Source organism: Rhineura floridana, chromosome 15 (genome assembly GCF_030035675.1).
Source record: "Rhineura floridana isolate rRhiFlo1 chromosome 15, rRhiFlo1.hap2, whole genome shotgun sequence".
In the NCBI taxonomy this organism is placed as follows: Eukaryota; Metazoa; Chordata; class Lepidosauria; order Squamata; family Rhineuridae; genus Rhineura; species Rhineura floridana.
In genome coordinates this window covers 22620042-22764220 of record NC_084494.1, presented here as the reverse complement: position 1 = coordinate 22764220, position 144179 = coordinate 22620042, and the positions used below count along the sequence as shown (strand labels likewise).

General features: G+C 42.6%; 1 protein-coding gene across 1 annotated transcript in view; it reads right to left on the bottom strand.

The window, feature by feature from the left end:
* Positions 1-137548: 137548 nt before the first annotated feature.
* EDN2 (endothelin 2) overlaps positions 137549-144179 on the bottom strand; it is a 9778-nt gene continuing 3147 nt past the window's right edge. Inside the window, exons 3-5 of the mRNA XM_061597545.1 lie at positions 143168-143287; positions 139497-139600; positions 137549-137634 (exon numbers count right to left, since the gene is read on the bottom strand). Coding sequence (XP_061453529.1) covers positions 139507-139600; positions 143168-143287 — 214 coding nt within the window. The 3' untranslated portion in view covers positions 137549-137634; positions 139497-139506. The remainder of the gene's footprint in view (positions 137635-139496; positions 139601-143167; positions 143288-144179) is intronic.

Genomic DNA, 144179 nt, shown 5'->3' with positions numbered 1-144179 from the left:
TAATGGGAACCAAATGTGAATAGTGCCAAAGGCAGAGCTCTGCCACAAAATAACCATCGTTCTTTTGCAGCTCTGGCTCTACCTGTCCCATGCTTGGTGTCATATGGCATCAGGTGAATGAAAGGCAGGCATGCGTCAGATTGGGTGGCCTATTACACACACACACACACACATTTGCACTCATTTCTTTAAAATTAAAAAAAGGTTTCTCTTTTTATAAACAGTGGTCAAGCACACAATAGCAACTCTCTGCCTTTTGCAATCACAGGAAAGCCCAATCAAGGAGTTGTGGAGTTTTCGGAAAGTGCAGGCACACAGGAAGAGTCCAGACTATTGTCTAATCTGATCAGCAACAGTTCTCCATTATCTCCTACCCGGTCCCTATTTTCTTTTTAAGAATGGATGCAAGCCTGAAAAGATGGGAGTGTGATTAGGGCTGTGCGCTAGATTCTAACAAAGCTTGAATCCCAAACTGAATCGGATCGATTCAGGGGGATTTGGGCAGCCCACAGCAATCCAGGGCTGCCAATATTGTCGATTTACCCCTGTCAGACTCTCATTTAGATACAAAATGCAAGCTGAAATTCCACATATAAAGGCAGTCTTGTTTCTTTTTGTTTAAACCCTTACCTGAATTAACAATCTCCACTCAGGGAGACAAATGTCACCTTGGAGCAGTGATTTTATGCAACTGTGTAACTTTGAAAGAAAGTGCACTTTAAACGCACACACACACAACACACACACAAAAAGCAGGAAACAAAATCAAAGGGCAGTTATCCAATAATGAGGCTGTAATTAATTCTGCTAAAGGAAAACAATTACCCTTTCAGTTCTAAATGCATTATAAAAAGGACAGTAATTTGCAGAATGATAAGTGAGGCAGAGGGAGAATGGGAGGAGAGATAATGTGTTGTTTACAGCAAAGTTCTACGTTTCCTGGTTCTTGATGAACAATTTGAGTTCCTTTTCTGAGTTGTGCAGCTACAGCATAAACATAACAAACAAAACATAACAATAAATAAACATAACAATAACAGCTGAGAAACCTGGTAAGCAAATAAGGAAATGAGAGTGCTTTGTCACTTTATCTGAGTATAGAAAAATATCGAATTCAGAAGGAGCGGTGATTTGCTAACACTTCTTGGCATGATTTAAAACTGGTCCAGTATCTACAAAATGCTTTAGTGGGCAGTCTTTTTATATATATATATATGTATGTATATAAAACCTCATCTGTTTCTGAGAGTTTTCCATGAGTTTGTAATGTTGGCACATGTGCATTGATGGTGCCATGCACCTGTTTCCTATCATAATGCTCTCCAGGTGTTAACATAAGAACATAAGAAAAGCCTGCTGGATCAGGCCAGTGGCCCATCTAGTCCAGCATTCCATTCTCACAATGGCCAATCAGATGCCTAGCTGGAAAGCCTGCAAGCAGGACCTAAGTGCAAGAGCACTTTCTCTTCTCTGCCAGTTCCAGCAACTGTATTCAGAAGCAACCGTGGAGGGAGAGAGCACATTGCAGTTCCAGCACCAGCCATTGCGAAGATCCGTCATCACTCATTTGTCAAAATAAGCACATAGCCAGGAATTAGAGAGGATCTCTAAAAATCTGGGTATGGGTCAGTGATGGCAGAAAACTATGGGGTGCATCCAATTAAGTTTTACTCACAGTAGATCCATTGCAATTAATGGACTTAATTTAATCACTTTGATTAATTGCAATAGGTCTACTCTCAATACACCTAACGTAGGATACAACCCAGTGGGGACAGAGAGAGACGTTACTCATCAATAGGGGAGGAAGTAAGTGTCTATTTCAGTTCTCTCAGTTTCTCATTTTTCCAGTCTTAAATTTGGTTCTCCGCATTTTTTTTAAAAAAAATCCTCACGAAAATCCTCCAGCATTTTAGTGCACATTTCTCCTAATAAACACAATTCTGTAGGCAGTTTTTTTACTAATGGACACATTTTTCAAGCCATTTTTGCATGTTATTTTCACTCATATATTTTGAGCACAATTTCCCCTAATATATGCATTTTTGTAAACATTATTTGGTTGGAGACCTGCCTCACAAAATTTGAAGGAGTGCAAATTTGGAAGGGATGCTGTGTTTCAGTTCTCATATTGTTTTGGAAAGGACGAATTTGATAGCTTCAACTTGAAATGTGAACTGAATCAAAATTCTTACCCATTCCTACTCATCAAACAAAAGACTACTTGATTGGGCAGTCTCATTATGCAGCTCACAGCAATCCATGGGAGTTTCAATAAGAACCTAAGGTTAAGGAATGTTTGCAGCCTCATCTGCTGATTACATATGTGCAGGCATTCTCTCTACATCCCAAGCCAGAGAAGAACTTCTGGTGGAACCAATGCTCAATTTGTAATGCATCTGAGCATTACAAACTGGACAAATTCTTATCACCCAATCAGGTTGCTACAAAGTTCAGTAACGCTTCAACCAGGGATAGTGAATCTGTCCATTTTGGTTTCTCTCCTTCTCTCTCCTTTTTCAGATCTTAAGTTAAGTCCACATATGTTTCCATATCAGTTTGTGATTTTTAAGAAACAAAAAGCCCTAAAGAAAAATCATCAGCATTTTAGTGTGAATTTCTCCTTACATGCCCATTTTTGTATGCAATTTTGCATACACGTATTTTGCAAATCAGTATCCCCAAATACAATGCATTTTTGCATGTAATTGTAACTCATATCTGCATTTTATACACAATTTAGCCTGGTATACACATTTTTTTGTACACATTACATGACTGGAGAACTGTATTGCAAAATTTGGAGAAGTGCACATTTTGAAAAATAGCTGTGTTTCAGTTTACTTATTGTTTTGGAAAGTGTGGATTTTGTAGGTTCACCTTCAAATGAAAACTGAACTGAATTTCTCTCTCATCTTGGGTGCTCCATAATGGTCTTATAGGTTGGGATCCAGCTCCTATGATGGGTACAGTCCCTAAGCCAATTCCAGCAGTGAGAGGCATGCAGTGTCCTGTGAGTTTGGAGGACAAGAGACACTGGGAGGGTTACCTGCCTATGTTTGGATCCATCATTTGCACTGGGGATGGCGAGGGAGAATAGAGAGGAATATTTCTTTCTGTCAGCCTGGGTGGGCTAGGCCAGCTAGTCCTGAAGAAGATGCCCCTGAATAAAGGCTTATGGGAGGACTTTGATCTGGAGTTTGGGGAGGAAATGAAGTGGATTGGCATAAAGACTTTTCCCAGGGCAGTGAGTGGGAGGAAAATGGCTACAGTCTGCCATGTGCTGATGAGAAAACAAATGAGTTCCCAGAGATGCGTCCCAAGACCCTGCAGGCAGCAGCAACAAGGATCAGATTGAACAGGGAATTTCATGAAGCCCCAAGACAAAGGGTCGTGTGGGCAACTGCATGGTCTGGGGGTGGGGGTTGTGCTTATGGGGCTGTATATACTGATTTGCTATAGAAATTCTTCCTGATGGTTTTAGTATTGCCTTTTGAAATGCTTTTGATTTGTGCTTTTTGCATGCTTGTGGGGATATGAACTGTTTAATGATTTTTTAGGAATTATGCTGATAGGTTTTTGCAGTAAGGTTTTAATGTTTAAAATTTACTATACTATGCCTGTTAGATTTTGTGTGTGCAACTATTTGGGGAAGGAAGCAGAAAATGTGTGTGTGTTTGAGGGCTGCTGTGCTATAATGGCACAAGTCAGGACAAAGGAGCTCCCGTACTGAGGCTATAATCTGGCTTAAACATGTTGGGAACTTACTATCTTGGGCACCGCCAGTTATGAGGACTGGGTAAGCGGTTTGGGTGCAGAACTGTGACTGGGAGCTCCAAGGAAGGAGAGGAAGCCTAAAGAAAAGGTACGTAATGGAAGATTTTGTGTACTTGTGTTGTGTGGAAATGTGACTGCACTATGACAATGCTTTTGATGATGTGTATTTCAATGTTTTATTAACCTGTAATTTCTTTACAGGAAAAGCTGTTATTCTGTTGTTTGTTTGCAGGTCTGGGACAGACCTTTGTCAGGGAACGGGGTAGAGTTATGGGTTTGGGGATTGGGATAGATGATTTCTAGTAGTCCCCTTCCAGCCTCTGATTTGGAACTTTGCACCTGGAGGCAGTCTCTGCAGCTGAAAAACCTGCTCCGCTGGTCAGATGAGTCTCCCTTGTTAATCTAATAGAATGGCTAAATAGGCTAATGGGTCTGTCAACTGCCCATTAACTGGCAAATGGGCCAGGGACATCCTACTGTTATTGAACAGGAGAGCCCCTCCCTGCTCCTGGGGCCAAAAGAGAGACTTATGTTTTTAGTTGAGTCAGAGGTAAGGCTGGAAACTGGAGACACGCAGAGAGGCTGGATCCCTGCATCATGGCTTTAGGATTCCTCCTATAAGCCTGATGGATAAGCAAGATCTGTTGGGCTGCTAATGCTTTGAACCCCTCCATCTTAAGCTCAGGTTGGAATGTGTGTAAATAAAAACCATATTTCCTAAAAGACATCACAGTCTCAACTGACCTTCTTTCCAAGGAAACCAAACTCTGGGCAAGCAGAGGAACCCCCAGAAATCTCACACTGCTCAGAGATTGCAGTGGTGCTCAACAATATGTACAAATCACATCAGGTATGAATGCTGCCTAAGTTCTCTTTTCAGAAAAGAATGCACGGAAGCATGAAGCTACGCTTTTCCCACGTTGCCACTTCAGTTTATTTTGTTGAGAAAAGTAGATATTTTAAACATGAACATGCTATTCAGGCCCAGTGCAATGTGGATTTTATTGTACTTGGGAGTCTATTATCCACATAGGAACCTGCTTGTTTCTAATTCTGCAAATTGAGGAAATCATGCCCTATTCTTATTGACTACCTTGGTCGACTAAAAATTACACAGATAGGGTACTTGTATTTTATATTGCTTTTTTAAAATCATTTTTTTAAAATTATGCATGTGTTTGTATTTTCCTTGGGCAACAAAGAGGAACTTCACTTTCACTCTTCTGAAGCTGACTGCCCCACTTGTTTCCTGATTTTGAGAAGCTGAAAGTACAGGCATGTCTAAAGGCCGTTGAGTGGGAAGACAAGGGTGGGACTGTCAATGGCTTAGTGAAAAGAAGCTGGGGTGGCCTGTGCTCTCAGGTAAGAGCTGGAAAACATGCTGGGGTAGCTCATGCTCTCAGGTAAAAGCTAGAAAAGATGCTGGGGTAGCTCATGCTCTCAGGTAAAAGCTGGAAAAGATGCTGGGGTAGCTCATGCTCTCAGGTAAGAGCTGGAAAAGATGCTGGGGTAGCTCATGCTCTCAGGTAAAAGCTGGAAAAGATGCTGGGGTAGCTCATGCTCTCAGGTAAAAGCTGGAAAAGATGCTGGGGTAGCTCATGCTCTCAGGTAAGAGCTGGAAAACATGCTGGGGTAGCTCATGCTCTCAGGTAAGAGCTGGAAAAGATGCTGGGGTAGCCCGTGCTCTTGGGGCAAGAGCTGGAAAAGATGCTGGGGTAGCTCATGCTCCCGGGTAAGAGATGGAAAAGATGCTGGGGATGCCTGAGGGCTTGAGTTAGAGTTGAAAAGACTGTTGGGGTTGTCCACTCACTTTGGGTAAGAGATGGACAGGATCCCAGGTGCAACTTTAATCTCTGACCTCTCCAGTTGAAAGGATGAGGTAGGAGGTGATGGGAAAGCCCCCTGTCTGCCTTGAGACCCTTGAGAGCTGCTACCAGTCAGAGTTGACAACACTGGACCATATGGTTCCACACTCTGATCTGGTACAAGCAGTTTCTTATGTTCCAAACCTGCCTCTCCCCGCTCTTAAAAAAATCCATTCCTCTTAGTCACTCACCACCACATCATGATGAATCAGCCAAAATTTAGCAGGCACAGGGGAGGATGGGGTTAAGTGAAGCACTGCAAAGGGATATGTTCCTTTCTGGGCTATAACATTTTATATAAGTAATTGTAGGCTTTAAAGTCTGTGCTTGACAAGTAGGTCAGAAGCTGCCAGTTGTAAATGGTCAGATTGCACCATTTTTTTCTGGGGAACTGATAGGAGACAACTTTATAGCTTTCTCAGATAACACAGGGAGGGCGGGCGGGCAACGATCCTGAATTTTCTAGGGACAGTTAAGTATTATGATTATTATTTTGCTGTGGCTCACATAGCCCCAACTCTTCTGAAAAGAGGAATATTGGCAGTGTGCTTGGAGACATCAAAACACTGGTGCTATAAATGCCCATTTATGCCAGGGGAGGCTGGTCCATTGGGGCAAATGGGATGCTGCCGCACCAACCTACGTCTCCTCTCAGCCAGCCTCCACCTGCCTGCCTTCTGACTTACAACCAGTCTAGAGGGGGGCATTGCCTGTCAGTCTCTACCTCTTGAATCTCAGTGTTGCCATTGTAGAACTCAGCAGGGAGGAGGACCAGGGACAAAACTAGGATTAGTTGGCTCTGCCTGTTGTTGGCTCTGGCTCCACCTACTGGTGGCCTCCCTTCCTTCTGCCTGACCAGTCCCAGTGGTAGGGTTGCCAGGTTGGAACCATCCGAAAACCTAAGAAAATGGGGGCGGGCCCTAGTGATGTCATGGGATGGGCCCTAGTGACATCATGGGGCGGGCCCCAGCGATGTCATGGGACAGGCTCCAGCGATGTCACAGGGTGATGTCACAGGGCGGACCCCAGCGATGTCACGGGGCGGACCCCAGCGATGTCATGGGGCAGACCCCAGTGATGTCACGGGGTGGGCCCTAGTGATGTCACAGGGGTGGGCCCTAGTGACATCACAGGGGTGGGCCCTAGTGATGTCATTAAGCATGATACATTAAGTATCAACCACAGTTGCTTGGAGCATACCATTCAAAAAAAATTCTCTGATTGGAAATTAAGATAGAAATCTTACTTAAAAGAGGGTGTTCCCAGGTCCAGCTGAAGTGACAAGGTCATTCCTTCTCACCGGCTTAGGGAGCATGGATGCACAATGGAAATGGACTGCCTTCAAGCCGATCCAGACTTATGGTGACCCTTTGAATAGGGTTTTCATGGTAAGCGGTATTCAGAGGGGGTTTACCATTGCCTCCCTCTGAGGCTGAGAGGCAGTGACTGGCCCAAGGTCACCCAGTAACTAAGCAGCCGCCGGGTAGCAGGTCTAATCCAGGTAAAAACCCCAAAGCTGGGGCCTTTCCCAGTGACCCAGCCAGCCAGCCAACTCACCCGTACCTGCTCCAAGTTCCTCTCTCCGATTGCGCTGCTGCTGAGGAAGCCTGGGCTCTCATTGGGCCTCAGGGGCAGCCAATGAGAATGTGGGGTAATGCTTGTTGGGATGGCGAATGGAGTCCTTCCCCATCCCCGGCTTGGTGGGTTGATGTGCTGCCAGGGTGGGTGGCATAATGCACATGCATGCAAAGGAGAGAGAGAGAGAGAGGCAAAGGAAGGAGGCACTGAAGCAGGTAGAAGCAAGGGGGGAATTAGAGTATGCGTGTCTGGAAGCTAGGACACGCATGTGTGGCTAGGTGGGCATCCACAAAAGCTGGAGATTCAGGGACATGCAGCTTGAGTCCCAAAAACGTCAAAAAATGTGGCCGGCAGGTCAGGAGTCCGAAAAATGTGAAAAATTTTGAAAGTGCTCCAAAGTGTCCTAAAATACTGCTCAGGAGCTGATTTGGCAGGAAAAGTTAATGCAGACATGCACAGACCACCTGAATGAAGCTCATGGACCACTGTGAACCTTTGTGGTAGGCAGTATCAGGCCTATGCATCTTCCTCTGTTCCTTATGTTCCTATGACCATTAGAGGGCAGCAGAGAAACATGTGTGCAGTTTTGCTACAAGCACTTCTCTGTATTGGTATTATTCTTTATGGTGTATTCATTGTTGAGCTCTCCATGGTAGTATGTAGAGAAAAACTGAGATTTTACAAGACATTCATGGGGGGGGGGTTCCTGTGTGTGTATGTATGTGTAGGAATAAGTTGGATCTGGAACTTATGTAAAAAAAAAGCGTATAAAACAGCTGAATCAAGCAGATGATGTTGGAACTGAAATCACTTTATGTAGTCAGTAGGGTGAAAAGCCTGATCCTCTGAACACTACTCAGAGCTGATGCTGCACATCAGTGTAAGTGTAGCAGCCGTGGACAGATGCTCAAGCCTTTCTGTTAATGCTCAACTTTTCAGATTGTGTCTGTGGATGGACCGATCAGCTGAGCAATGTTTCGTGTTGATTTCACATTAATTCAATAACATCTCCATTTTCTGCAGATTAAAAAAGCACATGGAAAAATGCATATAAATTCGATGCATGTTTGTATGCACTGTCCTCTAAAATATGCTGTTTTGAATGAATTAAATGTCTGAAGAATGCCTTTAACAGGTGGTGTGTTTTTCTTCCATTAATTTTGCTAGGGTGGTTTGGGGGAAAAGTTTTCTCTGTTGGTCCTTCATCTTTGGGGAAATGGCTTGCCTTGTTGTGTCAAGGGGAATGTCTAGTATGTGCTGTTACGCATGAGTTGTGCAACATTCTTGTAGTTTTTAATTAAAAAGTTATTTTGTGGCCAATGTTAGTCAGTTGGAGTTCATAAGCGTGTTCCTTACACATGCTCAATATGAACTTTTAGGAGTAATGATGCAAAGATCTGTCCATTTTGGTTCTCTCAGTTTCTCACTTCTCTACTTCTCCAATCTTAAATTCAGTTCTCCACATTTCTGCAGGAATGTGCATTTTTTTAAAAAAATCCTTATGAAAATTCTTCAGCATTTTTAGTTTGAATCTCTCCTAATAAATACATTTTTGTATGCAATTTTTACAAATATATGCATTTTTGCAAGTAATTTATCCTAATATAATGCATTTTATGATGTTTTCACTAATATATTTATTTTTGTGCACACTTTCCCTGATAGATGCATTTTTGGAAACATTAGCTGGTTTCCTTTCTTATTTATTTATTTAGAGCATTTGCGCCCTGGTCTTCTGCCAAAAAGACTCCCAGAGTGGCTTACATACAATCAGCTAAAACAAGACAGACACTGCCTGCAGGCTTGCAATCTTAAAGACACAATAAGAAAACACAACAAGAAAAAGGGGACAGAGAGGGAAGAGGAAAAAAGGCAACTCAGCAGAATGATGAAATAAGCCCTGCTTCTCATCTCTTCCACTGAGTTTTCCATTGAGCTTTCCAGTTTTAATTTCAAGTTTGCCCAATGACAGAATTGTTGGCATAGCTTCTCAAAATGAAATCAAATTCTATTAACAAAAAACCTTTTGGTTTAACATGTTGTATTAAGGGCTTTCCATGTTCACTCAAGCTCCCAAATCATAGCTCTTAAAGGCCACCACTTTAACAGATGTGTTATTTAGGCAATATTGATATGCCAGTGTAGTGTAGTGGTTAAGGTGTTGGACCTGGGAGACCAGGGTTCGAATCCCCAAACAGCCATGAAGCTCACTGGCTGACTTAGGGCCAGTCACTACTTCTCAGCCTCATGAAAACCCTGTTCATAGGGTCACCATAAGTCGGAATCGACTTGAAGACAGTACATTTACATTTATTGTATCTTATCCTGTGATTAGTTCTAGCTTCACTGTTACCTTGGAGCAAGTATCCCTCTTGTGGCAATGTTTGGGGAGTGGAGTTACGAACACGAGAAAAAAATACTTTCTCCATTCTGAGTCAGGATGAAAGTATATCCCTCACTCTGAATCAGTGTTGTGATATCATCATGCCACCAGATCTGGTTGTTTAGATGATATCATGTTGACATTGTGATATCATGATGCTCACTACATGATTCCTGATCCTCATGCTTCCTTCCTGGATGGAAACACGCGACTCAAAATGACCACACACATGACTGATGCATGTCTCTGCTACTACCTATATAGAATTAGCTGCACTGTACATCTTGTTCCTTTACTCAAAGCACCATTCATGTTACTAGATGGTTCCTTTCTGCAGAAGAGTAACTACCTGGGGCCTCTCTACCTTGCTGCCTAACTCTTGAAGAAGGGCCCTAGCTTAGTAGTACAGCACATCCTTGGCATGCAAAAGATCTAAGTTCAATCCCTGGGATCTCTGGGAAAACACGAGAAATCTTCGTATCTAAAATCCTGGATAGTCAGTGTCAGTCCATGTAGTAAACAACAATATGCTAGATGGGCCAACGATCCAACCCGGTCTAAGGATGTTTCCTATGGCCTTCATTGGGCATTGGATCGGAACAGTGGCAGCCATTGAGACTAGGGGGGCCAAAATCAACAAGTCTAGCAGAAGGCAGAGTGAACTCATTCTTGTTTTGTCCCCACCCTTCTCCCTGCTGAGTTCTACAGTGGCAATACTGAGACTGAGGAGGAGGAGGCTGACAGTCCACCCTCTGGACTGGCTGTAAGTAAGACATCAGGTGGGTGGGCTTGGAAGAATTAAGACTGAGGATGGTGCTGTGGTGGCCCATTTGCCCCAACGGGCTAGCCTCCACTGCTTCTGAGCCAAGGAGGTTATCCTTTCCATAGAAGCTGCTTCGAAGGGGGCATGTGGCTCAGTGGAACTTTGCTTTGCATGCAGAATCATCAATCCCTGCCATCTACAGGTATGGCTAGGAGATACTCCTATCTGAACCCCTGTAGAGCCACTGCCAGTCAGTGTAGCCCATAGTGAGCTGGAGAGACCGATAGACTAACTCAGTGTAAGACAGCTTCCTATGTTCTTATATTCAGTGAGCACTGATTTCATAATGAATGCTCCTCCTGGTCACCGGGAACATTATGGCTCTGCTAAGGCATGCCACAGTCTCTGGGAGCTTGTTTGCCCCTAAGGTTGAAATGTTTGCTCCTTCCTTTGGCAGGCAGCCATGCTGCACAGTTAATTAAATTATCCACATGGCTGAAATAGCAGCAGCACAAACAGGGAGTAGAAAGCAAAGAAAGAAGGCGATGAGTGGTCCAGAACCAACTCAGCAGCCATTCTGCTGGGTTCAGCAAAGAGCCAGTACCTGCAGTAATGCATCTGCCTAGAGCAGCAGACACTGGGGCATTGGGCAGATAGAATCTGCTGACATTGTCTGGACTGAGGTTCTCCACTCCTACCCTAAAGGGCCAAACGTGGCCCTCTTGGCCTTTATCTAACCTCATGACTCTCCCAGGCCATGCCTCCTCACCTGCCTTGCTCCACCCCTTCCTGGCATACTTTTGTCTGGCTGGAATGTGTCCATGAACTGTCATAATGCCTCTTACTGCCTGGATCCAGAGATACATGTATATGCAGAAACATCCAAACTTTTCCTGGTTTGAATTCAGGATGGAAAAATATGTCTGTTTTGGCTTCTCTTGGCTTTTTCATTTCCTGAATCTTTGGCTCAGTTCTTCATCTTTCCACATCAGTTTGGGGATGATGATGATGATTTAAAGGTCCTCATGAAAATTCATCAGCATTTTAGTGTGAACTTCTCTTGATTCTGATTTCTAATTTTCCCTCAGGTTTGTATAATATTTTTACTGACATACGCATTCATAAGCACACTTTCCACTAATAAATGCATTCTTGTGCATATTAATTGTCTGGAGAACTGCATTGCCCAATTTGGATAAGTGTGAAATTCAGAGAGTTCTCATATTGTTTCGGAAAGTGCAAATTAGGTAAGTTTGCCTTTAACTGTGAACTGAATCAAGTTTCCCCGCCATCCCTGGTTGGAATGTACCTACTGTACAGAGTGAAGAGTCACATCTGTGCCTCTGGCCACTTTTGACTTTGGCCCTGTTGACCACTGGCAGGCAGCCCCCAGAAGGTTGCCTATGAGAGAATGTGGTCCTTGTGCTAAAAAAAGTTCTCCACCCCTGGTCTAGGGAAATCTAGAAGGATTGGCTGAAACTTCTGGTTTCAGAAGGTGCCATTGTATTAGACCCAGTGGTGTAGTTGTCCGGGGTCATGGGGAGATCATAGACCAGGGATTTTTTTGGGAGCAGGGTCCCAGCCAGCTCCCTATGTGTGAGCCAATCAGCATGAAAAGGGAACATGTTAGCCACTGAAAAAGTTCTTATCCTTTCATGCTGATTGTAGCCAATCAGAGTTAAAGGAGGTAAGTCAGCCACCGAGAAGACTCTTTTCAGCAGCTAACACACAACCTCCCCTTTCACTGGCACCTAGGGACATCTTTTGTAGTGGAATGTGGACTCTTCAGATGACAGGGAGATGATGGAAGGTGGAAAAGAGGGCATAGCTGTGAGGGGGTGGGCGTGACTATTATGAAGGGACCCTGAACTTCTGAATTTATCACTAAACTACCAATTGGACCTCACTGTTTGGACATTCACAGTACAGTACAGCACAAGTCACCCCCATAACTTGAACTGTAAAGCTCGAGGATGTGGACAAGGTGCTTGGACAGGTGCGGGCGACCACTTCTGCTCTGGATCCTTGCCCCTCATGGCTAATAAAAGCTAGCAGGAATGGAACAGCCGGTTGGGCCAAGGAGGTGATTAATGCCTCCTTACGAGAGGGAGTGGTCCCACCCTGCCTGAAACAGGCGGTGGTGAGACCGCTTCTAAAAAAGCCCTCCTTGGACCCCGATAATTTCAACAACTATAGACCGGTAGCAAATATTCCATTCCTGGGCAAGGTTCTAGAGCACGTGGTCGCTCACCAACTCCAGGCTCTCTTGGATGAAACTGATTATCTTGATCCATGTCAATCGGGCTTTCGGCTGGGGTTTGGTACAGAAACAGCCTTGGTCGCCCTGTATGATGACCTTTGTCGGGAGAAAGACAGAGGGAGTGTAACTCTGTTGGTTCTCCTTGATCTCTCGGCGGCTTTTGATACCATCGACCATGGTATCCTTCTGGGGTGACTCACGGAGTTAGGAATTGGAGGCACTGCTGGGCGGTGGCTGCGTTCCTATCTTGGGAATCGTCTCCAGAAGGTTATGCTTGGGGAGCACTACTCGAGTCCCTGGGTACTCCAATGTGGGGTCCCGCAGGGTTCAGTTCTGTCCCCCATGCTCTTTAATATCTATATGAAGCCGCTGGGTGAGGTCATCAAGAGTTTTGGAGTGCCTTTTTCAGCAATATGCTGATGATACGCAACTCTACTTCTCCTTTTCATCTTCCTCAGGTGAGGCTGTCGATGTACTGAACTGCTGCCTGGCCGCGGTAATGGACTGGATGAGAGCCAATAAACTGAAGCTCAATCCTGACAAGACTGAGATGCTGTTGGTGGGGGGGCAGTCTGCCCAGATGGTTGATATCAGACCTGCCCTGGATGGGGTTACTCTCCCCCTAAAGGAGCAGGTCCGTAGTTTGGGGGTCTTATTAGATCCGCTCCTGTCACTTGAGGCTCAGGTAGCCTCGGTGGCACGGAATGCGTTCTACCAGCTCCGGCTGGTAGCCCAACTACGACCCTATCTGGACAGGGAGAACCTCACCTCAGTTATTCACGCTCTGGTAACCTCTAGATTGGATTACTGTAATGCACTCTACGTAGGGTTACCTTTGAAGACGATTCGGAAACTTCAGCTAGTGCAGAATGCTGCGGCCAGAGTTCTTACTGGGACGAAGAAATTCGACCATATAACACCTATTCTGGCCCAACTGCACTGGCTACCAATATGTTTCCGGGCCAGATTCAAAGTGTTGGTTCTTACCTATAAAGCCCTTAATGGCATCGGAGCGCAATATCTGATGGAACGCCTCTCCCGTTATGTACCTACCCGGTCACTGCGCTCGACAGCTAAGGCCCTTCTCCGGGTCCCAACTCATAAGGAGGCCCGGAGATCAGCAACTAGATCTAGGGCCTTTTCAGTGGTGGCCCCCGAATTATGGAATGCCCTCCCAGATGAGATATGCCTGGCGCCTTCTTTGTTATCTTTTCGGCGCCAGGTAAAAACCTACCTCTTTGCCCAGGCATTTTAACCTTAATTTAATTTATTAAATTTATTTATTTATTTATTACTATTATTATTATTTAATGTTAATTTTAAATTTAATTTTATTGTATTTTTATTTTTAAGTTGTATTTTAATTTTGTTTTTAATATGTTTTATAATCTACACTTGCTTGTATTTTAATTGTGGTTTTATCTTGTTGTACACCGCCCTGAGAGCTTGTTGCTATAGGGCGGTTTAGAAATGTAATTAAATAAATAAATAAAATAAATAAACTGGAGCTGTTCCCCTTGCAGAGCATGATCCTGAATGCACTACACAGCTATGTGCAGATGTATTAAAGGCTCCAGTGAATGAATTGGCTTGCATGGCATGGATTGGGACCTGTGCATTATCTCTGGTCAACTGCTCAGAGTGACCTGGAGGATCTGATCTGTGTAAGGCAAGCGGTTTAGAGGTTTCTAGATGCAAGCACATGACAGCAAATGACTGATGGAAAAAAGAGGTCTGGAGGATAGACTGTGTTGGCTGCATCTCTCCCACAGGCCAGAGGTTCTGCACCCCGGTTCTATAAGCTTTTCTCATCTGTTAAACTATAGATTTCACAGGAATGATGGGTGAGCACTAACTTTGTAATTTCCGCTTGATGCTGAATTTTTAATTTTCAGTGAAAAATCACAGCCAAATAAAAGTTAGTTGAAACTGCCCTTGCATTCTACAAGGTATGTGTGTATGTGGGGGGAAGATACCTTGGGTACTTCCAGATGACTTATTCCTTGTGCGTTCATCTTAGTTTCCTTGCACAACATTTAGGTAGAGGTTATGCTATATCCAGTCTTTATTGAGCATTTGTTCTGGTTTGTTTGTGGGGAGGTTATACGACAAGATACATTCATCCTGTATTCATCCTGATTTGCTTGCAGGGTGTGGTAATTCTTTCATCACACGTCCTTCAATGCTATTTCCAAACCACAAAAAGTCAGTTTCTTCTTTCAAAGTGGATTACTTGCACTGAAGGTAGAGCCTGACACTGATTTTATTGTTTTATGCCCTCTACGTTAAATTTTACCCTTGTAGTCCCCTTTAGTACCACTCCCTATATATATGTATATATGTGTGTATATGTATGTGTGTGTATTGTATTTTATGTATTTTAATTTATTTTAATGTTTTTGTGATTTTATTGTTTACAATTTTATTATGTACGTGTTTGAGTTTATTTTTTTAAGCTGCCCTGAGTGCCCTATTATAGGGTAGAAGGGCGGGATAGAAATATTTTAAATAAATAAATAAAATAGAGCAACAGAATCCTTTCATCTACCTTCACTCTACAAATGTAAAGTTCCAGCATGCACTTAAAGCTCTCCTGCAAAATACTGACCATTTGCAGATACCTCTTCTTTTTCAGCTAAATTCCACTGTCCTGTGATGTCCAGATTTGGATGATATTTCTTGATGAGTGATGAGGGCAATGGTCTTCCTGTGAATCCTATAGGAGAGCTGATGCTTACTGACACCACTTGAAGAGTGGCTGACAAAGGCTGCTTTAGAGGAAGTTCACAGTGTGCAGTGCCACACAACAGCATCCACTCCTGGGGAAAGTCTGCGATGCTCTATGCCAAGAACAGAGACACTCTGTGCAAGCTCACTCAGATCCAACAAAGCCAAACAGAGACAGCCGTTTTGGACTGGAAATAACAAAGTCAAGAGCTCAGGAAGCATTTGAATTAAAATATTTGGCTTGCAGAACCCCACCCGCTTAGTCCAGTAATTCAAAAGGCACTCCTAGGACAACTGGGCACTGTGCCTCGGTGCAAGGCCACCACTCCGCCTCTTGGCCCTTATCTGTGCTGTAGTTGCTCTGGAAGTCTGCCCAGTCAGATCTTCCAAGCCGAAAGAACCACACAAAAGCTAGCTGCCGTTGGCTCTTAGCAAAGCTATGCAGACTAGGAAGCCACGTTATCCTGCATCAGAGCATTGGTCCGTCTAGCTCAGCATTGCCTACACCAGGAGTAGGGAACTTTTCTGGCCAGTGGGACAGAACTTAATCTCTCCCATTCCTAGTGGGGCAATCACCTGATGTCACTGTGGCATCCGGTGAAGTCACTATTGTTGGGTCTTCAAAGCGCAGCACAGGGCTCTTTGAAAGCCCTTTTGCAGACACCCCTGCACTGCTTCTTTAAACCTCTGATATCCAAAGGTTCACAGAGCAGCATGGGGCTTTTTGCAAAAGAACTTTCCAACAGCCCCAGCACTGGTCTTTGAACCTCTGGGAAGGAGAAAAGGTTTCTATTGAAACCACTGCTAAAATTGAGGAACACCCCCCCCCATATTTTAATAGTGGTTTCAATGGGTACCCTTACCTGCCCCATGATGTCACAGGCCACAAAGGGAGGTGTAGTGGAACAAACTTAGCCCATGGGCTGGAGATTTCTCCAGGGGTCTTTCCCAGCCCTACCTTAATATGCCGGGGATTGAACCTGGGACCTTCTATGTGCAAAGCATGTGATCTTCTACTACAGCCCTTTCCCTTCATGTTACATGGTAGATTCCTCCCCCCCCCAACCTTGATTGTATAGCACTCAGAAGAACAGGGTTGTTTCTACAAAAAGCAGCAGAAATGTCAACAAACATTAGTATATTCCTAGAACAGAATCATACAGCAATAGGTCACAGTAAGCAGTAGCACTACAGTTGGACATCAGGCTTTATTCAAAATGCCAGCCACTCCATTTGATTCCCTATCCCCTCCCGGTTTTCCAGTTTCTCCCCAAAACTCAGTCCACATTCCATAGACTAGGTGTGGCCCTCTAGATATTGCTGAACTACAACTCTTATAATCATTGACCATTGGCCAAGGTTGCTGGGGCTGATGGGAGTTGTAGTCCAGCAACATCTGGAAGGCCAAAGCTTCCCCACACCTGCTACAGGCACTGAGCATGCTCAGTCCTCATTGGACTATTTTGGGGTCCCACAATAGGATATACATTCTGCAAACGTCTCTCAAGCCTGTTGAAACTCTTCTGCGTAGGTGGTACTGTTTTGGTTACCAAAGCCATGGCACTCACGCCTGAGCATCAGAAATAGAGGGAATGACATTTTTTTTAAAAAAGAAAGGGTCGCTCCAAGCGGTTCAGTGGAATGGATTTTGTCTGCTCTGCAAAAGTTTGTCATTGTTCTTAGTATATCCCCTCATCCAACATAAACATTGGGAAAGTCTTTCTTGCCCTGAAAAATTATTGTTGCTTTTGAAGTTTCAATGGGTCCCAACCTCCCCTCTGAATGAATTGTTGTACCTTGCAATATTTTTTCCTTTTCCAAGCTGACCCCAATCCTGCTTTGGAAATCACAATGAAATCACAATGGAAAGAATGTCATGAGCTTTTATTTTGACTTAGTAGCACTTCCTCCTCTCACCTGTTTACATAGCCAGCTCTCTAAGGAGGGCACCGCCAGAGGTCATGGCAGCAGCTTCCTTAAAAGACTTGCTGGCAGAACTTCACTTCAATCCAGAGAAAGTTGCAACCTTCTAATTAAATAGGCAGCACTCTCTCTCTCTCTCTCTCTCTCTCTCTTGCTGTCTCTGCTGAGATTTCCCTTTTGGAGTCCTCCCTTGCACAAATAATTTCTCCTTTGTTGTTGTTATGTGCCTTCAAGTCAATTTCGACTTACAGCAACCTTATGAATCAGTGACCTCCAATAGCATCTGTTATAAACCACCCTGTTCAGATCCTTAGTTGACAAAAAAAAAAAAATCCTGAACTGCTTAAGAGCTAGCTCTTTTCTTCTAAGCCAAGTTTGCGGGACCTTTGGCCCTCCAGATGTTACTGCACTACAACTCCCATCATCCCTGGCCATTGGCCATGCTTACTAGAGCTGATAGGAATTGCAGTTCACCAACATCTGGAGGGCCAAAGGTCCCGCACACCTGTTTTTAAGTGCTAGAAGGTATGCTCAGGTCAGTAGCACTCTGGGTGTATCTGAACTATCTTGTGGGAAAGATTCAAGTAATTACCATAAATTTGGGGTCACACAATTAAAGTGTATTAAAGCCATCTGTCATCCTAGCACAACAAAACCAGTTTGAAAAAGAAAGTGACTTTTTTCAGTTAGGAAAGTAAATACCTTACAAGCAAATCGGGATGAATGATCATTGTCCTGTAACCATCCTGCAAACAAATCAGAATGAATGCTCAGTCAAGACTGGGGATGGAGGAGAAATTCAATTCATTTCACACTTCAAGGTGAACTTACTTAATTTGCACTTTCAGAAACAATGTATAAACCAAATGCTGCCAACCTTCAAAATTTGCACATCTCTGAATTTTGCACTGTAGCTCTCCAGCCAAGTAATATGTAAAAAAAAATGCATATATTAGGTAAAAGTGTAGATAAAAAATTATATATTTGCAAACAATAACACTAAATTTAGCAAGGAGGATGCCTGCTGGATTTCCACAGTATGGGACTCACAGCATTAATTATCTGACTTCTAGGTGAAGCCAGTCAGGCTTCTGTACACCTAATAGTGCTCTTCTGGCTGTTCTCAGTGAACAAGCTGGGCTCAAGTTAGATATGGAAGGATCTGTCAGTTATGGTTTTCTCTGCTTCTCATTTTTCCAAAACTTTAATTTGGTTCTCTGCATCTCTGCAGGAATTTGTGGTATTTTTAAAAAAAGAAATTGTCATGAAAATTCATCAACAATCTAATAAACACCTTTTTGTATCTAGCTTTGATTAATATACGTATATTTTGGAAAGCAATTTCTCCCACCATAACACATGTTATTTTCACTTTTATGCACACTTTCCCCTAATATATGCATTTTTATAAACATTGCTTGGTTGGAGAACTGCATTGCAAAATTCGGATAAGTACATACTTCAAAGGATGGCTGTGTTTTGGTTCTCATATTGTTCCTACAGGCCCAACAGCAAACAAAGCAAGGAAAATTGTTTGCATATCTCCTAAAAGTGTCCAATTCTCCCCAGTGGAGATCTGTCCTCCAGTTTTGTGAAACACTGGAATAAGTGGATTGTGAGTTGCAGCCGCAGGCACTCAGTAAAGATTCCATTTAATAAGCTAATGTTGCCTATGTGCTAATTGGCACCGGTCCTTTGTCAGCTTAGAGATTTTAGATATGCCCAGGATCACGTCTCATCTATTTGGACATATTTGTGGTTTTGATAATATAAATGAAACCAACTGATTCTAGGTTTACTTTCTTCCTCCTAGAGGGATGTTTGTGGCATGGTTGCACGCTTCTGCAAGCCAACCACAATGAAACCACTGAGCCAAGCCTATCCCCTCCCAAAAAAATCAAGAATAAGGACACAATTCAGACCAAAGTATGACTTTTCAGTCTCACCAACTTCAGCGGAAAAGAGTTACATAACCTCTGGTGGTCACTATTTCCTGATGCAACCCCCCTGCCCAATCCCCCACACTGTTACACACTCTATAGCTGCAAGCCAAAAAGCAGGGGGCAGTTTTAGCACAGGGGTGAGGAACTTTGTCATTCTAAGGGCCATATTCCATTCTGGGAAACCTTTCCAGGGCCACATGCCAGACAAAAAGTGGATGGAGCAGCAAATGTAAAATCTACCTTTCTACAGTGGGTTAGTTTCTACACACACTCTCATCAACATAAAAACATAACAAGAGCCTGCTGGATCAGTCAAATGCCCCATCTAGTCCAGCATCCTGTTCTCATGGTGGTAAACCACATGCCTATGAGAAGCTCACAAGCATGACACAAGCTCAAGAGCACTCTCCCGTCTTGTGGTTTCCAGCAACAGGTATTCAGAAGGATCCTGCCATCAACCATGGAGGCAGAGCATAGCCATCATGACTAGTGGTTATTAATTGCCTTGTCCTTCATATATTCATCTGATTTTCTTTTAAAGCCATTCAAGCTATCTGCTCCCACTCACCCCTCTCTATCTTCCGTCCAGAGAAGCAAGAGGCACATTGAGAGTTCAAGTAAACATTCCAGCCAGGAAAAAACACTCAAGGAGTTGCAAAGCAGGGAGGATGAGGGATGGGCCTAGGAAGAGGGGCTGTGGCCTGGAAAGAGTCACGGTTGCCAGATGCAGAGGCCTAGAGGACCACATTTGGCCCTGGACAAGAGTTTCCTGATCCTTGTTTTAGCCCAGCACAACCTAGAGTTGACCTGAAAGTTCTGTAGAGAATGATTTGGGCTCCAAGCCCACATTAAAATCCACCATAAAATCCATAATTAAATCCATATTTAATAATAATAATCTTTATTGTTATGGTCAATGACCAGCATGAATTAAATCCATATTTAAATCCATAATTTAAATCCCATTTTCTCTTAAAATATGCATATGAAATGTATTTCTCGGAAAGTGCACACATTTTAATACATATTTTGATTTGATTTTTTTTAAAGCTGGGGACTGTATCAGAATATTCAGGAAGTGTGGATATCTGGGTTGTGGGATAACTAGGTTCCATTTCACACATTCGTCTGAAAGGTTTCTGATCCAATTAGTTCTTTATTTCTTTATTTTTGATAGAAATAGACAGAGTCACCCATCCCCAAGCAGCAATTCATGAGAGGCAGAAGACAGGAATGGAAAGTTATATTGAGGCAAAGCTGCCACTGGAGTTCCTCCCTGCACAGTGCTGGCGTGATCAGCTGAAAAAAGGGCATAATGGCAAAAAAAAAAAGGCAAAACAATGTGATCTTGCTTTTATTTTATTTATTTTTTAAAATCTTGCTGTCTAAAACAACATAAGAACATAAGAAGAGCTACCTAGATCAGGCCAGTTGCCCATCTAGTACAGCATTATATTTGTGGGAAAGTGCTTGCAAAAATGCATATATCTGGTGAAACTGCATGCAGAAATATGCACTGTTGGAGAAATGCATTTTCAAATGTGTACAATTTTTCACATAGGTTAACTGGTATGGAAATGAGATGAACTGAATTTAAGACTGGAAAAGTGTAAATGTAGAGATTTGCCCATCCCTGCTCCACGCAGACCTACCTTACCAACCTGTTGTGCCAATTACTGACATAATCCCAATTGCTCATTGTCACTGTTGTTTCTACTACTGCTGCCGCTGCTGTTGTTACTAGTAGTAGTAGCAGCAGTAGCAGAGGAGAAGGAGTGCCTGGGCAACTCTGGTTCAGGAGATTAAGCACTGGGGACATGTTATCAGCCTGCCTGTCTGCTTGTTGTTGTTTTTAATCGCAAAGCAATAATGTTTTTACCACAATAAGCAGAGGTCATGTTATCATTTATCATAATGATGGATTGCATTGCAACTCCACAATATACATTTTTTTTAAAAAATAGCATCAGTCAATCAGTCATCACAGTTGTTAGATCAGCAATTGTTCAAACAATTTTAACATGGCGTGGGGTTGATCATTACCCTGAATTTTATTACCCCATTAACTTTATGAGCAAAGTCCATTTCCTTACAAGCAAACTGCCCATTGGCATGATTTTTTGAAAAGGCGCCATCCTGGAGTACCTGGTATTTCCCATAGTTGAGAGAGATTCTGGTAATCGGGGGGGGGGGGAGGCAGAACCAGAATCGTTTGGGTCCTCAGTTCCTGCTGCCTCTTTGTGAATAGAGATGGAAGGCCCTGTCTATTTTGGTCCTCTCAGTTTCTCATTTTTCCCATCTTAAATTCAGTGCTCCACATTTCTGCAGCAATTTGGGGATTTTTCTTTTTAAAATCCCGATGAAAATTCTTCAGCATTTTAGTGTGAATTTCCCCTAATGAACACATTGTTTGTATGCAGTTTTGACTAATATACACATTTATGCAAACAATGTATACTAATAGAATGAATTTTGTATGTTATTTTCATGAACACATTCATCCTTATGCACACTTTCCCCTAATACATGCATTTTTGTAAACGTTGGTTGGATAACTGCATCGCAAAACTGGACTAAGTGCAAATTTCAAACAATGGCTGTGTTTCGGTCCTTGCAATGTTTTGGAAAGTGCAAATTTGATAGATTTGGCTTTAAATGTGAACTGAAACAAATTTCTCACCCATCCCTATTTGTGGCAAATTTTGTGCCCCTGCCTCCTACTTGCATCAGCCTCCTTGGGATGGCAATATATATATATATATATATATATATTCTGCTGGTCTATGACCGAAATAAATAAATACAATATATATATATATTGCAACACAGTTCACCAGCTAAACAAGGCTTACAAAAACGTGTGCATAAAAATGAATACATGAGTACAAATAACATACAAAAATGCATTATGATGAGAAGTGAGACTGGAAAAATGAGAAACTGAGAGAACCGAAACTGACAGATCTTTCCATCCCTAATATATATACTTGGATTTCTGCATTGATTTACAATGGGGACTAACTGGACTTCTGATGCCTATAACTTTGGTGTCTCCCATCCAAATGGCATGACATTTTCATACTTCCTTGCAGCAGCAAGACTGACAAGATTCAGACAGATTGTACCAGTCTTCCCCAACCTGGTGCCCCTAACCACTGACAACGCCCTGGCTAGAGTTGTTGGGGGCTGGAGTCCAAAACATCATCATAATTGTGAGGATTAGGATTTAATTTTTTATCCTGCTCTTCCTTCTAAAGAATCCAGGGTAGCAAACAACAACACATAAAACAACAAAATGAACATAAAATAAGAACATATCTAAACATTAAAAAACCCATTGATTTGGAGCCTAAGATTGTTTAGGCTCTCATCTAGGTACTTGATTACAAAGGCATTTAGGGGGTTGTATGCTAGTACCAACACCTTGAATTGGACCCAGTATCTCCCTGGCAACCCTGCTATGCTTTTAGAATAGGAGATACATGGCCCCACTCATTAACCCAGCAGCCACTTTCTGCATTAGCTGCAACTTCTAGACTGTTTTCAAGGGCAGCCCCACATACAGCACACTGCAGTAGTTCAGGCTAGATGTTAGTAGAGAATGCACAACTGATTCCAGGCTGTCTTGGTCTCTAGAGGGCTTGAGGTTGTGGTGGCTAGATTAGACAAATGATTCTTATTTTATAAACTGACATCTTCTAAACTTCCTTTGCTTTATGCTTCAGGTTGGGCAATTTTCATAGCCCTTTTGGAACATTTAAGAAACTGTAACTGAACATGTGAGGGAATGGACATGAGCGTCCTAGCTCCACCCCCTATTCCTGTAACTCTCCACAAGTTGGAAAATCAGGGTTCAACATCTCCCAGTAGATGAGTAGAGGTTCCCCACTTTAGACTTTTGCCTTCCACTCATAGAAGGTCATGGGGAAAGGTTCTAGTGAACTCATTCCCACACACCCCTCATGTTAGGTTTTATAGTTTCCGTAATACCTGAAGGTGGGCTTATGCGGTATCACTTTCAGAGTGCTCCAAGATTCATGTCACTTTCATGTTGTATTCATGATTCATGACGGGGTACTCTGAAAATGTTCCAAGATTCGTGTAATGCCACGTTAATGATTTATGTCAATTTCAGATCACTTTCATGATTCATGTCATGTCACTGAATACCTGAAGACAGTGCATGTCATGTCACTTTCAGAGTGCTCTGAGATCCCTTCTCCCTACAGACCATTCCCTAGATGTATTAGTTGCTAAGCAGTGCAATGCCATTGTCTTCTTGTGAGTTTGAGGAATTCCTTCTAGGAGAAAGAAATAGGAGAAAGAAATGTCAGGATTTTCATTTATTTCTGCATTTCCATTCATTTCTCACAGAAACAAATTAGGGGGGGAAAGGGTGGTCAACTTCTTTTGGGTTTCATTCATGTTGGAAACTGTTGGGCATATATAGACTGGTGGGTCCGATGTCAGTGGGGCAGTGACTTGGCTCCAGGTTTCAGTCCAAACTTTCAAGGAGCTGTCCAAGGTGCTCAGTGGAAACTGATGGCTGCAATGTCAGTGGGACAGTGAATCCGCTCTGGGTTTTACTCTGAACTCTCAAGGAGCTGTCCAAGCAGCTTTCAGCCACCACTCTCCACTGTTAATTATGCTACCACCTGAAGAATGAAAACACTAGCAAGTTTCATTAACAAAACGTTTAAAAAGCATCCACAAAAGGCAAATGTGTGACAATGATTTGGCCGTGATAGGCACCAGATACATAGGAATAGTTGATGCCTATCCAAACCCCTTTTGAAAGAGTAAACTTTCTTGAAGCCGTGAGCTTTCATTTCTAAATACTTGACACTGATTTTTTTTGGTAAACCACCCTGGGAATATAACTGAAGGGCATTACAAATATACTTAAAATACATAATTAAATTACTGTTTATTTATAAATGATGATAATTTCTATTGCAGATTTCTTCTGCAAACATCTGTAAGGATGCTACAACTCTGTTTATCCCTAACAAATTTTTCCCTAATTAGTATCTCTCTTTCTGGGGCACGTGTTATCGCTATGCAGGGAGGAGAATTCCCAGTGTAAATCAGAGTTTTGGTTTTTCAAAGACAAGGCAAGATAAAGTCTGTGAATATCATCATGTACACACATAGTACAACTCTTGATAAAGGACAGCGTAGGTGACAAAAGCAGTGGAGAAGCTTAGGCAAGGGGTGAGGAATTTCAGAGCCAGGAGCCAAATTCAGACTTCCAGGCCCCTCTATCCAACCCTAGGCAATCTACCCAGACTACACCTCTAACTAGCCCAGCTCTGAGTCCTCTTTGAGTGCTTTTGCCTGGCTGGGATATGTTTTTGAACTGTGATAGTTTCCTTTGCCCCTGGATGGCAGGTGAACAGAGTGGTGTGTGTGCGTGTGTGTGCCGACACACAATGGATTCCTGTTACTGTATGTTCTGATCCATTTTTTTTTTAAAGATAAAGATTAGTCATTTATTTTCAGTTCCCAACTCTTAATCAAATTGTTCTCCCACTCAGTCACTGCCCATCTTGTGCTGGAGTTCTCTAGATCATTGAGCCTTTAAATTCTACAAGCTCAAATGTACTTTAATGGTGCTATGATAATTAATGATGATCATTAACATTAATAAGTGCAATCATAAGAGAAATAGACTCATGTCATTTCCATTTTGTAGAAGAAACCAGGATGAATTTTGTGGTTTCTAGCCCTGCGAGTCATGTCTCCAACCACTGTCAAAAGTCAACTCTCTTTCAAACCATGGTGTGTCTGTCTGTGTTTGTGTAGAAATGCCTGGCTTTTGCATGGATGTAGCCTACTGTACAAACTAAGGTTGAAATCACATCTTCTCTGCTGCTCTACCTAATTTTGCCTCTGGTCTTGCCCACTTTTTCCTTCTAAAAAAAGGTAAAGGTGTCCCCGCACTTATAGTGCGAGTCGTTTCAGACTCTTAGGGTGACGTCTTGCAACGTTTACTAGGCAGACCATATATATGGGGTGGGATTGCCAGTTCCGTCCCCGGCCTTTCTTTACCCCCCAGCATATGCCGGATACTCATTTTACCGACCACAGATGGATGGAAGGCTGAGTGGACCTCGACCCCTTTTACTGGAGATTTGACTTTCTCCTTTTGCTGGAATCGAACTCCGGCCATGAGCAGAGGTTCGGCTGTGTTACCGCCGCTTACCACTCTGCGCCACAGAGGTGGCAGTGAATACCAGGGATAATTACTTCCGTGGAAAGGGAGGAGTGTGCCTGAGAAGTGGGAATCCAGTGGGGTGGGGACTGTTCTCAGAAGCAAAGAACCCCCTTGGAGTACTGAGGGCAAGGAACCCCAGGGGGATGGATGCCAAAATTGTGGCAGTTTGCTTTGTTTTCTTTAAGAGCTATACCTCAATTTATCAGACCAAAGCTTCTGAGAGCAGCTCAGAGTTTAGGATATGCATGTTTTCAAACTGGTTCAGTACTGACTGTACACCTGACTTTGTCCTGCTGAGACAGGTTTTCCCACCCAAAACTGGCTCACACACCCTCTCCCTGTAATTTATGTACTCTTCCATCTTTGGCTGTCTCTTGTCGTACAAGAGCCCTAGGCAAACTACTTACTGCTATCATCAACAATGAAACAGAAACTGGGCTATGACTAAGGGCACAAGCCAGAGAAAGGTAATCATGATGGGCAGAGAGGGAGAACCGAAGGTGGATAAACCACCACATTGAGAGACCTGCCAGCCACATTGCAGCCGGGTGGAACATTGAGAGTAAGGCACCAATGCTTGTAACAACTATCCTGAACCAGGCGGGGGGAATAGACAGAAAGGCAACATTTTCTTCCCTTAATGATTCTTTCTTTAGTTACTACTAGTTGATATGTGGATTGTTTTTCTCAGGCTTTACTTCCTTCCTCCTCCTTCTTAGAGTTAGTGTTAATGTTAACCTCATGACTCCATAATGGTTGCATGTATGTCTGTACCCAGAATAGCTTTATTTCCCAGGTGTAATAAACCCTCACTTTCTTTATTCTTTCAACCACCAGTCTTACCAGAATATCCATTCCTGCACTCCACTGTTACATATACCAAACTGCAACATGAACGAGAGGAAGAGTAGTGTTTTACTGGGATTTTTCTCTCTCTTTCTGCTCTTGCTTTTATTTTTTTTAAAAAAAGTTTCCTCCCATTGTTTCCAATGAGAGGGAAAATACTAGGGAGCACATTTTAGCTCAGCATAATTGCTAGACAATTACACAAATTCATGGGGCATAAAGCTATCAGTGGCTGTTAGTCATGATGGCTATATATCAAGGATGGAGAAGCATGTTCTGCCAAAGAGCCACATTCTGTTCCGGGCAGACTCTGGGGGCCACATGCCAGTGATGTGAAGAGCCAGAGGCAGGGATGGCACCAGAGGGCAGCCAGATTGGGCCCTGGCCGAGGGCTCCTGTGGCCCAGAGGGTCCCCTGAAAGACCCCTCCTTAGGGTGGGAAGGTGGCACTCCTGTTCCGTGATCTGTGATAGCATTGGGTCCTGCAATCCAACCCTGCAACAGATTGTGGAGAGGGAGCTCCCAGGCACCCCCCCAATACAGACAGTGAGGGCTTCAACAAGCCTTCACTCTGCCCCCCAACCTCTCCTGTCAGTGTGAATGCCATGCCCACTGTGCACACATTCCTGCCACCACCCAAGATGGCAGTGGGGTCTTCCCTAAGGTAAGTTGGTTGATGGTAGGCATGCGTGCTATGCACATACATCATTCACACAACATGAGGGGCAGATGGAGTACATGGGCAGTCTTATTACTCTATGCTGCCAGTATGGGGGGGTGTTGGGCTATGGTGCCTCAGGCCTGGAGCAGCCTACTGCCAGCCCTGGCCAGAGGCAAATGTAGGCGGAGCAATGAATGTAAATTTGACCTTTGTACAGTAGGCTAGTTTCTAACCTCACCCACCAACACTAACCTCTTTTCCTTCACGCAAACGAGCAAGAAGCATTATCAGAGTTCAAGAACTACATTCCAGCCCGGCAAAAATACTCCGGGAGCAAAGCAAGGCCAGTGAAGGATGTAGCTTGGGGACAGGAGAACGTAAGAACACAAGAAGAGTGCCGTGAACCCACCATTCCCCAGGGATGATCCCTTCTGACACCCCATGCTGGTTCAGGAAATCCTCACCCAGCAGGAAATTGCCTCAGCCTGGGTTAGATATGCTCTCTGCCCCACAAGCTTCAGCCCATCCACCTTTTGTCCCACCCAAAAGGTGACCACTGGTGTGCCCTATTAGCACAGTAGGATGTAGGTACAGGAACAGAATAGGACCCAGATGGGGTAGCAGACGTGACCAGGCCGACTCGCAGGAATTAAAATGAACCAAATAACGTTATTAAAATACAAGATGTTAAACAGTATGTTAAGGTATTGTCCCTATCTTGCCTACCCATCCTACCCCCCTCTAAGTACTATGTAATCCACCCTTTTCTACCCAGCTCACTCCCGCAACACAACCTCCCTCCTTCCACTCCAAATTCCAACAACAAGACCCCTAACTGGCAAAACCAACTGTCTTTTATTCAAAACCCCCTTTGAACTCTCTCACACACACCCTCCCACCTTGCAGTCTTACATCACCCATACTCCCAGGCATCCCATTAACTCCTTCAAACCCATAACACATGTGATAACAGTTCCCAACAAGTGATTTCGTTACAAAAAGCCTGCTGGATCAGGCCAGTGACCCATCTAGTCTGGGGTCCTAGTCTCACAGTGGCCAACCAATTGCCCATGGGAAACCCACAAGCAGGACCCATGTGCAAGAGCACTCTCACCTCTTGCAGTTTCCAGCAACTGAAATTTGGAAACATACCGCCTCTGACTATGGAGGCAGAACATAGCCATCATTCTGCTAGTAGCCACTGATAGCATTACCCTTCATGTATTTATCTTGTCTTCTTTTAAAACCATCCACGTTAATGGCCATCACTATGGGAGCAAATTCCACAGTTTAACTATGTGCTGTGCAAAGAAGTACTTTCTTTTGTCCATCCTGAATCTTCCAACATTCAGCTTCATTGGGTGTCTGGTGAGACTTCTGAGGGCCAGATAGAGAGGACTGGAGGGCCACATTTGGCCCCCAGGTCTGAGGTTCCCCATTCTGGCTATATACAGTAGTTCTAAAATCAGCAAAGACAGACGCTGGGGAATAGATTCACTTTGTTAGCCTGCCAATTTCAATGCATGCACACAAACACTAGGACTCCATGCCATGTATCGCCTGCTTTTTCAAACACTGTTGCTGCTGAGATCTCTCTTGAACGGTTGATAACATATTGCAGTTGATAACATATTGCAGACCAATTGTGTGTGTTTTCTCCACCCCTAGTATAACTTTAACCAAAGGAAAGCAACCTCTTGGCTTTTAAATAAATGGAGGACAGGGTTATATTGCAGTGTACATAAATACCACATACAGCAGGCAGTGTAGACTTGAAGTCAAACTTCAACACTGTGAGGCAGTCTGGGTTGGATCCTTGATATGATAAAAGGGAGTTACAGCCCTGTCCCAGTTTTCATCTGTGAAATGTTGGAGGACATGGAAAAACTGGGTTGGAGAGACTGAGAGTATGTGTATCCTCCTGCAGGAGCGCAGGTTTTGTGTAAGGACTCGGGCTGGTTTCAGACATCAGCACCCAGACTAGCTCTGTGAACTGCACCCTGGTGACAAAGGAGAAAATTCAAGAACAATGAGGGAATCTTGATGGCATGCTCAAATATTGTGCTTGTGCATAATGGCCCATTGATCTATCTTGCCCATCACCCCACCCTCACACAGCCAGCCTCATGTCTCCGCTGGCAGTCTAAGTCACCAGGTGGCGCTTGTTGAGCTAAGTGCCTGTAACTGAAGCTGTCTCCGAAGCTGCGGTGGCTTCACTTAGAGGAGAGTGAGCAAGGCTACCTAGGGCCTTTGTGTGTAAAATGTTTCAGTTCCCAAACTAGCTGAGCCCATAAATGGTGGTGGCATTTTCAAAGGTCAGAAGGAGCTTAGCAAACAAAAGCATCTCACAGAAGGGGGATAAAAAACCAGGAAGAGAACAAAAATAGCTCTGGAATTTTAGGTGGCAGCACGTCAAGCCAGCGCTGACGTTTGACAACAGCTCCCTTGGCAGACACCAGAAGGATAGAGACTGCTCAGGTGAGATTCCATTCCACTGCATGGAGAACCCTTGGACTCCATCCTTGGAAATGTTATTTAAGCAGGGCCTGGTGGAATTAACAAAGCCATTAGGTAATCCTTCTGCCTGTTTACTATTGCATGCCGTTTTGGCTCAGCCTTTTCTCTGACTTTAGCCTTTTCTCTGACGGAGCACAATACAAGCAACTACCAGGTATAGCCAAAAGCTGATCTCCATGTGGGGAGTGACAGCATTAAATTGCATTTTGGAGCGTCCTTATTGAAGCTGCAATGTTGCATCAGAGAATCAGTTTGAGGAAGTGACCCACGTGTGGGATTGATTAAAAAGGTTGTTTTAGGATAACTTCTCTGGTTTCCAAAGGATGTTTGTTTGTTTGTCTGTTTGTCTTATTACCCAAACTTTTCCCCTCCTTGCAACAACGCATCTGAGGGGGTGTGCAGTATTGCATCAGGTTCTGGATTGGGACTATGGACAGAAGGATCTGTCAGTTTTGGTTCTCTCCATTTCTCATGTTTCTATTCTGAAATTCAGTTCTCCACATTTCTGCAACAATTTACATTTTTTTTAAAAATCCACATGAGCACTCTTCGGTGTTATCGTGTGTATTTCTCCTGATAAACGCATTCTTACCTACAGCTTTGATTAACGTACATATCTTTGCAAGCAATTTTTCCTGACGTAATGTATTTTTGTGTGTTGTTTTCATGAATAGATTCATTTTAAGCGCACTTTTCCCTAATATGTTCCCTTTTTTTTGGTAAACCTTGTTTGGTTGGAGAACTGTACTGCATAATTTGGGTAAGTGCAGATTTCGAAGGATGGCTGTGTTTCAGTTCCTGCGTTGTTTCATAAAATGAGAATGTGATAGATTTGGCTTTAAATGCAAACAGAATCAGATTTCTCCCCCATACCTAATGGAGACAGGGCATGCAGATATCGGCATGCACCCACACATACCATATTGGCACACCAGCCAACATGGGAGCATGGCAAGGGGGCTGTATAAGTCCACCCAGCTCTTGCCTCCATTGGTCTCTGCAGTTGTTCTTGATGCCAGGCCACTCACCCCAGTTCGCATTGGAAATATCAGGTCATGGAAGGGCTGAGTAGCATTTCCCACACCATCTCCAGATTGACCTAAGGAAGTGTTTTTTTCTCTCTGTGGAACCACCCAACAGGAGAGAGCTATTGCCCTCATGAGGACATGCATATGGGCTTCCTGGAGTAGCGATGTCATCAGGACAAGATTTTGGAGCAGAAATCCAGTGTCTCGCTTTGCAAAATGAGCTGGAGGGTCCCCAAATGCAGCAGAGCAAGCTTACCACATTTTGAAATAAGTGATGTAGTAACACGTCTTCTCTCCCCCCTCCCTCAACTAGGGATGGAAGGACCCGCCAATTTCAATTCTCTCCTTTACTCATTTTTCCAATCTTAAATTCAGTTCTCCACATTGTTGCAGCCATTTGCAATTTTTTTTAAAAAAAAATCATCATAAATATTCTCCAGCATTTAAGTGCTGATTTCTCCTAATCCCATTTTTTGTTAAGCAGTTATGTACACATTTTTGCAAGCAATTTCTCAGCATATAATGCATTTTTGAATGTTATTTTCACTCATATATTCATTTTACGCACACTCTCCCTTGACATACATATACTTATAAATATTGGTTGGTTGGCAAACTGCGCTAAGAGCAAATTTCAAAGGATGGCTTTGTTTCTGTTCTTGTATTATTTTGGAAAAGGCAAATGTGATAGATTCAGCTTGGAACGCAAACTCAGTCGAATTTCTCGCCCATCCCTACTGTGGGTGGGTGTGCTAGAAAACAAGAATAGAGTAACCAGTTACGCATTGCCAAAAAACAGAGGAGCTGCATCAGCAACAAAAAAGAGAACACCAATTTGCATCAAATGTTCAAATTGTAATTTATATGTTGTTGTTATATGCGTTCAAGTCGATTACGCATGGACACAAAATTAGAAATAATTACTATTATCTACCTAGACAGGTCTTTGCATCCGTTTAAAATGTTTTTTTTAAGTAGCTGATCATTTTAATGATTGTTTTGTATTGGTTTTAAATGTATTTAGGATGCTGTCCACCACCCTGATTTTTTTGCAAGGAGGCAATACAGAAATACTTTTATAAATAAAAGTGAATGAAAAATGAATAAACAATACAATACCTCTCACTGTAGTGAGGAATAGAGAGGGGGAAGAAATTTGATTCAGTTCACATTTAAAGTTAAATATATCAAATTCACACATTCCAAAAAGATATGAGAACCAAAACACAGCCACTCTTTTAAATATGCACTTATCCGAATTTTCCAATGCAGTTCTCTAACCCAACTATCTTACAAAAATGCATGTGTTAAGGGGAATGGTGCTTAAGAATGGATTTATTGGTGAAAATAACATACAAAAATTCATTATATTTGGATAAATTGTTTGCAAAAATGTGTACATTAGTCAAAACTGCATACAAACATGTGTTTATTAGGATACATTTGCACTAATGCTGACAATTTTCATGAGGATTTTTTAAAAAAGAAAATACCACAAATTTGGGCAGACCTTGCAAGATGGCGCCCAGAGTAGCGGAGTGTTTGTCGAGAGCTCTGTAATTTCTTGCAATTTACTGCAGTTCATCTGGGTTTAGTTTAAGAATTCACAAATTTGGGCATAAATATGGAGAACCAAAATTAAGACTAGAAAAATGAGAAAGCGAGAGAACTGAAAAGGACAGATCCTTCTATCCCTAGTGTGGAAAACACCAGGTGGTTTTGTGTACCTGCTCATTCTGCCAACCAGGTGCTGCTCACTGTTGATGAGCAACTTCAAGACTCCTGTTCTCCCTTCTTATAGTTCCTTAGCTTGCAACTAAACATGGACAGGATGGCTCTCAAATGCCGGAGACCCCCACCTCTTTTTGCTAAGAAAGAGCTGCCATCTTTTTAATGGCACTGACAAAGTTAGAAGTCAATTTTCCTCAAGCATCAGGTAATGCTGTGATGTCTTCAACAGAGCTTCCTCCCTATTCTCTAATTCCCTTCTGGGCAACCTTCTGGGGGCCACATGCCAGTGGTGGGCAGGACCAGACACAAAAGAGGGCAGGTCAAGTAATGTCAATTTTACCTTTGGGCAGTAGGCTAGTTTCGACGCACGCCCCTCTCTGTCTTCCATCCAGGTGAGCAAGAGGCATTATCAGAATTCAGGGACACATTCCAGTTAGGCAAAAACAGGGGGGAAAGCAGGGCTAGTGAGTGGTATGGCTTGCAGAGAGGTGGCATGGACTGGGCTGAGTCCTAAAGGCTAACTAGAGAGGCCTGGAGGGTAGGATTGCTAGGTCAGAAGCATCCCAAACCCTGAGATTTTAGGGGTGGTTCCTAGTGATGTCATGGAGCAGACCCTAGTGATGGTTTGGTCTACCTTCACAAGCAGTAGCTTAGGAACAACAGCAATTGCAGCCACACTTCCCAGTATGTGGATTCTGTTTTACCACTATTGGGCAAGAAACAAACTGTCATGCAAACAACAAGGTGCATCATAAGTGGGTTTAAGGGGATGGAATGCATGGGACCACTGTTGTTGCTTCTATGGATGTAAGGGAGTGAGGTTAAAGGTAAATGAAATGCAAATAGACAAAGAAAATACAGTGATGATTTTCTAAATGCAATATTATATCAACCACAACAAGATTCCTATGAGTAAGGCAGAAAACTCAGCATTCCACAACCAGTCAGGATTCCTAATCAAAAACCAAAACTGAAAAAATCCTGGCAGCCAGTCCGCCAAGGTCACAGAAATCCCCATGCAGCACAACCTGACCCAGGAGCTGCAGTTAGTGCAGAATGTTGTGGCACAATTGTTGTCATGAGTGATACCTTATCAGCATATAATGCCTCTGCTCTGAAATCTGTACTGGCTGCCTATTTGCTACTAGGCCAAGTTCAAGGTGTGCTTTCCATGTTATAGGTTCCACATCGTGCTTTTTCTGCTCTTGTAAGAAATCAATCCTTTAGTGTGGGAACACCTACACTTTAGAACTCCCTGCTTATTGACATTAGGCTGACACCTTCATTGTACTCTTTTCGGCACCTGCTAAAAACATTTTTCTTTAGGCAAGCCTATCCAGGCATGTAGAAGCTATTACGTTTTAATCTGTTTTTAACTCATTGTTGGTTTTATTATTTTGAATGTTTTTAAATACCTGTGTTAAACTGTTTTTGCCAATAATTTTATTGTTTTAATTCCTTCTGTAAACTGCTTTGAGGTTTTTTTTTACAATAAAGTGGTATATAGATGTTGTAAATAAAATACTTAAATACATTTTGGAGTCATTGTGGCCCACCTACTCAGGCCATTTGATCCTATCTAGCTCAGTACTGATGATATGGACTAGCATTGGCTCTCCGGGATTCCAGGCAATAGTCTTTTCCAGAGATTGAATTTTGGACCTTTGCATGCAAAGCATATGCCCTACCACTGAGCTACAGCCCTTCCCCTGTTTAAAAAAGTATCTTGAAAAATGGTTCTTTTCAATTCACTAATGAATGCACAGCATACCTAGGGCAGCCACACCATTCATTTAAAGCACATTCAACACACATTTGAAGCACATGACTCACACCATAGATTCATGGGAACTGCAGACCCTTTGGCCACCAATGATCTAAAAAATAAGATCCACAATGTTCATTGGTTATAAATTATAGGAACATGGAAGTTGCCTTAAACCAAGTCAGACCATTGGTCCATCCTGGTCAGTATTATCTACACTGACCAGCAGTGGTTGTCCCGGCTTTCAGGCAGGGGACATTCCTACTTGGTGGTGCCAGGGATTGAACCTGGGACATTCTGCATGGCAAACAAATGGTCTATCACTGAGCTATGAGCCTTCCCTTCTGGAGGAAGTGTTGTAGCTCAGTGGTTGAATATCTGCTTTGTGCTCTTCAAGCATTCAATTTATATTGAATGTTCAAACTTTCAGCTTTGATGTGCAAAAGGTGCAAATGATGATCTGCTATCAAAAATGGAATCATGGAGGATTTGTATCCTCCATTGGTCAGAGATGGACTTAATCCAAGTATATGTGTATTTCTCATGTGTTCACAATTAAGTTTGTTTCATCTGTTCTGAAGCAATTCGGGAAATTATAGGGATATATATATACCCACATAAGTAATGAGGCTATATTTCTTTCCTGTACATACATTCACCTAGGAAGCAATGGCATGTCATGACAAGTAGCTGCTTCTTGGAGCATTTTCAAACGTTTTCTCTCATGTGGCAGGCGCCATGCTTTGTAGCTGCTCTAAGCAGCTTTACATTTTCTGGAAAGGCTGCCACATCAGCATTTAAGGAATTCTACTATGAAAAGGAAAGACCTGTAGCTCTGCAGACTGAACAACACGTCTATGAACACTGGTTTGAGAGGGACCAACAAGGGGAGTTTGCTCAAAATGCAAAGTGGGCTAAAGTTCTCCACCATCCCTTGTCATAGTGCAGCAACCCCTGGAGGGCCACAAGTTCCTCATACCTGGATCTGGGGAAGGGCTATAGCTCAGTGGTAGAGCATCCGCTTTGCATTGAGAGGGTCTCAGATTCAGTCCCTGGCATCTCCAAATAGGGATGGGAGAGACCCCTGTTTGAAACTCTAGAGTCATTGCCAATCAGTGAAGACTAGGGATGGGGGAGAAATTGATTCAATTCTCATTTAAAGGTGAACCTACCTAATTCGCCCTTTCCAGAACCTACCACTTTCCAAAACAATGTGAGAACCAAAACACAGCCATCTTTCAAAATTCACAGTTTTTGTGATTTTGCAGTGCAGTTATCCAACCAATGAATGTTTACAAAAATGCATATATTGGGGGAAAGCGTGCATAACAATGAATATATTAGTGAAAATAGCATGCAAAATGCATTACATTAGGGAGAAATCCTTGCAAAAATGTGTACACCAGTCAAAACTGCATACAAACTTGTGTACTGGGAGAATGGTGTTCCCGCCTTGTGCGGGGGCGTGTTTGCCGCCTCCCCATTGTCGAGAAGGCTCAGGAAGTTTCCCAAAGGTTTCAAAGTAGTCAGGTGGGGAATTTGACCAATTGAGTGAGGGACTGGGTAGCTACAAATAGTCTGCTCCTCCCTAAAAACTTGCCTTTTTTGCCTTGCGGTACCCACCCTTCCTCCCTTGTCAGTATGGGCTCTGCTAGTCGCCAAATGGGGCTGAGTAGGATTTTTTTTTTGGAGATCCTGATTTCAGAATCTCTTTGGTTTTGCCTACTCCATACTGCTTGGTTCGATTCGATTGGCTTGCCTGGAAGGGCTGTGGTGATTCTGGTTGGCTGGCATGGAATTCAGGCAGGTGAGGTAATTGGGGTTAAATATTGAGGCAGCTGAGGCATTCTGGTAAAGGGCACTCCCTAGGGAACCATCAGGGCATAACGTCTCGTGTGGATCTGGGGAGTGTCCACGTGGGACTGGCTTGTGCATCATGGTGAATGCCTGTACGGCGGGGCCAGGATGTGGAGGTTGCAACCACATACCTGACTCCAATAGCAAGGAGGGATAAGTTTCCCCACATCCTTGACTGGGGAGTTACAGTCCGATGTGACCGACTTGCCTTCTGGATTGGAGGGTCTGTTCCCTCACAGATAGGTTGAGCCTCACCTGCCCGAAGTATTTGTTATATAATTAATTGGCTGATTTGAATCTGATTGATTATGTGTTATATTTTAATAAATATAACATTACTGCATATATGTGTCACGAGTCTTCTTTGGTGTGGTGGCAAATGTGCACTAAAATGCTTACAAAATCCTGCAGAAAGGTGGAGAGCTGAACTGAAGGTTGGAAAAAATTAGTAACGGAGAGAACCAAAATTGACAGATTCTTCCATCCCTACAGTAGACTAGGGATGGGGAACCAGTGGGCCCTCTGGATGTTGCTGGACTACAGCTCCTATCATCCCTGATTGTTGGCATACCAGTTAGGGCTGATGGGAGCTGCAGTTCAGCAATGTCTGGAGGGCCACAAGTTGTGCACACCTGGTGTAGACAATACTGAGCTAGATGGACCAATCATCTGACATAAGGCAATTACATAATCAGGTTGCTGCTTCTACTCATGTAGTCATTTCTTTGCAGCTACAAATATGAGAAAGATTGATAATGATAATGATAATGATAATAATAATAATAATAATAATAATAATAATTTTTTAAAAAGCAGGAAAAAACCCTGACTCATAGCATTGTGGATAAAGTGTCTCTCCCTAATCTATTCTTGCCTAGCTTGCTCCTGTTGAAGAACTCTATATTTACCCTGTTTTATCTTTCTCTGGCTTTTCATCGCTTTCTTATGTTTGCTAAGTTAAGTCATCAAAACATTTTTGTTTCTCTCTGTCTATGCTTAGCTGTAAGAGATCAGTTAATCCTATGTAACCAAATTAACATCTTGTTTGCTCAGTGCTCTCCTCTAAAGGCAGCTGGCCCTTGAGTCATTTCCATTTTAGGGCTGGTTTGCTGGAGGTGTTTGGCGCTCGAGGCAGAATAATCCTTGCATTTTCTTAAAAGGAGCTCATGACACATACCTAAGGAGGTGGAAGAACCTCCTTACATTTCATTTTTGGGATGTTGGGGCTCCTGTGGAACTGGAAGCCATTTATGGAAATGCGTTTTTAGCATACAGTGGGGGAAATGTCTATATTATTCCCTCTGATAGCAGACTCAGGTAGTGAGTGCCAGCAGGATTAGAACCAAAATGAGGTCACTGATGTGGTCACTGAGAAATAAGATGGAGATATCAGCACCTAGGATGAACCCTTTTGAGGGATGTTTGGCTTTAAGAACATAAGAAGAGCCTACTTGATCAAGCCAGTGGCCATCTGTATTATTATGTATTGTTGAATTTAATGTTGTACGTCGCCTAGAGTGGTTTCGGCCAGATAGGCGACTCAAAAATTATTATTATTATTATTATTATTATTATTATTATTATTATTATTATTATTATTATTATTATTATCTAGTCCAGCATCCTGTTCTCATAGTGGCCAACCAGACGTCCATGGGAAGCTTACAAGCAGGACCTGAGTACAAGAGCGCTCTCCCCTTCTACAGCTTCTAGAAACTGGTTTTCAGAAGCATACTGTATCCAACTATGGTAACAGAGCCCAGCCATCATAGCTTGCAGCCATTGATGTATCCTCTATGAATTTGTCTAATCTCCTTTTAAAGCCATCCAAGTTGGTGGTCATCACTACCTGTTGTGGGAGCGGATTCCATACTTTAACTATGTACTGCATGAAGGAATACTTTCTTTTCTCTGTCCTGAATCTTCCAATATTCAGCTTCCTTGGCTGTCCACAAGATCTAGTGGTATGTGAGAGACAAAAAACTTTTCTCTATCCACTTTCTCCATGCCATGCATAATTTTATACACTCCTATCATGTCACCTCTGACTCACCTTTGCTCTAAACTAAAAAGCCCCAGACGTTGCAACCTTTCCTCATAGGGAATTTGTTCTATCCCCTTGATCATTCTGGTTGCCCTTTTCTGAACCTTGTCTAGCTCTGCAATATCCTGTTTGAGATGAGGAGACCAGACCTTCCTTGACCCCTGTAGTATCCTGGATGATGGCATAGCTGGCTGGAATCTTAAACAGGAGCATTCCTATTATGGGATGGGGATACAAGTGGAGGCTGCATCAATGTGTTGCAGTATGAGTCCTAATTGCAAAATGCTGAAATGTAATGTATGGAAAGCCAGCATTATGATCGACAGCAGGTTCTGTACGAGATCCACAGCAACCTTTCAAAACTGGGGAATATCAAAAGAATTTGCTTAACCTCATTATTGTACTATTACCTTAATTATAATATTTTCTCATTTGGGGCTGTTATTTCTTGGCTTTTGTATGTAATTTCCTACAGCACACAAAGATAGCAACAAAAAAATACCCACCCCACCCTCAATTATGTTGTGAAAGTGTACAGACCCCTGCTACAAGATATAACAGAATTAACCAGTAAGAGCTATAAGTAAACCATAATTGGGCTGCTTATATACCTCCCTAGAAAGCACTTGGCAAAAATATGTACTCCAAACCTGCACAGTATGTTTTGCCATTCTTGGAAATGACTTAATTGCTTTGCACAAACAATCCAGAAAATAACCTCTCTCTCTTTATAATGTTCTCACTAGCTGTTACCAAAGCACACTATATCGTGAGGGGAGGATAGGAAGGGGGCATGGGAGAGAAAGTTGGACAAAAAATGAGGGGAAAGGGGGCTCATGTGTGTTTGTGGGGGTTCATATCTGTTTTGTATTGCTGTTCCTGTCAAGATCACTTCCTTTTTTTGAAATAGCTGACAGGATATCCTGGTGTGACATTTCCTGGCAACCACGTCACTCCACACCCATGCAGGTTCAGCTGCAGGTTTGAGGGGTCCCTCAGCTAATTGCCCTCTGGTTTCAGTTGGTGGGCCCTCAGCTACAAGCTTTCTTGGGAACAGTGGTAGGCACATAAGAGCTGCCACTTTAAATTTCCCACAATGCCTCTGTCTGTATCCAGTACGGAAGACCTCTTAGAGGCCTGGCCTGGCAAGCAAGAGGTCTTCTGTATCTTTAAAAGTTGTGCAGGAGGAAGGGAGAATTCCACCTTGTGGTTTTTCCCATTACAGGGTTGCAAGAACACCTGCACTTGGCTGACTTTCTCTTCTCCTAAAGATACAGGATCAGTCTCAGGCCCTGAGCCTGGCAACCCTAGTGCTGGTGCTATGGAACTGTCACCCCTTGGGCTCAGCTGCTTGCCAACCGCTGACAATTATAGCACAGTCTTGCAGGCAGTCCATTAAAAATAATTGGTGGAAGGAGAAGAAGTGAACAAGAGGAAGGCAGGGATGGAGGAGAAATTCAAATTGGTTTGCATTTTAATGAGAAACTGTCTCAATCAAACCAATACATGAACCAAAAACACAGATACCCTTCAAAATTCACCCTTCTTTGAATTTTGTGATGTAGTCCTACAACCAACCAATTTGCACAAACATGCATATATTAGAGGAAAATGTGCAGAAAAACATATAGCATGCAAAAATGTGTTACAGGAAATTGCTTGCAAAAATGTGAATATTATTGGTTAGAACGGCGTACATACATGTCTTTATTAAGAGAAATTTATTCTAAAATGCAGACAAATTTTGATAAGGAGTGTGTGTTCTTGTGTATGCCCATATAAAATCACAAATTGCTGTTGAAATGTGAAGGATTCAATTTAAGGTTGGAAAAATGAGAAACATAGAGAACCAAAACTGGTAAGAGTTGTCAATCCCTGCTGGGAGGTTGTTGATGCACCAGGTGGTTATACAGACATTGTCAGAAATGTGGATTCAGAATTGTCAACTTTTTGTACAGGACCCTGCTCCTAGGGATGATTGCAGAATCCTGCTGGGATATGTAGATACACATAGCATCTGCGAGTTGGCGGGTGAGGCCAGGTGCCACTATTTAATCTGGGGCTGCCCCTCCAAACACACATTCTTTGTTTGCCAGTGCAGGAACTGCCTTCCTGCCCTACACGTGTCAGTTTAGGTAACACCAGCCACTTAGAAATTTTCTGATCATTTTCCTGATTGGCTGTGGGCCCTGGGCTGTGAGTTTTTCTGCCTGCTCTGTTTTGCAGACATGGAGAACCTTTTTTAGCTCTTCTGGGCAACGAGAGGTGAGGGGGGCCAGTGACAAAATTGGGTGGGTCAATTAATATTAAGGTTAGGTTAGCATCTGCGGCCGCTCACATGTCCGTCTCTATCCTCCATCCAGGAAAGCAAAAGGCATTATCCCAGTTCAAAGTCACATTTCAGGCAGGCCAGTAAAAATACACAAGGAGGGGCAAATGGATAGGGGGTGGCCTAAGGAGAGTCCTGAGGGCCATAGAGAGGCATGGAGGTCCACATTCAGCCCCTGGGCCTGACGTTCCCCACTCCTTCTATACTGTATTGGGGGGTGAGAATAAAATTGGACAATTGGCTAGGGTAATGCTGTTCAATAAGATGGGTCACACTTGGTAGATCAAAGCAGAAAACAAGAGTGATAGAAGTCACAGTGGAGCACCCTGAGTAGGGATAGGCCAGCAATTCCATACGGTTTGCATTTAAAGCAGAATCTATCAAATCCACACTTTCTGAAACAAGAGGAGAACTGAAACACAGGCTTCCTTCGAAATTTGCACATATCCTAATTGTGTGATGCAGTTCTCCAAATAATGTTGACAAAAATGCCTATATTAGGGGAAAGTGTGCATAAAATGAATATATTAGTTAATATAGCATACCAAAAATACATTATATTAAGAGAAATCATTTGCAAAAATGTTTACATTAGTCAAAACTGCATACAAAATGTGTTTCGTAGGAGAAATTCTCCCTAAAATGCTGGAGAATTTTCATGAGGATTTTTTTTTAAAAAAAAGAATTAATAAATTACTGCAGAAATGTGAAGTGAATTTCAGATACCTCAAAAATCATCTTACCCCTTATATACCCAGCTGATCACTGCGCTCTGCAGGTGAAGGCATCCTGCAGATACCATCTTATCAGGAGGTCCATTCCACACTACATAGGAAGCGGACTTTTAGTGCTGTTGTACCTACCCTTTGGAATTCCCTCCCCTTAAATATTAGACAGGTACCATCTCTATTATCTTTTCAGCACCTGCTGAAGACCTTCTTTCAACAAGCCCTTCTAAGTGGAGTCCCGAGTCTATGTTGGAATTGCTTTTTAAGATGTTTTGAAAGCTTTTCTTAAAAGCCTTTTTAAAAGATGTTTTGTTTTAATATATTTGAAAGTCTTTTATGATGTTTTAGAGTGTTTTAGTGTTTTGTTTGCTGCCCTGGGGTCCTTTTGGGAGGAAGGGCGAGATATAAATTTAATAAATGCATAAATAAATGAATGCATAAATAAAATTGGAAAAACTGGAAAGAGAAAGAACAGAAATGGACAGAACCTTCCATCCATTAACCCTGAGGCACCTTCTTGATGATATGGGATTCCCGAGATCAGCTCCTAATGGCTGTGAGTCCTGGGGGTGGGGAAAAGACCCTCTTTGAGGTGTTGCACATGGGAAACAGACAAAGAATATACTGCCTGCAGCAAGGGATGTAAGAAGGCAATGATTTCTGTTCTGACTTTTTTCACAATCAGCATTTTTTACATTCCACTTCATGTCACTTTCCACCAAATATAACATTACTCCTCTCGCTGTCCACTATTTAACAAAACTTATGTAATTATTTGCATCATTTATGTAAGTTATGAATTTAATGTCATTATGGTCATAACTGTTTCCACACCATTTATTTCAATGCAAAAGCCATTCATCTCATTGCAAGGGAAATGCATTTTGAATGCAGGGGGCAGAGAGGACGGACATCTTCAATTACGTATTGTTTACAGATTGAAAACAACAATACTGATCAGTATTCACTGGATTGATTTCTGTGTATGTAAATGGACACTGGCAATTCCCACTTCTGTTTCCATTTTTGACAGAAGTCTCCAACATCCCTAACTGTTGCAACCCAGGGCAGAGTAGACTCACCTGTTCAGATGATGATGATGATGATTTAATTTATATCTAACTTTTCCTCCAACAAGCTCAAGGCCGTGTACAAACATAGTTCTCCCTCCCAATGTTATCCTCACAACAACCCTGATAGGTTATGCTGAGAGACAGAGACTGGCCCATGGTCACCTACTGAGCTTCATGACTGAGTGGGGATTTTAACCCTGGTCTCCCAGGTCCCAGTCTGACACTCATGCCAGGACACCACACTTGGCACCACTTTGGCATTGGAGGGGGAAATCAACAACTTTCTTCAACCAGAGTCCCTGCACAGCTGAAGTTCTTCAAATAACTGTCTATCTATCTGGCCTGAATTATCCAGCAACCTGTGCCTTGCCTCTTTCTTCCAGGCACAGAAAACCAATGTGTAATAGTCTTGCTCAATGAAGTTGACTCACAGAAAAAACCACTGCTTGTTGATTTCTTTAAAACCTACTTAGCGGCTTGGTTTTAATTAGTGAAGTGCATTGAAGAAAATCATTTGTCCTTGACAGTTTTGATTTCCTCTGGTAGAAAATGCACATCACCTTCCACTGGGACATTTGGAACATTTCCTAGATCAGTGTTTCCCAACCTGTGGGTTACAACCCACAAGGGCGCCACAAAGCCTGTGCAAGCAGGTTGTGGGCTTTATAAGTAAACCCCAAATAATGATTGCTTTTAATCTTCAATTGGTATGATGAATACCTCTTCCAGCCTCTTGTTTTGTTGGTGTATTATAATGCCGTGTTGACACTTGTAACTGAACATAGGAAAGGCTCAAGTCTTACATTTTAACACTTGGGATGATGGGAGTTATAGTCCAAAACACCTGCAGGGCACCAGGTTGTGGATAGCTGGTCTGACCTGGTATGAGACAGCTTCCTATGGTCTAAAGACCTTCTCCCACACTTAGTCGAGCCTTTTCTGTGTTACTGTAAAGTTCCTAAACAGACACGCCTTTTACATCACTGGAATGCACTGCAACTCCTATCCCAAACCACAAAAAAGAATCTATTACTTGAGAACATTCTCATTTTACAAACCATACTGATGCTGTCACCAAATGCCTGCGAGATGAGATAATTGACCAGTTGGAGAAAGAACAACAGGGAATTCTGCATGTCATTCAGAATGATGGCTCTTTGAGTAGGGCTATGTAATGCACCACAAGGAAGTGAAGAGCTTCTATGTGGCCTCAATGGACTGTTCTTGGCCTAGCTTCTCAACCACATGCTGATTTGCAAGACAAAGCCCATTGCTATTGGCTTGTAGCTGTTCCTACCTAGAGGCAAGGAGCCATGGCGAACGGCTCTCTTAATGTTTGGCATGCCACTACAACCTTCTGCATGGAAGCAAGTGCACAAGGCCAATCAATATACCAGACTGGATGTCAGCACAGACAGCTTTTCTTCTCAGAAACCATCATATGATAAAGTAGGCATGATGGACAGATATCTTCTCTTGGTGGCATAGGGAGAGGGGATAGCTCAGTGGTAGATATGATGGGTGAGAAATTCAATTCAATTTGCATTTAAAGCCAAATATATCAAATTCATACTTTACAAAATAATGTGAGAACTGAAACACAGCCATACTTTGAAATTCGTGCTTAACCAAATTTTGCAATGTATTTCTCCAACGAAATAATGTTTACAAAAGTGCATACATTAGGGGGAAATGTGCATAAAAATGAATATGTTTATGAAAATAACATACAAAAATGCATTGTATTCAGAGGAATTGTTTGTCCAAATGTGTATGTTAGTCAAAACTGCATACAAAAATGTGTCTATTAGGAGAAATCCAAACTAAAATGCTGAAGAGTTTTCATGAAGATTTTTTTTAAAAAATTAAAAAACCAAATCGCTGCAGAAATGTGGAGAACTGAATTTAAAATTGGGAAAAGGAATAATCGCGTGAATTGAAATTTACAGGTCATTCCATCCCTAGTGGTAGAGCACATGCTTTGCATTCAGAAGATCCCAGTTTCAATCCCTAGAATATCCCTAATGAGGCTCAGAAAAATCCTTGCTTGAAACTCTGGAGCAGCGACTTCCCAGGAGGATCCCTCCGCCTGTGCAGCCTCTGAGACGGGCTCCTGTCTTGGATGAAACTTTTTCAGCCTTAAATCCAGTCAGAAGGGTCGTTTTTGACTGGGGATAATTTCTTCCGGATAAGGAAGAAATGTGAGATTTCCCACATAGCTTTGTTGTGATTGTTGGAGACTGGAATTCGTCAGAATTGTCTGTGAAAGAAGGTCTCCCAGCAGCTCGGACAGAGCGAGGATTTTTAGCTAGCTCAGCTGAAAAAGTGATCCGTTTTTTTTTCTTTAAAGAAACACGGACTAACAGGCAAGCATTCTCCTGTCTATGCTTATCACTTTCTTATCTATACAGTTAAAGAGATTTGTCAAAGGAACAGCAATTAAGAAAACCTGGGTAAGCCAAAACTCCTTTTTTTTTACTCACGGAACTAAGGGGGAAGAATATAAAAATAGCCTATCTTTTTTCTTATTGCAAAAAGCTGACATGGAAAATAGCATTATAAAGATTACAACGGATGGGGGGTTTCTGATTGGAAGAGAAAAGAGAAATCTTTTTGATTTATAAGACTTTTGTGTAATATATGTCTGGGACTATTTTTTCTGATCTATTTTTTTTTGACGAATCTGCTCATTCTCTCTGCTACTAGTTAATTGGACGCTGTGAACTAAAGCTGTTTTTGCACTTCTGGGCATATAAGAGAGAAGGGCTGTCTAGAGTGTGACGCTAGTTGGTTTGAAAGATTAACTCCTTTGTAACTGGATAAAGAAATAAAATGCTCTTTGCTTGGGACATTGAAAATTGAAGGAGTTTTGTTCCTTTGGCTTTAAGAATGACAATTAAGAAGATCATGGATGTACAAGAAGGGACTTTATCTTTAGACATGTTTCAGAAAATAATGGATGGGATTAAGTCAATAAAACAAGAACTGAGAAATGATTGTCAAGTGTGGAGAATTGAATTTGACGAAATGAGACAGGAGCTGAAAGAAATTCAGGATTCTATGAGAAAGGAGAATAAAGATAGATCTGGAAAACCAAAAAAGGATGAAAGAGAAATCAAAGCCAAGGTTCAAACTATGGAGATTGGATTAAAAAGTAGATATGGAAAAAGATTTGGATTTCCTGGCTGTGATGGATCCTGGAGACAAATATTACGGTTTGGAACTCAGCGCTGTCCCTGAAGGAATTGAAGAGATTGGAGATAAAGATATTATTGGTTCAAAAAAATTCCTGGACTGGAAGGACTTGATGGAACTTGAAATGGAGAAAGTTAACAGAATAAATCCCTGTTTTGTGTCAATGGAAAAATCTTCAAGAGATGTGCTAGTGTATCATGTGAAAAAGAGGAACAGAGATGCGGCTTTGCAACAATACTTCAGTGATACGTTCGGAATTGATGGCAAGAAAATATCTGTGATAAAGGAAATTCCTATCAGACTCTTATTATATGACTATGACAGCAAGATTATTAGGTGCGTAAAGACGGAAGATGGAAGATGGAACCAATATGGATAATGGAAGAAGAGCGATTTGAAATTACTGGACTTAGTAGACTTGAGGAGTTGGATTAATTGACATGTTTATCTAGAAAAAAAATTGATGGACATATATCTCAAGGATTGGAAACTTCTCTTTGACTTTTTGTGGAAGAATAAAATGATATGATGCTAATGAGATTTGAAACCAACTAAGATAACCGCTGGAGGAAGGTGATTTTATAATCTATTTAGGGACAGGCTTGTTATATATTATAGATTTATAGCTGAACTACGACAAATCGGAAGTCAATATTTTTTTATTGTATTAGTTATTGATTTGTGTTTTTTCTTTTTGTATTGTTTTGGTTTTGAAAATTTGAATAAAAATTAATTGAAAAAAAAAAAGAAACTCTGGAGCAGCCTTTCCCAACCAGTGTGCCTCCAGATGTTGTTGGACCACAACTCCCATCAGCCTCAGCCAGCATTGCCAATGGATGAGCTGATGGGAGTTGTGGTCCAACAACATCTGGAGGCACACCGGTTGAGAAAGGCTGTTCTGGAGATTAGATAAAAGGTGGGGAAACTGTGGCTGTCCAGATGTTCTTGGATTACAAGTGCTGTCATCCATGACCATTGGCTGTTCTGGCAGGGGTTTATGGGAGTTGAAATCTAACTCATCTGGTGTAGACAGCTACCACTGGTGTAGACAATACTGTGCTAGAAAGACCAATGCCCTGACTTGGTATAAGGCAGCTTCATATTTTCACTTGGAGCTCAAGATGATACCAGTGACATGCCTTATGTGTGGCCCACTGCAGATTACAAATCAGCAGCCTGATCTTTGCATGCCCACTCAGAAGAGAATTCAGTGGAGCTTAGTCCATATGATTGGTTTATTACTTTCACAGATCAACCAAAAGATTAAAATCAGTATAAAAAGCTACAAAAATTAGAATACATATTAAGCACAACTGCTAATAATAATTACAAACCAAATAAATACAAATTAAGTAGTTCCTTGATCAGAAGGCTGGCAGCATTTTTTTCCTAATTTGCCTTGTGGTAAAAAAAAAAAAACATTGCGACACTTTCGGTAACAAAAGATGACACATCCCTTAAACAGATCAAAACCAAATCTGGAGAAGTATTCCTAGGCAAGGCAGTTAATAAAGGGAAAATTAGCTTATTTCTGCATTCACTGTACAAATTGCAAGACAGTAGAACGTGTTCAACAGATTCTGTTAATCCAGCTCCGCAAGGACACGTCCATTCTCTAACTGGGATCTTATCAAATCTTCCTTTCAACAGTGCCGATGGCAACATATTTCACGTTTCAGCTACTAAACTCCCATATCCCACTTCAGTTGCTGTGACAAACCTCTCAGCAACAATGAAGGAAGCTCCAGAACTGGTGCACAGCATGGATGTTAGAACATAGTAGGAGTGGGCAAGAAATTCAGTTTGAATTTGAAGCCGAATCTATCAAATTCGCACTTTCTGAAACAATATGAGAACACAGGCATCCTTTGAAATTTGCACTTATTCAAATTTTTCAATGCAGTTTGGCAACCAAGCAATGCTTACAAAAATGTTAGGGGAAAGTGTGCATGAAATAAATATATGAGTAAAAATAACATACAAAAACACACCATATGATGAGAAATTGCTTGCAAAAATGTGTACTTTCATCAAACTGCCTAGAAAAAATGTTCACTAGGAGAAATTTGCACTAAAATGCTGGAGTTTTTTTTTAATTGCTGCAGAATTTAATTGCTGCAGAAATGTGGAGAACTGAATTTAAGATTGGAAGAATGAGAAATCAGAATTGACAGATCTCCCTGTCCCTAGGACGTAGATGTGCGGTGTATATGCTAGAATTTCTGAAAGTGTCTAAAGATGACTGCCATCTCTGTGTTTCTGATTTCCCAAAGACACAATGTCTGTGGTTGCACATCTCCGTAGATTTGTGATAGTTGTACACATGCATGCATCTGCCTCCTGTTTGCAGAAGGTGAGGTTGCTAGATTTGCAGCTGATTAAATCTTTACTGCAAAACAATAGATTTAATACAGCAAGTTTCGCACCTATTAAATTTGGATGTTATCCCCATATTGAAGTAGCCAACAGCTACAGAGATGAGATTTCTGATGGTTTGGGAGTGGAGGCCTTTGCCACCCACTGCTCCATAATGGACTTGCAGGATTCTTAATGCGGCCCTAATGTAAAGGACATATTGATGTGCGGCCAGATTAGAAAGAGGTCACTGGCACTCTCTGATTCAGAGTTTTCTACTGCCAGTAGATCATTCCAATGACCTCATAAGTGTTTTCCTTCACTCATTGCAATGACTCCACAAATGGGTGAGACAAGAGGCTTTAAAAATACATCAGAGTGAAAAGTCATTTTTATGAGCATGATTACTGGGCTCAGTTGCCAAGGCACCTCAAGCTAGAAACTTCCATAAAAACCGCCACCCAGCCAACATTACCGTTTGCTGCAGTGTGTAAAGGTGTAAACTGGAATGATAATGTCCAAACTGAAATATCTTGGCTTCACATCATGACTATAGGCCTCTAATGGCCTAACTAGATGTGCTGTTAAATGCTGCATGGGTCCAAACAGGATCAACTGCAAGGGAGGGAAAGTTAAGTCCAGCCAACTTACTATGGTCCTAGTGAAAATTGCCCCCCAAAGCTGCTATATACCTGTGGAAGGAAGCTGCTATATCATCAGTGGAGACCGTTGGGACCAAGGGGTGAAGAGTTAACCACAGCACCTCCCTGCAAAAACCAAACTAGACATACATCCAAACATTTAATGCCACATGGTAGAGCACATGCCTTGCATGCAAAAGGTTTCAGGTTTTACATCTAGCTCAGGTGCAGCAGGGAAAGTCCTCTGTCTGAAACAGTGGACAGCCACTATCAGTCAGTGTAGACCAGGGGTTCTTCATCCATGGTCCAATTTCCAGTGCAACGAAATAAATTGTATTTTTTTTATTTAGGGGACCCATAGCTTTCATCAGATTCTCAAAAGGCTCTGTGACCCCTCAAAGGGTAACAACCACTGGTGTAGGCTATTTATTTGTTTATTGAATTTCTATCCCACCCTTCCTCCCAAAGGACCCCATGGAGCTAGTCAATGCCGAGGTTTATGGACCAATAGTCTGATTCCATATAAGGCAGTTATCTACATTCCCTATATTCCAGGACCCTGCTAAATTTTGCTTCAAAAATCTGAATGCAGGATAGAATGTGGAAGAGTGCCTATGGTTCCAGAGCAGGCCTGCACCATTCATGATCCTTCAAGCTGAACACAGTCCATCATCTATGAATTGTTGGCCTATTGTATGTTTGATAAATCCCTTCTTTGCAGTCCCAGGAACATCATAGAAACAGGACCCTTTAATGGCCTGCTATGCTGGCTAGTGGACCATGTTCTTCGGTATGGTCACAAGTTGTGCTGGCCTGTAACATAGGCTTTGCATTTCTAACTGTTATGCCTGATATAGGCTTGAATCAGGGTGACTTCTCATCAGATGAAAACCCCAATGTCTGAGTCTGAAGATCTCATGGGGCCTCCTGACTCCAGAGCTATCCCAGGCATCTCCAGCATCTAGGAGAAGTTACGGTAGGCCTATCTGCAACATAGGGGCCCATGGATGGGGCTCACCTGTGTCAGTTATCTTCCCTGGGTAATTGGAGTGAGAGGACAAACTACCTCTCAGCCCCAAGGCACTCCAGTGTCAGAAGGTACAAGCAGCCACTCGGTGATAGATCGCATGTCTCAAGGTTCAGAAAAGCAAGGCCAGATGGGAGTAAGGAACCTCCTCAGGGGTAAAGGACTTGTCAGAATCAGGGATAACCAGTTGCAGCTGGGCCTGGGTGAACAGGCAACATAAACTCCCAGTTAAAGACAGTTGCTGGGATAATCCAGGTTCTTAACCTGGAGCCTTATCCTGGCTGGCCTTCATAGTACCAATAGCTGAGACCTTGCTTTTGAATCCTGCCTACTCTTGGATTGTGTTGCTGTGTTTGACCTTAGTTTTGCCTTGTGACCCTGTTGGTGGGCCATACCACACACCCCTGTGAAAAATCCTGTACTATGATATTAAGAGAGCAGGAGTACCATTTAAGGAGTGTGGCAGGGGCAATTCCCCTCCCCATATTTTAGAACATATCCCTGAACATCTAAAGCTCAAGCGGAGGGATCTTTCATTTGATGGATACATCTAGCTTTTAATCACAGTGAATTATTCTGCAAGGACAATGCATTCATAGTGATCTGTGGGAGGGATGTTCTTAAGAGTTGTTCTTCACATAGTTTGTCATTCTCTTCTGAGTTCTAGCTGTGTGAGTAAGTCTGTTGGAGTGATCTGTTTCTTTCCCAATCATTCTTTTTCCTAACAAACAATTACTGTATTTGCAGGTTAACAATCATACCCCTCCCACATGGTTCTATTTTCAAACAGATTGTTCAGAAGACAAAAAACTTAGGGGAGGGAATGTGATTTCTGCATTCCCACACCTCAAAATATAAAGTCTGTCCTTGCAAGAAAACTGTTGGACCGAACTTTCTGACTTTGGTAGGTTTCATCCCCTCAGAAGGGGTGACCATGACTTCAGTTTGCATCTAATTCTGGCATGAAAACCCCTGGATTGATCTGCCTGAAATTTGGCAAGTTTATTCCACTCTGGAGGAGCTCCTTTGCTTGCAAATTTCATCCACTTGTGTGAAAAGTTATAGCCATTTTTAGATTTCCTATTTTAGACAATGGGGATGAAAGAGTTTCAGATTTAACCAATCAAATTTGGATCTGAATAAATAATCTAATCAGAATGACAGTGTGGATCCAAAACAGAGTGGGCTGCTTCCAAATACAAGAGATATAAGATGAATCTGATTGCTGCACACCTCTAGGTTCCAGCTCATGTAGAATGCCTTTACCTACAATGCTTTCCCATTGAGTGCCATGGGAGGGGGAAGAATGGCAAAAGGGGTAAGGAAAAGCCATCCTCCTACCTACTGCTTTTACTGTCTTGCTCACTGGCAAATTTTATAGACTCATTCAGTGGCAAATTTTCATTGCAGCAACTTCACATCAGCACCCCATCTCACCTAACCCGCAACCTTCCTCAAGAACTAATTAGAACTTTATAGGAAATAAAAGGAAATAAGGCCATGAGATCATTGAAGTTTAGAATCGGAAGGGACTCATTCAGGTCATTTAGTCCAATACCTGCTTGATGCAAAATCTCCAAAGTAGGGTGCAACTACAGCATCCTTCCCATGAGGAAAGGCCATAGATCTATGGTAGAGCATTTGTCTTGCATGCAGAAGGCCCCAGGTTAAATCCCTGGCATTTCCAGGTAGGGTTGGGAGAGAACCCTGACTCAAACTATGGTGAGCTGCTGCCAATCAGTGTAGACAATACTGAGCTAGATGGTCCAATGGTCTGATTCAATATAACGCAGCCCCTATATTCCTGTGACAAATGACTATCCAGCCTCTGCTTAAATAAGTCCAGCAGCGAGCCCACCACCTCCTGGGGCAGGTTCTTCCACTGTCAATCAGCTCCTACTGTTAGGAAGTTGCTCCTGATGCTTAGCTGAAATCTGCTTCCCTGCAATTTCCACCCACTAATTCTAGTTTTGGCCTTTGGAGCAACAGAAAGAAAAGGTACGACAGAATAAAGAGAAAGATGAGACAGAGGTGAAGAGAAATTTTGGTCCAGTAGAGGGCAATATTGCAGTGCCTACAGACTTAAAGACCACAGTGCTTTGTATTAACACCTTTCTGGGAAACCAAGAGAAATTCAGGATGCTGTTGGCTTATTTTAATACATGCTCCCATATATATAATTATGCATACACACACACACACAAAGATATGTGCATCCCAACTGCTATTGGTCTCCACAGGGTAGCTTTCCAGGCTGAGATGTTAGGGATTGAACCTGTGACCTTTTTCATGCAAAGCATGAACTCTACCACAGAGCTATATCCCTTCCCCATCGTGGTGGTGTTTTACTAATGCCCCACCAGGGATGGAGGATAAATTTAATTCAGTTTGCATTTAAAGTTGAATCTATCAATTTTGCACTTTCCAAAACAAGTTGAGAACTGAAACACAGCCATCCTTTGAAATTCACACTTATCTGAAAATTGTGATGCAGTTCTCCAACCAAAGAATGTTTACAAAAAAAATTCATAACTTAGGGGAAAGTGTGCATAAAATGAATACATGAGTGAAAATAACATACAAACATGAATTATATTAGGAGGAACTGCTTGCAAAAATGTGTGGAAATGGAAAATGGACTGCCTCCAAATTGATTCTGACTTATGGTGACCCTATGAATAGGGTTTTCGTGGTAAGCGGTATTCAGAGGTGGTTTACCATTGCCAATGTGTACATTAGTCAAAATTACATTAAAAATGTGTGTGTGTTTCCGTTTTCATACTAAAATACTGAAGAATTTTCATGTGGAGTTTTTTTTAAAGTTGCACATTGCGGCAAAAAATGTGGAGAGCTGAATTTAATATTGGAAAAATGAGAAACTCAGATAACTGAAATTAACAGATCCTTCCATCCCTAACATGCTGCAAATGGATAAAACCTCACAGACAAGCAAACTTGATGCAATTGGAGGTTTGGTGCTATGAAGATTCTTTTTATGTTGTTTATGTCTAGCGTACAGGAGTGCAGATTTGCAACAGTACAACACTGCATAAAATGTACCCTGATGCAATCATATGAAAACCACATTAAAACTGGGAGGGGATTGCTTTGATTTGGGTTGAGAGGATTGGCTGTCAACATAAAGAAGAAAAGGATGCAAATTAACTGAAATTACTGGAGCTGTGACAAACCAAATACAGTCCAATTCTGGAATCAGTCTTGTGAAATTCTCGTAGTTAAACTGGAATTGAGGAGTGGAGCATAGGGGAGAGTGAACAGTCAGGAAATGGAAGGTGTAAATCCCTACAGCCTTACCAATAAGGTCCCTTTCTGATTATAACCAAGAAAATGGTCATTGTTCCTTCTGTTTCCAGTGTTCAACGTGTGAGTGTCATTGCTTACATAGGCAAAAGAGAACCACCCATGCACCAGAGGAAGATAATAAAAAATACTCTAAAGGGGACACTCCCCCCTCCAAAAAACAAAACAAAACACAGCCCAGTGATGACTGACTATGCTCAGTGGCCAGATAGCACTGGCTGATTATTGGGTGAGAAAAACTGGGGGGATGGAACAAAGTGAGAGGAATCTTGAACAACACTGCACACTGTATATTTTATTGTACATCCCACTCAGGTCATCCTAATCACATTCTCGTTTCATTGTTGTTGCTGTCCATATTAACTTTGTATTGGGGAAATCCTTGAATTTTGTGGATGTCCCTGTACTTTTAAATTACATTCCTGTTATATGGGGATCACTGGCAGGGCAATGAGAATGGGCTTTATGTGCCTTAATGGTAGCTAAGTGACATACTTCAAGCTTGGAAGGACAAATACCCACCAACTATTATGCAGTGGTTTGATTACCTGAATACTCTTGCTACATTTGAGCGTACTTTCTATAAATGCAACTTTCTCTAGATACATATTTGGACATTTGGACAGCGTACACTGATCTAGATGTGTAAACTAAAATTAATGTATAGATGTTTAAATGTTCTGTTACAGTGAGCTAACAAGGATTTTGTTTAATTTTGGTTTCTCATTTTTTTCCTTTTCTTTCTTTCCCCCCCAATGAAATTGCATCTAGTTCATTTTTAAAATTGAAAAATAAATGTGGCTTTGTCCTCCTCATCTCTCTTTGTCTCTCTCAGTGAGCATAGCCAACTTGCCTTCAGCATATGCTGTGCTTCTGTTAAGATCATGCCAAACCTGTGGTTAGGTTGTAAATTCTTTAAGCGCTCCTGACAAACCTCACGCATGCAGCATGAGAGAGCATTTCAAACAAAATTAGAAAATCAAATTAAGAACACCACCAAATAAATCCGATGCCTCAGCCTGATTAAATAATTCCAAATGCTTTTTGCACAATGTTCACTAATTGCTCCTTAATAGGGAGGCCAGCCTTTTGTCCCACTTCACCATAAAGCTTTAATTATCAAACTCAGCAGTAGCGTATATTATTGACATTCAATGCAAGTAGAATCCTGGGGGGTGCCAGCATCCTCATAGGAACATATGATGCTGTCTAATGCTGAGTCAGCGTATTTGTCCATCTAGCTCAATATTATTTACATCAGGGGTAGAGATGTAAAATTTCCAGGAATTTTGAAGCCATGGGAAAAAACTGGTGCTCTACCACTAAGCTACAGCCCTTCCCCAGTGTCACTGTATATGTCACAATGAATCTTAAGGGGAATTATATCATCATCATCATCATTTATTAGTCACTTTTCTTCACAAAAATAAACTCAAAGCAACATACAAGAAAAATATTAAAACCAATATAAAATGAACACAGAAAGTTTTTAAAAACAATATATGGATATGATGGTGGTACAGCCCACCACCTAAACATCAAAAACCCTCCAAGAAATTAAGAACCAAATGACTGGCAGCAGACGAATGTTTTTACATTCCATCAGTGACGGGCCACCACGGAGAATCATCATCCTCTGCACCTCCCTTGGAGGAGGCACACAAAGAAGGGCCTCAGATGCTGAATGCAGAGTCCATGTTGATTCATATGGGGAGAGGCGGTCCTTGAGGACTAATGTAAGTGAATGGCTGCAGATGTTTGGTGATGATTATAAATATAACCTATGTCTGCTAATAAGATCACTCAGAAAATGTTTCTTTGGTAGCATGAAAAGGCTTTGTTTCTGGTTTCATCCCCTTTGACTATAGCAATACGATGCACAAGACTTATCAGCACAGTGTCAGCTCCTCTATAGTTGGCATGAATATTCAGTAACTGCATTAAATAATAGCTTGACCTTTTTGTTCTTCCATTATATGAATGAATGAGTGTTTTTTTTAATTGATAATTCTCCAGGAGCATTGCAACGTCAAGATTATAATACTCAATCCCCGCTGCTATGTATTACAATTGCTGCTATTCTGTCACTGATGATTATTTGTATTTTATTGTATTTATTGTATTTATTGTATTTACTGTATTTTGTATTTTATTGAATTTAATATGTACGCCGCCTAGAGTGGCTTCGGCCAGATAGGCGGCCTAAAAATTAAATTATTATTATTATTATTATTAAGATAAAACAGTAAAAAGTAGTGTATGAGGAAATCAAGGAACTTACATTTGTATAATTTGGTTAGCTGAAAAACAAAAATAAAAGGTGTCCAAGAGGATGATCATACATGCAAGCAGTAATAGTTTGATTTATATTATAAGATCCCCTTTTACAAGTAGCCTCTTACTCCACCATGTGACATTGGTGTTCATTTACACTTTTTTCAATTTCTGGCTAGGAAATCTTTTAAGGCTGTTGTCAAGTAACAGATATATTAACCTTAAACTGGCCTGACTTCTAGAAGTGAGCAAGTATTCCCCAGATTAGGAAACTGTGCATGTTGAGAGGGGTATTTTGCCAAGTACACTCAGAAGGTGGTTTTGCAGTTTAGGTGGGGGTGAGAAAATTCTCAGAAAAGGTCTCCCAAAATTCATTTCTGAGAAATTTCATTTTGGGCAAAATAAGTTGAGAACCGAAACACAATCATCCTTTAAAATTCGTATTCATTTGAATTTTGCAATGCAATTCACCAACCAACCAATGTTTACAAAAATGCATTTATTATTATTGTTATTGTTTTGTTTTTTCTACCCCGCCATTTGGCCAAAGGCCCTCAAGGTGGGTTACAAAAAAAAAAATAGGCACAAGCATAAAAATACATCAATGACGGCAATGCAATTTACAAAAATTAAATATTTATTTTATTTTATTTATTTAGTTTAATTTATATACCACCCTAAGCCCGAAGGCTCTCTGGGCGGTGTACAAAAAGATAAAAACAAGCACAATACATAAATACAATAAATACAATAAATAATAATAATAATAATAAAAAACAACGAACCAAACAACATCCAAAATATGGAAATGCTGTTTAAAATACACTTTAAAATGCCTGGGAGTATTAAAAGGTTTTCACCTGGCGCCGAAAAGATAGTAGCGTCGGCGCCAGGCGCACCTCATCAGGGAGACTATTCCACAGTTCGGGGGCCACCACGGAAAAGGCCCTAGTTCTAGTCATCACCCTCCGAGCCTCTCGATGGGATGGTACTCGGAGGAGGGCCTTAGATGTTGAGCGTAGTGTACGGGTAGGTTCATACTGGGAGAGGTGTTCCACCAGGTATTGCGGTCCCATGCCATGTAGGGCTTTATAGGTCAAAACCAGCACTTTGAATCTAGCCCGGAAACAAATAGGAAGCCAGTGCAGACGGGCCAGAACAGGTGTTATATGAGCGGACCTTCTGGTCCGCGTCAACAATCTGGCCGCTGCATTCTGGACTAGCTGTAGTTTCCGAACAGTCTTCAAGGGCAGCCCCACGTAGAGCGCGTTGCAGTAGTCCAATCTAGAAGTTACCAGAGCATGAACAACTGAAGCGAGGTCGCCACTGTCCAGATAGGGACGTAGCTGGGCTACCAATCGAAGATGGTAAAAAGCATTCCGTGCCACCGAGGCCACCTGGGCCTCAAGAGACAGGGAAGGATCGAAAAGAACTCCCAAGCTACGAACCTGTTCCTTCAAGGGGAGTGTAACCCCATCAAGAACAGGACGAACATCCACCATCTGAGCAGAGAAGGCACTCACCAACAGCGTCTCAGTCTTGTCTGGATTGAGCTTCAGTCTGTTAGCTCCCATCCAGTCCATTATCGCGGTCAGGCAACGGTTTAGCACGTTAACAGCCTCACCTGAGGAGGATGAAAAGGAGAAATAGAGCTGCATATCATCAGCATACTGATGACAACGCAGCCCAAAACTCCTGATGACTGCACCCAGCGGCTTCATATAGATGTTGAAAAGCATGGGGGACAGTACCGATCCCTGCGGGACTCCACAATGGAGAGTCCAGGGTATCGAGCAATGTTCCCCAAGCACTACCTTCTGGTGGCGACCCACCAAGTAGGAGCGGAGCCACTGCCAAGCAGTACCCCCAACTCCCAACTCCGTGAGTCTTCCCAGAAGGATACCATGGTCGATGGTATCAAAAGCAGCTGAGAGATCAAGGAGAATCAACAGAGTCACACTCCCCCTGTCCCTCTCCCAACAAAGGTCATCGTACAGGGCGACCAAGGCTGTTTCAGTGCCAAAACCGGGCCTAAAACCGGATTGAAATGGATCAAGATAATCAGTGTCATCCAAGAGCCCCTGGAGCTGGCCGGCAACCACCCGTTCCAGTACCTTGCCCAAGAACGGAACATTCGCCACAGGTCTATAGTTGTTCAGGTTATCTGGGTCCAAAGAGGATTTCTTCAGGAGTGATCTCACTACCGCCTCTTTTAGGCAGTCAGGGACCACTCCCTCTCTCAAAGAGGCGTTTATTATCTCCTTGGCCCAGCCGGCGGTTCCGGTCCTGCCAGCTTTCACCAGCCAAGAGGGGCAAGGGTCCAGAACAGATGTGGTCGCCCGCACCAGTCCAAGGATCTTGTCAACATCCTCAAGCTGTACAGACTGAAACTCATCCAATAAATAAGGACAAGACCGCGTTCTGGATGCTTCGTTGGAACTCACTGTCATAACATTGGAGTCTAAGTCCCGGCGAATGCATGTGATCTTATCCTGGAAGTGCCTCGCGAACTCATCGCAGCGGGCTACAGATGAATCCATAATATCCCGAGGGCCAGAATGTAAAAGCCCTCATACAATTTTAAAGAGCTCCGCCGGGCAGGAGAGAGATGCCTTAATTGTGGCAGCAAAATATCTCTTTTTTGCTGCCCTCACCGCTACTATATACCGCTTAGAAGAAGCACTTACCAAAGCATAATTGCATTCGTCAGGAGTTCGCCTCCATCTGCACTCAAGCCTCCTCCTCTCTTGCTTCATCACTCTCAGCTCCACGGTATACCATGGAGCTGTATGAGCTCTACATAGGAGGGAGCGCATGGGAGCGATCGTGTCAACCGCCCGGGTCAGCTCCATATTCCACAATCCAACCAGGGCTTCGACAGGAGCGCCAGTCTTCTCAGTCAGAAAATCCCCCAGAGCCCTTTGGAAACCCTCAGGATCCATTAGTCTCCGGGGGCGGACCAATTTAATAGGTCCCCCACCCTTGCAGAGGGAAAGGGTCGCTGTGAGCCTAAACTTCAGCAAGCGGTGATCTGTCCATGACAATGTGGTAGAGGACAAATCCCCAACCACCAGATCACCATCTCCATGCCCAGTGGTGAAGATCAAATCAAGAGTATGTCCCAACACATGCGTTGGGCCGGTAACAACCTGAGACAGCCCCATGGTTGTCATGGAGGCCATGAAGTCCTGAGCCGCCCCAGATAAAGCAGTCTCGGCATGGACGTTGAAGTCCCCGAGTACCATAAGTCTAGGGGACTGCAACCGTACCTCCGAGACTACCTCTGTCAACTCAGTTAGGGAATTTGTTGGGCAGCAGGGCGGGCGGTACACCAACAAAATTCCCAGTCTGTCTCTCTGGCCCAACACAAGGTGGAGACACTCTAAACCAGTCGTCACCTGGACAGGGTGCTTGGTGAGTGAGAAAGAACTCCTATAGACCACAGCAACCCCGCCTCCCTATCCTTCGGTTCTACCATGATGCTGAACCACATACCCAGGTGGGCAGAGCTGGGAAAGAGCAACGCCTCCCTGATCGCCCACCCAGGTCTCAGTTATACACGCCAGGTCGGCAGCCTCGTCCACAATTAAATCATGGACAAGGGAGATCTTATGGTGAACCGACCTGGCGTTTAACAACAGCACATGGAGATCCGAAGGCTGACTGATAGAACAACCATCAGTCCTGGGGATGTGAGGAGAACCGGAACAAGTCCCAGACACTACTTGTCTGGGACGAGTTCCCCTTATCTGGCACGTTCTCCTCACAATGCCATACCTCCCATTACCCGTCACTACGCTAATTGGGGCCCCCGAAAGTCTCCCCGGTCGATGTATAATACTCTCTCCCAGGCACATATTAAAACAAATAAAACTCACATATACACACACACCAAGTCACAGACACTCACACAATGCACATTCATACCAATACACACTAAATTCACACACACACATGACATACACACACACAATCCTCACTCATACAACACAACAACATTAAAATAATAAAGTGCCAGTAGTGATGGCAATGTCCACACTCAGGTCAAGGCAATAGCAGCCGCAGCAACAGCGTCCACAACGGTTCTAGGCAAGCGACAGATGACAATAGCAGGTGACAATAGCACACAGCAATCGACCGCAGCAGCTGATAGAAGCAGGCAGCAGATGGCAGCAGCAGATGATAGCAGCAGCACAGTGATGGTATTAGCATCCTCTCCCGAGCGACAGCAACCCTATCCAGGCCAACGACCGCAACAGAGATCCAGACAGCTGGGGCCTGGTCCTGCAAGGTGCACACGTGCAGAGCAGGAGCCCAAGAAGGAGAGAGCAGAGATGTTGGCCAAGCAGCAGCAGCAAAGCAGGCAGATGGCTCTCCCTCCCTGGGCGGTGATGGTCCTCTTCCCTTGCAGGCACTGGATCAATATCATTATTAAGAAAACAGCAATTGCAACATTATTAGAAAAACAACAATTACAACTTATACCCCTTAAGTTTATGTTTACAGTCTGGAGGTTTGTTTGTTCAGCGATGCTCTCTTTCTAGCTTCCTCGCAGGCAGCGTGAAGGTCATTGTCCTGATCCTTAGCCCTCTTGCTGACATTCTCTAGTTGTTTGGTTACCTCTTGAAGTGCCAATCTCAAGGTGTCTCCTTCTGACACAGAATCTTCTTTCAGCTGTTTGGCCAACTCTAGTTCATGCTGCCTGGATGAAAGCACTTTCTTTAAGTGAAGCTGTTCAGTTCTCATTCTCCTCAAGTTTGCTGCCATCCTTATAAGCTCCTTGTCCAAGGATTCCTTCTGAACTACCAGGAGATCAAGCTTCTGAATCCAAAGAGCTCTGTTATTTATCAGGTCTTGTCTGAGATCCACCCGCTTCTTCTCATAGGCCTCTTGCATGTTCACTTGGGATTCTTCTGCTACTAATTCCTCCACTTGAGAAAGTTCTTCCTGCAGTTTCTGAATGGTAGCCGTAAACTTTTCTCCCATTCACTCTGGTCCTTACAAGAGCAGCAAAATCTCCCTGTCCAGCGATTCATCCAATGCAGCCCATTCAATTCCAGAGGCCTCTGATTGTTCCTGAGCTAGCTCCAGTTCACTGAGCAGCGAGTTGGTCCCTTTTATTGCAGGAAAGCGTGCATTAAAATGGATGTCTTAGTTAAAAGAACATACACAAATGCACTATATGATAATAAATTGCTTGCAAAAGGTGTACATTCCTCAAAACTGTTGACAAAAATGTATTTATTAGAAGAAATCACACTAAAATGCTGAAGAATTTTCAAGAGGGTTTTTTTAAAAAACAAAATTGCGAATTGCTGCAGAAAGGTGGAGAACTGAAGTTTGGAAGAATGTAAAATGGAGAGAAGCAAAATTGGCAGATTTTTCCATCCCTAGAGCTGGTAGGGTTGCCAGGTTCAGGGCCTGAGACTGATTCTGTATCTTTGGGAGAAGAAAAAGTCAGCCAAGTGCAGGTGTTCTTGCAACACTGTAATGGGGAAAACCACAAGGTGGAATTCTCCCTTCCCCCTGCACAACCTTTAAAGATATAGAAGACCTCTTGGTTGCCAGGCCCAGCCTCCAAGAGGTCTTCTGTATCTTTAAAAGTTGTGCAGGAGGAAGGGAGAATTCCACCTTGTGGTTTTTCCCATTACAGTGTTGCAAGAACACCTGCACTTGGCTGACTTTCTCTTCTCCTAAAGATACAGGATCAGTCTCAGGCCCTGAACCTGGCAACCCTAAGAGCTGGGAATGTCCCTTGCCTGAAACCCTGGAGAGCTGCTGCCAGTCAGTGTAGACAATACTGAATACTAGATGGATCAATGATCTGATTCAATAGAAAACACATCCTATATAGGGTGAGAAGTAAGAACAGTGGAGGCCTGAGATCAGTGGTGCCATGAGGTCATTTCCAAGACTGGACTTAATTGTTTTACAAGGTCTCCTGCTCCAATGTTTAAATCAGGAGTGAGGGACATGAGGCCCTCCAGATGCTGCTGAACTACAACTCCCATCAGCCTCAGCAAGCATGGCCAATAGCCAAGAATGATGGGAGTTGCAGTCAGTAACATCTGGAAGGCCTCACATCCCCCACCCCTGCATTAGATGGAACTGCACATTATTTCACTTACTTCAAAATATGGTAAGAATGCCCTGCTGCATTTGGAGGTCCTTCAGCTCATTTAGCTGAGTGAGGCCCTGGACCTCTGCCCCAAAGTTCTGCCTTGATGGCACCACTGCCTGAAACATACAATGGAAGGGGCTGGAGAAGAAAGTTACTGCCCATCTAGGACTGGTCCTGCTTATGACAGGAAGAACCATGCAGAGAAAAAGAGATACAGAAGCCATCAAACAGTAAAGAGCATTTCCTCTGTGTTAATCTATGTCCTTGCAGCAGGAAAAAAAAAGAAGAGGCACAGGTTCACCCAGTTATGCAACCGATTTTTCCCTCTCCACCCTTTTGGCAAACAGAAACAAAATGGATGATTTATGAGTGGGAAGGAAACAGGGAAATTCCCATAGACTTCCACTCTTCCCTAGGAATTAGCCACTGTGCATTTCCTGCTCCATAACAAATGATTCTTGGGCCATGCTCTTCTATAGGAATGTCTGCAATGAGGAACAAATGCTGTGACATGAGTCTCTTCTTCTTTACTTGTGCATAATGATAAGAACATAAGAACATAAGAAGAGCCTGCTGGATCAGGCCAGTGGCCCATCTAGTCCAGCATCCTGTTCTCACAGTGGCCAACCAGGTGCCTGGGGGAAGCCCGCAAGCAGGACCCGAGTGCAAGAACACTCTCCCCTCCTGAGGCTTCCGGCAACTGGTTTTCAGAAGCATGCTGCCTCTGACTAGGGTGGCACAGCACAGCCATCATGGCTAGTAGCCATTGATAGCCCTGTCCTCCATGAATTTGTCTAATCTTCTTTTAAAGCCGTCCAAGCTGGTGGCCATTACTGCATCTTGTGGGAGCAAATTCCATAGTTTAACTATGCGCTGAGTAAAGAAGTACTTCCTTTTGTCTGTCCTGAATCTTCCAACATTCAGCTTCTTTGAATGTCCACGAGTTCTAGTATTATGAGAGAGGAAGAAGAACTTTTCTCTATCCACTTTCTCAATGCCATGCATAATTTTATACACTTCTATCATGTCTCCTCTGACCCGCCTTTTCTCTAAACTAAAAAGCCCCAAATGCTGCAACCTTTCCTCGTAACGGAGTCGCTCCATCCCCTTGATCATTCTGGTTGCCCTCTTCTGAACCTTTTCCAACTCTATAATATCCTTTTTGAGATGAGGCGACCAGAACTGTACACAGTATTCCAAATGCGGCCGCACCATAGATTTATACAACGGCATTATGATATCGGCTGTTTTATTTTCAATACCTTTCCTAATTATTGCTAGCATGGAATTTGCCTTTTTCACAGCTGCCGCACACTGGGTTGACATTTTCATCGTGCTGTCCACTACAACCCCGAGGTCTCTCTCCTGGTCGGTCACCGCCAGTTCAGACCCCATGAGCGTATATGTGAAATTAAGATTTTTTGCTCCAATATGCATAATTTTACACTTGTTTATATTGAATTGCATTTGCCATTTTTCTGCCCATTCACTCAGTTTGGAGAGGTCTTTTTGGAGCTCTTCGCAATCCCTTTTTGTTTTAACAACCCTGAACAATTTAGTGTCATCAGCAAACTTGGCCACTTCACTGCTCACTCCTAATTCTAGGTCATTAATGAACAAGTTGAAAAGTACAGGTCCCAATACCGATCCTTGAGGGACTCCACTTTCTACAGCCCTCCATTGGGAGAACTGTCCGTTTATTCCTACTCTCTGCTTTCTGCTTCTTAACCAATTCCTTATCCACAAGAGGACCTCTCCTCTTATTCCATGACTGCTAAGCTTCCTCAGAAGCCTTTGGTGACTTCCGGGAAGGGTGACTTAGCCTGTGCCTGCTTTTGAGACGGGCTCCTGCCTCAAAAGAAGCTTATTCAGATATATCAGTCAGTTTTTTCTTTTTTTTTTTGACTGATTAAACTTCTCCCGGGTAGGGAGAAACGAAGAGATTAACCTCAAAGCCTATTTTTGTTGGGACGACCAGATCTCATTAATTTATGGGACGAGGTCCAGCCGACGAAGGTGGGACGGATTTTCAACAGCAAGCTCTATCTGTTAAAGCGAACGTTCATCTTATCTTCTAAGAGAGAACGCACTAACAGGCAAGCACCCTTCTTTCTATATTTTTCTTTTACTTGACTTAAATTGTTGCTGTTTAAAAGAGATTTGCCAGATTGATCAGTTTTTGACATCTCACTGGGGAGCCATAACTTCTCTCTGCTACGCACTAATTAATAGCTTATCTCTGTTTTTGTTGCAAAAAGCTGTCCTGGATTTGCATTCTAAAGATATACACAGAAGAGGGATTTCTATTCCAGATTTTTATTTTGAAAAATATTATACTGTTTTGAGACTACTCTCTTTTTGGTCTATTTTATTTTGACGAATCTGTTTCTTGACGATTGCCATTAATTGTTTCGATCCTGGGAACTGCATTTTGTTTACTTAACTATTGGAGAGATAAGGCTGTCTGCTCTGTTTATACTGTGATGTCACCAAGTTTGGAGTATTAACCCAATTGTTGCTGAAATAAGAAGTGGTTTTCCTATATTTTTCTTTTAAAATGGCAATTAAGAAAGTGGCTGAAAATCTGGAAATAACTATGTTTCAGAAAATAATGGATGAGATTGAGATAACGAAAATTGAATTGAGTAAAATGAAGCAGGAGATTAAAGATATAAGGGTCCCTGTGAGAGAGGTGACCCTGGAAGGGGTCCCTGTGAGAGAGGAGACCCCGGAGATTGGAACAGGGGTCCCTGTGAGAGAGGAGACCCTGGAGACTGGAATAGGGGTCCCTGTGAGAGAGGAGATCCCGGAGATTGGAACCAACGTGGAACAGGAACAAGATTTGGAGTCTATGGACTTTAGAAATAAAATCTATTGTTTGGAACTCAATGTTATCTCTGAAGAAATGAATGAAGATTCTAGAGATAAAGTTATCAATGGCATGGATAATCTTCTGGACTGGAATGATGTGATGGAGCCCAATATAGAGAAAATCTATGGAATTAACTGCAGCCATGTGACAATGGAAAAACTTTTAAGAGATGACCCAGTGTATTTTGAAAAAAAGAACAGAGATATGATTTTACAGCAGTATTTCAGCAACCTATTCAGAATGGATGGCAAGAAAATATTTGGGATAGAGGTAATTCCCATCAGACTCTTACTATATGACTATGGCTTTGACAGCAAGATTATTATGGAATACTGATAATGGAAGATTGGATATTGAAATTACTGGACTTAACAAGACTACTGAAGATGGAAGATGGAAAATGGAACTAATAGAGATAATAGAACAATGGCTACTGAAATTATTGAACCTAACAGATTCTGATGTGATGGATTAATTGAAATGTTTATTTTGACTATGGTTATGACAATAAGATTATCATAATTAGTAATGAGATGGATTAATCGATATGCTTATCTGGAAAAAAAAAATTGATAGATATATTTCTTAAAGAATTGAAACCTCTCTTTGACTTTTTGTGGAAAGAATAAAGTAATGTTTATGAGATTTGATGATTAAGTAAGATAACTACTGGAGGAAAGTGATTTTATAATATGACTTAAGAGACAGGATTGTTATATATTATAGACTTATAACTGATTTGATCTTTGACAAATGGGAAGTCAATATTTTACTCTTTATTTTTTATTTTTGTTTTTTTTTTCTTTTTTTCTTTTTGTTTAACTATTTTTGATTTTGTTTTTTGTCTTTGAATGTTTTATGATTTTGTCTTGTATGTTTTATGAAAATCTGAATAAAAATTATTGAAAAAAAAAAAAAGAAGCCTTTGGTGAGGTACCTTGTCAAACGCTTTTTGAAAGTCTAAGTACACTATGTCCACTGGATCACCTCTATCTATATGCTTGTTGACACTCTCAAAGAATTCTAATAGGTTACTGAGACAGGACTTTCCCTTGCAGAAGCCATGCTGGCTCTGCTTCAGCAAGGCTTGTTCTTCTATGTGCTTAGTTAATCTAGCTTTAATACTACTTTCTACCAGTTTTCCAGGGACAGAAGTTAAGCTAACTGGCCTGTAATTTCCAGGATCCCCTCTGGATCCCTTTTTGAAGATTGGCGTTACATTTGCCACTTTCCAGTCCTCAGGCACGGAGGAGGACCCAAGGGACAAGTTACATATTTTAGTTAGCAGATCAGCAATTTCACATTTGAGTTCTTTGAGAACTCTCGGGTGGATGCCATCCGGGCCCGGTGATTTGTCAGTTTTTATATTGTCCATTAAGCTTAGAACTTCCTCTCTCGTTACCACTATTTGTCTCAGTTCCTCAGAATCCCTTCCTGCAAATGTTAGTTCAGGTTCAGGGATCTGCCCTATATCTTCCACTGTGAAGACAGATGCAAAGAATTCATTTAGCTTCTCTGCAATCTCCTTATCGTTCTTTAGTACACCTTTGACTTCCTTATCATCCAAGGGTCCAATCGTCTCCCATATCTTCACAATATGTGAAGCTGCTGTATGCCAGGCCATAGCTCCATGTTAGACAGTGCTAGGGAAGAAATTTGATTCTATTTGCATGTAAAGGCAAACCCTCGAAATTTCCACTTCTCCGAATTTTAGAATGTAGTGCTCCAGCCAAATAATGTGTACATAAATGTATATACTAGGATAAAGTGTGCAGTAGAAATGCATATTTGCAATGAAAATAACGTACAAAAAGGCATAATACTACACGTGTGCATATTAGGCAAAACTGCAAGCAAAATGTGTGTATTAGGAGAAATTCACACTAAAATGCAGATGGATTGTGGATGAGGGCTCTACCTTTTTTTTTTAAAAGCAAACTAATGAGGAAATGTGAGAGTTGAAACATGAGAAACCAAAATTGTCAGATTCACCCATCCTTAGTGGCAGAGCACGTGCCTCGTCTGCAGAAAAACTATCCCTGTGTACTATAACCAAGACTAGGAAATACTCCAAAGGAGCATGGCTTCTTTCTCCAAAGCCTGGAGGAAAGCAGCGGGGGAGAGGCCGCATTTATTGATATGAGACTTGGGGTTGACTCAGAGTAGACCTATTAAAATGAATGGGCCCAAGTTAATCATGTTCATTAAATGCAGCAGGCCTACTCTGAGTAGGACTAGCATTCGATACAGCCCACTGAGTTTTAATTAGTGAAATGTTAAACAGCATGCAGCATATCTTACATCAGGCCATGGCCCAATGGATAATGCTGGGCGGTGTTGGGAGCTGCTGGATCTGTGTGCAATGCAATCCAATGATGAATAACTGAACTGCAGATGACAACCTACCCATGTAAATTTAACTTTAATATGTAATGCTGTTATTATATGTTAAATATTTGTCTGCCAGTTAGCTACCAGGCTAGGTTCAAGATGCTGGTATTGGTGTACAAAGCCCTATACAGCTTGGGACCAGGATGCATAAATGATTGCCTTATACCTTACATACCCAACTGATCACTCTGTTCTACAAGACAGGGCATCTTGCAAATATCATTCCATCAGGAGGTCCATTCTGCACAATGTTGGAATCAGGCCTTTAGCGTGGTGGCACTTACCCTTTGGATCTCCCTCCCCCTGAATATCAGACAGGCACCTTCTCTAGTATCTTTTGGGGCCTTCTAAAGATTTATTTATCTATTTATTTATTTATTGCATTTGTATACCGCCCCATAGCCAAAGCTCTCTGGGTGGTTTACAACAATTAAAAAGATTAAAAACAAAGATGTTCCTATTTCAACAAGTCTTCTAAATTCTTTATCCCAGTTGGTATCTGTCTGGGATCTGAATTGGTTTTATGTATGTGCTATTGTTTTAAACTGATATTTAGTGTTTTTAAACATTACTTTATATGCAATTGTTTTTAACTGTTTTTTTAGATACGTAACTATTTTATTTATATCATATTGTAAATTGCTTTGAGATACTTCATGGAAAGTGATTTATAAATGAAATAAATAATAATTTGTTTCACACTGCTGGCTTTATATTTTGATAAATTTCATGCCAACTTATTTTTAACATTTTATTTTCGTGACAGCTTTTAATTTATATTTTTTATGGTTTTATTAAGAACCTCTTAGGGGTTTCTACTGATTAAGCATAGGAACAGGAGAGAAATTTGAAATAGTTTGCATTTAAAGGTAATCTGCCTAATTTGCACTTTCTGAAACAGTACATGAACTGAAACACAACCATTTTTTGAAATTTGCACCTCTCCAAACAGGGCCGGCTCCAGGAATGCCGGGGCCCTTGGGCATCAGCTGGCCCTGGGCCCTGGCATGTGTGTGTGTGCACTCACACGTGGGTCCCCCATGCCCCCACCTACCTGTCTGCTGTCTTTTACCATTGCCCTTAATGAAGATGGCAGTCATGGTTTCCCTAAGGGGATGATGCCTCCGCTGCCATCTTTGTTGATGGCACATGTGCGTGCTACGCGTGCGCATCTCTGCCATCAACTAAGATGGCGGCAGGGGCTTCAGTACCTTAGAGAAACCGTGGCCGCCATCTTCGTTAAGGGCAATGATAAAAGACAGCAGACAGGTAGGCGGGGTGGGAGGCATGGGGGGCTGCGGATCACGGAAGGGGAGCGGAGGGGCGGCTGAGGGGCCCCCTGTAGCTCCAGGGGCCATTGGGCCAGTGCCCCACCTGGCCGCACTTTAGAACCGGCCCTGTCTCCAAATTTTGCTGTGCAGTTCTCCAGCCAATCAATATGTACCAAAATGCATATACTAGGGTAACGTGTACATAAAAATGCATACACTAGTGAAAATAATATACAAGAATCATTATATGAAGGGAAATTGAGTTGAAAATGTCTGTATTAGGCAAAACTGCATACAAATGTGCATATTAGGAGAAACTCACATTAAAATGCTGATGAATTTGCAATGAGGACTTTTTAAAAAAGAAATGTAGAGAGCCTATTATGCAAACCTCTTCCTTTAAGTATTTAGGGATTCACTTTTTGGAAACACTTTCTTGGCAGTGTCATGAAGCTGCAGTCAAGTTAACAGCAATTAGATCAATGAAAGCTTGCTTTTCTTTTTTTAAAGGGAAGGGTAAATGTTCGGTATCGCCAGCAATAAAAATATTTGTAGGGAAACTGCTCACTCAGCTTCTTTATGGTGTGGAAATATGGAGTAAGAGCGGGCTAGAAGATTTACAAATTATCCAAAATAAATTCTTAAGATATATTTTAGCTCAAGTCTCCAATACCGCAGCTGTTCTTCTCCACACCAAAGTGGGTCTACCCTCACTTGCTGTGAGGGCAAATAAGGCCTGTTTTTTTAATATCTTTAAAGATTGCTGGATATGCCTGACCATCATATAACAAAATTATGTTTCCAAGAACAAAATTGTATAGGAGGTTGATCTCATGACACCATTGGAAGACTTGCTCAGTACTCTTTGTCAGTGAATTCATTATTTCAGGAGCGGGACATTAAAGTAAAACTTCGGGACTTGCTACATTTTATGGATGCAAGTCAGGACAGAAGCACTATTCAGTTATCAGGATTTAGCAGATGGTATAATGGCCTTGAAGACACTAGATGTTTATCCTCTTACCTTTATACTTTGACATTCTTTCCTTTAAGGCAAGCCTTTACTGAGTCATGCTTTCAGACAATGACTTCCGCTTTCTTAGATGGAAGATATGCTAAACTACCAATTGCTCAGTGTTTATGTATTTGTGGAGCCCTGCAAATAGAGAATATTGTTCAGTATATGCTGGCTTGTGAGTTGTACTCATCTCTTAGAAAGAAATGAATTGTTCCTTTGTTAAAAACAATGTCCAACAGAACATTATCTGAGAAAATATTAATTCTGCTATGTGATCGCGATCATTATGATACCAAGCAAGTGGCTGTGTTTGCTATTGCAGCCAAGAAGATCAGAGTAAAGTTCCAAAGATCTGTCTCTATAAATTGTAAAGGTGGTTTCATTTAGCTTACCGTTGTTTTAAACTCTTTTTAATAACCTATGGTTCATAAAAATAAAACTAATGTACTATTTAAGTGGTATGGGAGAGTTGAACTTAAGGTTTGAAAAATGAGAAAGTGAAACTGAAATGACAGATTCACCCATCCCCAGTTAAGCAGTACAGATATCTTGTTAAATAAATAAAAAAGAAGCCAATCTTCTGCCATCTTATCTAGTTTGATCCAGTGGTGGATGGTGCCTATTGGGACTGGTAGGGCAGAACCCACAGCAGGGAGGCCCTCAGCCAATAGTGCCAGAGCCAATGATGGGAAAATCAATTAATTCTATTTTTGCCCCCATCCCCCTCTGTGTTTAGTTCTACAAGGACAACACTGAGGCTAAAGAGGAGGCAACTGACAGCTAATCCCCACTCCACCCAATCCCATCCCATAATGGTTGTAAAGGCAGGCAGCTGGGGGCTGGCTGACAGCAGGATGAGATTGATAGGGCAGCACCCCATTCACCCTAATGGACCAGCCTCCACTGAGTTTGATCCTGAAGTCTCTGCATTTGACAGAGAAAGAAAAGCAAACCACTGAAACTAGCTGCTGCTGTGCAGAAGGATAGGACTCAAACAGAATGAAAAGCATAGGATGAGTACAGTTTTGACTCTGGATTACATAAGCACAGGACGACATCCTGTCCCACTGAAGGTTCCTTTTCTGTTCCCCCTGTTGCCCATTCTTTCCCCATTCCAACCAGGAGGTACCTCCCAGAAAAAAACAACATAAAACAAAATCATTTCGTAAAACAAAAACCAGTCACCCATCATTTTCTCCAATGCAATAGAATGCTCCTTGGATTGAAGAGAAAACAGTTCTCCCTGTGTGTTGCAACTCTCGCCAAGTCATCCCAGTGCTTCAGTCAGGACCGTCAGCGTGCTAAATTGTTACAGAATGAGAAAGAGAAGAGTAATTCAAAAGAAGAAGCAGAGGTCAGCCATTCAGTGGAGGCTGGCCCATTGGTGTCAACATGGCACTTTCCCATCAACCGCAATCTGCCCATAGCTAGCCCTAGTAGCAGTCTGTAATGTGGGGCAATGGTGCTTCCCTGACCTCGTCTATCACCAGCATCACTGTTACACCAGAATTAAGGTTCGTGCCGCTGGGTGAGGCCCAATATCAAACAACGGAGACTCAGAATTGCCAACCAAGGCCTTTTATTAACTATACGTTTGCAAACGGAGAGCCCACAGTAGACTCATGTCAGTCTGTGAGATCTGAAGCACACATTTTCTTACAGGCAGTTATACACTCTGAGTTTCAAGCAGTTGGCAACACATGGACATTCCAAAGGTGGGGGTTAGTCATGCTCTGTGCTTTTACACTGTGCACAAGGCTACAAGATAAGCAAACTGTATCCTCTGAATCATTCATTGTATTATCCTCAGTTTTGCTGACTTCTAGCAAATGGTCAATGACCTAATGTTGCCAACTTATTCTACATGTATTGTCAGCATTTCTATAGGTACAGGAAACTTTTAATTCAAACTTCAATGTAACAATAATCTATATTTTTATAACATCACTGTGGCTTATCAAGAGGGAGATAGGAAAGGGCCAGGTGATGGTGACATTGACATGGTGCAAACACACCAGCAGCAGTGCCAGATTGCCTCCATCGGTGCATTTGTACTGCAGTGACCTCACCACTGGCTCACCCCACTGCCACTATTACTAAGCCCCCACCTGCCTGTCTTCTTACTTCCAACCATTCCAGGAAGTGGCAGTGCCTGATGCCTTCCTCCTTCTTAGTCTCAGTGTTGCCCTTGTAGAACTCAGCAAGGAGGAGGAGGAGGGCAAAACTAAAATGAGATGGCACTGCCTGGCATTGGCTCTGGCTCTACCTATTGTTGGTCTCCCGGCTGTCCCCCCTTACCAGTCCCAATGGGCAGCAGCCACCACTGCATCTAAGGTTCCCCAAAAACTGGATATGGCTCTGCGGGGATCAGAAAATCAGTGTATTATTATTATTATTATTGTTGTTGTTGTTGTTGTTGTTATTATTATTATTACAATTGATAAAGCACTAAAAACATCTTAAAAACAAAACATCATGAACAACAGATTAAAAAACAATTCCAATACAGATGCAGACTGGGATAAAGTATTGTTATGGGTTTGGAGTTGAAATGGATGATTTCTATGAGTCCTCTTCCAGCCTCTGATTTGGAACCCTGCACCTGGAAGTGAGAAATCTGCTCTACTGGCCAGATCTCCCTTTGTTAGTCTAATAGAGTGGCCAGGTGAGTTAATGGGCCTATCAAGTACCCATTAACTGGCGAATGAGCCAGGGAGATCCTATTGTTATTGAAACTCTTCAGGAGAGCCACTCCCCTTCCTGAGGCCAAAGAGAGGTTTGTGTTTTGGGTTGAGTCTGAGGAAAGGCTGGGAACTGGAGGCAGGCAGAGAGGCTGGCTCTCTGCACCATGGCTTTAGGGTGCCTCCTGTAAGCCTGATGGAAAAAGAAATATCTGTTGGACTGCTGATGCTTTGAACCCCTCCATCTCAAGCTCATGTTGGAATGTGTGTAGATAAATAAACTATATTTCATAAAGACATCACATACTCCACTGGCCTTCTTTCCAAGGAAACCAAACCCCGGGTAAACACAGGGACCCCTGGAAATCTCTCACCACTCAGAGACTGGGGTGGTGTGCAACAGTATTTACTTAAAAGGCTTTTTATTTTAACACATACAGAAGTGTATGTAATTATTATTTATTTATTTATTTATTTATTAGTCGCCCATCTGGCTGGTTATCCAGCCACTCTGGGCGACGTACAAAATAAAACGTACAAAATACATTATTATTATTATTATTATTATTATTGTTGTTGTTGTTGTTGTTGTTGTTGTTGTTATTATTAATATTATTAATAATAATGATAATGATAATGATAATTGTGCCTCTGTTGGGGGGGATCAAATGTTCAAGGTTTGATTTGCCATTAAATCAAATAGGGTGCCATTATGGATTGGAATGCCCAAGGAGGGGAAAGTGTGGGAGGGATGGGGAAACCAGCCTTGCCTTCTTCCTGTAAAGGCTCTCACCAGGCCATGGAGAGGGAGGGGGAGAAGTGATGTACTTGAAAGGATGTCCGTATGGCCTGTACACCCTGTTTCGCTGGAATGTCTCCCTCAAAGAGCTGCTGTGCAGTGGAGCGAAATGGAACTCCAGGCACCTGTGGGGGAGGAACCTTCCTCCATCAGGATGAATACTTAAAAAAAAAAAAAGCATTCCAGACCAGGGTCTCACAGAAGACAGATCCAGTCACCAGGGTGAGGCTGCCCCCATCTGAAGGCTGTAGAAGTAGATTGAGGCTGGTAGCATCCCCGGGGTGACCACAGTGCTGGGGCCATAAAGCCTCCCAATGTTTCATAAATAAAACTAGGAACATGCTGGTATGGTCTTTATTCCCACACCCAGCAGGCTGATCCCAGAAGCCTCACCCTCCCTATACTCTTACACAGCATCCAAAGCTTGACTCTGCCGGCTCCACACAGTATTTGTTTACTCCGCAATCATCTCTCCTCCATTGATTTAAGCATGGGGTGTGTGTGTTTGGTTAAAGATGCATATCATTGGGTTACAATAGGCTAGCAGCTGTTCAAAATATATCAGTGCTATAGTGTATGCTTTGGCAGCCAGAGGAGGAGGGAGATGCAAAGGAGGACAGGACTCCGGATTCTTTAATAGCTGTGCAGAAGAGGGGATTCCAGCAGGGGCCATTGGAATTCCCTGTTCTACACACGGCATTGCATGCATGTACAGTACGCCAGAGACAAGATGCATCCTTCCTCATTCAGAGATTAATTCCTAGAGACTTTGGGTTGGCAGCTGAAACCTGTGGAATGGCACCTCCAGCAAATGGCACTTAACAAGACTTTAAACATTCATCCTCAAAAGGCGAAGGTAGGGACAGTGATTTACTAGGGAGTCAGAAAATCAGGATTGTCGGTGATAAACTGGAATAGTTGGTTCATATGGGAACATGAACTGCCACTGCTAGCCATGTACAGCAAGGATGTTACCATTCTGGTTTATGGGACACAAAACCTCATTGCTATCTACAGCTTGCAAGTGAATCCCTGGAGTAACTGTTCATGGATGTCAGGGTAATGAAGAGGATTAATGTACAGATCGGAACTTGGTTGTCCAATTCCTCTCAGACATCCTGAATGCTCCAAAGCAGTTCTTGGCTAAAAAGTAAATAAATCGAAAAGAATGTTTTGCGAGAGAAAATCTATGTAAAAACAATATTTAGATATGCATTTAAATGCACGATTTTGTGCTGATTTTTAATTGGAAATTTGCAGACAAATGCAAAATGAGGTGGAATGGCAGTATGTCTCTGAATGCCAGTTGCTGGGAATCGTGAGGACAGGGTGCTGGACTAGACAGCCCATTGGCCTGATCCAACGGGGCTCTTCCTATATCCTTATGCTCTATGGGTGAAAGTGACACAGAGACCAACAACAGACTCATTTGTTCACCCTTCATTTGAGAATGTGAGATGCCTGGTGTGGAGAAAGTTCCTTCTGGACTCCAGAACTTTCTCGTCCCAGCAGCTGGGTGCCACAATGTCTTACATACACATACATACATAATAGCTTTAGTTGTTTAGCAATATGCCATTACAAACATAGATCAATCAAAGCTGAGACACAAATTTGGCTCTTAATTTCCTGGCTGCCAGCGCAAATAAGGAATGTCTTGCATACAGTGTGGGGAATTGTTAAGCAGCCCAAAAGGAGACAAGAGGTGAGTAAGCCCTCTTAAAGCTACAAATGTTCAGACAGGCACATACGAGTGCATTTTGCTGTCATGTTCTACATGGGAGTAAAAGCTGTGTGATGAAGGTAATCTTCAGAGGGCAAATCTTCAAGCTAGTCATTGACCATAACAATAAAGATATAGATATCGATATATACCAGCAAATCTTGGGCTTTGGAGATGTGAAAGCTGATTGAAGGCTAACACTGCTGGTGGGAGTGTCATTCAGTGGCAACTTTTGTGGAGATGGTGTTCCTAGAAAATCAATTTAATAACAACACAAGTAGTGATACCAATCCCTTCACTAGCGTTACTAGGGATACGGGATGGGCCGAATGAAGACAGATTGGATAAAAAACAATTGATTCTATATTTATTGTGAGCTGCAAGGATGGTTATTATAAGAAAATGGAAATATTTACAGGGGTTAAATAAGGACTGAAGGTACAGTTAAATCTGGCCCATAGCTATTGCTGAAAAATTAACTCAAAAATTAAGGAGGAGAAGCCAGTGTGGTACAATGGTTAAGGTGTTGGACTACGACCTGGGAGACCAGGGTTCAAATCCCCACATAGCCATAAAGCTCACTGGGTGACCTTGGGCCAGTCACTGCCTCTCAGCCTCATGAAAACCCTATTCATAGGGTCGCCATAAGTCGGAATCGACTTGAAGGCAGTACACACACACACACAGAGGACCAAAAAAATCATTTTCAAGTACATGGCAAAAATGTATTTTATATATAAATTATGATAATGCTGTTCAACTGTCTGCAATGAAATACACCAATATTTGGAATTCTTAACAACTCTTCAGCTTCAAGTAAGAATATCAGAAGACCCCGAGGACAACATCCTGATACATACAAACAAAGCAAACTTTTAAAGGGCATGTGACTACCGTCTAATACTAATAATTATTATTCTTCCCAGGGATTGCAAATGCAATGACCCAAATTTGTACTCTGTGTGTATATGTGTTTAATATTAATTTCCATGCAACTTTCTCTTTTCTCTTTTATTTTCGTATTTCTTACATGTTATGGACCACATGTTTTTGATTAAGTAAAAAAGAAAGAAAGCTATCACTGCTGCTTCTGTTACATTGTGAGGATAGGTACTAATAAGATCTCTCCATCCACAGCACATTAATATTGGTCTCTTTCCAGCAGACGTTAATGGCAGCCTTGTTCACAGCATTTGGTGATGGAGGTTACTTAGCGTTTGGCCTGCTGGGCCACTGTCCAATGCAATAATATATCACACATAGTGGCCTCTCAAAATTCTCTATGCTATTTATGGACTTCAGCATTGTGGGTGGGAGATAAGGGAACTATTTTATTTAATTTTTCCAGGGGCAGGAAAATAATTTCAATGGTTTCTTGGGATCAGAGCTCACAATTAAGGATGGAACAATCTGTCAGTTTTGGTTCTCCTGGTTTCCCATTTTTCCAACCCTAAATTCAGTTGTCCACATTTCTGCAGAATTAAAAAAAAAAAAAAACCTTATGAAAACTCTTCAGCATTTTAGTTCAAATTTCACCTAATAAACACACTTTTCTATGCTGTTTTGACTAATGTATGCAGTTTTGCAAGCAATTTCTCCTAATATGTTATTTTCATCAATATATTCATTTTGATGCACTTTCCCCGAATATATGCATTTTTGTAAACACGGGTTGAAGAACTGCATTGCAAAATTCACATATTCTCAGTCTCAGAGGCTCTTCTCTCAGTCCCAACACCTTTGCAAGCACGAATGGTGGGGACACGAGATAGGGCCTTCTCGGTGGCTGCCCCCAGGTTCTGGAACTCTCTTCCTAGGGAAGCACGAATGGCCCCTTCCTTGCTATCCTTCTGTCGGCAGGCAAAGACTTTTTTATTCCAACAGGCTTTTGGACTAGAAGATGTTTAAGATAGGGCCTCATAAGGTCTGTTGTATTGTTCTGTGGTCCTATTCTTAATGTTTTAAATTGTCTTAGTATCTTAAGTGTATGTTTCATGGTTTTAATGTTATGAATATTTTAATTCTATTTTAATTGTATATTTTTGTATGTTTTTTACCAATGTGTAGTTTTTATTTGTAAGCCGCCCTGAATTCCAGTTTTGGAAAAAGGGTGGGGTAAAAATAAAGATTCATTCATTCATTCATATGTGCAAATTTGGAAGGATCTCTGTTTCCGTTCTCATGTTGTTCTGGAAGGTGCAAATTTGATAGATCTGGCTTCAAATCTAAACTGAATCAAACTTCTCCCCCATCCCTCCTCACAGTTAATAGTAGCAGGAACACAGCTTCGTTCTTTTTTCCTTTTTTAAAAATTTGGTGCTATTTAAACTGGCAGCAGCATCAACCTGTTAGCCTGGTCACCATTTTGAATCCTCCGCAGTGTCCCAGACCTAGTCTTTTTCAGGAACATTGTAGGGGGGAAATAGTGGCTGCCCAAGGATATTGGTGGAGGGATTTGAGGTAATATTTCACAAGCTGGTCTTCTTTTTCTAGGAAAATGTGGGGGGGAAAGAAAGTTTTTTTCTGAGTTTCCTTAGGGGGGGAAAAGTCTTCTAAGAAATTTTGACTCGGCTCTAATTGTAGTGCCATTTATAACTCCTGTTTCTGAACTTGACAACTGGGTTCCTCCCCTCCCAAATTAAACCAGTGCGGTTTTTTTAGGAAATCATGTGACTCTCCAAAGCAGAGATTCAGGAAGACATCAGCCTCCTTTCTTGCAAAAATAAATACAAATAAAATGAGCATTGAAACCTTGACTATGATGTAATTTTTCTGTTGCCTTAGTCAACCGGAGCACAGAGCACTTTGTAAAAAAGAATGAGGAAATGTGTTATGATTAATACTTAGGTTTCTACATCTTCACAAGATGCAGGTAGCAAAACACCCTGAGAGCTCCAGAGGTGGTAAGCCTGCCTGCCCTCTGCCCATTTCCCCAGCTCACAAAATCACCCATTCTGACATTGTCCACATCCACATTTGCCTTACTTAAGATACCATTATGCAAAATCACTCAGTAGTACAGGGTGGAGGATCTGTGGCCCTCCAGACATTGTTGAACTACAACCCCCATCATCCCTGACCATTGGCCTTATTGGCTGAGGCTGATGGAGTCCAACAACATTTGGAGAGCCACATGCCACCCCTGCACTCATGGGATGACCATTGAATGAAGTGAAGTTTCCATGCATATATCCCATTACATCCCTGACCTTGAGATAACAGAATTGTCTGATGCAGTAAATGACAGTAACAAAGGTTCTCTGGTGTCAGGTCCCAACCAGGGAAGTCCTCATCAGAGGAAGACCAGGAGGGTCCAGTTTTGGACCCAGCCCTGGCTCAGGCTCCATCTGAGGCTGAGGGCCCAGGGTCCTTTGATGAGGTCTAGGATGGGCCATCTGCATCCGGGGCAAGTTTGGCCTCTGACATCAAGACCGAACAGCCCCTGAGCCCAAGGGAGAGGTGTCATCTCCAACAGCAGATGGAGACCCAGCCCATCCAGAGGAGTGCCCAGCTACAGGCCTGGGCTCCTTAGGAGTAAAGGACTCCTCAGGAGTAAAGGTCTGACTGCAGTTGATCAATGGGAATCTGCTGAGGTTTGGGGTGTGGTTCAGCAACTCCAGCATAATAACCCCAGTGCTAGGCTGGAAGGGGCTGCTGGAACAATGTTTGTGCTCCAGTTTTGTAGTTGATCTGGTGAAAGGTTGCCTGTAGACCCCAGGCCTGCCTCTTGCCTTGCCCCTTATTTGAGTTGCTTACAGACTGCTTGATTACTCTCATCCTGATTCTTGCCTGATCCCCTTGGTTTGACTCTGGACTCTGACTTTGGACTGATCCTGAATGTTGTTCTGATGGGGAATCTCTTGCCTCCTTAAGAAGCCTGGTGAGAACAGGACACCAGGCAAACCTCTCCATGCTGTAGCATTTTGCTGTGGGTCCCATTTGTCATCTGCCTGTCCTCTAAAAAAGAAGGATCTCAGTGGATTATCTTAACTGATGGGCCAATTCATATCAGAGAAGACATTCCTTTAGACACTCCTGGTCTGGTATGAGTTTTTTCAACTAAGAACCAGATCTTTGAATTGCACCTGGAAACAGACTAGAAGCAAATGAAGCTCTTCTGGTATTGGTGAAACATGATAACTGTGATCAACAATCTGGTTGCTGTGTTGTGAAGTTTTCATTTATCAAAGAGGACCATCGGAGAACCTTCTTAGGATGCTGAGCAGGCAACAAATTGCATAGATTGAGCAGGCTACTGTGATTCTGTGTATATAGTGGGAAGTAAATTGATGTTATTCATTCTGGGTTGAACAAGGGCTGGAATCCTCCTTCTCCCTCCATCCCTTCTCTTCCTCCAGTGAAGCCCATTGGACTACATTTTCTGCAGACAGAGAGATGGAAAGATATCCCTGTGCCATTTTCCCATGCTGAACATGCCTTCTGGAATTTGCCTTAAACTGCCAAGTAATGGTCAGAGACCAGGAGACACGGTGACCTCTCCATTTCTCAAAAATTGCTGGTGGCTACACCCCACTTAAAAAAAAAAGCTATTATCTGTCAGGAATCGCTCTCCTACATCTCATAATCTTGACCTATATCTGCAGCATTACACTCTGTGCCACATTTTTCTGCTTAACTGACTTCAATTCGGCTGCACACGTTGATGAGTTCAAAGGCTCAACTGGACAATAAAATGTAGCTCCTGAATCACATGCTGCTGCATTTTTCATTAGCTGCCTGGAGCACAGTAAGCTTAGGGGGGTCTGATTTGGCTTTGTGTGATCACACAAGGAAAGACATTCTGGGCAACTCAGACATGCAGCAATGGAATTTTCTGCACACTTTGGATGGTAGTCAACTCTGGTCCTTCTCAGAGTAGACCCATTGAAGTTCATGGACATGAACAACTTAGGTTCATTAATTTTAATAGGTCTACCCTGAGTAAGACTTAGTTTTAAAGATATCATGTCCGTATCCATACCCGTTTGCCCAGGTTTTCCACAAAAGGAGACATTTCACACACTGCATTCTCCAAACCGTCAAAGCACCATATTTGCAGTCATAGAATTCTTGAGCTGAAAGAACCCTGCAGGTCATCTGGTCCAACCTCTGCTCAGTACAGGAGCTGCATTGCAGGATGCCACAGCATCCATGTCAGATGTTCATCTAGAGAAGGAAAAACCACTGTCTTCTGAGGCACTCTGTTCTACTGCCAAGCTGCTCTGATCATTAGGGAATGTTTAGCTAAATTCATTCATTGAACTAGTCCTGTCTTCTGAAGCAACCAAGAACACTGTAAAAGGAAGCACCCCATGTAAACAAGAGCCTAGTTGCCACACATAGCTCTCCCAATGCCATCATTACATAGAAATGTACAGAGAAACCAATCTCTGCCTCTCCCACCTTCAGATTACAAAACTGATGATGAAATGCATTCATTGGTTTTTTGCTGGTGGTGCTCCATTTGTTGAGTTTGTTGTCATTATGACAAAAGTGGCCATAGTCATCATCTGAGTTCAACCACTTTGGCTAGGTTGCTTCTAGGAATGGGGGAGAAATGGGGTTTGGGTTGGATTCTAATGCAAACCTACCAACATTGGACTTTCCAGAACAATATGTGAACTGAAATGCAGCTGTCCTTTGAAATTTGACGTCATCCACAATTTTGATGCTGTTCTCCAACTAAATCATGTGTGCAGAATTAAAAGGTCCTCAAATGCAAAGAAGTATCACTGAACACTAAAGTCAGGATCATTCAGACCATGGTATTCCCAATCTTTATGTATGGATGTGAAAACTGGTCAGTGAAAAAAGTGGATAAGAGAAAATAATCAACTTATTTGAAATGTCATGTTGGAGAAGAGTTTTGCACATACCATGGACTGCAAAAAAGACAAATAATTGGGTGTTAGAATAAATTAAACCAGAACTATCACTTGAAGCTAAAATGATGAAATGGAGGTTATCATACTTTGGACACATCATGAGAAGACATGATTCACTAGAAAAGACAATAATGCTGGGGAACAGAAGGGAGTAGAAAAAGAGGAAGACCAAACAAGAGATGGATTGATTCCATAAAGGAAGTCACAGACCTGAACTTACAAGATCTGAACAGGGTGGTTTATAACAGATGCTATTGGAGATAACTGATTCTTAGGGTCGCCATAAGTCGTAATCGACTTGAAGGCACACAACAACAAAATTTTCTTTAATCAAATAAATATACTGGACAAAATTGCATGTGAGAGTGTGTATATTAGGAGGAATTTGCACTAAAATGTTGATAACTTTTCAGGAAAACTTTAAAAATAAATTGCATACTGGTGCAGAAATGTTGAGAACTGAACTTAGGATCCCCCCGTTTAAATGCGAAAGCCTGTGTACTTGCCAATTATCTGATTAACTTGCATATCCCCAAATATAGGATATCGTTTGCCCTCGCAAGATTTAACGTCCTCCCCTCAGCACTTCTGGAGGGTAGGTATAAGGCTGCTCCTTTCTGTGAGCGTGTATGTCCTTGCGTGGCTGGGGTGATTGAGTCTGTGAGCCATGCATTGCTGCATTGTTCTTTCTATTTGGACCTACGCTCTCATTTTATCTCTCCAATTCTCTCCAAATATGATTTGGGCCCTGAGGCCGTCCTCATACAGTATCTACTGGCAGACCAGAACCACATGATTACCGGGAAAGTAGCTGCTTTTTGTACAGCTGCTGTTGCCCGTAGAAGGAAATTAGTGCCTTGTTGCTAGGAAGTGTTAAATGGGCTCACACTGTTTTAAATGATATCACAATTCATTGTTTTAATTTGTTCTATTTTTAAAATTTTACTTTTAATAATTTGTATGGAACTATGTTGTATTTTCTGGTCATGTACTGAAATAAATAATTCATTCATTCATTCATTCAACTTAGGATCAGAAAAATGAGAAACCAGATTTGCCCACTTCTAACTGCTTCACATGCTTATGGTTTTTTGGTCCTTTGACATGTTGGACATTAGCTTTAGTGAAGACCTGTGCAAGGCTGCAATATCCGGCCAGCTCAGCTTCCTCTGTATACTACAGGTCTCCAGCATAGCTTCCCAGTTGAGTGGCATGCAGCCTCTTAAACTACAAGCCCTACATGGCATGTGCATTGTACTTGAGTGCCAGAGTGGAAATGAGAATTAAGAGACACAGTCCAGGGTCTTGCGAAACGTTGATGATCAATATGCTGATAAGGAGGAAAGAATATGCTTTCTTCTTCAAGAAGACTTGTACTTGCCAAAAACCAAGCCACTCAAGCGGAGCTCAATAAAAGTGTAACTGTCTGAAACAAGGGATGGGCAGCCAACAGAAACAGCATGCACCAGGACTCAGCTGCCTTCTGGTGGAGGGAATGAAGGCATGTGGTGATGATTAAAAGCATGGGCGCATTGCGTTAGGGAACAGCAAACTGCATGCAGGTGCAACATATGTATGCTTACTGTAGTTCAGCCAATACAGCTCAGGCACACAACATTAGCCCTGGGTAGATGCTTATTTTGGTGTCCAAATGAATACATAGAAGGGGAGGAGTGATAACATGCCTGTGGCTCTGCCCCTTAGCTCCTTGCATTTGAGGACCAGTGGGGTGTAGTGATTTGAGTGTTGGACTGGGAGACCAGAGTTCAAAGCCTCAATCAGCCATGAAGCTTGCTAGGTGAACTTGAGCCAATCGTTATCTCTCAGTGTAACCTACCTCACAGGGTTGTTGTGAAGATAAAATGGAAAGTGGGAGAACCATGTACTCCACCTTTAACTCTTTGAAGGAAAGATGGGATATAAATGTTGCTGTTAGCCAAGGTCCTGTCTTCACGGGAGATACCCCAACTCATGTAAGCTCTATATGTGACAGAGGTAGATGTATAGATAGAGTGATCATGTCGTTTTAGACTCTGAACTTATAGTTTTGTGGAGGTCTCCTCCTCTGTAGAGCAGGGTTTCTTAACCTGGGGTCCATGGATGGGCTTCAGAGGATCCTTGAATCGGGTGCAAAAAAAATTAATTTCCAATGCTATAAAATTAATTGTATTTATTTATGGGGATCCATAGCTGTCATCAGATTCTCAGTGGGGTCTGTGGCCCCCAAAAGGTTAAGAACCACTGCTCTAGAGGTTCACTGTCTTCAAAATGTGTAACATTAGCCCTGTTGCATTTGGAGGGGGAGTCCTGCTGCTCATTTTGCTGAGTCGGGCTCCAGACATCGGCCCCAAAGTCCTGCTTGGATGGTACCCCTGTATACAAAACTGTAGGCTCATGCAAAACTTCACAGAAGCCCTTGTGCAGATGAGACCATAAACATATGGATGTTGGAAGAAGGGCCAGCAGGTGCAAGCCTGATCTCCTTTGTCCACAGTTTCATCTATAGTTCTATACACTAGTTCTGTGCATGGAAGACAATGCAATGAATGGCTACTAGCCATGATAGCTATGCTCTATGTCTACTGTCAGAGCCCATATGTCTCTGAATGCCAGTTGCTTGGAATCACAAGTGAAAAGAGCACTGTTGCACTCAGGTCCTGCTTGTGAGCTTTCTACAGGCATCTAGTTGGCCATGGTGAAAACAGGATGCTGGATTAGATGGACCACTGACCTGATCCAGCTGGGATCTTCATATGTCCTTACCCTGCATGCACATTTGCACAAAGCTTCTGCTAATATGGTTTCACAGGAGCCCTCCAAACACCTTGTTCCACTTCTCAGGTTCGGGGGGGGGGAGACTTAACACTTTCCCCCACACCTTTTGATCCTGCTTAAAATCTTACCACCATCACCACCATTCCTAGCTACTATGGACAGCTTCTCTCCTGGAGCAAAAAGCAGTTAAATGGCAGGGGACGACTTTCATCAACCAACAGCAGGAGGGGAAGTATTAGCATATGCACACATGGTGCATCCTTTCCCTTGATCCTCCCCGCACACATCCCTGTAGTTGTATAAATAAGACATGGCACCCCCAGAAAGAAAGAAACTCATTAAAGAGCTGTCTGCAGACTGTAGAGAAAAGCTTCTATAGTAAGGGAGGAGGCTGCAGGGCCTCACCTTCTCAGAGATATTTCAGGCTATTCCTCAAATTTCATTTTCATTCAAAGAAATAGGTCTCTCCCGGACCTTTTGCTTGTAGAACAGGAGTCTATGGTCCTTTGGAGAGTGTTGAACTCCCTACCATCAGCCCCCACTAGCATTGTCTGGACTCAATGGGCCTTTGGCCTGATCCAGTAGGGCTCCTCTTATGTCCTTAAAGCTCAGTTCATCTTCAGGAAAAAATTCCTAACTGTTAGAGCAGTACGACAATGGAACCAATGACCTACGGAAGTGGTGGGCTCTCCAACACTGGAAGTATTCAAGAGGCAGCTGGACAGCCACCTGTTGGGTATGCTTTAATTTGAGTTCCTGCATTGAGCAGGAGGTTGGATTCCATGACCTAATAGGCCCCTTCCAATTCTATGATTCTATGATTCTTTCTGGTCCTTAGTTCTTCATTTCTTACTACAGCTCCATGGGAAGGGCAACATGCATGTGTCCAAAAGCATGCTGTAAGGACTAGGTCACAATAAAAAACAAGCCTAAGATCATTATTAGTGAAGTTCCTTGCATGCCTCAGCTTCACCTCTGGCTAGAGTGGCATTTGCAGATCCATTGCAATGGTTTCATCCCCATGCCAGGTATGGGGTATGATGGCCTGGTCATGCATGCTAGTTTGTGACTGATTACAAGATAAGGATGCTCTCATTTCCATCTCCTTCTTTATAAGGTGCAGAAGTTACTCAATGCTGCCTATTTCAACAGTGAGAACTAGGGATTGACGTTTCTAATTTTTCCCATGTTAGCTTTGCGTGCTTTTTTAAAATCCTCATGAGCATTTATTCTACTAAACACATTTCTGTATGCGGTTTTGTCCAATGTGCAAGCAATTGCAAGCAATTTCTCCTAATAGTGCATTTTTGTTATTTTCATCAATATATTCATTTTTATACACTTTCCCCCAATACGTGCATTTTTGCAAACATTACTTGGCTGGAGAACTGAAATTTTGAAGAATGCCTGTGTTTTGGTTTTCATATTGTTACAGAAAGTGTGGATTTGAGAAATTTGGCTTTAAAATCGAACTGAATTGCTTTTCTCCACCATTCCTAATGAGAACAAGAGACATAAGTAGCAACATCTTCTAGGGAGTTAGTTCAGTCTCTTGAATGTAGGTTAGTCTAAGACAGGAATGGGCAATCTGTAACCTTCCAGATGTTGTTGGACTCCAGTTCCCATCAGCCCCAGCTGGCATCATCAGGAAGGTCACAGGTTCCACATCCCTCATCTAAGATTGGAGCTGGTGGAAAACAGTGATGCAATCAAAAACTGGCAAAACCTATCCAGTAATTTGAGGAGAAATGATCATGTGTATATATGGCTTTTTCTGAGACATTTTTGTTTATTTCACCATTCTGCTGAAAAGTTGCTAAAACAAAACACCCAATTTTGACGCAAGTGAAATGGCTTTGAAATTATCTTGGTCATTCCAAGCCAGCCTTGTTTAAGGCTTTGACTAGGCTCGCACCTCTCCCATTCCCAACCCTACTACTAAAAAATGAACTGTTAATTTATTTTTCCCGATTTCATGTTCTGTGTATATCAAGAACATCATAATTAAACTGCTTTCTTGCAGAACTTTAATCCCCCGCCGCCCTTGGTGTGCAATACAAGATTACCTGAAATGGCTTTTTAAAAAAGGATTAGGCAAATTCATGAAGGAGGATAGTTCTACAGGCAACTATTAGTCATGATTAGCCACTATTAGTTTAATGGAGACTCCACATTCAGGGGCAGTGTACCCCTGAATACCACTCCCTGGGTTATAAGAATGAGTGGGTATAGATGACTTTATTTCCTGCTTGTAGGCTCCCTGGAGGTACTTGGCTAGTCCCTCTGGGAAACAGGATGCTGAATAAGACAGGCCTTCAGTGCAACCCAGGAAGGCTATTCCTATGTTCTTTTTACAGACAATTTATAGCTTTTAAAATTGCATTGTGCAATCTTCTGGTAGCTATAGTATGGATGAAAAAGGAGACCAGGAGAATTAAATGTACTGCCTAGAATCACAGGTTTGGAAGGTACTTCCAGGGTCATCTAGCACAACCATAGGATACCTAAAAGACTGGATTACTTCTAATATAGCCAGCCGATCAGAGCGCTCTGCAGGCAAGGGCCTCCTGCAATACCATCTCATCAGGAGGTCCGTTCCGCACCACACAGGAATTTAGTGCGGTTGTAAGTAAGAAGGCAAGTGGGTAGGGGTTGGCTGAGGGCAGACTGAGGTTGGTGGGGCAGCGCCCCACTTGCCTTAATGGACCAGCCATCACTGTGAACCATGGTCAAATATGCTGTGTCAGCAGAAAGTTGTTCCTAATATCCCCGTTTGAACCCAGTACTATTAGATCGTGAAAGTCAGGGGTGGAAAACCTTTTGTAGTTTGAGGGCCACTTTTCCTTGTGGCAGATCCTCTAGGGATCGCATGCCAGCGGTGGGCATGCATACACACAAACACTCCCGCACCCACAGCTCATTGCCAGAGGGTGATCTTCCTGGAGACTGCAGCTGCAGGGGGAGGATTCCTTTTCTCTTAAAAGGTCCCTCACACACACCCCACAGCAATTAAGCTGGAGTCCAATTTTAGTGTGGGAGTGTTTTTGGTGGCTGCACCAAATGGGATGAGGAGGATTAACCCTTTCCTCCCCAGTTCTGCCACCCCAAAACCTTAACCCCTAACTCCGTCTCTGATAAAAGGGCTGCTTCAAATATGCCAACACTGCAACATAAGACGCTGAGGCTGCCATCCAAAGCACACTTCCTCGGGAGCAAGTCCCATTGAACTCAATGGGACTTATTTCTCCATAAATATTTGTCAGATTGCAATGTGTTTTTCCAAATCGCAAATCAGAGGTGGAGATCCTCAGGCCTGGGGGGCCAAATGTGGTCCTCCAAGCAGAGCCGCCCCTAGGCACTGGGAAGCAGGGCAGTTGCCCTGGGCCCCGCGCTTTGGGCCCCCCCACGCTTGGTGATCTGCTCACCAGCTGGCTCCTCCCTGCCTGCCTGCTTGCCTTCACCATGCCAGGCAGGGCACAGTGCTCGCTTGCTCTCTTTCTCTCCACCCGGGACAGGGGCTTGCTCACCTGCCCACCCGCCCACCATGCCAAAGCCACCACCGCCACTCCTGCTGCGGTCAGCGAGCGGTAGCTGCCTCGGGGACAGCAATCTGGGCCAGCAGTTCCTGGACTGGTGCCTGCACACCTACAGCAACTCGGCCAAGACCAAAATGGTGACCCGGAGCAAATGTGGGGAGCCCCCAACTATGCTTTTGCCCCAGGCCCCGCACATGCCAAGGGAGGGCCTGCCTCCAGGCCTCTATATCTGATGCTTGGGACACTCCACTGGCCACATACCCTCTCTCCAGGATTGCTCTTCCACAGAACAGGGGCAGCCACATTAAAAGCCCTGCTCCGAGTTAACTGTGGAGCAGGCTTCTGAGATCTTTGCAACTTGCAGGAGAAGGTCTCCTGCAGACTGCAGTGACCTACTGGGTATGTAAGGGATAAAGCGGTCTCTCAGGTAACCTGGTCCTGAGCTGGATAGGGCCTTGTATGTTAGTACCAGCACCTTGAACTTGGTCCAGTATCAAATTGGCAGCCAGTGCAAGTCCCGCAAGCAAAATGTTATATGCTGGTGATAGTTTCCCCCCACAAACCAGCTAGTTGCCATGTTCTGCACTGGCTGCAGACTCCAGAGTAACCTCAAGGGTAGCCCCACATAGAGCTCATTGCAGTAATCCAGCCATGAGGTTACCAATGCATGGACAACTGTGGTCAAGCTATCCCAATCCAGGAACGACTGCAGCTGTCATACCACTCAAAGTCAGTAAAAGGAACTCCTAGCCACTTTTGCCTCTGGCTCTGCCCACCACTGGCCCCTGGAAGGTTGCCCAGAAGGGAATGTGGCCCTTGGGCTGAAAAAGATTCTCCACCCCTCTTGTAAATAACATGCAGCTGGCATGTAGATGGTCACATGCATGTTACTGCACAGTGGCATTGGAATGTGCCATCACCACAGATGGCATGTTATTTTCCTATTCAGAAATGCTTTCTGTGTAGGATTTTTTTTTCATGTTTTAAGTGGTGTTTTGGGGAGCCGAGAATAGGAGTCACTGCAAACGCAATCTTGAGTTAGATCTGTCTTTGTATTTCCTCAGCCAGACTCCTTAAGCTACATACTCACTTTTTATTGTTGTCATGTGCCTTCAAGTCGACTATGACTTATGGCGACCCAATGAATCAGTGACCTCCAAGAGCATCTGTCATGAACCACCCTGTTCAGATCTTGTAATTTCAGGTCTGTGACTTCTTTTATGGAATCAATCCATCTCTTGTTTGGCCTTCCTCTTTTCCTACTCCCTTCTGTTTTCCCCAGCATTATTGTCTTTCTAGTGAATCATGTCTTCTCATGATGTGTCCAAAGTATGATAACCTCAGTTTCACCATTTTAGCTTCTAGTGACAATTCTGGTTTAATTTGTTCTAACACCCAATTATTTGTCTTTTTCACAGTCCATGGTATGCACAAAACGTTCCTCCAACACCACATTTCAAATGAGTTGATTTTTCGCTTATCTGCTTTTTTCACTGTCCAACTTTCACATCCATACATAAAGATTGGGAATACCATGGTCTGAATGATCCTGATATTAGTGTTCAGTGATACATTTTTACATTTGAAGACCTTTTCTAGTTCTCTCATAGCTGCCCTCCCCAGTCCTAGCCTTCTTCTGATTTCTTGACTATTGTCTCCATTTTGGTTAATGACTGTGCCAAGGTGTTGGTAATCCTTGACAAGTTCAATGTCCTCATTGTCAACTTTGTTGTTGTTATGTGCCTTCAAGTTGATTACGACTTATGGCGACCCTATGAATCAGCGACCTCCAAGAGCATCTGTCGTGAACCACCCTGTTCAGATCTTGTAAGTTCAGGTCTGTGGCTTCCTTTATGGAATCAATCCATCTCTTGTTTGGCCTTCCTTTTTTTCTACTCCCTTCTGTTTTCCCCAGCATTGTTGTCTTTTCTAGTGAATCATGTCTTCTCAATGTTAGTGACCCATAAAAAGGGCTGGCGAGTCTTTTGAAATGCACAACCTAACTCCCTCTGCTGAGTGGACTGACAGGAAGGAGATAAATAAAATGCTTCTGAATTCCCCTTTTGTGCAACGTTAGAGATCGGCTATAAATTATAGCCATCTTTCACAGTTGCCTAGTCTCCAGAGTCAGAAGACATCTTTGCCATTTCACCGAGATCTGTGCAAACTTGTCCAAACAAGCAAATAATTCAAGCGCATTGAGAATTAAACAGATTTGCTGTATTCTAATTTGGGATGGTTTAAAATTAATTATGTTAGTCCTAATTATGAAGATCAATTGATGTGAATATATCCACCACATTATTAGTCACAGTCGTAGTTGTTGATTTGGTGAGTTTCCACCCTGCAAATCTCAGCCAACTCTATAAGCTTTATGTAAGACAAACCAATGATCGGCCTAGCTGACTTTCCTCAGATGTTTAAACTAATGCTCTGTCAAAATCTGTCTTGATTTTTCAAAAGTTTTTTTCCCTTCTGCGAAAGAGGCTCCCATTTAAAAAGTATGGCCACCCTCACTTCCAACAGAGGCAACTGTGAGAGTATTGCAACCATTTGTCATGTCAATCTGGATGGCCAAAACCTTGAGAAAAATCTTTCTCTGTGCCTTTAACAAATGTTAACATGTGTGAGGCTGAACCAGCATGGTGTAGTGGTTACAGTTCTAGACTAAGATCTGGGAGACCAGGATTCAAATCCCCACTCAGCCATGAAGCTTGCTGGGTGACCTTGGGCCAGTCCCAGTCTCTCAGCCTAACCTACCTCACAGGGCTGCTTTGAGGATAAAATGGAGAGAGTGGAGAACCTTATATGCAACCTTGAGCTCCTTGGAAGAAAGGTGGGATATAAATGTAATAAATAAATAAAAATTGTAATCAGCAGAAACAAAGAGGTGAAGCTTTCCCCATCACTGCATCTCATCCTGTAAAAGGTTTCACCTCTCGGATTTCTGCCTGCTCGGGAGCTGCTTATGGAAGCTGCAACCTGTCAAGGGTGTTGATTCAGAACAAATTCTCACCACATCAAATGGTGCAGCTTATCAGGATCATTCCTTTGGTAGCAGGGTCATTTCCACTCCCTCTGTGCTCAGTTTGGACAGTTGGTATCATTGGGGATGGGTTGTGGCTCACCTGTAGAACACTTGCCTTGTATGCAAAAAATCCTAAATTTAATCCCTGGCATTGCCAGTTAAAAGACACAACTGCTAGGAATGATCTCTGCATCAGACCCTGGAAAGCTGCTGCTAATCAGAGTAAATAATACTATGCTAGATTTTTTTTTAATTTCATTTGTATCCCACCTTTCCTCCAAAAAGGAGCCCAGGGTGGCAAACAAAAACACTAAAAGGACCTTAAAACATCTTAAAAACAAAAGACTTTAAAACAAAGCATCTTTTAAAACATCCTTAAAAACAACTTTAAAAGCAACTTTAAAAACATCCTGAAAAGCAATTCCAGCAAACACTGGGATAAGATGAAGCAGTGATATGTCTCCCAGCATATATTCGTGCTGTGGGGAAATCTGTCCTCTAATTTTTCAAACTATATAATCCCCTGTGAAAGGGACTTCCATTTTTCTGCCTCCCTTGAGAATTTCCTTTGAATTTATGTGAGCTTACTTTATCATTGGAAGATGACTAAAGGTGGTGTGTGTGTTTTTTTCTTTCCAACAAAATTGTCTGTCAAAATTGTCTGTATTTTTAACTGATTGTTCGTGGATTTTATTATACTCTTATTGTAAAAGGCACAATTTGTGTGCATGTACAGTATATTGTGTCTTTTCCCTCTGCTGTGGATGTCTTGTTAGCCCTATACTATCTTTGATGTTTTTGTTTCCTGTAAATATATCACTCTGCAGCCTCCCTGGCTGCCTGCACTTCCTAATCTGAAAAAGGCCCAGGGGAAGAGTTATCTTATGATATTCTTCCCCTGGACTTTGATTCAAGTGCAGGCACCTGGGAAGGCTGCAGATTGCAGTGAGGTGAATTGTAGAATGACAGAAGGGACATAATAAAAACTCCTCAACTACTTCAAAAGTAAGGTAACCATGTCAAAAATTCTGCACCCAACTCAGGAGAATTTCAGCAAAAATATCCCTCCCCTTTGATAATTTTCAGATGCAGTTTCATTTCTCATTATGAGTATTAATTAATCAATTAGTATACAATTTTGGTGCCAAAATGGCTTCTGGGTGGTTTGCAATGATAAAATCAATGATAAAATCTATACAAGATACACAATAACAATTTCACCAGAGCATGAAAATAGACTTAGTTAAAATGTACGATAAAATGAGCCATTTAAAAAGCATGGCAATTAAAACGGTTAAGAAACAGTTAAAACAATGAGATGAGATCAGAAGCTCATAATAATAATAATAATAATAATAATAATAAATTTAATTTATGTGTCGCCTATCTGGCCAATGGCCACTCTAGGCGACGTACATACAATAAATATGGGAGAATACAATATAAAAATACAGTGAAATATATAAATTATAAGAGCAAACAATACATAATAGGAGGCATTTAAAACAGAAGAATATTAAGCCTCCCCAGAAGTCCCGAAAGCCTGCTGAAAAAGCCATGTCTTTAAGGCCTTGCGGAACATATTCAGGGAAGAGATGTGCCAAAGATCTTGTGGGAGGGAGTTCCAGAGAGTGGGGGCCGCCACTGAAAAGGCCTTCTCTCTAGTGCCCGCCAACCTAGCTGCTTTGGTTGGCGGGACTGAGAGAAGGCCTTGTGTGGCCGATCTTGTCAGGCGGCATGATTGGTGGCGTTGTAGGCGCTCCTTTAGATAAACTGGGCCGAGACCGTGTAGGGATTTAAAGGTTAAAACCAACACCTTGAATTGGGCCTGGAAATAACTGGAAGCCAGTGTAGATTGAAAAACACTGGCGTGACGTGGTCCCGGCGACGACTGTTTGTGAGTAATCGAGCCGCCGCATTTTGAATAAGTTGTAGTTTCTGGACCGTTTTCAAGGGTAACCCCACGTAGAGCGCATTACAGTAATCTAATCAAGAGGTGACCAGGGCATGTACTACCAGTGGGAGCTGATGAACAGGAAGGTAGGGTTGCAGCCTACGTATAAGGTGTAGTTGGTACCAAGCTGCTCAAAGGAATGCTTGCCTAAACAGGTATGTCTTCAAGAGCCGGCAGAATGCCAATACTGATAATGCCTCTGTTATTTCAGCAGAGAGGGCGGAATGTATTTATTTATTTATTTATTTATTTAATCTATATCCTGCCCTTCCTCCCAATAGGAGCTCAGGGAGCCAAACAAAAGCACTAAAAAACACTTTGAAAATGAAATGGACTGCCTTCAAGTTGATTCTGACTTATCGGGGAGCCTATGAATAGGGTTTTCATGGTAAGCAGTATTTAGAGGGGGGTTACCATTGCCTTCCTCTGAGGCTGAGAGGCAGTGACTGGCCCAAGGTCACCCAGTGAGCTTCACGGCTGTGTGGGGATTCGAACTCTGGTCTTCCAGGTCGTAGTCCAACACCTTAACCACTACACCACACTGGCTCCTAAACGTCATAAAAACAGACTTTAAAAATATATTAAAACAAAACATATTTAAAAACATTTTTTTAAAAAGCTTTAAAACCATCTTTAAAAAAATAAAAAATAATTCAATCAACATTGCATTAATTGCTGTGATGAATTAATTGCCACTCTTTAGTTTTCAGGTAGGGAAGAGTGCTTTTAGTTTGATCCCTTTGCATATACTGATGTTTTTATTAATTTTGTGCAATGCCTGGAAGACAGTTTATAATTCACTTAATTAAGTAAGCAAGTAAATATGCCATCACTTCCTTACACAGAACTTTATCATTTTCAGTTGGGTGTCACCAAAGTCAAAAATTCATTTGGGGGGAAATTCCAAAATAAGCTATCCTAATTTGAATTACCTTGCATACATTTTATGCTATCCTTAATTTGTGTGAAATTGAGTTTTCTGGATAGTGGTTGAAATGTGAGGCCATGCTCATGTAGTCACTTCTGCAGCACTCCCCTTGAGTTGTTGCTGGGGGTAAGGGAAGAAATTCAATTTGGTTCAGATTTTAATTTGCACATTCGAAAATAATATGTGAACCAAAACACAACTATCCTTCAACGTTTGCACTTCTCCAAATGTTGTGATATAATTCTCCAACCAAACAATGTAGACTTATTAGGGGAAAATGAGTATTAAAATCAAATGCATTATATTAGGGGAAATTGTTTGCAAAAATGTGTATATTACGAGAAATTTGCACTAAAATGCTGATATTCATGAGAACTTTTTTTAATGTAAACTGATGCAGAAATGTGGTGAACTAAAGGCTGGAAAAATGAGAAATGGAGAGAAAACAAAACTGACAGATCTGTCCATCCCTAGTTCTTCTCCATACATTTACATCAGTCTACCTAGTACTTTGCAGCATAAGCAAAAGTCTTGGTTGTGCCCCCAAAAACTTACAATCTATTGCTTGACAGTGGAAAGAATGGTGTCACTTCTTAACCCACCGTTTGCCAACATGGTACCCCCCCAGATATTGTTGGACTACAACTCCCATCATCCTTGACAAATCCCTGTAGTCCATCTACATGGAGCTCACCATGTTGGTTACCTCTGTCCTAACCAATAGGCCCATTGATGAAACATCAACCATCCATCCTGACGTTTTATCCAGCAATTCAACATAACATAACCAACTTAATCAACATAACCATCATATAATCAACATAACATAATGGTGGCCAACTGCCATTGCCATATATTCACCTAAAGTAGGCATGGAGGCGCCCTAGGTGGCCCCCTAGATGTTGCTGGACTCCAACTCCCATCAGCCCCAGAAAATGTGACCAGTAACTAGGGATGATGGGATTTGTAGTTCAGCAGCATCTAGAGGCCTGAAGATTTGCCACACCTGACCTAAAGAGATCTACCTTGCTCCACGTTCCTTCTCTCGCAAGCACCTTCCCCCCCTTTTTTGGTGTTGTTGAGTAAAGGTTCTGTCAGAGCTTCCCCCTCCAATGTGATGATTTCCTTGTGATGACAGCAGCCATGTAGGATCTCTGTTAGTGAGGTAATTATTTTGTGGATTAATTCCCTAATCCTGAATTTTTCTGAGCAATTACCGACTAAAATGTCAGCCAGAAACCAGCACTTTATTATTCTTTTCCACCGTGATGATGGGCGGTTGCAAGAAGCTGCACTTTTCTCTGAGGTGCCAGAATGCATACCAGTTTCCCTATCTGGAGGACCTGGCCCCACATGTTTGAAAGTGAATGTTTTGCCTAAACCCAACAGCGTTGTCCTTGGTTTTGCTGCACAATACTTTAAATATAGGAGCATTGGTGCTGCCTGCATATAACACAAGCACAAAGTATTAAGTGGTCTGTCAAGAATTTCCTATCTCTGTGGTTACCTAATTAGGGATGGGCTAGTCTGGAAATTTTGGTTTCTCTCATTTTCTCATGTTTTCCAGTCTTATGTTCAGCTCTCCACATTTACACATCAGTTTGCATTTTAAAAAAAGTTTTCATGAAGATGCATCCTAATATATACATTTTTGTATTCAATTTTGCCTACTATACACAATTTTGCAAAGCAATTTTCCCTGAGGTAATATTCACTAATATAAGCATTTTTATGCACTGTTTGGTATATACATTTTTGTACAAAATACTTGGCTAGAGAATAGCATTGCAAAATTCAGAGAATGTGAATTTTGATGAATAGCTGTGTTTTGGTCTACATCTTGTTTTGGAAAGAGCAAAGTAGGTAGCAAACTCAATTGTTTATGTTTGATGAAGAAATAACTGTTGTGTGTGTATGGTGAAAAATTAACTTAAATTAATAATAATAAAAAAGCTCAGATGATAGGGTGAACTTTGCCTGGGGTCTAAGTACAGATGGGGGAGAAATTCAATTCAGTTTGCATTAAAAGCCAAATTTTTCATATTCACACTTTCCAAAACAACATGAGAACCGATACACAGATATCCTTTGAAATTTTCACTTACCCAGATTTTGCAATGCAGTTCTCCAACTAAGCAATGTTTGCAAAATAAAGCATACATTAGGGGAAGGTGAACATAACAATGAAAATATTAGTCAAAATAACATAAAAATGCATTGTATTAGGAGAAACTGCTTGCAAAAATTGACTATTTGTAGTCAATACTGCATACAAAAATGTAGGAGAAATTCTCACTAGAATGCTGGAGAATTTTCATGAGGATTTTTTTTTTTAAAAAAGTTGCAAATTGCTGCTGAAATGTGGAGAACCAAATTTAAGATTGGAAAAATGCAAAACTGACAGATCCTTCCATCCTTATGTCTATGAGACAGTAATGATGGCTAGTGAAATAGTTTCATAACCTCCAATCCAGATGTATTTTTGTTTTGTTTTGTTTTAGCAACACAAATGCATTCTGAAGATATTTGGTGGTTCACTAGATCCCATAATTTGGGGGCTCAGCCCTGTCATTTAGAATAGGTTCTAGGGCTAGGTGTTGGTGAGCTGTGATGCAAATGAAATCCCTGCCTGTGGTTCCATTTTAGTCCAGGGTGGGAAGGAGCGATGAGGCACAGGGAGAATCCCCAGGTCTTGGGCAACCATCACTGAAATGAATAGAGGATGTGGTGCAGGAGTACTTTGTGGATTCACCACCACTGTGGGCAGGGACAGGACACTGATTCTCGACTTCTAATATGTTTCAGAGAGCTGTATATCTTTCTAACAAAAGGTTGACTTGGTCTCATACATGTACAAGTGGGGCTTGCAATAAAATGCTGCCGTGTGGAGACTGCTTCTGTTCAGGGTTCCAGCCAGGAAGGCCAAAGTGCCCTGTGGCAGGATACTCCAATACATTGCCAATCATCTCTCAGCTTTCTTCCTCCTCCCCCTCCATGCAGCAACAGATCGCATTCTGTGGATATTGAGTATTCTCTGTCATCATTGCACTGTTAGTTCCCTTTTTCTTTCCCCCCCCAAAGTTTTTTAATACTTCTGCGAAACTTGGGGTTCCCCCATGTCTGCTGACATCTCCTTCTTTTGCTTCCCCTGGTTAACTTGCACAAACCCTCTGGCTAATTGATTGGTTCAGCAATGTGTGGGCTTAACGGATGGCAGCAGCAGGCAGGAGCAGTGCTCTGATTAGCACTGGGTGGAGGAGGCTGCCCGCCGTTCCCCTTCTAGGCAATCTTCTGGGGGCCACATGACAGTGGTGGGCAAGGCCAGGCACAAAAGCGGGTGAGTCAAAAATGTTAGTTTCTCCATCCAGGCAAGCAAGAAGCATGATCAGAGTTCAAGGACACATTCTAGCCAGGCAAAAATACTCAAGGAGGGTGCAAGGCAGGGCCGGTGAGGGGTGTGGCCCATCCAATCCAGCATCCTGTCTTCTCAGTAGCCAACCAGTAGTAGTGTAGTGGCAAATTCAGAAGGGCGGAGTCTTCCCACCCACCCCCTCACAGCCATGCTCCCTTCTTAGATTATACAACCTCCTAAGATTATACAACAAAATGAGCACTCGGTCTCTTAATTTGTTTGCATTGCAATGATCTATGCAGATTTCCATTTATTGCTTTTCAGCTAGACCTACTCTTTTCTGTGCACATACATGGACAAATGTACTAAGATGCTGTACAGTAAGGAACTTCCTTTGCTGATTTTGTCATACTAAGACTCAGAGTAACTGTATTTGGGCAGAGCTTATGAGTTTTAGGAGGAAAACTAAGCATGGAAATTCCTGACCCTAACCTCTGGCTGCACCCACCGACCCACCCACACAGCATATTTAGTTGCATTTCAGCTTTTCATATTTATGAAAAGCTGAAACACCACCACAAACACATTCACCCCACCACCACCACCTGAATGTATTTTTTTCTCTTTCCCCCCTCCTCTCCTACTACTCCTGGCTTTGGGCTGGAACAAACTCACACATCTTCCCCTCCCCCCTTTTTTGCTGCTGCATTTGAGAATAATATCCTTGTTAACAAACAAACAAATTGGAGACCATGCAGCAGAGAGAGAGAAAGAGACCCCCTCGGCCCAAATTCTCCCCATCCCACCACCTTATCCACTTTCCTTTGCTTGTTTGCTCTCTGTCATCATCTCCACCCTCCTCAGTCCATCTCTTACACCTTCTCCCACAACAACAGGAGCCAATCAGCATGAAAGGGGAATGTGTTAGCTACTAAGAAGAGTCTTCTCAGTGGCTGACTCACTCCCTGTCACGCTGATTGTCTCCAATCAGCAGGAAAGGACACTGGAGACATAGGGACCCTCCTGGAATCCGGCTTCCAAAAAAAAAAGTAAGGCTTGTGAGACCCCCAGGACCCTGGATGACAACACCCCTGCCAAGCAGATGCCTATGGGAAGCATGCAAGCAGAAGCCTAATGGCAGCTGGTGACTTAATTTCAGTGGGACAGTGGAATCCACTCTGGGTTTAGTCCAGCACCTTGGAAAACTGTTTGAAACTTCAGACTAAAACCACTGAAACTGAACGCAACAGCCACCTTCCCTCTTGAGGTATTCAGGAGCATACTGCCTCTGACAATGGAGAGAGAATATAGCCATCAGGGAACATATCCATTGATAGTCTTATCCTCCATCGTTTTGTCTAATTGTCTTTTAAAGCCATGCAGCCTAGTGGCCATCATGGGTTTCTGGCCTGAGATGAGTCCTGGGGGCAGACAAAGAGGCCTAGAGTGCCACATTTGGCCCCTGGGCCTCAGGTTCCCTATCCCTGCCTTAAATCATATTCTCTGTTCCCAGTGCCCAGGCTACGAGTGTTGTTGTTTATAGAGTCAAAAACTTGGGGAAGTTAACAGTTGGCAGAAGTCCAAAGAAAAAAAATTTTGGCCAGAAAACCCCCTAAGGGGAAACACCCTCAAAAACAGGCCAATGAGGACTGACCACAGAATGATAACTGACTGTGGGGGAGATCGGCAAGAATGGAAATTTGAGAGACATAAGGAATGGAGGGGAATGGGCCAAATCCTGAACAGCAGCACTCTGCACTGTAACACTTTGTTGCAGGTCCCCCTTGTAAACCAATGTTAGCATTTTCAATATATATAGAAAGTCAGAATGCATTCTCCCAGCCTACCAGTGGGGGTGATAAACATTCATACTGCACTGTTGGAAATAGCACTGGAAGGCTGAAATAAAATGTAGTTGCTACATATTAGTACAAAACAGGGGGGAAATACACACTGTTGACCCAGGTTGTTTGTGCATGGGGATTGGTAGCTGATGTACCAGGATTGCCTTCTAAACTTCCACTTCCTGTGGGTCCCCGGAAGTTAAATTTCTGAAGAGTCTTAAGCATGCATTACTTAAAATGTTAAAGTGTGCATAAAACTGAATATATTAGTGAAAATAACATACAAAAATGCATTCTGTGAGGAGACATTGCTTGCAAAAATGTGTACATTAGTCAGAACTCCATATAAAATATGTTTATTATGAGAAATTTGCATTAAAATGCTGAAGAATTTTCATGAGGATTTAAAAAAAAAATCCTGAAGTGCTGCAGAAATGTGGAGAACTGCATTTTAGATTGTGAAAATGAGTGAACCGAAATCGACAGATCCTTTCATTCCTAGCTGCTGCACACTGGATCAACTGGATCCAAACAACCCCAAGGTCTTGTTCCTGGTCAGTCACTGTCGGTGCATATATGTGAAATTAAGATGTTGTGCCCCGACATGCATCAGTTTTCACTTGTTTAAACTGAGTTGCATTTGGCAGTTCCCTCAGTTTGGAGAGGTCCTTTTGGAGCTCTTCACAATCCCTTTTTGTTTTAACCACTCTGAGCAATTTAGTATCACCAGCACAATCTGTTACATTTTGGCTGTAGGCTTTAAAGAGTTAGAGTGGTTTAGATCCTAAAACAGCTACCCCGATTTAGATAATACAAAATAAAAAAACCCTCTTTACATATATTAAACCTCTTTACATACATTCATGGTTTTGCATCCATAATATATAGCTCCCCTCCATCATCTCTGTGGCATTTCTCTGGATCGAGGCCAACACCTTCTGAATTGTTGTGCTCTAGAGCACGCTTTAAACATTTTAGTTGCAACATTTTAAACATGAAATAGCTTGTTTGGGTATCTCTCTCCAATGTTTACAAATCCCAGGAGTTTAAAATTTTGAAATCTTCTTTCAAGGTTACTTTTGTACAGAAGAATAATCCCTTATCTTGTATTGCTAAAATAAATTTACCAGACTTAATCCAGGAGGATCGTGCCTTCGAAAACTGTTTGCGAATTTCTTTAGCATTTTAGAGAGTCCCTTCTGGACAGAACGCCCAGGACCAAGACCAGAGATATAACAAGGTGGTGAAAAGCAACCCACATGAGAAAACAACACCAAAAGCACTTGTTGATGGTTAGCCTGTCCTCCTACGCTTTCCAGCCCAGCAAGAGTCAAGCTGCCCTCTCTTTTTTGCCATTGTTCATCTCCTGATTTGTATCAAACACAGCCACGCAAAGAAACACAGGCCACATGGATCAACAACAAAGAGTCTTCTTTTATATACCCAGTTGATCACTGCGCTCTGCAGGTGAGGGCCTCAGGCATACCAATCTTATCAAGAGGTCTATTCCACACAACACAGGAAATGGACCTTTAGTGTAGTGGCACCTACACTTTGGAATTCCCTCCCCTTAAATATTAGACAGGTGCCATCTCTGTTATCTTTTTGGTGCCTACTGAAGGCCTTCCTCTTTCAACAAGCCTTTTAAGTAGAGACCTTATCCCAGTCTGCATCTGTGCTGGAATTGCTTTTCAAGATGTTTTTAAAGTTTTTTTTAAAAAAGGTGGTTTTAAGATGTTTTGTTTCAATGTGTTTTTAAAGAAGTTTTGTTTTAATATGATTTAACGTATTTTGTTTTTATGATGTATCAGAGTGTTTTTAGTGTTTTTGTTTGCTGCCCTGGGCTCCTTCTGGAAGGAAGGACAAGACTAAGTTCAAGGTTCTGGTTTTGGTATACAATTTGGAATTGCTCTTCAATGTTTTTAAAGTTTTTTTTAATAAAAAGATGTTTTTAAAGCGTTTTGTTTTAAAAAAGATATTTTTAAGATGTTAATATATAATAATAAAATAAATAAATAAATAAATCTCAAAGACTAACACATTTATTATGGCCTAACCTTTATAGTGGACTAGAATCCACATCAGCAGATGTGTGACACTACTTCATGAAAGCCAGGTGCCCCTATATATTGCTAGACTCCATCTGTCATCAGCCCCAGCATGGCCAGCAGTCAGAGATGACAGGAGCTGGAGTACCAGAATATCTGGAGGGCATCACATTGGCTACCCCTGCCTTAAGCCCATCACCATCATCATCATCATCATCATCATATCATCATCATCATCATCATTTCCAACATTTATTATTTGCTGCTGTATATGACCAGGGTTTGAATCCCCACACAGCCATGAAGCTCACTGGGTGACCTTGGGCCAGTCACTGCCTCTCAGCCTCAGAGGAAGGCAATGGTAAACCACCTCTGAATACTGCTTACCATAAAAAGCTTATTTGTAGGGTTGCCGTAAGTCGGAATTGACTTGAAGGCAGTTCATCATCATCATCATCATCATATTTGATTCAGCCTTGCTGGTGTCAAATATATATATATCACCCTTCCTCTCATAAGAACTCAGGGTGGCTAACAATTAAAAAATGCAACATTAAAATAAAGTTAAAGCCATAACACAAAGTAAAGTGCAATATATCTTACAACATGCAGGTCAGCGATAGGTTATATAATAGTCCCGAACGTGCCGCAAGAACATAGGAGCATAGAACACAGAGCATAGAACGCATTATACTGAATTGGACCACTGGTTCATCTAGTTCAATATTGTCTGCACTGGTTGGCATTATTTCACAAAATAATTCTTAACAAAAAACATAACAACCACAGATATACACTCTTTACAACCATAGATCACTCAGTACAGAATAAATAGGATGCTAATTGTTGGACCCCAGATAGTTATTCTAGATAAGTGACTATGTAGGAACATAGGAATCTGCCTTATATTGAGTCAAACCATTAGTACATCTAGTTCCATATTGTCTGCACTGACTGGCTGCACCTCTTCGGGATTTCAGGATTTCGGTCAGTCATCCTGTGAGTCAGAAAGCTTGTTTTTGGTTCCAATTTGGAGGAATTCCTGCCAAGATTCCAAACCAGGGGTGGACAGCCTTTTTCAATCCAAAGGCTGCCCTCCCTTCTGGGGAACCTTCTGAGGGCCACATGCTAGTAGTGGGTGGGGCAAGAAGCAAACATGGGTGGAGCAACATATGTAAATGTTTCCTTTGTACAGGCTAGTTTCTACACACTGTCACACACACCCCTTTCTAGTCTTCATCTATCCTCCTTTGCGCCTCCTTTGGCTCCTTTGGGAGGAAGGGTGGGATGTCAATTGAATAAATAAATAGCTCTATGCAAGCAAGAGGCATGATCAGACTTCAAGGACATGCTCCAGTGAGGGAAAAAAACTCAAGGAGGGTGCAAAGCAGGTCTGGTGAGGGGACACGGCCTGGGGAGAGGGGATGTGGTGAATGGACAGTCCCAAGGGCCAGATAGAGAGGCTTGGAGGCTGCATGTGTCCCCCAGGCCTGAGGTTCCCCAGCCCTCTTCCAGCCACTTGGGCACTGAGGAGGGAGAAGAGGAGACTCTAGGTTGTATCCAATGCTGCATTTCCTCAGCCAAGAACATTTGGGAAATGTGAAAAATTGGGGAATTCTCTGAGGTTTGTATCCGATATCCAATGTTAGTCATACTGAGAGTACACCCACTGAAATAAATGGACATGATTAACTTAGGTCCATTAATTTCAATGGGTCTTCTCCAAGTAAAGGTTAGTTGGACTACAGCCCTCTGAAATTATACACACACCTAAAAGGCAATTCTTGAAATTGCTGTGGTTATCAGAACCTGGAGTGCAGGACCCTGGAAACATAACCTTCCTTGTTTAGTCTCGACAAATGTGCAACCGGAAAACCTTGCCATCCTGTTTTCCAGGGCAGCAGGCAAATAAGAATGAGGGACAATACACCAGCCCTCTGACAGGCTGTGATTCATTTCTATCGTGTCTGACTTCCCCATCACCACCTCTTTCGTTTCAGGCCATGCTGTTGCTGGAATAATCCAGGCTCCTTCCGCAGAGAAGTTTCGTTTAAGCAACTTGCGTGGACCTTTTTCACACCCTTCAAAGTGGCTGGTTCTTGGCACTTAAACACAAAACTAGAACACAGCAAACACTACAGCAGGTATAGCCTGTCATGCAAGGTGTGCTTGCTAAGATTCCCTCTCCTATACAGCTATTGAAGGTGTAGGAATCCTGTCCTCTTCTACATCTGGCCACCTAACCTATGGCCAGGATGGAGATGGGCATCCCTAGCTGTGGATCACATCCTTATGCCATTCAGCAAAACATTGAAGGCAGCAAACAACATAAAAGCAAGGAAAATAACAGTACACACCATAGTGTATATGATTAAATAATGGTTAATAATAGATGATTAAATCTTTTGTTAAAACCCAGGAGGTAATGCAACAGTAGTTATTGAACAATGCCTCTTTATTTTGTTTAATTTCACTGCTTTTCACTTGGGATAACCAGAGTTAAGAACGCATCAGCTAGTTTCGCTTCTTCACTGTCACAGTGCTAAGTTCATGTGAAATACAGGAGCAATACCTACAACAGGATATATTGAGGGCAGCATCCCCCCCATATTAGTTTGTCCATGCTCTAAGACACCTTTCCACAAGCTGGTGCCCTCCAGATGTTGCTGAACTGCAACTGTCATCATCCTTGACCATTGGCCATGCTGGCTAGGGCTGATGGGAGCTGGAGTCCAGCAGCATCTGGAAGACACCAGGTTGGGCAAGACTGCCCTAAGATCTGACTGAGAGGGGCCTTCTCTATGTCCTGACTGTGGTGGGAGGGACAACGCTCATGGGGGACAAGAGAAAAGGCCTCCTCTGTGCCTGCGTCTAAACTCTTCTGCTCCCTGAGGCTTGCTTAGTTCCCTCTCTTACAGTTAGGGATGGGTGAATCTGCTTATTTTAGTTTCTTCTCAGTTCCTCATTTTTCCAATCCTCAATTCAGTCCTCCACATTTCTGTAGCAATTTGTGATTTATTTCCTTATTTATTTAAATCCTCACAAAAAGCCGTCAGCATTTTAGTGCAAAATTCTCCTAAGATGCACTTTTTTTTCTGTGCAGCTTTGACACATGCTTGCAAGCAGTTTTCGCTAATACAATGCATTCTTCTATCTGATTTTTTGCATTGTTCTGTAAACACTTCATTTTTACAAACATTTGTTTGGTTGGAGAATTGTATTGCAAAATTCGGAGAAGTGCAAATTTTGAAGGACAATTGTGTTATGGCTTGCTTATTGCTTGAAAATTTGTAAATTAGATTGTTTCTCATAAAAATGCAAACATGATCGGACTTATCCCCCCTATGCTTAATTATGGTAATTTGACAAAAGGCAAAAAATATTTTGTTTAAACAGGCTTTTGAAAATAGATGGTATTTTTAACCAATACATTTGTTTTATCTGCGGCACTTGCCTCAATTTTTGTTATATTATATTGTCTCTGGTTGGTTTGTTGTTTACATTGCATTTTTAGAGCATTATTGTAATTTATAGTTGGTGTGAATGGTTATTAGCTGCCATATGGTGTGTGTGTAAGCGCTGAAAATTTGGCATATAAACTATTTATATAAATAAACCAGGCACAGCTAATCTGGTGTTTATGGACTACAGGCCCCATCATCACTGATCTTTAGCTGTGCTGGATGGGGCTGATGGGAGATAGAGTCCAACAACATCTAGAGGGCATCAGGTTGACGGTTCCTGAAATAAATGAGTACATTTACAATATTTATGCCAGAATTTTGCCATAGTAGTAGACCATCACTCAGAGAATAAAGCTCTCTGGAATCTAATGGTCGCTTTAACCCTTGATTGCCTTCCCTTTGTGTAAATTTCAGGATATCCCTTCACACCACCTTTAACACTAAAGCTACAAAGGTCTTTCTTTGTACAGCAACCAAAGTAATCTGGTCTCTGCAAAGATGAGAGGGAAGCATGAACTAAATCCCAACACCTGATAAAAGAGCCACTTTCCACTTGGAAAGTAGGGAAATGCCCTGGGCAAAATATTTTCATTGCACAGGAAAGCACTGAATTCCTCGCATGGCTTTGGCATTGTGTCACTGTCTGAGACTCAGGCTGGTGATAGAGAGAAGGAAGGCTTAGTGCTGGCCCAGCTGATTATACTGAAGGACTTGAGCCATTGACTGTGCAATGCAAACAGCAGTTCCAAGCCAAGGAAACAGAAGGCCATTCATTGTCTTATTCTCCTTTGAAGGAACTGTTCCTGATCAGGAGACCCTTTGAGTAAATACTGTCCCTGGGTATCACACGTGAAGCAGGAGCACAGGGATTGTTGAGATTTTTCCACATGATCTTCAAAGTGCTGTTTTCCTTTCTACAATCCTCCCTTGTGTTGGTATATAGGGACAGACCAGAACATAGAAGGGGGCAAGATGTCCTCTTCCAGATCTTGGTCAGTTTCCCATGCAGTCTAAAGTGAGGAAACTGAAATTGACACGTTCCAGAAAGGGCAGCAGTCATGTTAGTCTGTTGCCACAAAATCAATGAAGAGTTTTGCTGTGCCTTTAAGACTCTGGATTGCATCCAACTAAGTCCTACTCAGAATAGACCCAATCAAATTAATGGACCAACATTATTCATTCATTGCAGTGGGTCTGGAGTAGAGCTAACATTGGATGCAATTGGATACAACCACAGCAGAGTTATGATGGCATAAACTTTTGTGGACTACAGTTCACCTCTTCCTCCTTTCTCTCTCCATTTTGGAGAAAGGTATGTTGCAGTGAACAAGTGGGAGAGAACAAGGCCTGCAAAACTTAAAGGAAAATATGACATTTATTTTAAAAAGATAGAAAGAAAAGGAAATAATGATTTGGGAAAGGCATTGCTGAAAGCTGAGGAGGTAGATTCTCTGGTTGTGATGTTTGAACTCAAAAGGACTTAACTGGTTTTGCTGATGGCTATGCTAGTCTAAGCTAAAAACGATGCTCTAGGAAAAGCCTCCCTTGCAGGCAGAAATGAGCAAAGCATTTGATCAGGGTGCTTTGGTGGAACAAAAATGCAGTCCTTCCTCACTGAATGATGCTCTTCAGCTGGACTGAGGGCCAGAGGGCACATCATTAGAAACAAGCAAATCTGTCCATTTCAGTTTCTCTCAGTTTTTCATTTTTACAGTTCAGCACTCCACATTTTCCTAATATTTACCCTTGTACCGTTTTATGGTATTACGTCTTTATGTTTTTAATGTTTAATGTGGAGACTTTTGGGTAACAAGTGACTAACAAGTCTAAAAGATGATAACATGCAATTTTATGCTGATTTCACCAATATATGCATTTTTGTGCACCCTTTACATCATGTTTCCTCACATGACTTGGCTGAAGAACTGCATTGCAAAATTCAGAGAAACACACTTTTGAAGGATGGCTGTGCTTCAGTTCATGTATTGTTTCAGAGAGTGTGGAATAGGTAGTTTCACCTTTAAATGTGAACTAAATTTAATTTCTTTCCCCCCCCTGCACAACCCATACACATCATTTGTGATGATCTCACAACACTGTCACTTTTTTTTTCCGCCTTAAAGCAAGAATGGAGAACTATATCATGTCTAACCATTGTCCATGGTAAGTGGGGATCATGGAAGTTTTGTTGTTGTTACGTTTGTATCCCACCTTTCTCCAAGGAGTTCAAAGTGCCACTGAGCTCCATTACAACCATATGGGGTAGACTGGGTTGAGAGACAGCAACTGGACTCTGTTCTGCCAGGTCGTAGTCCAAGACTCTTAACCACTTCGCCACACTGATTTTCCTGTAGTCCCAAATCTGAAGGGCTGCAGGTTTCCTATTCCTGCATTAAATCAGCTGCAGGGTTGTTGTTTTTTGTCTATCAGCTGGGATGGTGGATAGAGGAGGATCATCCCTTTTCCTTTTATGTTGTTTTCCTGATCTTAATTCCCACGCAGAGACAACTACAGGGCAGGAAAATACAGGGATTGGGGATCTTCTGCGTAACGTGTGAGTTGGCTCCAGGTCCCTGGCCATTACGCAGCATCACCCAACAACAAGGCTGCAGATGCAGCTTAGGATGAAACAATAAATCCTCTTAAAGGTTTTGGGTTCAAAACTGATCATGAGGCTGGTCAGAAATGTGGCGTTTGTTTGGCGTTGCTCCGAGTGGCACATTAAAAAAAAGAAAGAAAGTTTTCGGGGAATCAGGTAGGATGGATGGTAATACATGGGTGGAACAAAGGCATAGCTTAGGCAGGGCTGGGGAGGGACTGAGACAACAGTCACTTTTTTCTTAGCACAGTAGTGATGCAAGCCCAGGGAGAAGGAAGCAAAAATGGACATAACTTAAATTCTCACTGAATTACGGGATGCTTTGAAACAGGCCGATGAATCAGTCACTGTATTCACTGTGCTGCTGCCCTAGCAGGATTCATTTATAAAACCTGCTATAACCAGGAAGGTGGTGTCCATATTTCTCAATGTTTCCCTACTCAGGCAGCAGAGACCCCTGACATATCTGGCATCCCTCGCACCTAACCTAGTCTAAAGGGGCGCAGAGTTCCTTTTTCTCAGTGCTTTTGCAAAACAACACTAAATCAGCCGTCACTCTTTCCATTCCACTTTCTCACTGATGGGGCAGCGCTTGGAAGATTACTTTAAAAAAGGAATAAATTACAATTACTGTTGCATGGCCCCAAAAAGGGATGTTACCATAACAATTATAATTGTTCTGAAAGGAATTGATTACTTTACCATTACTCAAAAGTAATCACCACAATTGCAGTTAAGTTACTTTTAAAAAGAAAGCTAGAATGCATAGAAGGTGCTGGCCTTGGCTGCTGCAAGCCTTAAGTAGCCTAAAACAACACTAAAAATAAACACACACAGACAGAAGGTAGTAGAATATATATTTTTTGATCCATAAGATTAACAGAATGGCATAACAGAATCTCACCTCCAACCCCCCAGCGATGATGATACCCCAACACAAGTATAATTTTTCACTTGAAATCAAATTTTACATTTGAAATGCTGCTTTTACAATATATTTCTGTTATGTCACAAGAGAACAAGATGCTCAAAGAGCACACATGCTCTCTCAGCCAGCAAACGTCATCTCTCTAATTCAACCACCTCCCAGACCCTGCCCTGCCACCAGATAAGGGGCACTGCCCCTAAGCCAACATTTTCCCCTGGGGTGCAAAAAAAGTTAAAACACTGCAAATGCAGCAAAGTAGCCAGGGAGCTGCAAATGCTAATGCAGCAAAGTAGCCAGTGGCAGAGGCCACTGTGCACTCCAAGTGCAAACGCAGTATTTACACACACGTGGTTGTCTCTCCCCTCCACAGTTCTTCATCTCCATTCTGCTGCTGCCTCCTCCTCCTTCATCCACATCCTTGCCCTCCAGGTCCTTTCTCCCTCCACGCCATTCTTCTCCACCACTGTCCATTTTTTAAACAATTTTTTCTCTTCACTCCACCCCCATCTCACTCTCCATCTCCTCCCTCTGTGCCTCCTAAACACCCACAGAGGATGAGGCAAGAGCGACACTGTGCAGAAGCCCAGTTTGAGGCATATGATTTTCATCCACAAATCAGAGGAGCAGAAGACTTCTCCTGCTCCGCCCCCCCAGTAATGCTGGAAACATCCCAATTACACCTCAAAAGTAATACTACTCCTCATTCTATTGCAATCAGAATATAAAGAAATTACCCACTTGTTCCGCAAAAAAGAAATAAATTACAATTCATTTTTCCTAACGAATTACTTCCAAGCTGTGGGCTAGAGGAAAGCACAATCTACCTCCAAGGCCAGGATGGGCAATCTGTCCCCACTCCACCCCACATATGTTGTTGGACTATAACTCCCATCATCCTTGACCATTGGCCATTCTGGCTGGGCCTGATGGGAATTGGTGTCCAGCAATATCTAGAAGGCCACAGGTCCCCATCCTTGACTTAGACTAACTGAAAGGGAAATGTCTTCTACATGTTTTGCTGTTGTTGCACTATAGATGCAGGTGGAGGAGGCAAGCCACCCTGAGGCCACACTGGCAGTATACTCATGCACCCTAAGGGTGTGGCCTCAGTTCTGAGCTCTGGATATTTCAATGTGTTCCAACTGTTTTCCCTATTTACCAGGGACCGTCCCTATTTTCTGGCATCTGTCCCTGATAAACCAACATGAGTATTTTACCTCTAAGTGCAACTTCAGACACGCCATTTTAAAAAGCTCACTGGCTTTTTTCTTTGATTTGGATTGCAACCTCAGATAGAGAACTCCTTCCCACTCCTACCCACCCTCTCATTTATCTGGCTGTTGTGCCTGCAGGGAGGAAGGGAAGATGATATCTCTTTCTACCTCCTCCTGTTCTTCTTCCTTACCTTCTTCCTGGTGCTCCATACATTGCTATGTAGCATTCTAGATATCAGGAGTCCTGGGAATGTAATTTTCCTAAGGCACCTGACATTACTATGGACATCTATGTCCTGGGAAAATCATATTTCCCAGGACACCTGGTGCCTGGGATGCTACCATAACAGATTTCAGGTTCCAGGTTCCAAATTCCAGAGATGGCCAAAAAGGGAGATAGAAAGATAAAGAAGAAGAAGTGAAATAAGGAGAAGAGATATGGAACTTTGTATAGTAGCCGCTATGGTGGAATAGGAGAGGAGAAAAGAAAGACTTCCTGCTGCTCCTGCTAATCAGCAACCATTACAAATTACAGCCAGGAGGTTTGAGGCTTATGGTGTATAGAAGTTGGGGTCTCATAGGATATAACAATTAAGAGTGAATTTGTTAAAGTAGTGACAGTGTATTAAATGTGGCTATGTTTTCTCTTAAAGTATATATTTCTAAGCATATTTTATCCTAAAATACACATTTTATACACACTTTTGTTTTGTTTGTTTGTTTAAAAAAGGCCAAAGTCCAGCCTGCTTGTAAGGCACATGATGCCACAACCTATAGTAATGCCTCTACTTTCTCCCCTTTATTCTGTGATTTCTCACAGAATGTTTTTTTAAAAAACTTTTTGTGTTAATTTTTTTTTTAAAAAAAACAAATTGCTGCAGAAATGTGGAGAACTGAATTTAAGATTGGGAAAATGAGAAACCGAGGGAACCAAAATGGCCAGATCCTTCCATCCCTCTTGTCAGTCAAGCACTGACTGATATTTGAATAACTTATCAATCCAATCAATGGAAGGGCAATGACCCATCAATTCAGATCATGCTCAGTTAACCAGGCCAAATGCATGTCGACATGTTCGCCTCCTATCAGGGAGGCATCCCAAATGACAAGTTTTATATATGCTGCGCACACAAAAGAACAGTTACAGCGGTAGATAATCTTGTGTTGCTGTTAAAAACTGATCAGCTGCATGCTTGGGGAGACAAACATAGAAACCAAGTTAACCAAGTCCAATGTTTCGATGTGCCTCCACCTTAGGATCACCTAGGAGACGCCCTCTCTCGCAACATGCTGCCTGCATCCTTTGCCAGCGTGCTAGACCCTGGAAACAGGTGGAGGTGTTGCCACAGGAACAATTGGATCAGCTCCAGCTAATGGGAAAAAAGGAAGAGGCTTGCCAGCCAGATCTGTTCCAAAAACACCAATAGCAACAAAGCACAGTCACAGAATAGACAGTTGAGAATGACACAAAGCAGGAACAGAAGACAACATGTGGAGCACTGAGCAAGGAAAGTAAGTCCAGACCGACAAGCAAGACAGTAGATCTCCCTTCCCACTCTTTACCCATCAGATACCCTCCTTCCTAGCACACTTTCCTTAATCCTTTCAATGCATTAAAATGAGGTTATCTAATCTTTAGCCTTGGCTTAGAAAAAGTGTACAGATATACACAAACACACTGAGTAAGTCTCACTTCTCAAGAAATGCCGTCCTTTGAACCTTGACAGAAAAATTCACCTTGAGTTAAACCCATTTGATTTTACAGCAAGCATATTTTCACAACCTTGTGAGTAGGAGCATGCAAGCTGCTTTTCTCCATGTTGTTACTCATTTCTGTTATTAAATGCCTCTTTATTGATTCATTTTTTTAAAAAACTACATCATTCATATAAATCACATTTGTTTTGTTCTTTGAATTCATTTTTTTCTTCCACCACTGTAGCAGTGGAGAAGACTCCAGCTGACAGCTTGTGGCAGCTGCAAGTTCATTTTCCCAAAATCCCCTGGGGGTTGCAACATTCTAGGAGAAAGTGGTGCCCCCCCCTACCCAGCACAGCAGTCATTTTTCCCCAGTGCAATCAAGAACAAAGCAACATCCAGGGCATTCTGGGGAAATGGCTAACAGCAGATCACCAATTAAACAAATTTCTGCTTCCCAAGAAATTTAAGAGCCCCTCCACGCTGCCCCAAAATGAGCAATGCACTGGTACTGATTGTGCAACAGAAATAAACCCCATTTGTACTCATTTGTTACTCATGGTGTTCACTTTGCAGAAATGATACAGAACAGAATTATGGACCAAAATAAACATGCAAAAGTGACACAGACAGCAAAGAGAGAGGTTGATTTCTTCCTTGGGGTGATCCACCCAGCTTTACCAGGCATGAAGAACATAAGATTGTAACATCTTATGGCCCAGCAGGATCAGGACAAGGTCCATTTTGTCCAGCACCCTGTTCTCACAGTGGCTAACTAAATGCAAACAGAACCTGGGTGCAACAGCACTCTCCCCACCTGTGGTTTCCAGCAATTGGTATCCAGAGGGATACTGCCTCCGGCCGTGGAGGTAAAACTTAACCATTGTGCGTAGTAGCCATTGATAGCATTATCCTCCATGAATTTGTCTAGTCCTCTTTTAAAGCCATTATATTCACTATCAGTCACTATCTTCCCTGTCATAAGGTCTCAGATCTTTTTTTGTAAATCAAGGTTCTCAGATAACTGATTTTTTTTTCTGAATTCAACACTAAATCCCATACATTTGCTGTACTCAGAAACCCCATATATTTGGATGGTATCATTCGACACACACAGCCCTGAGATTTGCATCGTATGGACAGCCCCCGGCACTTCTTTGGCAGTGTTCCCTTTAAGTAGTAGCCAGACTGTTTTGCATATGAGACCTGATAATATCATTACATGTGTTGCATGGCCCTCAGCCCAAAATACTGCACTGATTTCAGCAGCAGCACCTTGCCCGGGCTTGCTTTTCCTGTTGCAAAAGCCAAAGTGATCCACTCGCAATGGGAAAATGTGAAAGTGACCAGCTTCCTAGAAAGACAAGTGGGTGTATACATAAGATATAGAGACATTTCTTGCAATTTAGCCCATTTCATGCCAACATAAGAGACTATAACCCAGGAATGAGGAGCCTGTGGTCCTCCAGACATTGTTGGACTCCATCTCCCATCAGTCCCAGCCAACATGGTCAATGGTCAGGGACGATGGGAGCTGTAGTCCATCTGGAGGGCCACAGATTCCCCATCCCTGTTATAACTTGTTTTTCTATTTGTCAGGAGCAGCTGGAATCTCTGTGTGGCTGCTCCTTGTGGTGAACTACTGAACTGCTTTCTCAGTGAAGAACCTGCCTGCCCTGGACTTGCTCTGCCTACCCAGGCTGGCTGTTGGACCCTTTTTTGATGGAAGGCACTATAAAGGGCTTCTGATTTCAATTTAGTCTTGCTTGAGCAACCTGGCCTTCTTGAGGTGTGTTCCTGTATCAGCTCTGTTTTGCTCTGACTTCTTGATCCCTGCCTCTCTGTTTGTATTTTGCTCCAAATTCTGGTGTCCCCATTTCTTGCAAGCTTGACATCACCACTGCTGGAGAAGCTGGCATCTGAAAGCAATCAGGCAGGGGAAAGGTGTAGCGTTTAGATGGCAGTGGTGGCTGATGCCTAGAGATTTCAGAGAATTTCAACAAAAAGAGAAAGGGGGCGGAAATTGTCAATGTTCGCTTGTTCATCCCATGTCTGGAACGGAAATCATTCCAGAGAATACAATCAGCTGGTGCTGCTTTCAGTCTGCAAACAATACATAATTGATTACGTTTCCCACTATTTGCATTGCATTTCCTCTGCACTGCAATGAACAGTATTTGTTAAAGTAATGTCCATACAACTTACATAACATGCATTTACTTACGTAAAATATGTGAATTACATAACTCAATTTTGCCACAGCAGAGAATGAGACAAATAATAATAATACAGGTTTTGGAGGAAGATGAACTGTAGTGGAACAGAAACTGCGCTGCATGCAACAAATACAGGGTGGAACATTGCCTTCTTATATCCCTCCTGGTATCCATTGGGACTGGTAGGGCAGAAGGCAGGGAGACCAACAGTGGGTGGAGTCAGAGCCCATGAGAGGCGGAGCCAACCAGTTCGAGCTTTGTCCCTATCCTCCTCCATGCTGAGTTGTACAGGGCAACACTGAGACTAAAGACCCACCCTGGGCTCCTTTGGGGAGGAAGGGCGGGATATAAATTAAGTAAATAAAGAGGAGGAAGCAGGCAGACAGGGTCACCTCCTGACCTGGATCTAAGTAAGAAGGCAGGCAGGCAGGGGCTGGCTGAGGGCAGAATGATGCAAGAATGGCAGTGCCGCATTCATCCTAATGGACCAGCTGCCACTGTTAGATGGTGAGTTGTCTTGGTTCCCAGTGTGCCCTGTAAATGTCAGGCGGCAGCACCACCACCAAGCACAAAAGCATCATCTTTCATCTCTTGTCTTTATTATTCCTCAAACTGCATGCTGCCACTTTGTCTCACTGGAATGCTCATTCACGTATTACTTTGCCAGTCTAGCGTTTTTCCCCGAGTGATTCATGGGCTCCTGAAAAGTCACAGCAATAAATCACCAGAGGCAGAAGCCAAAATAACCTTCCACTGGACTGACTTCAGCAATACCCGACAGCACACAAATAATACAAGCCATCCATCTAAGCTGAGAAATGGGACTTCGTGGTACACTTCTCTGGAGGGGCAAAAAAACTAAGGAGAGACCAAGCTAAGTGGCAAACCAAGTTGTCTAAGAACTTTGCTCTCCCGCCCATTCACCTTTCAGTACTTGCTATGGTGTTTTCCAACACAAATGTTTCCCATTGTCCTTTCTTGTGCCAGGCATATATAATTCAATCCTACTCTTCAGAAGTTTGTGCCACCCACAGAGCCCTAGTATCTGAACTAAGGATGGGCAAATATGTCAATTTTGGTTTCTCTGAATTCCTCATTTTTTCCAGTCTTAAGTTCAGCTGTACATGCAGTCAAGGATCCTGAGAAATATAGGCTCCCTGGCTGCATAGAGGGAGCCTATGATTCTATAGCATATACATGCACAGTGCCTGTTTACAGCTTTGGAAAAACATGTAGATGAAAGACACAATCCAATGGGTGCAATCATGCTCCTAGTTCCAAAGCTCTGTCCAGGCATTCATATTACCCCAGATTCATATTCCCACCCATATGCATTCCTCTGAATTAGGGACGGAAGGATCTGTCGACTTTGGTTCTCTCCACTTCTCATTTTTCCAATCTTAAATTCAGTTCTCCACATTTCTGCAGCAATTTTTCTTTAAAAGATCCTTATGAAAATTCTTGATTCTAGTGTGAGCATTTCCTAATAGCCATATTTTTCTATGCAGTTTTGACTAATGTAATGTACACATTTTTGCAAGCAATTTCTCCAGATATAATGCATTTTTGTTTGTTGTTTTCATTCATGCATTTGTTTTTATGCACATTTCCTCCTACTATATGGATTTTTGTAAGCATTGTTTGGAGAACTGCATTTCAAAATTTGGATACGTGTGAATTTCCAAGGATGCCTGTATTTTGGTTCTCATAATCAAGGCCGGCTCCAGGCATGCGGGGGCCCTTGGGCATCAGCTTGCCCTGGCCCCCCAGTGGGTGGGTGGGTGTGCGCGTGCATGCGTATGCGTGCATGTGTGCATGTGTGCATGCATGGGTTCCCGTGGCCCCCCACTGCCCCCTACCTGTCTAGTCTTTACCATTGACATTAATGAAGATGGCAGCCGCAGTTTCCCTAAGGGGAATGAAGCCTCCGCCGCCATCTTTGTTGATGGCACACGTGAGTGCTACGTGTGCACATCTCTGCCATCAGCTAAGATGGCAGCAGCGGCTTCAGTACCTTAGGGAAGCTGCGGCCACCATCTTCATTAAGGGCAATGCTAAAAAGCCGGCTGACAGGTAAGTGGGGGGCGTGGGGGGCACAGATCACAGAAGGGGAGCGCAGGGCCCCTCAGGAGCCCCTCAGGGGCTCCTGTAGCTCCGAGGCCCTCGGGCCAGTGCCCAACCTGGCCGCTCTTTAGAACTGGCCCTGCTCATAATGTTTTCAAAAGTATGAATTTGATAGATTCAGCTTTAAATGCTCTGAATAGGGCTGAACATCTTTTAATGAGATGAGCTATGCTAGTCGGGCAGTATAGAAATTCAACAAATAAATAAATAAAAATAAAATCAAGATACACTTTCTGAAGAATTAAAAGACAGATCTGATTCAGCAGGGAAAGTTCCCAAAGCAATGTGCAGAAAAGCTATGATCTGTCAAACCAATTTCCAAAACCACCTTCCCCATCCTATAGATGTTCTTAGACTTTAACTTCCATCACAGCCTCAGCCAGAGTGGCCAGTGGTCAGGGATGATAGGAGTTGTAATCCAGCGACATCTGGAGGGCACTAGGTTAGGGAAGTCTGCTCTAAGGGAAGGTCCTAGATTTTGGATCTAGTTGGGCCTAAAAGTTATTTTTGCTTCTGCTGTGTTGGAAGGTTCAAAGAGAAGTGTGCAACCATTGATGCATGCCTGGGTGGACTCTGACCTTCAGTGGTGCCACTTAACTTTTGTTTTGCTCTGAGAAGAGCTATTTATACATTGGACCCAGAATAGCTTCAAATATGTGTGTTGCTTAAATCCAGGATCTGTGGAGAGAAAATCCAAAATTCATTCTGTCCACTTAGCTGTCAAATATGATTGGTCTTGGGTTCTTATGACAGTTCTGGGTTGGGGGTTGGGGAAGAGATGCCATTTAGTACATGCATATCTTCCTTCCTATAATCATGTAATGGGAATGATCCTGAAAACAGCATGCAAATATTTATATGCATCCTTCTGTATAAGACCTTTGTGAACTGGTTCAAAATTCAAGATCACTTAACTGATTGTGCAAAACATTTTTTTTAAGTTATCTAATTGAAAATGAAAATGGGAACAATTAATTTAGGATCCACTTCTGTGAGCTGGGAGTAAGTCCTGTTGGACCCAAGGGGACTTATATCTGGGTAGGCATGTATAGGATTGGATTATTATGTTGCATAGTTTGGCCTTGTGTGTGTATTTTGCTTTAAAGAATAGCCACGTGTGTTTGAGGTAGGGATGGGTGAGAAATTAGATTCAGTTCATATTTATTTATTTATTAGATTTCTATTCCGTCCTTCCTCCCAGTAGGATTCAAACAAAATTTGCACTTTCCAAAACAATGTCAGAACCAAAACACAGCAACCCTTTGAAATTTGCACATATTTGAAATTTGCAATGCAGTTTGCCTACCAGACTATGTTTACAAAAATGCACGTTAGGGGAAAGTATATCTAAAAATGAGTATATGAGTGAAAATAACATACAAAAATGCGTTATATGATGAGAAAAGGCTTGCAGAAATGTGTACATTAGTCAAAACACCCTACCAAAAATGTGTTTATTAGGAGAAATGTGCACTAAAATGCTGAAGAATTTTCATTTTAAAAAAAAAAAAATCACAAATTGCTGCAGAAATGTGAAGAACTGGATTTAAGATATGAAAAATGAGAAACTGAGAGAACTGGAACTGGTAATACTTTCCATCCCTAGTTTGAGGTGGAGAAATCAAGACAGAATATGTGGCATGGGTAGAGGATTCTTAACTTCCTCCACCGATGCTGCACTCCTGACAGACCCACACATGTCCCAATGCCTGCTTCTCTTCCTCCCTCCCTATGGAGTGGTTTTCATGACCAGTGGGAGAGATGAGAAGCAGTGCCCATTCCACCAGCTCTGCTGAAAGACCAGATCCTCCACTCCTTTGGACTGTTTCAATCCCAGCTGGTCATTGAAAGAACTGCTGTTTAACTTTAAAGAGCTGGTGTCTGGGTTTCCTTTCCCCCCCTCTTCCCTCCCTATCCCCTTTTCCTCTTGTGCCATGTCTTTTAGATTGTAAGTGTTCAAGCACAGACTGCCTTGTTATAATTGAATGTAAGCCACTCTGAAAGCCTTTTTAACTGAAGAGGGTTTTTTTTAAAATGCTCTAAATAAATAAATCATACATACATGCATACTTTCATAAATAATCAGAACCATGGTAGAGGTGCAGTAGTACCGCTCCTCCTCTTTATGATGCTGATCCTGAACATCTTCCTCTTCCCTGTCACTGTTACAAATTACAAAATAAACACAGAGCACCAAACTACACACTTAAAAGAATGTATAATTTGGCCCGTAGACACCAGGCCAAGACTCTCTTTCAGAGGCCTTTTAGGTTTCCCTAATTAAACTCCTTTCTGCTGCTCCAACCAATGTGCTGCTAATTGTATGTAAGGGGCCTTTAAAAAACTTAATACTTACATTGTTTGGATTGGCCTTTGGAACCTAGGAAGCTGCCTTATACCGAGGCAGACCATTGGCCCATCTAGTTCAGCATTGTCAGCACTGACTGGCCACAGCTTCCCAGAGTTTTAGACAGGAGTCTCTCCCAGCCCTACCTGGCAATGCCAGGGGTTGCATCTGGGACCTTTTGAAGGCTAAGCAGATGTTCTACCACTGAGCTATGGCCCTTCCCCTTTGCTTAACAACGTAGCTCTTCGCTATGTATTTTTGTGTTGCTGAATTTGTTCAATGGTTGGGCATTGTTAATTGATTATTCTGAGTTGGAGTGTCTTGGAAGAATTGTACTTGTTTTGTTCTATAGTAAGGCCCCACTCATACGGCGGGTTACGTTCCAGGCCCCCACCTAAAAGCGAAACCTGCTGAAAAATGGAACTCCTTCAATAAAATGGCGTCTGACACCCGAAAAACACCATAAAAGCGGAACAAGCACCGTATGAGTGGGACCTTACTCTAATTTTAGCCACCATATTAGCGGAATGCCCAAAAGCAGGCCACCAAAAAGTGGGGCCCTACTGTATTTTTATTTCTGCTTCTTAGCTGCCTTCAGTCTCTTCAGAGGTGAGATTAACAACAACAACAACATACATACAATTTCTAGTCAGCAAGATGGGATGCAAAAATTTTAATAACTACACACACACACCTTAATTTCAATGGGAATTCACCCCCACCTTGCAATTTCTAATCATTTGATTAAACATCTAATCCATGTTTGTTCCCTATTGGACTCTGTAACAAGGGTGGACAGGCTTTGTCTTTGTCATATCTACTCTTGTTCTTTTACAAGAACCACAACAGCTATCAATGAGAGCCAGGTGCAAAGGACATACAGTTAGAAATAAAGATCAGAGTGCTTCTGTGCACATTCTGGGCCTGGGAATTTGCTTATCGTATGAAAACTGAGTATGAAGCTCAGTATGAGAACTCAGCTTGTGGACTTCCCATGGGCATCTGGTTGGGCAATGTGAGAACAGGATGCTGGACTAGATGGGCCTTTTGGCCTGAGCCAGCAGGGCTCTTCTCATGTTCTTAACTGAGCTCATACTCTGTTCATACAAATCGATTCCTGCTCAACTTTCTTTATTTCAGCAGCCTAATTTAGAGAAAAGACATTTTGTTGTGGCTATTAGAACCCCTCGAGATGTCCGGATGACCTGTTTATTGAGCATTCATCCTGATTTGCTTGCACAATGTTTATGCAGAGGTTGGATTGTATCCAGTCTTTATTGAGCTTCATTCTGATTTATTTGCAGGATGATTATACAGCAGTCCTGCATTCATCTCAGTGTGTTTGTGGGGTGTTTATATATCTTCCTTTTAGTTGGTCATCTGTCCCACACTCTTAAATGCATTTCCTCATCACTTTACAAACCACAAAAAGGCTGATACTTTTTTAAAGGGGAAGAGTTTAATTGTGCACTTTAATTGTGCAACACTTTAATTGTGCAAATCTAAAGTTCCAGTATGCACTTGCATCCCTCCCACAAAATAGTGACAGACGGGAGGCACCTTTAAAAACAATTGGGAGTCAACACCCCTTACTGATCTATAGCAAATCATCTAGAGATCTACTGGACCTTTCTTACAGAGGAACACATATTTGCACATCAAAATCTCCCTTCCAGCTCTCCTAAAAGAAACCCAACCCCGGGGTATTGTGTTGGAGTCTGTAGGAATTTCCAGGAAAATGTAGCTGTATTGTCTATGGCAAAAGTTTATTGATGCTGGTCTCTTGCTTATGGAACACACTGGTAGGGACCGCTGTTTGAAGGGGATATGTGCTACATTTCATTATGTACTCAGTGTGTATACATAAACAGCACCATAGATTTTTTTTCCTCCATGTTGTCTTTGACATAGAGGTTTACCATACAGTAAGAGATGGGTGAGAAATTAGATTCAGTTTGCATTTCAAGCCAAATCTATCAAATTCTCACTTTTCAAAACAATATGACAGCTGAAACTCACCCATCCTTCAAAATTCACTCATATTTGAATTTTGCAATGCAGCTCACCAACCTAACAATGTTTACAAAAATGCATATGTTAGGGGAAAGGGTGCATAAAAATGAATATAGGAGTGAAAATCATACATAAATGCATTATATGATGAGAAATGGCTTGCAAAAATGAGTACATGAGTTAAAACCACTTACAAAAATGTATTTATTAGGGGGGATTTGCACTAAAATGCCAGAGACTTTTCATGAGGATTTTTTTTAAATTGCAAATTGCTGCAGAAATGCTAAGAACTGGATTTAAGACTGGAAAAATGAGAAATGGAGAGAACCAAAATTGACAAATTTTTCCATCCCTACTCCAAGTTTTGGTGAACTATAGCTCCCATCACACTTGACCATTGGCCTTGCTGGCTTGGACTAATGGGAGTTGTAGTCTTAACAAAATCTGGAGGGCCAAATGTTTCCCATCTCCAATCTAACCCAACTGGGCCAATGATTCTTCAAACACACACATATAAGTTGGGCCAATAACCTTTCCTTTCCTTCCTTTTTTCTCTAGGTTTCCTCCCCCACCCCCACCCCAATTTTCTCATATTATCTTCTCTTTTGGCTTTTTTCACTCCATTAAGGTTTCGGGGAAAGGGCAATATTATAAAGTGGTTTGCTGAGCAGTTTGGTAACTTTGAACTGTTTTGAGCCAGTTCAGATTTATTTTAAAGAGAATCATACAGCAGCACTATATCCAGCAGTCAGTAACAGCGTGTTCTATAAGCAAGAAGCCAGTACCAATAATCTCTACTTAGACGGCACAACAATGTTTTCCTAGAAATTCCTACTGATTCCAACCCAATATTTAAAGACTGAGCTCATCTGAAGGAGATCTGGAAGAGAGATTTAGGCTGCAAGCCTAATTACTAGGGCAGGAGTTCCCAAACTACAAGCCATGGACCACCATTGGTCCACAGGCTTCAGATGGTCGGTGGCATGTCCACATTAAATATCTATATTGATTTTTAATTATATTTTTATTGCTTTCTTGTTTCTTGTATTTTATTTTATTGCATTACCATTTGAATTCTGTGGAATGCAAATGGTAAAATACAATGAAATAAAAGAAGCAGTACTGACACAATTAAAAATTATACAGCATCCAGCACAGCACATTTCCATTGGTACAACAGGAAAAGCACTATCAGGACAGGGAAAACCTTGCTTCAGTTGTCCATGCTCTGGTAACCTCTAAATTAGACTACTGCAATGCACTCTACGTGGGGCTGCCCTTGAAGACGGTTCGGAAACTGCAGCTCGTGCAAAATGCGGCGGCCAGACTGATAACTGGGACCAGGCGGTCCGAACATATAACACCGATTCTGGCCCGCCTGCACTGCTTGCCTATATGTTTCCGGGCTCTATTCAAGGTGCTGGTTTTAACCTATAAAGCCTTGTACGGCATGGGACCACAATACCTGATGGAACGCCTCTCCCGATATGAACCTACCTGCACACTGCGCTCAACATCGAAGGCCCTCCTCCGGGTGCCTACTCTGAAAGAAGCCCGGAAGGTGACAACAAGAAAAAGGGCCTTCTCAGTGGTGGCCCCTAAACTATGGAATATTCTTCCTGATGAGATACGCCTGGCGCCAACATTATTATCTTTTCGGCGTCAGATAAAAACCTTCCTCTTCTCCCAGGCATTTTCAGCATTTTCAGCATTTTAGTAGTATTTAATATGCATTTTAGTGTGTGTTTAATTATCTTTTAATTCTTGATATTTTTATCTTATTTTTAAACTGCTCAATGAGGTTTTAATTGTATGTCAGATGTTTTTTACTTGTTGTAAACCGCCCAGAGAGCTTCGGCTATGGGGCGGTATATAAATTGAATAAATAAATAAATAAAGCAATCATTAAGTGGTCCACCAAGACCATCAGCATTTTCATGTGGTCCATGGGGGGGGAAGCTGGGGAACAGGGCCAGTTCTAAAGGGCGGCCAGGTTGGGCACTGGCCTGAGTGCCCCAGAGCTACAGGAGCCCCTGAGGGGCCCTCCGCTCCCCTTCTGTGATCCGTGCCCCCCCACGCCCCCCACTTACCTGTCAGCTGGCTTTTTAACATTGCCCTTAATGAAGATGGTGGCTGCAGCTTCCCTAAGGGAAGTAGAAGCCGCTGCCACCATCTTAGTTGATGGCAGAGATGTGCGTGCACAGCACGCACGTGTGCCATCAACAAAGATGGCGGCGGAGGCTTCATTCCCCTTAGGGAAACCGTGGCCGCCATCTTCATTAAGGGCAATGGTAAAGATTAGACAGGTAGGTGGGCCGTGGGGGCCCGTACAGGGGGCCATGCGCATGAATGTATGCACGCATGCATGCACACGCGCACACACACACACACACACACTGGGGGGCTAGGGCAAGCTGATGCCAAAGGGCCCCTGCATTCCTGGAGCCAGCCCTGCTGGGGAATGAGTGTACTAGGGAGTTCGCCCCACTGAACAAAGTGGGGTTTGCTTCTGAGTAGGCAAAGCATGCATAGGATTCAACTGCTAGATATGTAAGCTTCTTTTTCTTTCTGGCAAAAGTATTAATCCAGGCATAACAGGGAATCCAACAGAGAATAAATAGAGAATTTTATGACCAGAGAACCAAATCACTAAAATCTGAGGGTTCAATAGAATTTTTTTTAAAAAAAACTGATTTGGTTCCAGTTCAGACACTAGCTTTAATGTATCCACTTGAACTGGTTCTGATTGGTTTTAAACAGCATGACAAAATTTTGACCCACTTCTTTGGAATCTAGATGGGTTCTGGCCCACCATGTTCCTGACTGGAAACCATTCCAGAAGAATAAAGTCCGGGGTAGAATCCGGATGAGATGGATTCTGTTACTAGGCATGTGTATTGGCTCTGTGTGAACCCCAAATCATCAGCAGAAGCAGGGGTGATTTGTGGGGGATCAGTGTCTTGACAGAGTGAAGCAGATCTCCCAGGGAGGATCAGAAACCACACAGAGCACCTCATGGTTCTTCATGACTGAGATTTTTTTTAAAAAAAAAACACTGCATAATGTGCATGTCTTACCAGAGAAAGACTATGTCTCATTTAGGGATCCGTTGGCCAGTGCCAGTTTGAAAGCATTCACTCAACCTAAGAGGCCAGTATTGATTCATTCTTTGCCCTCTAGCCACTGCGTTCACTGATCTGTTTTCCCCTTGCCAAAAAAAATGATATTAATATTGAAATTGTTAAAGGAAATATTGATAATGTTAAAGGAAATATTGATAATGTTAAAGGAAATGCCAGATGTGGGTGTATCCATGCACACACCATTCTTCATTCTCTTCCCAGGCAAGCAAGCAAGCATTATCACAGTTCAAGAACACATCCCACCAGTTACAAATCACTAGAGGAGGGTGCAGAGGAAGGCCAGGAAGGGGTGTGGCCTGAGAAGAGGGTGTGTGGCCTGGACAGAGTCCCGAGGGCTGGATAGGAGGTCTGGAGGTCTGCATTTGTCCCCTGAGCATGAGGTTCCCCACTCCTGCTCTAACCATAAGGGAAAGACCAGGATGGGGTGTGGATGTGGGTTAGGGTGGTGCTTTCCATAGACAACTTACAATCCATCAGGCAAACTTGTGGGGAGTGAGGACAATAGAGCTCCTGTGCAACTGACCTATCTCACATTCAATCAGAGGGGAATTTTTTTACCATGGATCTCAGATCACAGTGGTTTGGGGGAGGGATAAATAAATATAAACAAAGCCACATGGAAGAAAGTGAATCCCTTTTTCTCCCTTCCTCCAATCAACTTTAAAGGTGTATGACACAAAAGTCCTTGGACCTGTTTGTCTGCAATTTGACAGGTACCCAGGCACCTTTCTTAGGTCTGTAATTTTCAAGCCAATTGCCCACAAAATGCTATGGAAAATGAAGTGATTCCTTTTTGACACACCCCAAACTAATGGTTGCCCTTGCAGGGAAACCACAGCTGCTGTCCTCCTGAGATTTGGCAGAGTTCATGCCCTCAGAAGTGGTGCCATGGCTACAGATTTCATCCAATTCTCCCTAAATAGTTTTTTTAAGTTAGATGTGTTTCCTTTTTCTGAAAAATCAAGGTGTCCAGCTCTCAAACCCCTGGTTGTACTTGCCTATAAATTGGCGTACTTAATCCACTCTAGAGGGATTGTTATGCCTTCAAATTTCATCAACTTCTGCCAAAGGGAAATAAGTTACAGCCATTTTTCAATTCCCCATAATAGTGAATGGCAGAAAACAGCGATGTTTTAACAGAGCTACTTTGGACTCAACATACAAGTCAGATTGGACAGTCTATAGAGCAACTCAGGCTTCTTCTTTCCTGAAGTGAAAGATACAGATCTTAACTGAATCCCGAGGCCAGTGCACACCACTAATTGTTATGATTCCTACTATGCAACACAGATCAAGGGTGCATTTTTTCCTAGCTTCATAAGGACTGGCACTTGGAGAACTGAGATTGCTATCAATATGATGGTGCTCAGTTCATAATACTACCAAAAATTATTAACTAGACCAGTAATTACAAACCTTTGGCAATATTGTTAACAGAAGCAAGAAAGCTGAATGTGGCAAACCTTGAACTTATCGAGCAAGGCAATTCTTCAGAACTTATTTTCACTTTTACTTAGATGAGGATCATTGATAAAGGAATCCCAGCAGGAACCATTATATTTATAGGTCATATCTTTTATCCACTGTCTCATTGGAATTCTGAACACACTGAAAAGTAGTTGAAGAACATGATCTGAACTAGTATGATGTTTTTGATTGCAAAATCAGCCACCCTCTGTTTTGCCTGCCTCGCTAATGACCGGGGGAGTGGAGAGAGGAAGGTCCTTTCTTCCTACTCTCAAAATAATCTATTTATTGAACAATTTATTTTGTACTAGTTACCAGTTTGGGGTTTAGGAGTTTGCTTCCAGCTGTCATCCAGACAAGCAAGTGATTTTAGGTTTGGGCTCAGTGTTGGTTCATGGGGGGAAAGCACTGTTTGGGAGTGGGGGTGTTCAGGTTTGGATCAACTCTCTACGTGTTGGGTTTTAGACTTATACACAAAGTTAATTGCACCTAGAACGTCACAGATCACTAAATCAAGAGCCTGGTGAATGCCATGACGTGTAGGTTCCTCTGAGAAAGTTTCAAGTGTTCCTGGATACGCTTTTCACAATGCTTGATCTTTTGTGCCAGCTCTGTGCCCTGTGTAATCTGTAACCAGGATTCATTAGAGTTCCCCCTGTTCCAGTTCCATTCAGCTAGGAGAAAAACAATCTGTCACTCCCAGGCTGCAAACAACATGGGAGTTATTTTGTTTTTTGTTGTTTTGCTTTGAAAATGAAACTGCTTCTCTTGTGTGTATTATTTTATAGGCTAACTTAGCAAAAGGACATTTCCCACTTTGCAAACAACGCTTGCAAAGGCAAACATCAGCAATCCTGATACAGACACATCTGAACAGATATCATGTAGAACAGATATCATAAACACTGACTGATAAGATCCATCCTAAAGTCATATATTACATAATTCCCTTATACAAAATAAGGGTTTAGGATGGACCTTATCTGTTTGTATTTAGCAAATCTGTGTGTGTGTGTGTGTGCCTATGCTTGCATGTGTGCATGCACAACACAGAGAAAAATACACACACACACATATTAGAGATGGGGAACCTCAGGCCCAGGGATGAAATGGGGTCCTCCAGGTCTCTCTTTCTGTCCCTTGCAATCTACTCAGGCCATATCACTCACCAGGACTGTTCTGTACCCTCTTTCATAAGAACTTATTATAGGGTTGGAAAAGGTTCAGAAAAGAGCAACCAGAATGATCAAGGGGATGGAATGACTTCCCTATGAGGAAAGGTTGCAGCATTTTGGACTTTTTAGTTTAGAGAAAAGACGAGTAAGAGGTGACATGACAGAAGTTTATGAAAATTATGCATGGCATGAAGCGAGTGAATGGAGGAAAGTTTTTCTTCCTCTCTGATAATGCTGCAGCTTGTGGACATCCAATGAAGCAGAGTGTTGGAAGATTCAGGACAGACAAAAGAAAGTGCTTCTTCTCACAGTGCATGGTTAAGCTATGGAATTCACTCCCGGAAGGGCAGCGATGGCCACCAACGTGGAAGGCTTTAAAAGAGGATTAGACAAACTCATGGAGGAGAAGGCTATCGATGGCTACTAACACTGATGGCTATGCTCTCCCTCCATGATAGGAGGCAGTATGCGTCCAAATACTGGTTGCTAGAAACCACAGGAGGGGCGAGTGCTCTAACACTCAGGTCCTGCTTGTGAGCTTCCCATAGGCATCTGGTTGGTCACTGTGAGAACAGGATGCTGGACTAGATGGGCCACTGGCCTGATCCAGCCAGCTCTTCTTATGTTCAGTATACCTCTGAATAGCAGTTGCTGGGGAGCACAAGTAGGGAGAGTGCTGTTGCTCTCATGTCCTCCTTGAGGGCTTCCCATAGGCAACTGATTGGCCTCTATGAGAAGAGGATGTGGTCTTTGGTCTCATCCAGCAGGGCTCTTATTTCTTAACCTCTGACTATTCTGTGGCTAGAATGCCGCCTACTGTACAAAGGTAAGAGCCATCTCCTTTCCTCTAGCCTGCCCACCACTGTCATGTGGCCCCCAGATCATTGCCCAGGAAGGAATGTGGCCCTCTGACTGAAAAAAGTTCCCCAAATCCTGATACACACATACACATATAAGAATAAGACTGAACAGAGATGGTCATGCCATTTCACTACCCCATTAATGGATGACATTCCAATTAATGGGGCGGGGGGATTTTGAGTGTGAGGGGAAGTGTTTTGTCAATGCGCATGCTCATATCATTCATGTAGAATGAACTGAAAGAGTTCTCCCATTTCAAATTTAATTCTAGAATTTATAGTTAAACTGGGGCCCAGGTAGAGTTCAGTACAAGACAGAGTGAACCCATGGAACGATACAGGAATGGTACATTTCTCTCCTTCCTAATCCCACAAGTATTCCTAGGTGCCCCAGGAACTTCTCTCCACAACGTGTGAAACAATATGCTACATTAAGCTCAGTAGTAGAGCATCTACTTTGCAGAAGATCTAGTGTTCAGTCCCTGGCATTTCAAGGTAGGACTCCTGCCTGAAACCCTGCAGAGCTGCTGTCAGTCAGCACAGTCCAGGGGTTCCCAACCTGTGGTCCGTGGAGCATCAGCAATCCACGAGCTTTATTCAGGTGGTCCACAGCATGTCTAAAGATCAGTAGGAGCAGCAGCTGTGAACAGTGGGCACAGCAACTGGTCTGTCCTTTTTAGAACCCAGCAGTCCAATCTGCCTGCCAAGGTAACTAGGACAGACCAGAAATGATGGGGAAAGGTGGCATGTGGACAAGAAACTGTGGAATTTAGATTTTAGCCTAATAAAATGCAATACCTAAGAAGCAAATTAAAAATCATGCTGCATCTAGCACAGCTACAACAAGCTAACTGTTTTCTGAAAACTGTTTTGTTACACTTTTGTATTAGAATGTTATGTTATTAATTTGATACGTTATTAATTTGATATGTTTTAATTGATAGCCTGTTTTATGATGACTTTAAATGGGATAATGTTTAGGTAATCAATTGGAGTTATTGTTGGATTGTTATGTCTTGAAATGATTTGAAACAATTGTTATGCTTTTGAAATGATTGTTATTGATGTAGTGATTTGCATTTTTGTGCTATTTTGTGCTCACAGCCACTTTGAGCATATTTATATGGAAAAGTGGGATATAAAGTCATGTAATAAATAAATAAATAAATAACAACAGGAAGAAAAATCATTAAGTGGTCCGCCAAGACTATCAAGCCATTTTCAAGTGGTCCATGTAGAAAAACGTTGGGGAACCCCACGCATACACAATACTGAGCTAGATGGTCCCACCATCTGACTCACTATAAGGCAATGTCCTGGCTGGTGTGTTTGGCTGCACTTCCATAGCATGGTTATCAGCTTATCTTTTGAGTCAAGAATCCAAGGTCTTCTCCCTGATGCCAGGCTAACAGGTGTCATTCCTCTATCTATAGTCCCAGGCTATGGTCTGAAGGCACACGAGGCCAGCACTCTGCTGAAGGTGAGCAGGGTCAGGTCTGGTCAGTGCCTGGATGGGAGACTACCTGGGAACCATATGTAAGCCGCCTTAGGTTTCTATCATGAAAAGAAAGGCGGGGTAGAAATGTACTAAATAAATAAATATCTATACAGAAGAAGCAGTCAGTCTCAGCTCACAGCCAAGCCACAGAAGCGACAACAACAATAGCATCTGAACGGTGGTCTTGGGGCAAACTGGCATACTTTCAAAGGTGACACAAACAGAAAAGCAGCCGTGGCAGAAATCACTGGGCTGGGCAACGGTTTGTTTCAACTTGCCTGCCGTCTCTTCTTCTCAGCCGCCCCTAATCCTGGAATGGCAGATCAGTCACGGTCTCCCAGTGAGCAATGTGTCAGGCTTCTCACATCGCAAGATAAGGAGGAGAAAGCAGAGCCTTATATGGAAATAAACGTTGCCTTTCCATTTGTGGACAGCACATAATTGGGAACGTAGAAAGGTATCCGATACCAAGTGATACTATTTATCCATCTGACCAAATATTGTCTGTTTGAGGGATTGGGAAGCTGAATGCGGGTGCAATCCATGGTACAATTCATGACCTCTCCAGGTTGGGCTGAGAGAGACCCCAGTCTGAAACATCTGCTCTGCGTAGACAGTATTGAGCAAAATGGACCGGTGGTCTGACCTAGAATAAGGCAGCTTCCTATGTCCCAGAGCATAACTTGGTTATAATGCACCTGTCTATCTAACTGGCAAACCTACAGCAGGGTATAAGAATGTACAAATAGGTGAAGATAAAGGAGAAGGATTGTAGCTGCCTAGAGTAGAATTTAGGGGTTACAAGACATTGATTTTGCCGCAACGAACTTAGACTGTGAGTACAGCAGTCACCTTCAGCAAAGTGTTTCCATTGGCCACACCTGGAGGGAGAATAGGTTGTTCTGCTGATCAGTTGCGACATCTTTCTGAAGGGATTTTTTTTTTAAAAAAAAATGCACTCAAGCTGATCCCACCAGGTTTTACAGTAAAAAGAGGTGGGGTTTGATCAGCGTTATGTGCCCTCATTTTCAGAAAAGAAGGATGGAGACGCACTGGAACCGACAGAACAGTGAGTGTGTCCCTATCTTTAGAGCGAGAAGACAGAAAGCAGGTTGGGGAGGGAGAAGGGGCAAAGGCTTTTGAACAAGTTGAGATAAAATCAGAAAGTGGAAGAGGAAAGAAAGGTGCTGTGGGAAGAGACAACAGGAACGATTTAATGCTTCTCTTGTAAAGTGCGGTTGCACATGACATTATTTTCAGCATAGGTCTTCGTAACTCTGGCTACTGCGGGTGCCAGAGCACACAAGGCTGAGACATAGGAGGAGATCCCAAAATAGGTGCGTGGACTAGGGATGGAATGATCTGTCAATTTCCATCCTCTGTTCCTCATTTTTCCTGTCTTATATTCAGTTCTTCACATTTCTGCCGCAATTTGCAGATGTTGTTTTTTTAAAAAATGCTCATGAAGATTCTCCAGCATTTTAGTGTGAATTTCTCCTAATATATTTTTGTATGTAGTTTTGACTAATGTACACACTTTTTGCAAGCGATTTCTCATAACATGATGCACTTTTTAATGTTATTTTCACTAATATATTCATGTTTACACACACTTTCCCCTAACCCTGTGCATTTTTGTAAACGTTTGGTTTGGAGAACTGCATAGCAAATTTTAGATGAGTGCAAATTTCAAAGGATGGCTGTGTTTCAATTCTCATATTGTTTCAAAAAGTGCAAATTTGATCGATTCAACTTTAAATGTGAACTGAATCACATTTTCCCCCCATCCCTAGCATGGACCCTCAGAAATAGAGTCACCACCAACATGGCAAATAGTAGGTCCAGTTACCTACTCATAATTATTATTTATTTCATTTATTTATACAATTCATGTCCCACCCTTCCTCCCAAAGAAGCCCTGGAATCCAGTCCCAGGATGGTTTGCACTTACTTAAGCAGTGGGCACACTGGTTGCCTACAGCAAAGTGTTTCCATTGGTTACACCTGGAGGGGCAATGAGTTGATCTGCAAATCATTTGTCTGAAGCTGAATTTTAAAAAGAAAACAACACTCAAGCTGATCCCACCAGGATTTAGAGTAAAAAAGGGTGGAGTTTTACTAGTGTCATGTGCCCCCATCTTGAGAAAAGAGAGTGGAGACGCACTGGAATCACCACAATAGTGTGTCTCTACCCTTAGTCCTGTTCTTCCAGTCATATCCATGGAATGGATGGGGACAGAGGTGCTCCCAGTCAGTAGAACTGCTAATCTGAAGCCAGGATTCAGCTTGTTTTGTATGGCATAGTACAGGCCTTGAAAGGCAGGTTCAGAGATGTGGGGTACTCCTAGTTGCAGCCAGGTACCTGGATTTTCAAGTGATGACTGTGACCAAGAGCACCTTTAGGAGTTTACCTTACACCATTGGTCCATCCAGCTGAGTTTTGTCTACAGTGACTGGCAGTAGCTCTCCATGGTTTCAGGCAAGGGACATTCCCAGCTCTACCTGGAGATACCGGGGATTGAATTTGGCAATTTCTGCACATAATCCATGTGCTGTGCCACTGAGCTTAAGCCCTTTCCTAGGCTTATGGTGGTGTATCAGTTGTGTCCATTTCTAGCAACTGCAGATCTGATCCCTGTGACTCTTGTTTTGGTTACACTGTGATACTGCAATGCTCTCTATATAGGGCTGCTGTAGAAAATGATCTGGACATTCCAATTGCTGCAACTAAGTTGAATGTTGGAAGATTCAGGAGAGACAAAAGAAAGTATTTTGTCACCCAGCTCATAGTTAAACTATGGGATTTGCTCAGAGAAGGTGTAGTGATGGCCACCAACTTGGATGGCTTCCAAGTGGAACTAGACAAATTCATGGAGCGTAAGGTTATCAGTGGCTACTAGACTTAGGGATGAAAAGTTCTGTACATTTCAGTTCTCTCAGTTTCTAATTTTTCCAATCTTAAATTTGATTCTTCACATTTCTGCAGCAATTTGAAAATTCTCCAGCATCTTAGAAATAAACACATTTTGGTGAGCAGTTTTGACTAATGTCCACATTTTTGCAAGCAATTTCTCATCATATAATGCATTTTATATGTTATTTTCCCCTCATATATTCATTTCTATGGACCCATTACATATGCATATTTGTAAACATTGTTTGGCTGGCAAACTGCATTACTAAATTGGGACAAGTGTGAATTTTGAAGGATGGCTGTGTTATGGTTCTCATATCGTTTCGTAAAGTGCAAATTTGATAGATTTGGCTTGAAATGTGAACTGAATTGAATTTCTCCCCCATCTGTACTACCACCTATGATACCTCCAGGGTGAGAGACACCATGCCTTTACATACCAATAATTAGGGAACAACAGAAGGAGAAGCCTTTTTCACTCATGTCCTCTTGCAGGCTTACCAGAGGCACCTGGCTGGCCACTTTGGGAAATAGGATGCTGGACTAAATAGGCCTATGGTCTGATCCAGGAGTTATCTTCTTATTCTAGTTCAGTTCCCAGCATTCCCCAGTCTTAAAAGGACCAGACAGCAGGAGATGATGCTTAGTATACACTCCTATCCATGGCACCATCTTTTTTCAGAGATGATGCGTAAGAACATTGCCTTAGACCTTGCAGAGCTTATTAAGCTCTGTATATTGGGCTAGGCCAAGTGTGCAGAACTTTTAGATGTTGCTGAACTACTATCAGTCCTACCCATCATGACCAATGGCCAGGGATGATGGGAGTTGTAATTCATCAATATCTGGGGGACCAAAGGTTCCCCACACCTGGCCCAGATGCACATATAGTCTGGCTCAGTATAAGGCAACTTTCTATGTTTCTGTGTTTAAAAGAGACCACATCATGCTGCTTGCTAACCTGAGAGCATGTATCCATGTGTTACAGCTAAAGAGAAAAAAAATCCCACCCACTTCAAGGTCTGAAGACAAAGCTTGATATGCATACTTGTAATTTCATTGACCCTGGAGGGCTTGGCAGGAAAAAAAACACTCTCCCAGTTGGGTTTCAGCAACATTACCTGGCTGGAAGGATTGTTTGCTAATTAGCCTGGCATGTGCATTGCTGAACTGCTGGAATGTTTGGAGACTGCACTGCTGATCCAAGTAACTGAGTGCAGAAGGAATGAGAGAGCCACCCCTCAGACTTTTTGCCCTCCATTCCTTTCAATAGTTTGTTTTGCCGTTTTGTTGCTATACATAACACTGCACTGTGTCTGCAAAAGAAAAAAAAATCCTTTGATTCTATGCTGTGCCATGAGCTAATGCACCATGTATGGATTGTGTGCTGTTTCGATGCCAAGGTATGACAGGCGCTGGATGGCGGTTCTCAGATTTTGTACCTTCAGGGAATACTCTGTCAGCCAAGTAACCCCCTGAGCATCTTCCATGAAATTAGGCCTGGCGTTGCATGCAACATCCTTGGGTAGCTACTGGAGAGTCAGCTAGTGCTGTGCCAAAACCCACCCTCCAATTTCTTAACAGTTTTCTTCCCCTGCAAACTACAGCTCCCAGGATTCTTTGGGGAGAAGCCATGACTCTTTAAAGTAGAATAATAGTAGAATAAATGTATGATGTGAATGTGGTCTAGGATACATGAACATGGAACTGAATGGACTCTGTTCAGTTCAGCTGTTCATTTGTTCCACAATAGGAATGTGTGTTCCCTATTCAACAGGCATACTTCATGATGCTGGGGAAGGCAGGGTGTGTGTGTGACTGACGCATGCACTTGGCATTCCGAGCTGACAGTGTTCACATCATCTCTTAGCAGGGGCAAGGGGTTTTATGAGACTCATCATTACCGAGACAAATATTACTTTTGGATATTGACTCACTTGATGAGTTGATCAGTGCTTTATTGTAGCCTCTGGTTAGAGCAATCTTTATGGCATTCAGAAGAACTTAACCATTAACATGCTATTAGGAAGAAGCACCATCGCAGATGGTTGAGTTATTGAAGGTCAAAGATAGTTCTCTAAATTGCTCTACTTCCCACCCATCACCCTTCAAACACACCTGTAAACTTGGCTGCAGGGAGATTGTTCAGTTTTAATAATGAACCCGGGGAGATAACTATGGGAGAAGATTGCATTTTAATCATTAAAATGAAATGCAATCAGGCAAGTTCTCCAGCCGTATAAAGGAAAATACACTATTAGGGTGACTTATTGCACCAGTTAATACATGCTGCAGACACTGCATTCTTTTGAACAGTTGCTACAACTTCTGGAGAGGCTATCAAGAAGTCTGGCCCAACTTATTTGAGGGCAGTTTTGGGGCTGATACAAGGATCAGTCCAGGGCAGTAGCCCAACATTTTTGGGTGAGGAGGTGAGGATCATTGCAGAACAGCCGGAACAAACTAGCCAAGATGGCTGTGCTCTACCTCTACTGTTGGAGGCAGTATGTTTCTGAATACCAGTTGCTGAGAATTGTAAGTGGGGAGAATGTTGTTGCACTCAGATTCTACTTGCAGGCTTTCCATCCACATGGGGTTGATCACTGTGAGAACAGGATGCTGTTCTCCTGTTAGAAGGATGTGGACCTTTGCCTGATCCAGCAAGACTCTTCTTATCTTAAAAATACAGTGAACGATATTAAAGCTATAGCATTGCATATATGACTACTTTCAATGAGCAGTTGAGCAGTTTGAGTCGAACAAGCAGGACCTGCAACAAAATACTGCAGTATGAAGTGTTCCCTGTCCCAGATTTCAGCTGCTATTCCTCTTCTCTCATGGTTTTATACCCCCCCGGGGGGTTGAGTAATTCAGTGAACATGTAATATTTCTTGTAAACCTCGTGGAGGTTTTCTTACAATCAAGTGGTACATACATGTTGTTAAATAAATAAATAAAATAAAATGCATGGGATCTAGTAGGCGAATAGCTTTGTAAAGTTTATCATACAGTGCCTTCCAGAATGGAAGAAACAACATCTGGGAAATGGCGAGAGAAGGAACTGATCAGACTTTGCCAAGGAGATAATAGAAGTGCCACATTAAGAAAGCCCTATCTCTGGTTAGTACTACTTATCAATTGGCTTCTAGTTAATGATGGACAAGACTAATGTGTGCACACACAGGCAAGGATCCCTTGCTGGACCTTCTCCAATCATTCTTGTCACCACCAGAAGAAACAACCAACAGAACAAGCAGCCTTCCCTCTCTGATGCTTGCTATCTTTCCCCACCACCACCCCACCCTAGTGCTATTCCTTATACGGTAAGCATGGAGACATTACTTTCACTTTTAGCAGGTGCTTGTCTGCAGCATTTTTTTCTTTATACATCTGGATGAAATGCTTCAGGCATCCCTGCTTCAACGTGTGCTGCCTCCTGCAGATCTCTGACAAGCTCAAAATCCCTCTGAGGCCCCCAACTGGCTTGGGATTCATCAGAATCCTATCCATATCTCCAATATGCATGCATGCATGCATGTTGAAGATTTACACCCTGCCTTTCAATCAAATCATCCTCAAGTCTGCTCAAGGTAGATTTTAAAATACAAAATGAAATAAAATATAAATCACCTACTCACACATATGCGTACAATACAGCAGGCCTCTGGCTGATGAACAGGGACAAAGGGTGTATCCCTTCAGCTCTGCAGTCCCAGGTAACTGTCAATTGGCACAATGTTCTTTCATGCAGGGAGAGAGGGAAGCAACCCCCCTGAATATCTGCTCCTTTTCCAGCAAATGGATGGGGCTAATCTAGTCTTCCCCTTCACATTATATTTTTCTCGGAAGGCAGAGGGGGGTGCAGTTTCCCCATTGCCGTTAGCCTCCATATAGTTATAGTCACATTCACACCATACATTGAAAGCATTTCCACACCACTTTAACAGCCCCAGCTCCCTCCAAAGAATCCTGGGACATGTATTTTGTTAAGGATGTTGAGAGTTGTCAGGAGACCCTTAACAAACCACAGTTCCCAGAATTCTTCGGGGAAAACCATTACTGTTAAGAGTGATATGAGGGTGCTTTATATGTCTGGTGTGGATGTGAGCTTACTCTCTATAAGTAAGACCTGTTTTGGATGAGGTTGCACGCCCCTGGAAGGAGAAGGTTCGTGTCTTGGGGGTATTCCTCAATCCAGCATTGTCACTGAAGACTCAGGTGGCCTCGGGGGTTAGAGTGCCTATTTCCAGCTCCATTTGGTTAACCAGCTACAGCCTCTTTTGGACAGAGATGACTTGGCAACAGTACTCCATGGTCTGGTAACTTCCAGACTGGATTATTGCAATGCACTCGGAAACTTCAACTGGTCCAAAATGTAGAGGCCAGATTACTGGCTGGGCTTCCTTTTAGAACTCATATAACCCCTATTTTAAAAAGTTGCATTGACTGCCAGCTCATTTCTGGGCACAATTCAAGGTGTTCACGTTAGCATTCAAAACCCTAAACAATTTAGGCCCTAAACATCTCCTTTCCTACAAACCCTCGGGTGTTGAGATCAGCAAAGGGGGCCTTCTTGGTAGTTCCGTCACCCTCAGATGTTGGGGGAATGGTGACCCTAGAGGGGGCTTTCTCTGTGGCAGCCCCTGTGGAATTCCGTCCTTACTGAGGTGCATCTGGCACTGTGGCTGTAAACTTTCGGCGAATGCTAAAAACACACCTCTTTAACTCAGCCATCGGCTCCTGAGATGTATGTTTTCAGAACCCACCCCATTGTTGTAATTGAAATGTGTTCTAATTTTTTAATATTGTATTTTAGATTTTGTAACCCGCCCTGAGACCTATTGGTGAAGGGCAGGCAATAAACAGCAATAATAATAATAATAATAATAATAATAATAATAATAATAATAATAATAATAATAATAATAATAATAATAATATGGTGCCTCAATACTCTTTTATTTGGGCTGGAATGGACTAAAATGGATGCCTCTCTGAACTGGACATATGAGGATCACAAACTTGTATGAATCACAAACTTACACGTTTTAATCGACCTATTTGTGAATCCACTACAAGAATGCAATTCTGTACTTGTGTGTTCAGAAAAGGAATCCCACTTCAAGTTCAATAACGCTTACTTTCTGGTAAACAGGTATAGAACTGCAGCCTCAAATTTATATCATGGATTGTTTGGTTGAACACAGTGGCTAAACACTGGCACCATTTCTTCAAACTGGGCTGGAGATTTCAGCACAACACTTAACTCCAGAGCCAAAACTTAACTGGTGAGATCCTGTAGAAGCAAAAGCCACCAGAGTTTCTTGACCATCATGGTCATTTCATTGTCTTGAATCAGAGACACTTCTGTGGAACCCACCAGTCTCTGCCACCATTGCGACTTCTATCTGTGGCACTCCTACTCCATACTCTAAAGCAGGAGAACACCCAGGGTCCCAGGGTCTGGTCTGAAGGCACTTGAGGCCACCATTTTGCAGATCTGAGTCTGGTCAGTGCCTGGACAGGTGACTGTCGGGAAACCACGTTTTCTGCCTGAGATTCCATGATGTAGGAAATGTGGGGTGGCAATGCTATACCAACAATCAATCAACTATTTGCTTTTGGTTTTCATTTATTACAAATTAAAGCTTGTATTTTACAATGTTTTAAAAAAGCTAAAAAAATAAATATATGTACATTTGTATTCGAACACTGGGATGTTACATTGAGTGTGCATACAAATATGGATGGAGGTGCATTGTGGGCAGGGACGTTTACAGCAGTCACTTAAGTTGCATAGATCTAATATTGCACAGGTAAAGGCTGGCATTGTCCTTTCTACACAAGATTTCTACTTCCCCAAACATGATGGCAGCAGATCCTTTGACACTAACAAAATCTTCTCAAGTGCAAATACAAAATAGATCTATTGTTATTTTTGTTGCTGTTACACTGTGATCTAAGATTCACATGTAACATACACATCAAAATAATTTCCCAAACCCCTCTTTACCATAAGATTTAAAGCAGCTTTATGAAAAGAGTATTTTGCTCATGCACAAGTTACAACAGAGACATCCCAACATCAACAGGCAGACATTAAACCATAACACAACAATAATGAACTGTCTACAGCATCCAGACTGTAAATCCCAAAATGCATTTATTTGGAGCACTGATGCATTTGCAGTAACTAGATGTGGGTATTTTGTTCTCCACGCTTTGTAACAGAAGCTACAGCGCAAGAGGAAAGTAAGTAAAGTGTCCTGTGCTTTAGGCATACAGGGGATTCTGTTAAACCAGGAGCTGAATTGTTTTCTTCCCATAGGATCATAGAAATGCAATAATGATATTTGACATGGGTAGAAGCCATGTGTCAGGGGACCTGAATTGTTCCAGAAGATTTTGCCTACTGATTGTCTTTATCCCTCCCCCAGTGGCCTGAAAATGTATATTATTGAAGCATATCAGTTCCTTGATAAATCTATGCCCTAAACAGGCCCATTAGACAGACCAAGAACAGAGCTATGTATTTGGGGGCAGGAGGAATCATATGGTAGTCTTAAGACTCAAGTATGTTCTTATACTATGTACAGGGTTGCATTTTTTTTAAAAAAAAGTCTCTTGTAAAATGCTCCTTTGCATGCAGAAAGGTGGTACATCAGCCATAAAGATTCTATCCTAGCTCAAATATGCTACTTTCCTAGATGCAGGACACCTTTTCTAAGGAGGAAGCATTAAGCCACAGTTTGGAATGATATGGTTCCACAAGAATGTACTCTATGACAGCCTTTCCCAACCTTTGGGTCCACAGATGTTGCTGGGCTACAACTCCTATCAGCTCCAGCCAGCATGGCCAATGATCAGGAATTATGAGAACTGTAATCCAGCAACATCTGGGGACCCAAAGGAAGGGAAAGGCTGAATATATCAGTCATTTCTTACTCAGAAACCTAGCAGAAAAGACTTTTCCTTCTCTTGCCTACACCCATTAGCTTCTGGCACTGCATTCCTGCACTTCAAAAAGCTAAGGATGAATTCATACTGGATGTTTCTTAAAAGTGTAGTGTATGACCTGTCTAGGTGGAGAGCCTGCAGTCTTCTAGATGTTGCTGGACTCCAACTCCCATCAGCCCCAGCCATCATGGCCAATGCTCAGGGATAATTGGAGCTGTAATCAACCAATATCTGGAGGGCCACAAGTTCTCCACCCCATCCTAACTATAAGGTGGCCAGTTGCTTCACTGAATGCAGTTGCCTGTCATCAAACCTGTACTTCTTTAGATTTCCAAACAGTTATGAGAACATGATAATGGTTGCCTCACTGTGTATCCCAAAGTTACGAATGACAGATTCCCCATGTGATTTGAACTACCCAATCAAGTACATTTTTAAGTGACGGTGCTGTTCATATGGGTCCACTCAAAGGAAGCTACAGTAGCTTTGCCAGAAGCATTCTAACCCATCAATAATATATATCCAAAGGACATTATGAGACATTAACTCCACAACCAAGTCACCTAATATGAGCAACTTGGCTCAACATTACAATGCACTGGTGTCTCCATCTCCCTCATCCTGACTCAAGGGCTGGCTCAGGAGGAAGATTGTGCAAACACAACCCCAACACTCATGGAAGAGATCCTGGCCTAGTTCAGAGGACAAAACTGGCTTGTGATGAATATGAATTGAAATAGAAAGGATCACTGTGCAGCGAAGCACATGGCAAGATAGTCATGCATCTGGCTTATCGTTGAACCTCCCCCAGCCCCCCCTTTATAGTGCCACTGCAAAGACTGTGAGAGCAAGATGAGGAGTGGTATAGGAAATGTGGCCTGAACAGCAAGTTGGTCATGTAGTCAAGCAATGGCTCGGCCTCTTTAGCGCCTGCTACTGTCCTCTACTGTGGATCCACTCAACCCAAGTTCCTCATTGTCCCTCACTGTAGGCACATTTGTAAGACACATTTAAAGGAAGTTAAGCCATCACAGCTCCAAATAAGAACCCATGGGGACTTTAGTTGAAGAGGGGCATTAGCTATAGAAATAGTTGGCTCTGCCAGTCATTGGTTTTGGCTCCACCTCCCGTTGGCCTCCCTTCCTTCCACCCTACCAATCCCAATGGGCACCAGCCACCACTGATCAATGAACGTATTTTTTTTCAGGGAGAGGGGGTGCTACCAAAAACAGGATTGTAGCAAATTCATTACCAGAGATGAGGACGTTGTTTCAACACACATCTTATCCTGTTATACAGGACAGCAGAAGTTGATCTCTGCCAGACAACGAGAATCAGAGTCAAAGAAGAAGGGAGCAGTCAGTAAACCAGCCAAAGCACGTTTAAAGTCAAATGTCCGAAAAAGAAGAAGCAAACTAGACAAGGTCCTGAGGTAGAGGTGTCTGACATGACCACATTCAGAGCTGCACATGGCAGTGGAGTCCATAACTGCATTTGCCTTGCTCTCCTTGCATTTGCCTTAGCAGCTTACACAGACATCTGTTATGAAGTCCTGTTGGTATCCAAATCCTCTCTCTCTCTCGATCCAACAAGCTGGACAAGCCTGCCCGAGGTACCAAGGAACAGGAGAAAGGAGAGGCCATTGTCTCTTTAGGATCATCTCTGGAGTACTAAGGGGGCTGTGCTGCCGCTGCCACTCTTCTTTCACCTTTCACTGGCTGTTGTTTTGTTGGATTTCCCTCCATCTCCTTCAACGGGCTTCCACTCGTTTGACTTCCCACAGAGCAGGAGCTTCTTTGCAGCTGCAGAACTCTGGGTGCTTAAGGCAAAGGGCATGTGTAAGTCCCTTCTTCCCACTTTGTCTTCCAGATGTTCTTCTCCCCATGCAAGTGCTGGTAGTTGTGGAATCCCTGGAGAGGTGTGCTGCTTCCTGGCAAACAAGGCATTTGAAAAAGCAAAATCCCCTGCAAAGCAGAAGAGATGAAATGGTCAGCACTTCATTCAGTTCCCTCTTAGCACTCTCTTTGGGGCTTAAGGTTGCCAGGCCCAGGGATGGGGAACCTGTAGCTTCCTGAGGCCATTGGCCTCCCAGCTCCTATCACCCCAGCCAGCACTACCAGTAGTCAAGGATGAGGGACGTTGTAGGTTCCATATCCATGCTTTAAGACTTGCATAGAATTGCAAAAATTACACCACATGTGGCTTCTTCTCAGGACGGAAGCCCTGTGATGGGAAAACTCACTCCTGGAGGATTTCTGCCTTCTAAACAACTCCCAAAGGCAGAGGAGAGCTCTGTCAGGGCAGCCCAGTTTTTGGTGGGGTTTTTTTGTAATGTCGTTGGAAACACCGTCAGGAATTTTAGAACATAGAGAGATGGTACACCACTCTTTTCAGGACAGGTCTATAGATTTTGGGGGCCTCACTGGGACACTGGGGAAATGTGCTCCTAGAGACCGGCAAGCTTCCTCGGACTCTGATTGGATGTACTCAGGTTAATCTGAGCTGGCTCTCCAAAGATATGTTGCTTGCTTAACCTGAGCCAATGCAAACCCTTTCAGATTCCATTACACCCCCAAATGGGGACCCAATATGACTTGATCCCTACCCATCTTATATTTGTGTCTGCAGTGTTTTTATATTTGTGTCTGGAACGTTACACAGGAACCACCCTCCTTTCCTGCTTCCCACCCACTTGCTTCTGCTGGTCTTAGCAATGTCTCTAGTGTTCATACAATGTGCCATTGTGTGCAGGCTTGCTCGCTTGCCCATTCTCTTGCTCTCTCTCTCTCTCTCTCTCACACACACACACTGGGAGAGAGGGAGAGGGAGCACTAGTATAGCTATTTGGGGGGACTGTGCTTTGAACAAGATTGTGTGTCCTGCTCCTAAACCTCACTGTCTTTTATTTACCCCACAAACCTAGCCAGGTTCAGAGATGTTTAACCAGCGGTGGCTGGTGCTCATTGGACCTGGAGGAGCTTCAGGCCAACAGTAGGCAGAGCCAGAGTCAATGATAAGCAGAGCCAACTAACGCTAGCTTTGTCCCCATCCAACTCCCTACTGAGGCCTGCAAGGGCAACAAGGGAAGAACTGCTGCTGGGGAGAGAAAGTGTGCTGGGACCATCAAGGGCAGAGTTTGGAAAAGTTACTTTTTTTGAACTACAACTCCCATCAGCCCAATCCAGTGGCCATGCTGGCTGGGGCTGATGGGAGTTGTAGTTCAAAAAAGTAACTTTTCCAAACTCTGATCAAGGGCCACACTTTTCTACCTACCCTGACCAATCCCCGGCCTGGACCTTTATAAGAAGGAGCCGTTCCTGCTCCCTCTGGCTTCTTTCTGGGGATTACCGTTTGCCCTTTGGCAGGAACATGAATGTATTGTAGCTTCTTTTTTTGGAAAAAATGTTAAGATGTTGTTTTAAATTTTTGTAAGTTGTAGTTTCCCCACCCCCTTGAATTATCCTTTGCATTTTTCTTTGTAAGCCACCTTGGGGGCTTTTTCTTGGCCTGAAGGTGGCATAGAAATGAGCGTCAACATAACGCTGAGACTAGGGCGGACGAAGCAGATAGCCAGGGCCACCCTCTGGACTGAAAGTAAGTAAGGAGGCAGGCAGGCAGACGACTGCTAGCTAGTGAAGCCTGGTAATTGATAGTTCCAGGAGGATGGTATTGATCTGTAGCAAAGAATGATCAGAGCAGTCATCCAAAACAAAATTCCCAGGTGGGGCTTCAAGGGCAAGGGGAAGCCATGACAGTTAAAAGCCTGTTTCAAAGGCTTCCAAGCATCTCTGGAAGCAGAGTGGCACTGTTGACAGAGGACCTTTACCTGAGAACTTTCAGAAGTTCAGCTTGCGGGGCTTGGCACTACGGCTCTGGAGAAGTTTTGCCAGCAGCCCTGTGTTCGTTGGCAGCCATGGGTTTCTGAGATCCCTAGGGGGAGAAAGTTGATACACCATATGAGATAGTGCTCAAAGGGACGCAGAGAGCAGTTTTTGGTTTGTTCATTTTTTATGAGAGAGAGAAAAGCAGTATCAACATCCCTTAAGCGTATCCTTGCACTGTTTTCTCATTGCAGCTCCAGTTTAGGTACACAAGTTTTGTATTTTGGGTTTTATTTAAGGCATGCACTACCCAGTACTTGGAAATATTTATAGCCAGATTTATTACTGCAAGGTTTTCCAAGAAGCCCATTAAACGACACAGTGACCCTGCTTTCCCTCTCTCTGTGACCTAAGCAATCCTTACATTATGCAATCATTGCATTTATGGTTATAGATCCAAAAGGGAGTGTCTTTGTTACACAGTGAGGAGTTCAGAGTATGAAGGATTGTTCTGTGCCAGTCACTCCTTTTATAAAGGAAGAGCAGGATCATTCAAAAGGCTGAGTAGAGCTGGGCCCCATCTGTACTATGAATCCCAGGAGCTATAGTTTTCCCCTCACAGCACTACAATTCCCAGAATTCCCTGGGAAGAGGAATTGATTGCTAAACTACTCTAGGATCAGAGCTTGGAAAAGTTATTTTTTTAAAACTACAACTCCCATCAGCCCCAGCCAGCATGGCCACTGGATTGGGCTAATGGGAGTTGTAGTTCACAAAAGTAACTTTTCCAAGCTCTGTCTAGGACTATAGCTCTGTGTGGAGAACAGATGGTCTCCTAAAAAGAGTGATTAAACACATAAATAAAAGTGGGAATTCCTTAGCTTAAATCCCATTTAACCTATGCAGTCACTGGGAAGCTGCTATCTCTCAGCTGGTGGGTGAGGATGACATTTGATTCAGTTCACTTAAATGCAAAGTGTGTTAAATTTCTTCACCATCCCCAGGTGAAGCTACCAAATTTGCACTTTCTGAAACAATGCGCAAAGCAAAACACAGCAATCCTTTGACATTCACACATTTCCGAATTTTGCAATGCAAGTTCTCCAGCCAAGTAATGTGTACAAAAATTCATAGACTAGGAGAAAGTGTGCCTGTAAATGCATATAGTGGAAAATAGCATACCAAACTACATCATGTTAGGGAAAATTACCTTTCAAAAATGTGTATATTGGGCAGAATTGTTTCCAAAAAATGTGTATATATTAGGAGAAATTAGTACTAAAATGGTGATGCATTTTCATGAGGCCTTTTAAAAAACTGCAAACTGTGGAGAACTGAATTTAAGAATGGAAAAATGAGATACTGGGGTGGGGGAAATTGACAGATTGACAAATCCCTATTTTCAGCCTCGGGCAACTCCCCCCTCCATGATGCTAAGAAGACTGGTCTACTTAACAGAGGTGTTGTAATCATTGCTGAAAGTAGAGAGCCAGCATGGTGCAGCAGCAAGCAAAATAGGTTATAGAGCTATGGAGAACCGGCTTCAAATCACCACTCTGCCATGAATATTACTAGGAGACCTTGAGTAAGTTTCTGTTTTCAGCCTAACCCACCTCACATGGCTGCTGTGAGGAAAACATGAGGGAGTTCAGTAGGATTTACTCCCAAGTAAATGTGTTTAAGACTGCACCCTTAATACATAAATGTTATGCATCGTATGTGAAAGTATTCCAAGTGCTGTGTCAAGCAAAAGCTGGATTTTGCACAGTTAAGCAAATCTGCATGTATTGACTTGTTTTTTCATAATTTATGTTTCAACTTGTCCGTGGGGAAGATGCGAAGTCATATAAAGGGGCCTAATCCCCCTCCTTCCAGAAAGTCATGTTTGATCTTCTCGCTGGCCCGAGCTACCATGATGCATTGTTCACACACTGTCAAGTTTATCTTCACAGCTTAAAGATTAGAAACTTGTTTAAAGGGACAACTGAGATTCTCCTGCTGCAGAACTCTCACTTCGCAATAAATCCCATGTTTGGGCAGTGCTCCCATGGGATCAAAGTTTCAGAAAGGAGAGAACCTACTAACTAATGCAAATGGATCAGGAGGAATCAAAGAAAGGCCATAATGCAAGGAGGGGGAAATGGAGGAAAGGAGGGTACTGAATCTGTTGCCAAAGAGAATAATTTGCAAGCCCTAACTCCCCTTCCTAAAGGTGGCCACTTCACAAAAGTGCAAACCCCCCTGCAGATTTGCATATGTTAATTTATATGGAGAGATGCAAATTTAGAAAGGATCTAGGACAGGGTTGCCAGGTTCCTGTCCTGAGACTGATCCTGTATCTTTAGGAGAAGAGAAAGTCAGCCAAGTGCAGGTGTTCTTGCAACATTGTAATGAGAAAAACCACAAAGTGGAATTCTCCCTTCCCCCTGCACAACTTTTAAAGATACAGAAGACCTCTTGGAGGCCGGGCCTGGCAACCAAGAAGTCTTCTGTATCTTTAAAAGTTGTGCAGGGGGAAGGGAGAATTCCACGTTGTGGTTTTTCTCATTACAGTGTTGCAAGAACACCTGCATTTGGCTGACTTTCTCTTCTCCTAAATATACAGGATCAGTCTCAGGACAGGAACCTGGCAACCCTAATCTAGAAATGCTATCCATCTCACCATACTGGGTGATCAGGTAGCCTGCATGCCTGCTTAGTCTGTTGTCCAGATGCTAAATTCTTGATTGCCTCTGGTCTCCATTTCTTTATCTTTAAACTCTATCTTTAAACTCTGTTATAACCTTTTACAGAGAGGACGCCTTCAAATAGAGGATTGCCCTCTGACAACCCAGCTTTCCTATGTAAAATGACACACATGGCCACTCTTTCCAGAGTTTGTTTGTGAACTGGTGGCCTCTTTTCAGATCATATTCAGTATTTTCCATGATCAATGCTGAGCTCAGGCCTTGGTGTAGAACACTAACACTAAGCCATGATTACAACAGTAAGCCATGATTTATAAACTATGGTTTAATAAACCATAGTTGAAGTTGATTGCCCTGCAGCTTAACTATGGTTTATTATCTATGGTTAGGGATGGGAGAGAAATTCAATTAAGCTCACTTTTTAAAGGTGATCCTACTGAATTTGCACTTTCCAAAATAATATGTGAACTGAAACAAAACACAACCATCTTTCAAAAATCACACTTTGAATTTTGCAGCTCTCTAGCCAGGTAATGTGCCCAAAAATTCATAAATTAAATTGTGCATTAAAATGCATATATTAATGAAAATAACATACAAAAATGCCTTATACTAGGGGAAATTGCTTTGAAAGAATGTGTCTTAGGCACAATTTCACAGAAAAATGTGTTTGTTAAAATGCTGAAGAATTTTCATTCAAAAATGATCGCAAATTGCTGCAGAAATGTGGAGAACTGACTTTCAGATTGGAAAAAACACAAAACTGAGACAACTGTAATTGACAGATCCATCCCTAACTCAGGTTTGTAGATGATTTATAAATGGCTTGTATTAACCATAGCTTAGCATTACATCTGAACATAGACACCATTGGACTACAGTTCCCATCATCCCTGATCATTAGTCATGGGAGTTGTTATTCCAAACATATGGAAGATCCCAAGCTGGGGAAGGCGGATCTAAGGGAAGGGCCACATCCTAACACTTACCAAGGTTTCCCATGGCAGAAGGTTGCACAGACACTGTCCTTTGAATGCGAGCATTCACACCTCCTGAGTGATCTTGTCTGACGCTTTTGTATATTTCCCAGGCCATAGGGCGTGGAGTGGCTGATAAAAAAAAACACACGAATCATTAACTTCCATAGTTTATTGGAAAGGAAGGTTTATAATGCAGGCCTGGCCAGGGACCAAGCAAGTCTGACAATAACAAATCTTGTTTGCAGTCGCAAGGTGAAAAGAGCCAACCTCTAACTGAAGAAAAGAAGTTGTGATCTACTCTGACCCTCACATGCTCACTCTTTCACTCTCTATTTCCACAGGCAAGTAGTGGGTGATGCAAATGGGGTGAGGCTCTCACTGTTCTTCATTAATAATATCAAGATGTCGGAATGACCCTCCTCCCTTCCCCCATACCTATATTAGGGAAGAAAGTGCAGACAACAGCCAGTGGTGAAATGCTAAGCTTGGCTACTCAGAGGTAAGATCCATTGGCACTTAATCCCTCCCCCAGTAAGTGCATGTAGACTTGCATTCCAAATCAGTTGCGCTTGGGTCCCACTGAAATCAATGCAGAAAGTTAGCCATGGCCAACTAAGTCCCATTGATTTCAATGGGACCAAAAGTGCAATCAAACCCCAAAACCTCTACCCATTAGATTGATATTTATATCCTGCTTTTCCTCCACGGAGCTCAAGATGGCATGAATGGTTCTCCCCGCACAGCCCGATACACATTTTATCTTCCTAAGTACCCCACGAGATGCATTAAGCGGAGAGATAGTGACTGAGCCACATGCACCTCCCAAGCTTCATGACCGAGTGGAGATTTTATTCCACCCTTTTCTCAAAGAGCCTTCTTGGTTTTCTCCCCTCCCTTCCAACAGCCCTTTGAAGGAGGCTGGGCTAAGGGAGAGAGTCACTGGCCCAGGGTCACCCAGCGAGCTTCATGGGCAGGTGTGTGGGTTTGAACCTGGATCTCTCTCCAGTTCTGGTCAGACATT